Source organism: Lissotriton vulgaris, chromosome 10 (genome assembly GCF_964263255.1).
Source record: "Lissotriton vulgaris chromosome 10, aLisVul1.2, whole genome shotgun sequence".
Taxonomy (NCBI): Eukaryota; Metazoa; Chordata; class Amphibia; order Caudata; family Salamandridae; genus Lissotriton; species Lissotriton vulgaris.
The window spans coordinates 795,946,224-796,090,402 of record NC_141698.1 but is presented as its reverse complement, the minus strand read 5'-3'; positions in this window follow the sequence as shown (position 1 = coordinate 796,090,402).

Genomic DNA, 144,179 nt, shown 5'->3' with positions numbered 1-144,179 from the left:
GGCTTGTGATGCATTAAAGACACCTGAAGTAATCTACCTTGGAGTGAAGGAATCACTCCCCTGCATTTGCAGGCACCACAACTAAGTTGTCCGGTGTGCAGATCCTGAGCTCCTCTGGATTCCGTGGGCTCTGCAACACAGGTGGTGGTTTCCCACATCTCCTGAGGCCTGCCCTCACAGCAAGTTTAAGGCCAGTATCTCTCATGGGGGTTGCAATAACGGAACCCCTGAGCACTGTGTCCAACTTGCAGTTGCAAAAGATTGTTGGCTTCTTTGCAATAAGATCTTCGGGTTCCAAGTAGCCCCAACCTCAAGCACCTCTAGTGACCAGAATCTTCAGCCACACCACATTGTGTGCATCGTGGCCAGCATCTTTTGGGGAGCTGCTTAAGGTCCTCTAAAGACTCCAGTGCCTCTGGCCTGTGGTACCATTTGAGGGTCACACTTGTTACATTTGGGTTCCCCTGATCGCTCGGGGCCTGCCCTGACTCCCCTGTCTTTGTTGAGTCCCCTGGCCTTGCTGGTCCCTACTTTGCTTCTCCTTGGATTCCTGCATGGCTTGCCTTTGCCAAGGCTTGTTGCTGCTCCCGCCGGACACCGACTCTTCAACACTCAACATCCTTCGTGGGACAGCTCTTACCTGGGTCTTCCTCAGCATCGCCTGGTCCTCACAGCTGCAGCGCCAAGTTCACCATCATCATCTTCACTGAAGCATCGACATCGGAGGGCATTTATCTTCCAAGTCTCCTGGTCCCTCCTGAGTGGCATAGACTCTGTCCCCTTTGCTTTCAGGTACTCCCTTTCAAGAATGCACGTTTGGATTCTCTTGGACACTTTCTCCTCTTCCAGTACGGCACTTTCGTGAAGTACTCTATTGGGTTCGAAAGCGGTTTCCGACATCACATCACACCTATGCACATGGCTTCCCAGGTGTAGGTAACATGGCTACTAGGGTATCCATGGGTGGGGTGGCTCTCCAACCTTTGGTCTTCCAAGTAGTTTCTTCAGGGTCCACTGGGAAGGGTACTTAATCTTTAAAAATCCAACCGCAACTTGCACATATAGTTGTACGGAGCGCGCGGTCGTGTTTCCACACTGTACACGCTGACCGTGGAATCCCTATCTACTCACCTTGGGTGGTTCCTTGGAGTCCCAGCACTTCTACGTCCTCTCAACACTGTCTTGACTCGAGTTGTGGTTCTTATGCCACTTCCTTAGCATATGGTTTGGTCTCACCCCTGGGGCCACTGTGTTTTTTGTGCTATTTACTGTGTTTCTTTGCTAAAGTATTGTGTGCATTGTGTTTATCTCAGTGTTGGAGATATTGGAACATACTAGAGATTATTATATAATAAATACATATTTTTATAAATACTTTATAGATTCTTTTTCACTTAATCTATACAAAAAGATTGCATTCTGGCAAACCAAGCTGCTTTACACTCCTTCTGGACTACGCCTGAAGGCTGCTCTCCACAGCTACCACTTAGAGAGCTTTCTAAGGTTGTCTAAAACCTCTTAAATCACCATAAGGGTTGTCTGGACTGGTGCAAGGTGCCCACTTACATTAGTGGACATCATATACCTGGCCAGCTTCTCACTTGGGTTTTTATTCAACAATCTCAGTAGTTCAGTAGTGCTTGCTCAGAGACCCCTACTCCTCTCCAAACCAGAGACTTCGGTGGTGGTAAGGAAAATCTTCCTCAGCTGAGTAGGAGTACCCTATGTATTGGCTGTAGGTTATTCAAGCTAGTAGGATAAAATCTTCCCACGCTGTGCTAACCCCATCTCCATTAGTTTTTTTTAGAGAGTACGATGACGATCAAGAAGTTAGACTTAACATTACAGAAAATTGCAGACATGCAGTTACTATGAAATTATTACATTACAGCCTCCTGGCAACGGGTGGGGGTGCACCCTTCGGGTTTGAGGCACACAAAGCATTCAAAACAGAGGTAATCTACTCCTGGGTTAAGTTGCCAGCTGTGGATGCAGATACACAATTGTTTCATACTTAGTTTGAGCATGAAACACCAGAGGAATACTTCCCATACGTGGACATAGAAATTCCATTAACTTACCAGGAACACATGAATTGGTTTAAAGGTGCCCTCCCCTAAACTGTAGAAAATGTGAGACTCGTTATGCTCCGTGAAGAAGGAGCGACATGGCTGGTCTTAGCTGCTTATACACCACATTATAGTCTTGTTAACTTAAATGTGGCAGAAATAGGAATAGTACACAAAGATCTAGTCAAATTTACTGAAATCTCCTGCTGTGCATTTTGCAAACAATCACAGTTAACCCTGCACAGGCGGCTCAGGTTGCACAACCACAATTAGCTGCTACAGATATCAGCCATCAAACACTGAATGCTGTTATGGGAAAAGTTCCCACCAGTCGGGAGCAAAGTCTGTTCTGGATAGCACAAACAATTAGTCAGCTTAAAGCAGTTTCTCTCCATACAGGCCCACAGGATAAACACAGAATAATAACAATTTGCTTGCAGATTGGGATGGCTCTTGCGGTGGAAGGTTGTGACTCCTGGTGTACAGTCTTCGCTGACATTTATACCAGAACAGATGGTACCCCTTCAATATTAGTTCTACCTGAAGTACTGAAACAAGTACAGAATGAGTATGGGGCAGTATCTGCCCTGGACTGGTAGGGCACATTGACACAGTATTGTCTATATTCTTAGGTAACATAAATGGGGAGGCAGCAGTATTGGCTATACACCACCGCCTAAAGGAACTCACTCCTGCACATCAGGAGCGAGAACTACCTAACATTTGTAAAGAAACCTATGCTACACTTTGTAGAGATAATTTAGGAGCCAGATCCGGGAAACTAAGCGTTAAGCGTAATCCTGAAAAGGATAACTCCAAGTAAGCACCCGGTTCTTCAAAGAAAAAGCGGGATAGTAAACAAAATAAAACACAATCACGGGGTGGGTCTCCTCAACAGGAACCCACTGATAAAAAGAAATAATTTAAGAAACCATGATAATATTTGAAAACCTGACAGGTATCAGGCTACTGATACACGTTCCTCTCGTTCCTTTATGGATTCGGCCAAAACGCTTTCGGAAATTTGTAAAATTGTAAATTGTTGTGTCTTGTAAAGCGCACTGCTACCCGGAGGCCTCGTAGCGCTATAGACCGCTGGGGAACCCGTCCTGGCTTTCCCTGTGAGATAGTCCCTCCTGGGGGTCTCCAAGGTGAAACCAGGCATCCCCGGCGTTTGTGTGGGGCCGTTGTGGAGATGAGGCAAGCTAATGCCCAGAGTTGCCGAGTGTGCTCCCTGGTCGGAGTGGGCACCGATGCGAGAATTATCAGTCCGCTGATCCTGGTCCAAGACCCTGCCGCGTCGGGAATCGAACCCTGGTCCCGGGCCGTTCTCTGCACTCGGGTCTGCCGCCTCTAACCAGTGAGCCACACCTCTCCACTAGAAAGAGGTGGACGTTCAGAGCGCAGATCAGAAGAGCATGTGAAGCCAAAAAGGGAAACACATCGCACTTCAGACTACATCCTTAAAGAGGACAAACCAAAGACTCAAAAGTCTCAATCATAAACAGAAGAATGAAGATGGGCTCAAAATAGGACATGCCCAGACTACTAAGGACTCTGATTCTGAACGGGTAATGGGCAGTGACGATGCTAGACAGCATATCATGGTGAAAACACCTCATACAAGGATGAGTGTCGCTCGTCTGATTCTGAACGGGAAATGGGCAGTGACGATGCTAGACAGCATATCATGGTGAAAACACCTCATACAAGGATGAGTGTCGCTCGTCGTTTGTACAAAATGACACCCCAATTAAATGGGGACATACCCAGGACAGTTAAGGGTCTCTTTTGGTAGAGCCTGAATTATGGTTAAGACATTCTTTTTTCTGAAAAGCATTGGCCACCTTGGTTCATAATGGATCTGCTGGGGCAGTGAAGAAATGTTTTGATAAAAATAAAGAGTAAACAGACCCGGTCCTGCTCTTCTTGCGACCCTGCTGCCGGAAGTTCTTCAGCCAGAACAGCACTGCATGTGGGCAGAAAGCACTGCTGTGGAGAGCTATTTAAAAATAAGCGATGAGCGTGGGAACTGGAGCGCTCTTAAATGCAAAGAAAAAAAATAATTACAGAATTCCACAGCGAGGGAGCAGGCTGCAGAAAACATGATTGAAAGTGGGGCTTGTTGGAACTTAATTGAGAATAGCTGTTGGAGTAGCCAGTGGGGTCTGGGTGAAGCTGCACATGCCCAACCTAACCAGACAGAAACCAGGAAAAGGGGATTTGTGGTAAGCGAGCAGAGAAGCGGTCTCCCGAGGCAGAGAAGGGCTGCAGCAGTTGTTTCTAACTCCTCTTTTCTGTCCCTATGGTGGTTGCCGGAGCATGGGGAGATGGAGTGGCTGCTCTGCCTGGCTGAGTGCTGGAGGGGTAGGTATAGGATGGGGGCTTCAGTACGTCCCCTGTTGTTCACCCGGATGTGCCTGCTGCAACACTAGTGTTTAAAGAGTGAAAGGCTTAATTAATCAATAGACGACAAGTTGCATTAAAATGAAGTCCCAGAACTCTGATGTACGCGGACACCCCCTCGTGGGAATTAATATAGACTCATAAACAGGCTGGTTGCGTATGGGCCGTGCTAGGTGAGGGCCATTTTAAAATTGTTTAATCCAGCTGAGCGATGCTTTCTGAGCCTGGCTGTTAGCGCTGAACTCCGCTGACTCTTCTGATTAAAGACAGCTTTGTGTGAGGGGTCTCCTTTACGACGCTGGATTCCTCACTCAGGACAAAAAGCCCTGCTGACAGGCACTCAACATATTTCCTAAGCTATTTCCAAAGGCCAACGTGAGACAAGCTGCAGTATTAAAGGAGGCTGGCTTAACAAAAGCACTGTTTCACACAGGGAGAGATTTTGAAAACGCCTTTTCTTTGTAGGAGCAGGATAACGTGCGCAGCCAGGACAGGGGCTTTGTCAATGGTGGCACGGCGCAATGCAAAAATAAACACGCGCCACCATTGGCAAAGCCCCTGCCCTGGCTGCGCACATCATCCTGCCTCTGCAAGGACATTAACTTGCAGGGAAAACAAGCTTGAGGGAATGAAAATGAACCATAGCGGAGGGTATACATGCACACAAAATAAAGTCCTGGTTATTACTTGTATATGTATTAAATGCCAAATTATAGTTGCCAACATATAAAAACAAGGCGGTACCCGACTCCGAGACGTTCTGGGCTGCTGTGGTGGAGCTTGTGGTGAGCTGCATCGGTGCAGTGGCGGTATTGATCATAGAGTGTGGCGGCCGCGACGTGGAGCTGCAATGTCTGTGAGTTCTGTAGGCAAGGTGAGGAGGTTGCGGTGGACCTCCGCACACCTGCAGGAGGAGGAAGGCATGAAGCATATCGCTGTTGCCAGGGCCGGCTGTGAGCAGCTGCAGTCGCACAAACACGCACAAAGCACCGAGGCAACCACAGGCAGTGTGCGTGCAGAGTGAGCATGGAGGAGGCAAAACAAAGTTAACTATTCGAGCGCCGCGCTGATGGAAAAAACAAGGAAGTACATGACTGGTGTTATGTAGTCCCTACATGACTACATAACACCGAGCAGCGGAACAAAACTGTAGTTAGTTGGTGCTGCTTCATGAAGCAGGGAAGCAAACCTGAAGTGACGCATCGGAATTCAAGCCAATGATAATCCTGCCTACAAAAAAAATGCCAGAGTTAACAAATGGCAAGCGGCAGCAGAAACTACTGCCAATAGGCTGAGTTTCACCTATCATATCGATTACTTAATGCCTCGTAGAGGCAGCACATGCGCTTCCCTTTACGAGACCTAAAAATGAAGCTAAAAACAAGTTATGGAAATACTAGAAATACTAGAGCACCCGGGTGTAATAGAAAATTGCACCTCACACATAAATATTCTCTTGTTTCCCATAATGAAACCAGGCAATTCCTACCATCTAGTCTTAGATTGCAGACATTTGAACACTTCCACATGCACTTTTGGGGTACACAATGCACATAGTGCCACACTAATGAAAAACATTTGCGGAAGAAATACAAACCAACACTAGATATCTCAAATGGATTCATGTGCCAAAATATAGCACATGGAAGCAGATAATTGACAGCATTCTAGGCGCTGGGGTCTCAGCAACAATTTTGATGTTTACCACAGGGGTATATGAATATCCCGGGCTGTTTCCAGCAAGAGTGACAGTGTTACTTCAACATGTTGATGAGGAAGCAGTCTCCTACGTAGATGATATTTAACTGATGGGCGATGAGTTATTGGAACACTTTGCTAGAGTGAAGCACATAATTGTAGGGGTTGCTCACCTGGGTTACAAATTCATTTTTTTAAAACAAAAATTGCCCCACTCAGTGTCCTATTTCTAGGATATGGGTTGTAAAGTGAAGGCAAAAGCCTAGCAGCACAATTTTTAGAACAAGGTGCACTGCTCCAACCTCTCACAACTCTGAAAAGACTACAATACATTTTAGGATTTTAAAGTTTTTGCAGCACATATATTTTGGAAAACGCAGAACAAGTAAAGCTGTTCTACGACTTAATCAGACCTGATTTGCCAATCAGCCATTGGACAGAGGAACATACAAACATTTTACGTTCTGTATAAGCTGACATGATAGCTTCCAAATATTTGCACACACTTGTAAATTCGACAAACCTGGTAATCCAAGTAGTCGCTCGGATGTACATATATCACCTTCAATGAGGGTGATATGGTACCCATTGCATACAAATCACATTTGTACACAAACTCTGAAATGCGTTTGCACCTATGAGAAAATTCTTACAGCAGTACAGACTGCTGTGGTGAGAGAGAGAGTGAGCACTGAATCAGGGTAAGTGAATAATTATAGTTACCCCATTAGTGGCTTTAGAGGCCGTTACAAAGGCAAGCTTGCCAAACTCTAAGGCCTTGCATCAATGATGGATTCAATGCACTAACTCTCTCACTATATCTGATGTAGACTACAGATTTTATTCTACTCTACAAACACAAGCATGCCAGCAGTATGATCAAAAATATCCTCTGCTGAAAGAAATAATGCCTCTAGATAAATATGATTATATCATTTATACCAATGGATCTGCTCAATTTGCTGTAGGGTCACATCAACAATATTCTGCAGCATGCACACTCGTAAAGGGGCGCATGCATGACGGAAAGTTCTGTCCTGAAAAAACACACATGCAGTCCCTATAGGACTGTACAGGGCAGCTGTCAGAGCTAAAAGCCGCTATAATGGCACTACAAAGTACAGATCCTGAATTCTCCACACTCATAGTGTGCAATTCATACCATTGTGCCCGGTCCTATTAACAAATATCCTCACTATTGGGGCCAGAATAGATTTTGAGATTCAAAAGGTTGTACAATCAAGCACAAGATGCTTTGGGAACAAATGGCAAAGCTGAAAGAATGCATTCCAAGGGCTTGATATCCAAACATTGAATCTTCAGCATTTTGGCGTTCACGTTTAAGGTAATTCCATAGCCGATGAGGCCGCAAAGGCTATAGTCCACACTGCTGCCACTGCTGCAATCGCTCGTTCGAGTACGAGATTAGACAGAGACATCATGGTGGCCATCAATGTTACCCGCAATGACACCCATCTGCCGAAAGGCTTTCCGCTCAAGTACTCCTACAAGGTAGATGCACAAAACATTTTGTATTCTCAGATTCCAGGAGTGAGGGACACTGATTGCATATCGGGATTAATACTGGACAACTAACAGAAGAAATAAAATTACTATGAAATACGACTTGGTATTGTCTTGATGATGTGACTAGCTGAACATGTGGGTCTGGGGTCAGCTCACACAGGGATTACGGCTATAATATCATTACTCAACCATCGCTATTGGTGGCCAGGTCTTACCAAACAGACCAAGGACTTTGTCTTTAAATGCAACATCTGTCAGCAGATGAAAGGTTCCACTGTAGCACGTCCAGCACAGACACCTCTATTGATCTGAGACAAGCCTTTGGGTTGGGTTAACTTGGGCCACTGCAGCCCCTTACACATTGATGGGGCTTACAAGTACATCTTGGTGGCAGTGTATTCATGCTCCAGATTCCTGTGGGTTTGGCCATAGCGCTCGCCTGACGACTGAACTGTTATGAAAGATTTGCTAGTCTTCATCTGGGCATGCGCAGTTGGCACACTACATTACAATCAGGGACTGATGCTTAGCTTTTGGGCTTACAAAGAAGCCATAGAAAGTTTGGGTGTGGCCTTGTGGTTCTCCTCCCCCCCTACACTCCCAAGAGAAATTTGGTAGTTGAGAGGAAAAACCATGACACAAAGCAGTCCTTGACAGCAAGAGTATTAGACTCGGGTGGCAGTTGGGTCAATCACCTATATGGGGTCCAGAGGGCACCTAATAACATGCCAAGAAAATCCCTAGGGGGTCATACTCCATATGAAGTCCTATTTGGAGTGAGAATATGGCTCACAGACCTCAATAGTGTCAGGGCCCCGGAAAACACCATTTGACATCAATGAACGACTGGCTGTTTTACAGGAACTAAATGAATTTAGGGTTTTCCAAAGAAACATCCAAGTAACACGCATCACCACTGGGGAAGTGAAAGTAGTTTGGGAAAGACCTGTCTGAGTCCCAAAGATAGGGAACCTGGTCAGCAAACTAATTGGAGACAAGAAAGAATTTGGGCCTGTACCTGTCCTGTCTGTCAAAGGCACTAGACTCTTACTTCTTTCACCCCTTGCTGGGCGCAGAGACAAGAATATTGGTTCTATTGATCTGATCAAACCACCATATGTGGCTGATTCTCAACAGTAGGCCATGTGGGCTCCTGGGTAGCTGCCACACTCGCTACTGCACAGGAAGTTCAGATGGAGCTTTAGTAATGATAGAAGATTCCACTCGCTAAAGAGAAGCTGTAAACAAAAATGAAATTATACTTGTCACTGTTGAAACAAGTACAACTTTAAATCAACAAGTACAGAAATCTCAATTAGAAATATTGACGACTATGTGAATATGCCACAGATTGAGTGGTCTCCTGGTTCTACAAAACCTGCTGAGCTGCCAAAAATGGACCGGCCGGCGTCTGACTACTTCATGTATTATGGCAACTTCTCATCGGATTCAAGTGAACCTTAACTGCCAACACCACCTCTCCCTTTCAAGCTACGAGTATATGCTTTCTATTGTGGGCTGAAAAAAACATACTTTGTTGTTCCATGCATACTCTCTGTATTACAATTATATTACTTTTTACGGTCTTCTGGATTACTTTGGTAGCTGTCTTTTTCCTTCTTTTGAATGGGCACTATCTCCCAGAAGGCTCTGCACTACCACTGTGAACTTGGTTCTGAAACCACATGCATCACCATTACCGGGAACTAAGAGACCTGTGCCTGATTAACATTACGATTCAGAAAAGGGGGTGGTGATGAACAGAGTGTCTGAATTAAGCAGACCACTCTTACCCAGTCCAAAGATCAGGGCTTGATCCATCACCGTTATTTATCTCACTGCCCCATCCCAGCTCAGAACCTGGCTATATGCAAATTAGTCCTGTCCTGCATACAGCCAGGTTCTGAAACTGGGATGGTGCAGTGAGCTAAAAAACGGTGTTGGATCTAGCCCTGATCTCTTGACTGGGTGAGAGTATTCTGTTTAATTCAGAGACTCTGTCCCTCACCACCCCTTGTTGTAAATATTGATGAACATTACAGCAGTTCCAGTTTCTGAAGGACTAGAGTGGGACAGGGTATCATATTATGTATATGGTCCTACTAAACTTTTAAAGATTCTATATTTGTTTAAAATTTCTTTAAATGATATCATCACCTTTAGTACCTTCTCTGATGATTGGGACATTAAAACTGTACACAATTTGATTGCATATCTGGAGCAATTAGCTGCATTTTCTAATGATAAATTGTATGATGGTACATCTAATTTTGGAGAAATTTTCTGTTATCAACAATATGGTCAAATGTACAAACAGTTCCTAGGCAACTACAAGATCATTCATGTACCAATATAAAGAGGGTGAGCCAGAAATAAGCAGTAAAATGTCTATAAAAAATTATTGATTGTGTTCAGTTGTGTCCACAGTAGGCTCACTAATAATAAAAAACAACAATAAGTTCAAAGCATCCTAAAAGTTAAAAAGACATAAGCAGTGTATTTCTACTTAGTCCAAAATAAAGGGTTATATATACAATTGCAAAAAAAATCACATACAAATAAAACACATATTAAATAATCATATTCCAATTCACACTAAATATATATATGCAAGAAAATGGGCAGTAGCTCAAGCACCTGCATTATATAAGAATCATGTAGGATGGGATGAGGACTCTCCTCCTCACAAAATCCAGTTAAAAAGTCAACCTACTGCACAAAGGCAGTACCCGATTAAGCAAGAAGCTAAAAAACAAGTATGGGAAATTTTAGATCAACTTGAATACCAAGGGGTGATTGAAACATGCACCTCTCAAATGAACAATCCTTTGTTTGCTGTCTCCAAACGAGACGATTCGTATCGTCTAGTCTTGGACTACAGACACCTTAACTCATGTTTCAAAACATTTGCAGTACAAAATTCTCACAGTGCGGCACTAATGAATAACATAGTTCGCAAAAAATACAAAACAACATTAGACATCTCTAATGGATTCTTTTGTCAAAATATTGCACTGGAAAGCAGATACTTGACCGCTTTCTCAATATTGGGGTCACAGAAAATTTCTGTGGACTCCCACAGGGATTCAAGAACAGCCCAGGATTATTCTCAGCCAGAGTAACAGAGTTACTACAAATGTATGATGATGAGGCATTATCTTATGTCGATGACATCTATCTCACAGATGACGACTTGGATACTCACTTGAAAAGAGTGAACACCATAATACTTGGGTTTGCAGCAGAGGGTTACAAATTCAACTTTAAAAAGTCACGAACTGCCCATCTAACTGTCCTATGTTTAGGATACGAATTATCAAGTGAAGGCAAAAGCCTAGCAGACAACTTCTTAGAGAAGTGTGCTGTACTCCAAGCACCGAAAACGCTGAAGAACTTACAATCGACTCTAGGCTTCCTGAATTTCGGGAGAACTTACATTCTGAATTATGCAGAGAGAGTTAAACCCCTCTACAAAGTAATAAAACCTGATTTTAAACCAATCAACTGGACTAAAAAACACACAGAAATTCAGATTTGCGAAGAGCTGTCCAGACTGCAACAGAGACCGCAGTAAAGAGCCAACTGGAGTATTGCCATGGCCAATTCTGTAGTTAGCATAAGGCTATCTATACATAAAATCCAGCGTGCTACTAATTGCTAAGACTAAAAAACACTTAAAAATGTGGCCCCAGCGCTCGGATGACGCCAGAACTGTTAAAAAAGATTTGCGAGTCTTTATCGGCACATACACAATTGCCATGCTTCATTCTGACTAGGGTCCTGCTTTTAGCTCTCGAGCTTATAAGGAGGCCATGACCAGCATGGGCATTGGGTTGCGGTACTCTTGTCCCTTCCATCCTGAGGGAAACGGGGTTGTGGAAAGAAAAAAATGAGACATAAAGCAATCTATAACGGCAAAGGTATTAGGTTCGGGTGATGGGTGGGTCCAGCATTTAACAAGTGTCCAACGTAGTCTTAATAACTTGCCAAGAAATTCTCTAAAAGGTTTCAGCCCGTACGAACTATTGTTCGGAACTAGAATGTATGTTCAGGACTTAGCTAGTCATGCTTCAGTGGTAAAAGATAAGAAAACATGCTTTGACATCAAAGATCGTTTTACTGTTTTACAGGACTTAAATGAAACAAGAAAAGCCCTGAGCAACATAAAGTTAAAACAGCAGCAAACAACCACTGAAGACACACCACCTGTCCCAGCAAGACCTGTCTGGATTCCAAAGATTGGGGATCTGGTCAGAGAGAAAATAGCGGTGAAGAAGGAATTTGGGCCTTCTTACAGAAAAGCAGTACCTGCCTTAGCAATGAACGGAACAAGATCAGTTGTACTACCGCCCCTTGCTGGTAAAAAGGAGAACCGAGTTGTATCCATCGACCTGGTAAAACCACAATCATGAGGCCAATAATAAGTAGTAGGCCCAGTGGACTCTCAAGAAATAGCAGAATACCAAAATTTGCTACAATCCATGAGGTTCAGACTGAGAGACTAATCACATTTGATAAACCTACAGTGAATAAAAAAGGTCTATGCGACAACAATGTCATGGAACTTGTGCCTCTTGAAACCCAAATTGAAACAGTTCGTCAAGAAACACCAGTCTACAATGATGTAGCATCAGAATATGCTAATGAAAGGCAAATTGAAAAAACAATTCCACCAATTGACAGAACTGCATCTGGCTACTTCATCAATTTCGATAACTTTTCTGAAGATCAAAGTGAGCCTCAAGTAACGCCAGCAACAAAGACTTTTAAAGACAAAGCAACAGAACTCTTCCATCAACTCAAAGAAGCATATCTAAATGCCCCGTTGATTGAATATTGGATTGTATCAGGGGTACTCATACTCCTACTCTGCCTAATTTTAGTTTTAATTTTAGGAAAATTTATTACAGTACAATGGACACAGCAAGTCAGAACATCAACTTAGTTCTGAAGCCACACAAGTCATCTCACATCGAGAAAAGAGAACTATCATCAGTGAATGTCACAGCCATTCCAATACCCGGCGGGGTAGTTTGGGACAAAACAGATTACGAAATATATGGACCGTTCGAACTCTTGAAATATCCTCATCAGTTTAAGGCTTCATTAAGTGACTTTGTAAAACCAAGTACATTCTCTGATGATTGGGACTTTGAAAGCATAAATAATATGATGTCAGATTTAGTTATGTCAGCAAAATTTACAGAACATGATTATTTGCAAGGTTCATCGAATTATGAACAGATGTATTGCTATACCCATTATAAAGACCACTATTTGCATAAATCTGCTCAACCTAGAAATGTTTTTAAATATAATCAATGGGAACATTGTGCAACTCCACCTAAAAGCAGTTCAAAAACATTCTATGAGAAATTCCAATACTTCTCAGGGTTCAACACAAGTGATGCAGAAACATTTTATTATAAACTGTTAGATAAAACAGGGACAAAAACCATGCTGACAAATACTAAATTGATATATTCAGAAGCATTTTATCAAAAAAATGATTACATTTGGTTTTGATTTCTGGAGAAACAACATTGAAACAAAAACCATCTGGTGTACAAAAGAATGGCAGGTACAACGCCTAGAAGCATTATTTCGAGCCTGCATGATCCCTGAACAAATAATGTTCTTGAATGACACCATTCAACAAACTAGCTGTTTTGGCCTAGCCAAAATCAAAGACTTAAACAAACCGTCCATTCCAAAGCCAATACCTGATAACACAACCACAGATATTGAGATAGACGTATCCCAAATTCTGCATCAAAACAGAATACATCCTGATTGGAAAAAGTGGTTAATCTGGCCAACAGACACAAATAAATGTCAAGATAGATTCCTGAACAAAATACAGGGATTAAAAATGACCAGACCAGAACCTAGATACTCCCAGAGTCAACATCCGGGGATTGTAACTACATACAGTGTAGGGAAACTATGCCTTGAATGGCTACAAACATCCACACTGGCAGAAATTGAGCAACACTTGTCTTTACTTAAAGATGGTGCTGACTTGCGCGATTTCATAATTGGACCCGCAAACAGTGTCAAAAACGTTTCATAGCGGCCAGTATATACACTGCTTACAATGAGGCATGGAAAGTGACTCAAATTGAGACAGCAGAGAAAATACGAGAAATTGATCGTATTAATTTGGAAAAATCACATTTTGTTGTGGACAACGGGTTAATGACTCTGTCCTCCAGAATATATTCACTGGACAGTATTGTATCATCTGCTATAGATATAATAGATCAGGACTTGCTAATGTTACAACATGGTCAGTCCCAATTACGTTCTATTGTACAGCTAGGCTGGACATTGCAAAACCTGCGTTCAGGCTATGTGCCTTGGCATTTAATCAACACAACGTCATTGTTCTCTATCTTTAACCTTACTGATAAACAAATCATTTTGGCACAGAAAGGAGCAGACTATACGATTCTGAGCATTGAAAAACTTGAGAGATTACCATTGACAATGTCAGAAAGACCTGTCATTGAATGGATAATACACGGGATTATCACAATTCCGATAACAACTTTCCGATTTAAAAAATGCCAAGAGTATATACCCGCAGGCCAGTATGAAAGGTTGGGTAAAGGGTACATTAAGTCAACATGGAAATTACCTTATACACACACATGTTTTAGTGACAAAAACCAGAATGTATTTCTTAGTGGTAATAATCGTGAACAATCACTGAGCGGTATACTTTTGTGCCAAGGTATTAATTTACATGGGGCCTGTGAGGGGACTTCAAATAACCTTTCATGTCACCAGTACGGCACACCTGCAAAACAAATAGAGCCATTCTTTAGACAACTTTCTAACGGGAGTTACGTTCTAATAACGGACCACAGCTGTTGTGGCATGGTGCCAGGGAAAGCATATCTCTTAAGCGTTGGTTCCATGGTCACTTGCTGTATGCAAGCATTGTATCCAAACGGCCCTGGAGACTCAGAGGCGACGATTTGGCCTCAGTTGAATATCTCTTCTATACGAATTGATACTTTAAGCAGAATGAAGTCTGTGCTTTTACAGACAACAGTGCCCATCACGTCATCAAAAGAAACGTATGATCTTCAAGTTGCAAGGACAACAGCAGAGATACATACACTTTTATCAACTAATTGCCCCATGCATTTCGCAGAAATGCTAAGCCAAATCCTAAATATGTCAGATGCCAGTGGTATCTCGAATGTATTTAAGACAATTTTTTCGGGACTGTTAACACCCTTCGAAGCAGTCCTGGGCATCTTTCCCAATTTTGTCCATTCGGTTTTTGGTGGCCTACCACTTCTTTTGGGACTCGTAGCAGGAATCTTATTTTTGACTCTTCTGCTCCGATATGGCAAGCCAAAACGCAGACATGACTCCGGCAACAATGGAAGAAACGATCCTGGCAATACGCTACCGGGACCGCATAACTAAAGTCCTTGGATTAGCCCGGCTAAGAGATCTGAATATGACCTGGTTTCTTTCATTCAGACCTATATGGCAGAACTGCATCTTACCTGTGCTTCGATGTATACTATGCGGTGAAGAATGCGTGTTAGACACCTGTCTTACACTACAATCAGCAGTACCAATGGATATCGATACTTTGCTAAATCCAGTAACGGCTCATGCATCGTGTTGTCCCCAGTGGTTACCAATCCTGATGACTGCATTCGTTGAGACTTCTGCACTACGATTAGTTGGTGGCAGTGAAGCAAGGAATGAGAGCAGCATCACCCAGGTACGACCTTCTGTGAGCATTGCTGATCCTGAAATCGATGATAGCAATCATTCTCACGACTGCCCGGTTACAGCACTATCATCCTTGGTTGAACTTTCACCTGAAGCTGTAGACTGTTTTTTTGCACATCTATCTGAAGTCATGTTCTCCCCTGAACCAAAAGAATAACTTTAAGCCAACCGGCACACAGCGTTCCCCTGAACTTTGAATTTGGCCTTCAGCTTTGAAAAACAAAAGCTACTGAAAACATTTGGAACTATTTTCCGCCTGAAAACGAAATTATTTTTTTCCAAATTCCAAAATATTTACCTTTATTTTTTGGCACTTGTACTCTGCTTGAAGTAGAACTATTCATAAAGAACAGAGCTTCTATTTTTAGCTAATCTAGAGACAATATGTTACCATAGCCTCTAGCACACTCACACGCAATTTCATTTATATGTGATGAAATAGTCTCGACCTTCTTTTCTGTAATTCAGAGACATTTCATGTGTAATTTTCGCAAATCGTTCAACTGAATATATAAGCAATTTTGAATGATTACACTGCTTAAAAACGTACAGTACCTATAACGTTCTGTGTATTTCGCATACACCATTCGAATGCAAAATGTATTTTGGGGTGGGTTGGAATACACATGCATCTTTTTGCTTAAGTTTTTAGTAATTGATGGACATAAAACCGTGGAGTGGGTGATGTGTTTTATCTAGGAACCCGATTCAATATTTTGACTTTATGCCCCTATACGGCTATAATCAATAATATCCCTATAATGGCATAATAATCAGATCCATATTTCAGTAAATCGCCCCTGCAGCCCAAGGCATGGCAGAAGCTACTTCCTCAGATTCCTAGAGAGCACACCAAGTTCTTTCGACACACCAAACCTCCAGCAACCTGGGAAAGCCCTGCTTGCTTTGTTTTGATTTGTAATAGAACTCCTGCGAGCACTGTAAGAACAGCCAGTTCTTAGTGATATCTTTATTGACGTCTTATGTCCAAACCTTACGTCAAACTCGGCACCTTTCAGGTATAAATATACCAACGTTGCCTTAAGCAAATACACTGTAGTGATTCTGGAGCAGAGCAGCTAATCTACTTTCCGAGAGCCCAGCAGAAGCGAGAAGCCCACGGACGCTGCCCCTCCTCTTTGACGCGCTGAGAAAGACGCTGTCTTTTCTCCTGCCGAGAAAATCCAGCTCCGGCGTTTCCAGCCTACCCTTGCGGGTGACTGGGATATCAGGTCCTGAGAGGGAGATACCAGGCCTCCTACATTCTATTCCCAAAGTACAGTGCTGACTAAACCCTTAGAGAGAATTCTTGAACAGATCCTTGGCAATAAACCTACTTAACTTAAACTGCGACTTACTTACTCCTTCCCACATATTAGGCTTAGGTCAGGTACACCGGGGTAGGCGTTTTTTAGAAGCACCAGTTGAGCATGTTAGCCTATGTATGTATATATATATATATATATATATATATATATATATATATATATATATATATATATATATATATATATATATATATATATATATATATATATATATATATATATATATATATATATGTATATATGTATGTATATATATATACATATATATATATATATATGTATATATATATATATATATATATATATATATATATATATATATATATATATATATATATATATATATATATATATATATATGTTTTATCCATTTTAAAGTATCTTATGGCTAAGAAACCATATCAATGCTTTTAAAGTATTATTGCATAATACTCCTTTTACTGTACGTATTTTACTTGCAATTGTGGCAATTCATTTCTCTTGCATGAGAAGGAAGACTGCTCAATAAATAATATCTTTTATTGAAAACGCCTGTCTCTCTATTCTCTGCACCCTGGTGAAATTAAATCTGCACAACTGACTGAGTGAAATAGCTGTCTATTGTTTCACACGACTCTAGAGATTGACTCTTATTCTGAAGGAGCAAAGTTGTCATGTTTATGCGGTTGTCGGAAGCTGAATCCCTTCTTGTCTGAGCCAGGGAAGCTGATCCCTTCCTATTCAGTCAAGAAAGTTTCCAGTGACCTCTGAGCTCGCTGGAGCAAACCTAAATTAAGTCTAACATAGTCAGTAGAGACCTAGAAGACCTCAGTCCTACGTCTAAACTGCTGTTTATGTTATTCCAATGCGCAGGGCCTATAGGGAAATTAGGAACTACACTACAATTATATAGTGTTAGAAAGTTGTGCCTCGATTGGCTAAAAACCTCACCTTCCCTGGTGAAGCAACGCTTGTCCTTTTTTTTTTGATGACATGGATCTCAGGAATTCTTTATAAGGTCCTCAAAACCCAAGTCAAAAGCGCTTCTTGTATGGGATATAAAATAAGCTATGGAACATTTCACACAGGAAGCTGCTGAGAGACTGTGCGAGATCAACAGGGTTAATTTAGAAAAGGTTTTTGCTGTGGTTAACAACGGTATGACCACATTATCATCTAGGATTTATTCACTGGTACCATAGTATCATCTGCAATTGACATAATACAGCAGGATATGCCTATATTACAGCATGAACAGTCACAGCTACAGTCCATTGTAATGCTAAGCTGGACGTTACAAATATCACGTTCTTGCCACATGCCATGGCATTACATCAACAGTACTAGTCTGCTTTCTGAATATTTTCTAAAGGATAAACAGTTAGTAATGGCATGCAGAGATGCCAAGTATACCTTGTTTCACATTGAAAAATGAGACCAATTACTTTTCACTGTGGCTGAGAGACCACCCACAAACTGAATAATCCATGGTTACATCACCCTACCGGTCACTACTTTCCAATTCCAAGGTTGTCTTCAATACCAACAGGTAGGAAGATAGGCAGCGCTAGGGGAAGGTTATGTGCATGAATATTGAGAATTAACGGTCAGGTTAGATGCAGGAAAGGAGACACAGAAGTTTTCCTTTGTGGTTTTGACTGTGAGAATGCTTTAAGTAGGTCCTTAATTTGCAAAGACGTTTCTCTTCACGGGGCATGCAATGCTTCAGCGGCGAATCTGTCTTGTTATCTGAAGGGTTCTCCAACTTCTGTGATTCATCCGTTTTTTAAGCTACTCTCGAATGGGAGCTATTTTATGCTGAATGATCAAGGTTGCTGCGGAATTGAACCAGGCATCGCTTATCTGGTAATTGTTAGTTCCATAGTCACTTGTGCACACAAGTATTGTTTACACTTGGCCACACACTTACAGAGGCAGCACTATGGCCTTCAATTAACGTTTCCAACATATGATTTGATTATCTGAGCAAGCTGAAAGCCATGCTTTTTCAAAAGGATGTGGCCTTAACTTTGATCAGAGAGCCTGTTGCTCTCCAGGTTGCAAGGTCATCGTCTAAGATACAGACACTACTCCACACTAACTTCCCGACGATTATTCAAATTATACCATCTTTCATAAACTCTGTGTTGGGAAGCATTTTTGGAGGGCTCCCTTGTGCTGCTACTTGTGGTAGGAATCCTGATTGAAATTTTTCTGTTCCGCAATGGACATTCCAGTTCAACTCGAAATAGAGGTGGCCCTACTTGTGCTGTGGTGCTGTGAGCGTTATGGTACACTGCTTTGGCACATCTCAGCTTTGAGACCTAAATGAGCACTGGTTCTCGTCCTTCAGGCCTTTTTGGTGTCACTGTGTACAACCTGTATTACAGTGCCTGCTTTGCAGCCATGAATTTGTATTTGATCTATGCCTAGGATCGCTATTGGTTTGCCCCACTGGAAATTGAGGTATGATGGACCCCTTAAAGGCCCATGGGTATTGTTTTCCTAGGCGTATTTCATTGGTACTGAATGCTTTCTTCGAGCCACCCTGGGATGCTTTAACTCCTAGTGAAATGGACACCAGCTCAACGATACGCTTACAGAATGCAGTCCCTCCCTCAGCAGCTGCTGTGGGAACAGGATGGAATCACCTTTGGTCCATAAACTTGTTCCGAGGTGCACCTCTGGGACTGCCGTCTGCGTCTACCACTCGGAACACATAAACAATTGGATTTTTCCATGTGGGACAATTTGGCCTGTTTTTAAACCGAATGACTCAAAACAGATTTTTGATGTTTCTAGGCATCATGGCTTTCTGAGTGCTTGGTATTTCCAATAGTATAATGACTTTAGAGCTTTTATATGAATATTGTAAAGGGAAACCTGCTTTTAGATGATTTTAAGAGTAGTTTTTAACCTTTCAATTTTGTTTCATTATAGCCTGTCGTCTTTTTAGATTGTCCCTTAGTATGAGGAGTGGGTGTTATGTTCCTGCATTAGGCCCATGTAGCAAAGCTCCTCATTTCTTACATTGTCCCCGAGACATTGCAGTTTTAATATGGTTTGGCGGGAGCACTAAAGCTCCAACCAAGCCATAGCAAACTGCAATGTCCCTGAGGTGGGCACCCCAGAACATTACAGGAGCCAGGCCTGGGGGTGGCAGTCCCCTGGGCCATCTTTGGCCAAGAAGGGGGCTGCACAGCCCCCTTCTTTTATTGTCATTTGCCCTGGGGAGATTGCGGCCCCTGGGACTGGGGGGCGTGCCCACTTGCCCCCTCCATTTATTAAAGTTAAAGTGCTGGGGAGGTGGAGGTGGAGGGGGTTTCCCGCCCTCTGCAATATTTTCAGATTAAGCCCTGGGGAAGTGGCGGTTCCCGGAGTTGTGGGGAGACAAGATGACACCCTATGTAAAAAAAATATATATAACCCCGGGGACGGGGGCTGTACGAGTCTCCCCCACATTTATTGTTAAAGAAGCCCGAGGGAGGTGGTAGTACTTTTTATTTGCGTTGTGGGGTCCCAAAGGGACCATTGATTTATTTTCACTGTTTTATTTTTTTAATTCAGTGAAGCTGAGTCCCAAGAAAGCTGCCAGCACTTTCTGGCTAAAGTGATGCCAGGCAATCAGAGCTGTACATTTCCCTGTGCAAGCTCATCTATTTTGGCAAAGGCTTTGTGGGCAGAGATATCGCAATTTTTTTTTCTTTCTCAAAAACTACTGAACGGATTTGCACCAAATAACAAAAAGATCAATATACCTAACAATATCAACCTTTCTGCCAAATTTGCTGCTATACCGTCCAGCGGTTCCAGCTGTAGGTTTGACTATGCGTCCTATGGCGATTAAAATGGGGAAAAAACACATTTTTGGAGCCCCCTTTTTCCTGGACCAACCCGAAACTTCCCATTCACTACAAGACTAAGGGCCCAGTTACGATGTTGTCAGGAAGGCCTTCCGAGAGCCGTCCGGATTCGGACTTTCCAACTGACTCGGACTGGGATCCGGTTCTACCAAACGACGCAGTACGATGCCCAAAATCGTTTACTTAACAAAATGAGGCGGTCACTCCAATCTGTCTCCGTTTTTCCAACGATAACTCTCTGGAAATGCAGAATCAAGTCATCCAGAGGTATTTCCCAGGCCAAATCCAACCTGACAAGTACGATGCTTACTTCTCATTCGTCAATTCGGTTACCACAACCAACACATCAGAACATCCATAGGGGAAGATTTCAGCTCCAATTCCTGCAAAAGACGGTGCAGCCATGTATCCCATCTCTCACGTCATCCCCATACTGTACCTCTATGAAGAATACTACCACTCCAACTGATGCGATTGCCGCAGATGGCAAGTCCAACACCTACCCATACACATTAACGCAACTACCCTGCAAAAGACAATACAAGACAAAGCAGGGGCGTTACTACATGGACATTTTGGAGGGGGGGAAACTACCAGCAATGTAGAGGCAACATTCGGGGGGAGCTAATACTTCCAGTAATTCTGAACCAAAGTGGAGGTTGGGGGGCAAATACCCACATCAATGTAGGGGTAAAACTAGGCTTGGGGGGTAAATACCCACAGCAATGTAGGGGCAAACTTGGGGTTGGGGTAAAAATGCACAGCAAAGTAGAGTCAAACCTGGGGTTGGGGGTAAATACCCACAGCAAGTTAGTGTCAAATCTGGGATTAGGGTTAAATACCCACAGCAAGGTAGGTGCAAACATGGGTTTGGGGGGGCAAATACCCACATAAATGCTGGGGCAAGCCTGAGGTTGGGGGTAAATACCCTCAGCAATGTACTGTCAAACCTTGGAACTGTGGGTAAATAGCCACAGCAAGGTAGGGGCAAACTTGTGGTTGGGGGTAAATACCCACATCAATGTAGGGGCAAACCTAGGGTTGGGGTAAATACCCACAGCAATGTAGGGGCAAACCTGGGGTAGGGGGTAAATACCCACAGCAAGGTAGGGGCAAACCTGGGGTTGGGGGTAAATAGCCACAGCAATGTAGGGGCAACCCTGGGGTTGAGGGTAAATACCCACAGCATTATAGGGGCAAACCTGGAGTTGGTTGGTAAATACCCACAGCAATGGGTACCTGAACAATGTAACTGGTGCTCATGCAAAATGTTGCAATACCAACAGGTGGAGTACATGCTGCAGGAATTCTTCAAAAAACTAACCCAAAGGTAATTTTGCAGGAAATGCATTATCACACTGTTGCAGCAGAAGTAACTGGCAACCTTGAGGAATGGGCAGAGTGGCGATGCTGGTGCTCAATGGACTGTTGAAAAACAAATAAAGCTTCTACAAACAGTAAATGGTCCATAACAAACATGTGAAATACTCAGGTGCTGATACACAAACATGACAGGCCAGCCACACACAGCTGCTCATGGACGGTATGTGTGTTTGTGTATGCTGTTTCAGCCCGGGACGACACACGACGGAGTGGACTGAAGTCCTTAGAGCCCTTATGGGTGTTGACTTTCAATTTAAAGTGTACTGCATAGGCTTGTATTGCCGATGTGTGAAACAGCCATTGGTCGAATAGCTAGTGCACCAGGGTCACCTGTGCCACAGTTGCGTGAACTCTGTAAAATGCACCAGGAGACTGAATTACTTTACCAGTCCCCACCAGGCCACTGCAATGCGGTGAAAATATGCTGTCCACTCACCAGCTGTTTTGTAAATTGAGGCTGGGGGACAGCCTTTGCATACTCATCTTGGTGCACTGCCTTGCGTGCCTTGAAAGAAGCAGTGACATCTCCCCCCACCTGCCCATCACTTTCAGGTCATGGTCGGTGCAGGTAGGTTGCGCTGTATGCCGGGTCCTTTCAGGGAGGCAAGTCTCATTTGGACAGTCTAACCTACACACCAACTTCTTCATCAGCAGCAGTGTGCCTCTGTGAAACATCGCTTGACAGGTAAAAGCACAGAGGCTAAAATGAAAAAAATTATCACAAAATGTGTGCCAATTACTTACAGAGTGCCCAAGCATTATTCTGATCTCAATCGAACCATGGGTCTCAAGCATGTTGTGCATGTCCAATGAGGGAATGTCATCATGAGGTAGGTACACTTACCCCACAAAATACTATTAGAAATCCACCTTTGATGGTGGAACTGGAATTGTCATACCCACACATATGTATGTATCACAAAGTGAATGCATGAGTCCAACACAAGATACACTGAAACATGGCGGGGCACCAGAACTCCATTGTACTCACAAAAGAATGACATTGAGATGACTCTGTGTACATTAAAGACCAAAGGATATTCACCCAGACAACACACTACTCCACAGACACTGCCACTCTGTACTGCTTTCAGTGCCTCACAATACAAAAACCTAGAAGTGGCTGTGTCACATTCAACTTTGAATGATTTGTAGACAAAATTCATTGTGGTTTTGAAAGAAGCATGGCCCAACAACAAAGTGGGATACAGTTACCAGGTGTGGACTGTGGGTGCTACACACAACTCCCAATCTGTATTTGTACAAGGTCCTCTTTGGAGAATGTCACTCACAGCATTTCTGCATCAAGCTCCTCAGGCTGTAGTGTGTGCCCCAAAAAAGGTCCCATGTTGAACGTGCAGATTTTGTCCTGCATAGTAGTAGGAGTACGCATTTGTCTCAGGATGGGGAATCTACCAACAGTATTGGAGGGTCTAGTGCACAGACCATTGTGTGAGACATGCTGTAAGTACTGGTGAGGATGCCGGTGGGTGGCTCAATCTGTGGCTCTCCAACACAATTCCAATAATAAACATGTGCATGTCGTCTACTGTGAAGTGTGTGGATGCGTTTCTGGAGCAGTCTGACACTAGGCATCACAATAACACACATCATTAACTTACCACTTGAGGGGCTATAGCCCTTTAAGCAATCCACTGTCATCCAATGTTCAATCATCATGACATTTCAATAAACCAATCACCACCTCCATCAAAAGGCAGTAAGCAAGGGCCAGAATGAACAATCAGTGACTACAAATACCTACAAAGTGTAACTCCACACAGAAGCCCACACACAACTCAGACAATGCTAGGCTAGGTGGATCAATGTGTCCTGTGAGGACAATAGATTTTGCATATGCCTCTGTAGTCAGAGTGGCCTTTACCACATTCAGTCACCCTTTACAACAATCAGGTCTACATTCATACAACTAAAATACACATATGTACATTTCTACATTACCTCATGGCCTGCACTATCTCTACTTGTGTGGCTATGACCCCTCTCACATCCACCTCACAGTTCATGCTCATTTCTGAAAACTATCATACACACACAAGCATGTCATAAGCACACTCTGGGCCACCTGGACGGAAAATATGTCTGCTCCACATGATCAAGCAGTGTAATCAAACTCTTCTAAACGGATTCTTACAATCTCACATGTGCGCTGCCCTTATTACATCTACACCTACATTCAAATAACTCTTCATCGCTATGTCCACAACACCTCTCACAGGTCGGATCCAGGAACTATGCATGCTATTGGTGATGCTGGTTATTAAATACGATGAAAGCCAACAGAAATGAAAGCGCACAGTTGGATGTACAACAGCAGGAGGCTGCGTGGTGGTTAAGAAAGATGATAGCTTTGAGTTAAAGGTGAATATTTATTATGAAAAAGACACGCTGCATAAAAAGATAACTTTGGAAGATACAATCCATGCCCCAGAAGTGTCTTCATCGTGTGAAGGCTTGAGAATATTGGCTATTCTGTGCACCAGGATTGTATACAGTAAATTTGCAACATGACTGATCTTGTTCTAAGGATTTGGGAGTTAATCTTGTGATTACCGGTTGAGGAGTGGCAGATCCTCAGCCAGCCTAGACAAAAACTATCTGTAGTAATACAGACTATAGTGGAACCAAAGTGGTATTTTATTCCCGGCTGTAGTGACTCTTGTATCTGGCAGGTCCTGAGGAAGGTGGCATCTCATAGTCTTGCAGCCACTGAAACGCGTCAACCATTGCCTTGATAATATCCAGCTATAAGCAGTTGTTGCACTTGGTCACTTTAACTACTATGTCACTCTGTAGTCGAGTCCCCCAGATATGTTATGAATGTAGAGGTTTGTCTGGGTTTGTGTGAGTATGGTTTGAATGGTGGTGTGTGAATCTGGTTTATATTTCTCTACCTGGGTTTATATTGTATGTTATAATTATTGTCTTTATTCCATATGATTATTGATGAATTTATATAATTTATGTTGATTTAATAACAAAAAAGCTAAAAAAAGATATGATGATGAAAATATTTTTGATAAAAGAAATAAAATAAAAGAATATAGTTTTGTAGTTGTTGGAGTATTTGCTTATTGATGCACAAGTTATTTGGATTACCCACACTTCACATTTGGATTAATTTGTGTGTATAGTAATCTGAGGTCTGGAGGGAGATTATTTTTGTGTTCTGTTACCATTTCCCCTATTCTCCCTGACCCTTATTGTCTTTTCAGAGGGGGTACCCTATATATTGCATAACACAACACATCTCACATACATGACATATACACAATGTACTGTACTCATCACCTCCTCAGCAGACGTAACATGTCAAATGGACCACTCCCATCACCAATTGCATCCTCAGTAATGTCTATGACTGTATTGGTATCATAACATGCAGCATCACAGTCCACTCTGACATTCTCACTTAACACATCAACACATCTCACAACAAGACTTTTACATTTCTCAATGAATTTGTCCTCAGCCATTTGCTTATAAACATAAACACACCATACTGTGCTTAAGTTCTACAGATTGTCTTTTCTAAAACAAAAGCATCCACAGAATTAAACAGAACATACATCAACTATACAACACCTCATATGTTACCGTTCAGCACCCTATTTTTCACAACTGGTATATACCCTTGACATACACCTATCCACTTTGTTACAAATGACAGGTTGAACCCAGTCCCACTGTGGCCCGTCACATCCACATATGACTTCCAGTATCTAACACAATCAAATTAGGCACATTAACAACCATATTCAATCATTGTAACTGCCCTGTTACCGTCATCTCTCACCCTTGTGACACAGACAACAGCTCTCATGTCCTGCCAGAATCAAACCTTGTCAACCTGGTCATATTCCTATCACATCTACCTATGCCCACCATACCTTGCACAGAATTTAACCAGTATATCAGGCTCACACACTCTGATTCACACCATTGTATGTTTGACCACTCACATTGGGTGAATGTAGATACCTCATGTCTCCTACACAAGATCCCCCTATGGACTTAACTCATATCTTACTCTCTCTGACAATCACTAAATTAGTACTGCCACTATTGACCCTGTCACCAGGTAAGTCGCCCCCCTCAGCCGCCACACGGTCCTCCTGTGCCGCTGTCCATCTGCCGCTTCCCGCTGTGTCTGGATCTGCTTGGTTGCCTGAGTTCGAGCTGTATTGTATTGCCATTGATTGACTGTTTTCTGTTACTGTTGTTTTTCACCTACTGGTGCCCTTTGTGCCCTCTCCCTCCTTGCCCCCTGTTTTCCTTCTGTATCACCCCCACCCGCTCCCCTCCCTTGTGCTTTCCACCGCTGCCTCGCTTGCGGCTCCACCCCCCTAGTGCCCCATTCGCTGCCCCGCTCCTGCCTTCCAGCTGCTCCTCCCTCCCACAGCCCCTCATATGGAGGCCGCGCAGCGGGCTCGCCGCTGGCGAGCCAAGGGTACGCCAAAGGCAAGCCCGTCTGCCCCCGTCCGTGCCTGGGCCACACCAAGTGCCAGAAACCCTGGCGCCCGCCGAAACCAAGAAACCCGACGGAGATACGACACCACCACCCTCCACTTATGTGTAACTTAAGCTGTTTTTTCTTGCTGCACTTCTTTCTGCCTTTCCCATCTCACGCCAGGATACTCTCAAGTAATAGAGCGCGCTAAAAAATAATTTATACATACATACATACATACATACACGCACTCAACACTTGCAGACCATCTGCCTGCTACCAAGCTACTCCGAAGCGCACCCACGGACCCTTCTCCTGCCAAGTCTGCAAATTCACCTGCCTCCAAATCTGCACCCCACCACCCGGACCAGGCAACAACAACCACCTCAAGTGCATCCTGCTCAACACCCGCTCCATCCACAAGCACACTGTCGAACTCTGGGACCTCCTCGACACAGCAGCACCAGGCGTCGCCTTCCTCACAGAAACTTGGATGAATGCCTCCTCAGCCCCCGACATCGCCATACCCATCCCGGACAGCTACAAGATCACTCGAAAGGACCGCATCAACCAAACCGGAGGAGGAATCGCCATCATCTACAGGACCACCATCGGCGTCACGACCACCGCCGAACACCTACACTTCCAGATCCACACCTACCCCAAGAGCATCCTCAGAGTAACCCTCCTCTACAGACCCCCGGGCCCACGCAGACAGTTCAGTGAAGCCATCGCTGACTTCATCACCCCACATGCCCTCACCTCATCAGACTACATCCTCCTAGGTGACCTGAACTTCCACCTGGAGAACAACAACGACAACAACACCACCACCCTGCTCGACAGCCTCGCCAACCTCGGACTCAAGCAACTAGTGAACACCCCCACCCACTACGCCGGCCACACGCTCGACCCCATTTTCTCTGCCAGCAGCCACGTTGCCTTCAGCCACTCCAACGGACTACACTGGACCGACCACAGCTGCATCCACTTCACCTTTAAGAAGACCACATCCCACCACCGCCCACAACAGATCCCCCACAGATGCTGGAGCAAAGTCACCACAGACCAGCTATCCACATCACTAATCCAGAACTCATCAATCAACACTTCTGACACCACCGACGCAGCCTGCAACCTCACACAGCGGATCATCAACTGCGCCGATACCCTTGCACCACTGAAGAACCCTCCAGGCAAACCCGGCAACAGGAAAACCACATGGTTCACCGACGACCTCAAAGAATCAAAGAAATCCTGCCGAACCCTTGAGAAAACCTGGCGCCGAGAACAGACGACAGAAAACCTGGCAGCCCTCAAGAACGCCACTCGCAAACACCACCAGCTGATCTGCACCACCAAAAGGACATCGTTCAAAGAGCAGCTGGACAACAACACACACAACAGCAAGGAACTCTTCAGCATCGTAAAAGAGCTCTCCAACCCCAGTGCCAGCAGCAACAACATCACACCCTCGCAAGACCTTTGCAACTCCCTCGCCACGTTCTTTCACCGCAAGATCGGCAATATACATGACAGCTTTGGTGCCCAGACTCCGCCCCAGCCACCGAACCAACGCCCACTACAACCACCCTCAGCGCTTGGACTCCCAACAGCACTGAAGACACCACCCTCGCTATGAACACCATCCACTCCGGCTCTCCTTCCGACCCATGCCCTCACCAAATCTTCAACAATGCCTACACCATCATCGCACCCCACCTACGGAACGTCATAAACAACTCCCTTGTGTCCGCCACCTTCCAAGAGAGCTGGAAACACGCAGAGATCAACGCCCTACTGAAGAAACCCACAGCGGACCCTCAAGACATCAAGAACTTCCGTCCCATCTCTCATTCTCCCTTCCCTGCAAAAGTAATCGAGAAGATAAACAGCTGACCGCATTACTCGAGGCCAATGGCTCTCTTGAGCCTTTCCAGTCCGGATTTCGAGCCAACCATAGCACTGAGACCGCCCTTATCGCAGCCACCGAGGACATCAGGACCATGCTTGACAATGGGGAGACAACTGCCCTCATCCTCCTAGACCTCTCAGCCGCCTTTGACACAGTCTGCCATCGCACCCTAATAACTCGACTCCACAACGCCGGGATCCAAGGTAAAGCCCTGGACTGGATCACCTTGTTCCTCTCCAACAGAACCCAGAAAGTCCGCCTCCCCCCCTTCCGCTCTGAGGCCACCAGGATCATATGCGGCGCACCCCAAGGCTCATCGCTCAGCCCAACCCTCTTCAATATCTACATGACCCCCCTCGCCGCCATTGCACGCAAACACAACCTTAACATCATCTCATACTCCGACGACACCCAGCTAATGCTCTCCCTCACCACAGACCCAGCCGCTGCCAAACTCAACCTCCAGGAAGGAATGAAAAATGTCACGGAATGGATAAAACTTAGCCGTCTGAAACTGAACTCAGACAAGACGGAGGTCCTCATCCTCAGACCATCCCCATCCACCAGCACTGGGCACCGCACCTACAACCACTGACCACGCACGCAACCTGGGATTCATCCTGGACGCCTCTCTCACGATGACCAAGCAAGTCCACGCCATCTCATCCACATACTTCAACACCCTGCGCATGCTCCGCAAGATCTTCTGGTGGATCCCTACCGGAACCAGAAAGACGGTCACCCAGGCCCTCGTCACCAGCCGACTAGACTATGAGAAAACCCTATATGCAGGAACCACAGTCAAACTTCAGAAAAGACTCCAGCGCATACAGAACGCATCCGCACGACTCATCCTCGACATCCCTCGCAACAGCCACATATCAGCCCACCTGAGAGACCTACATTGGCTCCCCGTCAGTAAAAGGTTCAGGCTCCTCACCCACGCACACAAAGCGCTTCACGGCATAGGCCCGAATACCTCAACAACCGCCTCACGTTCCACACTCCAACCCGCATACTCTGCTCCGCCAGCATCGCCCTCACCACTGTCCCAAGGATCCGCAGAACCACCACAGGAGGAAGATTATTCTCCTACCTGGTGGCCAAGACATGGAACTCCCTCCCCGCCCACCTACGACTGACCCAGGACCACCTCACCTTCAGGAAACACCTCAAGACCTATCTCTTCAGCAGTTGCAGCACCCCCCCTTCCACAGCGCCTTGAGACCCTTACAGGTGAGTAGCGTGCTCTATAAATGTATTGATTGATTGACCATGACGTATGAAGCTCCATTCCATCTAAAAATTAGAAGGACAAGTCATTTTCACCTTTACCTTGTTTAAGCAAGCTCTGTACATACAACATGAACTTTGTTTAACACATCTAAAGCTAGGCCTCACAACAAAAAAACACATCCTCCCCTGTGTAGCGAACTAAGAGCATGGATGTGACACTGACTATTGTAGTATCTGTACAGTAGATGGACACACCTCACTCATGTGTACTCACTGTCCACTTGGCTTACCACATGTAGCACTGGGAAATCAAACAGACATAACACCACTCCTAGTACAGCTCTGTGTGATATGGAACTGCATCAATCGTTGCTTAAAGGGACCCCATTGTCAGTCAGTCAGTTAAAATAACTTTAATCGATTCATTTGAATCATAAAAGTTGGCATACATACATATAATAATTTACACATACATAATAGCTTATGAAACAGTCTGGCATAACATACATAACATTTTATTACACAAACTTTGGATTCCTGTTACAATTCATAGCGTTTCCTAATTACTAAAGCAGTTTGAATGAAGTTGAGCACACCAATAGCAGCAGTAGATAGAGATCGTAAATAATTAAAACCCTCTTTATTAGAACAGGGTCAAATCTAGCTCAACACAGGCTTAATAAAACACACCCTTTGTTCTTTGTGAAGCTTACAAAACAGCAAAAAGTGCATCGGATGGTTTGAGTGCTCATCTACACAAGTTTGTGTTCCAAAATCTCGATTAGACATACTTAATTCAGCATAATATGCATTTTTTATGATCAATTTCATATTTTATCCAATACAATCGGGATTATCATAATAGTGCCCTAGCCCAATCTTATTAAAATTGTCTATAACATATCGAAGCCAGGGGATAGCAAGAGCCCTTTCAAGGTTCAAGCTATCTCTAAGGATACTCCTTGAAAAAAATAAATACTCCAAGGTTCAAACTTCCCCCCAGAGGATCAGCGGGCTGATGTTTATTCTATCTTCTACAAAATCCAACCCCACTTCCGAGTGGCAGAAAGATGTAGGGGAACTAGTCGGGATCCTTAATAATCTTTTTAAGCATTTGTTTTCCAAGATTTGTATTGGAGTACTTGTATGATGCCCCCATATGCCCACCCCATATGTAGCTATATGCCCACCCCATATGTAGCTGCTGACAGGCATTTGGATTTGTATAGAGTTATCATTTCTGCAAAGAGCTTTGTCCCAATTTACAAGCAAAATTAAACAACCACTCTACTATTCTGCTAGTGTGTTGGACCCTAGTCGCAATCAGTTGCTCCCAACTTAGTGTATTATTAAACACATTACTGTAACAACCGGATTTTCGGACCAGATAGAATCAGCTCACCAAGACACCACTAACCCAGCCGAAACGTAACCACCTCCCTCCTCAGGACCTACTTACCAAGGCACCTGGGTACCTACCTAAGGATGGGGAATTAGCAATGTACAAGCTTAGATCCTCTAAAATACCACACTCATACCTTATAGTCTCGCGGCAACATAGGCCCAGACTAGAAAACCCTGGGGCAGTTCTGATTACTTACCATTACACACTGACCACAATCAGTGCACACACAAGCCACAATCCTGTGGGTATATGCACCGTGTCCCCCCGGTGCTCTCACTCTCTCACACAAGCCACAATCCTGTGGGTATAAACATTGACCACAATCAATGTTCTCACTATCGCCACTTTCTCTGGTGGCAATCTCACTACACACCGTGTCCTTCCGATGCTCTCACAAGCCACAATCCTGTGGGTATACACATTGATCACGATCAATGTTCTCACTAATGCCACTCTCTCTCTAGCGGAAATCTCTGTCCTATGAATACCTTCAGCTCTATCTCTCTCTGTTGGGAAGTTTCTCTATATGTATCTAATATCTACTGGGGATGTTTTATACACAATTGTTATATTATAAGTGGTAGATAGACAGTTCAATCCTCTCACACAAGAATGACCAAATTACAATATGCAAAGGTTATTCTCTGATATAAGTGCTCCCTGCTCCCTTGCTCAGTTACCACTTACCCGGACGGGAAACGCATCCGTCCACATAACAGCATCTGACTAGAAGAAAGGTTAACTCAGCCAAATAAATAACAGTTACACAATGGTTCACTAAGAACTGGGGTCCCTTTATTACACAATAGCAAATTATAACAACAATATAATACTGCAATATAACATATAGCCTGAAAAGCAAAAGAAAGAATTAGAATGTGTGTGCACGCTAATAAGAAAGGGTCAACGTCACCTTATGAGTACGAAGTCTGGACTCAGTTGTCATCTGGGTTCCCTTCTCGTCTGTGCCTTGGCTCATCTTAGGATCACCCCTGCAGTCACGGATACACGTCTGCACCGCTATGCTCTGTCTCCTCTGCTCCCCTCCAAGTCACTGGAACCTCCTTCTTATTCTCTGTTTCGTCTGTTTCACTCTCGCTGTTCTGCACTACTCCTCTCTCCTCTCGATCACGGACTATCTTCACCTTCCGACTTCGATCTTATAACTTAGTTTCTACCTCTCTGGTATTCGTTCGCTCCGCTAGCTTCTTCACTCTGCATGCTCTGAACTCAGTATCAAATCTCACCAGCTGCTCCAACTAAAGTAACTTCAATCTTTCTGAGAGAGTATCAGCCCTCGGTCTTTTTCAGACTTCAAAATGGCGACTATCTGCCTTAAGTTGATTAACTGCAATAATGCTAACGACTAGCTGCAGTCTACTAACTGACTCACTGACTCTCCGTGCCTTTGCTAATATGGAACCTTGTTCATGCATGGAAATTTCCGGCCAGAACCTGCCGTCCACCAAATTCTTGTACCACCCCGTGCCAAGGACACGTTCTCAGCCGGCCGGCCTGATGTTATGTCTTCGACACGAAGAAAAATACAGTCTTTCGATAAGGGTCAGCCTGAGCCGGTTCTCTCCAAGCGAACAACACCTTATAACTAAAACATTACATTTGACCTAAAAGCATCTCAAGCAGCCGAGGCAGAAAGAAAGATGGAGTCTCTCCCGTTCGAGGCCTACAAGGCCTGAAATAAGCATAACTCCATCAGAAATATACTAGCAACCTTACAAAAGAACGGATCAATACTAATACTAAGGAATCTATCACTTAACATAAGCTTATAGGCCCTAGAATAGAGAAAAGAGTAGGGAATTATATCAAACACCTTGTAAATAGGCCAGGTCTGAGGTTCTAATCCTCCTATTGGAATGATAGCAGGCTAAAGTCACCTTCACTCAAAAAGGGGAACAAAAACCCGGTCAGAACAATTACCCAAGTAAGTAAAATTGGCCACCTTATCAATAGTCTTTTCCTTCACCACACATTTCCTTGTTTTGATTCGGTTAGGACCACCACCATGATAAAAGAATTACTAAAATGTACTTTTAGGTCCAATTCCAACATGAAGTTAGTGAAAGCATTTAAGGTGTTTTGGAGGCTGTTGGCCGTCAAAGCCATCAAAATAGTGTCATCAGCATATGATAACAAAGGTACTGATTTGCCTACAATGCTAGGAAAATCTAATTGCTGCTCTAGCAAAAATTACTCCAAACCATTTGTTTATAAAAGGATTAAAAAAGGGGCCAGTATACAATCTTGGTGAACCCCCTCTGTAGAAGCAACTGACCTTTGCTTTTCGCCCCAGGACCATAAAGAATGACAACAGTAGTAGAGGCATGTAACCTTCGCAGCAACGTGATAAGTGGTTACTCAAAGTCCATTTTTTCCATTAATTTCCACAGCTTCCCCTGATTTACTGTATCGAATGCACTGGATAAGTCCATGAAGGTCAGGTGGATTGACCCCCCCTGGCCTTCATGTACTTACTCATAATCAGTGATAAATTGAAGCATTGTTCGTTTGCTCCCATACTACTTCTGAAGCCATATTCTGTATTGGAAATAAGTACAGAGGCATTGGCCCATAATTCCAGGCGTACAAGTATTACCCTCCCAGAACTTTTCACATGGCATCAATTAAGGAGATGGGTCCGTAGCATACATAATCATTCCTGTTACATTTTTATAGATTGGCATTACTACTGCTTCTTTCCATGATGAAATAAGGCAACCCACTATTGCTGCTTTAGAGACATTAACAATCAAGGGGGCCCAAAGTTGGGGATTTACTTTTAAACAAATCCAAGAGCACCCCATTGCGACCTGGTGCTTTCGAGGAGATACCCTTTGCCAGGGTATACTCAACCTCAATTACAGTCAGGGAAAAACTAAGTTGGTATGCAGTATCCAAATTAATTACTGCTTCTTCCCTTTGGTTTTTGGTCTTGTGGTGAGATGTGGTTTGGGTTGAATATTTTGGAGAAGTGGAGTACCCAATCAATCAATCAATCAATCATGACATTTGTATAGCGCGCTACTCACCCGCGAGGGTCTCAAGGTGCTGGGGGAGAGGGGTCCGTTACTGCTCGAAAAGCCAGGTCTTGAGTTGCTTCCTGAAGGAGAGATGGTCCTGGGTTCGCCAAAGGTGGGTGGGGAGGGAGTTCCATGTCTTGGCTGCCAGGTAGGAGAAGGATCTTCCTCCGGCGGTGGTTCTGCGGATGCGTGGAATGGCGGCGAGGCTGGTTGATCGTAGCTGGTGGGTGGGCGTGTAGAAGGTCAGTCGGGTGTTGAGGTACTTGGGGCCCAGGTCGTGGAGAGCCTTGTGTGCGTGGGTGAAGAGTCTGAACGTGATCCTCTTGTTGACGGGGAGCCAGTGCAAGTCTCTCAGGTGGCCGGAGATGTGGCTGTGTCGGGGGATGCCCAGGACGAGTCATGCGGAGGCGTTCTGGATGCGTTGGAGTTTTTTTTGAAGTTTGGCTGTGGATCCAGCTTAGAGGGTGTTTCTGTAGTCCAGTCGGCTGGTGACGAGTGCCTGGGTGACCGTCTTCCTGGTGTCAGTGGGGATCCATCGGAAGATCTTACGGAGCATGCGCAGGGTGTTGAAGCATGATGATGAGGCGGCGCTGACTTGTCTGGTCATCGAGAGGGAGGAGTCAAGGATGAAGCCCAGGTTACGTGCGTGGTCCGTTGGCTTGGGAGTGGTGCCCAGGGCAGGGGGCCACCAGGAGTCGTCCCAGGTAGAGGGCGATGATCCCAGGATGAGGACTTCCGTCTTGTCTGAGTTCAGTTTCAGGCGGCTGTTCTTCATCCATTCGGCGACGTCTTTCATCCCTTTGTGTAGGCTGGATCTGGCGGTGGCAGGGTCGTTGGGGAGGGAGAGGATCAGCTGGGTGTCGTCGGCGTAGGAGATGATGTTGAGGTTGTGTTGGCGTGCGATGGCTGCGAGGGGGCTCATGTAGATGTTGAATAGGGTGGGGCTGAGTGATGATCCTTGTGGTACGCCGCAGATGACTTCGGTGGCCTCTGATCTGAACGGGGTGAGGTGGACTATCTGGGCTCTTCCGGTGAGGAACGACATGATCCATTCCAGTGCCTTCTCTTGGATTCCGATGTTGCTGAGGGCTGCACTAGGGTGCGGTGACAGACAGTGTCCAACGCTGCGGAGAGGTCCAGGAGGATTAGGGCTGCCGTTTCCCCGTTGTCGAGCAGGGATCTGATGTCGTCAGTGGCTGCGATGAGGGCAGTCTTGTTGCTGTGATTGGCTTGGAAACCGGACTGTGAGTGGTCGAGGGATCCATTAGTCTCGAGGAAGGCGGCAAGCTGTCTGTTGACGGTCTTCTCGATGACCTTGGCCGGGAAAGGGAGGAGCGAGATAGGGCGGAAGTTCTTGAGGTCGGTGGGGTCAACTGTTGTTTTTTTCAGGAGGGCGCTGATCTTGGCGTGCTTCCAGCTCTCCGGGAAGGTGGCGGTGTTGAAGGAGGTGTTGATGATGTCCCGGAGATGGGGTGCGATGATGGCTTCGGCCTTGTTGAAGACGTGGTTGGGGCAGGGGTCGGTTGCGGATCCGGAGTGGATGGTGTTCATCGTGCGGGTGGTGTCTTCAGTGCTGACCGGCGTCCAGGCACAGAGGGTGGTGGTGGGGGGCGTTGGTTCGGTGGTGGGGTACGTGATTGGTGCACCGAAGCTGCTGTGTATTTCGGCGATCTTGCGGCGGAAGAACGAGGCGAGTGAGTCGCAGAGGTCTTGTGAGGGAGTGATGTCGTTGTTTCCGGCGCTGAGGTTGGAGAGTTCTTTACCCAAGCTACCCCTGATATTGTCAGTTCCATACCCCTTGTTTCGTTAGTGGAAAGGTGACGGTTAATAACTTCCCAGAAACTCTTAGAATCCCTGAGATTGTTGGCTCTTTCAAGATCTTCCCAGGCCAGTCTTCTTAGTTCAACTTTCCTCTGGCCAATACTAGGTTTATAGGTTTGTCTTGCTCTCCTAATTAAAGTTTGGTCCCGCTGGGTTATATGCAAGGCTTTCTTCAGATCTTTATGTGCCCCGGAGCACTCAGCATTAAACCATCTTGGTTCCTCTGATTCCCTCCTTTTCACTGACTTTTTTACAAATTAATTCAAAGTCCTGTTTGACCACATCTGGGGGGAATCATAAGATAAACATGACATGATTTGGCTTACATTTGTTTTAATAATATTCCACCCAAATTGAGAGGGATTTATCTTGCTCCATTTTAGTCTCACTCCCTGATTGCGGTTATACTTAAGTGGGTACTTATCACACTTACCCACTTGTGCCGTTACATACAAGAAAACAATGAGGGGATTGTGGTCACTGGCAGGGTTTGGTTCAACTGCAAAACTATCTACAAGACAAGCATATTTTCTAGAGATTAGCAAAAAATCAATTGTACTTGTCTTGCCTCCACCCATATAAGTTTGATACTGTATGGGTGGGGTACTAAACAAGGAGTCGACCAAACATGAATCGTTTACGACAATGATGGAATTTAACGCTTCTCCCTGCTGAGTATGTTTAAATTGTGATAAGGGTTCATTCTCAGTATCAACTACCCCACATACTTCATTTTTCCTAAGCTGGCGTAATGTGCAATTGAAATCGCCTGCCCAAATTATACACAAAGGATAACATTTCACCGCAGCCTTGTCGATTTCCTCCTTGAGGGTATTAATGACTCCACAGTAATTCAAGTCAAACATATTGTAATACCAGTGAACCAGTAATATTGTAGTGTCAATCAAATCAGAAATCTGAATAATCTGGTACCAAGGGGAATCAGATATGTTCTCTATTTTCACTGACCCATATTTAACAGAAACCTATGTCACCAATCCTCCCTTTACTCTCCCTGCGAGAGATGGTGTTGCCTGGACATTAAAGGAACAATATCCCTCTATGTCGGTATCGTCCCTACTCCAGGTTTTCTGGGCACAAATATTGACAAATGTTTTAACATATTGTAACCAGGTTTCATCTATTAGTTTTGAGAAAATGCCCACAATATTCCAAGCGATGAGTCTAAAGGGAAGGATATTATGATCATAGGCTGCTGTAACTTCCCCAGTGATATTAGGAATAACTGGAGCTGCAGGCAAAATATCAATATTCAGTCCTACACTTCCTTCTCTCCCAATACCTGAGGGTAAAGAGGGGTATAAACTATTTTCAGACTCATGATCATATGTGTAAAGGGAGGCAGCTATGGTGTCTGTTACATTTTGGACTTTCTCTGGTTCCTTATTAAGGGTGTCCATTTCATCCAAATTTCTCTCAAAGGGAATTAGTCAATCTATATCTGCAAGCCCACTCAGTGCCTCAAAACGATTTAGGTGGAACCAAGGAGGGTGGAGAGGGTGCTCGTTTGCCCGCATGAACCTCTCCCCCTCGACAATATGCCATGAAGGTCTTGGTGGTTAGTAGAAAAAACCCAGTGGTAAGAGTGTTATCCCCCCGGAACTTGCGGGACAATTGACCGTTCTATCTAGCATTGTCTTGATCAAGCCTGGGGATCTAAATGATAAAACTATACAGTCTCCAGGGAAGGTCTTAGTGGATTGCCCCACCCACCCAATCTGACGCACCATCTTAAATTCTGAGAATAACAAATTATTATTATACCCCGTCCTTGCACTCAAGAAGTGCATTGATTTATTCTTCAATGTTGACCAATGCTCCAAATCCCCAGGCAACAATGGAGGAATGTTGGCCAATGCCACAGTGTAAGAAGTTGCTTCCGGTGGTAAATGCAAATTGTTACGAGGGTCACAAGAACCTCTATGGTCAGGGATCTGTCCTTCTATGGGGCATATAGTCTGAGATCTCTCAACCTGAGCGCGACTATTCTTATCAATATGGGCTCTTCTTAGTGGTCGATCCTTCTATCTGATGTGATGTCTCAATACCATTTAACAGAGTACATGCTGCGCTTGAGTCTGGCAAATCTTTTTGAGGTCTCAGAGGTGGTCCCGGGTGATGTGTGCCACCCCCCCACCCCCCTTCACGGCAATACCCTGAGGTGGATCATTAGGGAAAAAAACCTCTACCCTCTTTTGGGAGTGATCATGCAAGGTTGGGATGAATCCACTAATCACTCATTTTTCAAGGCTAGTCAGTTTTTTCTCGATTGGAGTTAACTTTTGCAACATCGGGTCGAAATGGGCTGAGACCGTTTACTCCAGTTTTTTCCAAAAGTCTTCCCCCTCCGGGATTGGTAGTGCTCCCTTAAATACCACATATTTTACAATCGGAGAAGGCCCCCTGATTATGTTCTTTCTCAACTGGTTTGCTCCTCCGTTCTAATGGCTTAGGCAAGAGATAGTTTTATTTACTAGGGCCCTGCCCTTTCCTTTTATTGGCTGGCAGTGCCTGGCTATTCCCAAGCTTGGATTTTGCTTTTTGAAGCCCCATCTAACATCACGGTTGTCGTCCCTCCTTTAACCCCACTTAACATCACTTTAATGGAGGTAGAAGATGCCATCTCAGACAGCGCAGGGAACAAAGCTCCTGGCCCCGACGGTCTATCCATCGACCAAATTAAATCGGAACCAGATTTCTGGGCGCCACTACTTTGTAACATCTTTAATCATTTATCTCATACTCCACTGCCAGTAACTTGGTCAAATAGTACCATTGTGCCCATCTTTAAAAAAGGAAATAGATTGGACCCTGCCTGTTATCGACCGATATCTTTAATCGATAACACCTTGAAGATTCTTTTTAACAGGATTAGAGCTTGGGCGGAAGATAATTCCATCTTACATCCATGCCAGCTTGGCTTTCGAAGCCATGTGGGCACTGTGGAACAATGCCTAAATCTAAATTTACTAATGGCAAAGTACACTATTGCAAAAAGGTCCCCTCTTTACTTAGGCTTCATGGATTTAAGTTTTGCTTTTGATTTTGTTAATCGCTCCCGTTTATGGACAGTTTTGTTGAGTTATGGTTTAGATGAATACTTAGTTTACTTCCTGGCTCATTTACATAGTGATTTGAGAGCCCGCGTCCGTTTGAACACCCTTGGTGAGGTATCCAGTGATATTTTAATTGGCAGGGGGGTCAGACAGGGGTGTGTCCTAGCCCCCTGCTTTTTATTCTGTACATAAATGAACTAAGTAATTGTGTGTGTAAATTAACATCCGATGTCCCGAAAGTTAATGGTAGATCACTTCCCGCTCTCCTGTATGCGGATGACGCGGTACTCATGGCCCGCACACATAATGCACTACGAATTTTAATTTCATGTTTTGTTACCTATATGGCAGATCTGGGGCTCTGTACAAATTTTAACAAATCATTCATAATGTGCTGTGGCCCAAAAAAGCATAAGATCAATTGTATTTTAATAGGGGATAATTTTTCAAAATTCACAAGCACTTTTCCATACCTAGGTCTTCTGTTCGCGGACTCTGGCTCATGGCAACCGCATGTTGCACAGGGAAGAAATAAACTGAGCAAAGCCATAAACTCTGTTACCTCTCTCCGCCAACCACAAAGTGCTGAGGTCATTATATCAATGTTACATATTTACAAGACCCAGGGCCCGATGTAGGTAAACTCCAATTTACCACTTCTTAAATACCGAATCATACCGATTCGGTATTTGAGAAGTGGTAAATTGGAGGGGGGGAGATGTGGGTATTTCAGAATCGTTAAATACCGAATCTGTAAGATTCGGTATTTACCGATTCTGTAAATACCGAATCGGTATCCCCCATTGATTCCTATGGGCCTTGAAGCCCATAGGAATCAAAGGGCATTACCGAATCGGTATTTACCGATTCGGTAATTACCGATTTCTGCAAGGGTGCAGGGGGTGTCACTTTGACACCCCCTAGCACCCCCAATACAGGCTTGGGTGCCATGTGGCAGGCATACATGCCCTAGGGGCAGGTATGCCTGCCACATGGCATAGGTGTGCATGCACACATGTGCATGCACACCGGAATCGGTATTTTACCATGAAGTTGTATTTCATGGTAAAATACCGATTCGGTAACACCTGTGGGACTCAGAAGAGTCCCACCTACATTAGGAATTTACCGAATCGGTAGAATTACCAAATCGGTATTTTACCGATTAGGTAATTTTACTGATTCGGTAAATGTGCAGTTACCTACATATGCCCTCGGAAACGGGCACCTACATACCAAATGGCCATTTACCGGTCGGAAACGGCCGAAATCGGCTGTTTCCGACCGGTATTAAGGCTCCTACATCGGGCCACCAATGCATACCCACAGGAACTTATGGCGCTGAGGTATGGGGCTATACAAACTGTACCAATATACAGACAGTGGAGAATCGGTTTTGCTGGAAGATCTTGGGGGGGGGGGGGGTAATCTCTGCCCCCACTTATTTGTGCCACCAAGAACTGAGCATCAAGTATACAGAGGATTTTATAAGATCTAGACCTGCTTTGTTTTGGCTGAAAATATAGAGGAATGAAGCCGCGTCATTGACTCGTGACATCATTATGGACTGTTTAAAATGTGACCGGGCCAGTCACATACCATGGCTTGTGGCGGTGGAAAAAAGCCTAGTGAGTGTGGAGCAAGGGCATTTATTTACATCTTCCCACATAATAGACAGCTCACACAAGAACTTAGTAAAAAGGGCCTTGTACAGCCACTACAATTGTGAGAGGGAAAAGAAAGACCATACAAAGCCGGCCGTCATAAGGTATCTATCCCTCCTGATACCCAGTGACAGGTCTTCTAACTTACCCGAAAGCTACCCGTGTAGAAAGATGAGTAAATGGAACAGGAGCCTGCTGTTTCGGTTCAGGAACGGGAGCATTAAAAATCTATTATGTTTCCCAATAGGATTTAATAGAAATTTGGAAAACCTAAATTGTCCCTGTACCCAAGGTGGCAAACAAAGCCTTTTTACATTTTACACTTTTTTGCAGCTTTTATGCTAAATACACCAAACATTTTGTAATGCCATATTTTCGCAAAACTGACCAGCTTGATTTTACCTTAGCCTTTGAAGATTTATTAAGGTTGAGCTGTGACGAAGTAATGTTTAGAGTTAGTTGCTTTCTTAAATCTGCAGTCCGCTCAAGAGCGTCATTGAACTTGTCCTGAAAAGTTTTGCACTTTGAATTGCTTAGTTTGCACATTGCCTATTTTGCACAAATAATTGCCCTTTGCACATATTATAGAAATGATCTTTGAAGAGTCGCCAATCGTAGTTTCTTTTTAATTTGCACTTAAAATTCACTGATATTCCTACCCTTGCAGTTAACTGTAAATACACACTATGATGAACCAGATGATTTTATTATGTGATTTTATTAATTCTTTTTAATAAGCCTATTGGACTTTTTGTTTTGTATAATATTGCATGATGCTGTGATTTTTGTACTTTTATGGATGTTTAATCCGAATAAAGATCTTTGACTTGACTTGACTTGGCTTTTTGACCCCGTGTCACTGCGTTTGACATAATGGAACTACCAGATTTACCAATGGTATCAGCAGCATTAGTAAATTCTGAGTCCGAGACCGTAGAGTGTAGCATGCTGATATTTGATGTATTTACTTCCAGGTTAGTTTGTATCCCAGGGATAGTGGGAGTAGATCTGTTGTGGGAGTTTTTTGGGTCTCCAGGGATAATCTATGCTGTGTGAGCTCGATTTCATGAATGAGCGCTGACTCAGCCCTAAACAAAAAATCGTCCGGAGTCCCCACAACCCCCTGCCCATTTCCACCTCTAGGCCTGCTCATTATTTTTACTCCTTGGGCCTCAACAAGTGACAGTAATGTCAATGGCACGGTACCTTAGCGAGTAATACAGGTTAACCGTTGATCCATAGATTTCAATAACGTGGCCCAGCCCGGCCTCCATCAGTCTCCGGACCGGCGCTCTCCCCTTACATTGGCGGCATGTGCGCCACGTGGGCTGCTGAGTAATGTGGTCAAATGTAGTCTGTGGGGGCGGCGGCAACAAAGTATCTTTTAGTAAAGGTTCAAAAAGGCTCATCTGCAAGCTTTTCTCCAAATAGTAGAGGATGTTCCTTGGAGAATTAGAGAATCTTAAATCTAACTGCTCCTTCCACCGCTCAAAATGCCTCTGCTTGCTTTTCCTGCGGTGACATCGACCACTCTGCTTTACCCACTGTGAAGCCCACTATGGCCACACGGCAGAACCCCCCCGCATATTTGTGGCCCACACTCAGAAGCTACCCACTATTGGCAGCTGCACTCGCTAGTGGTTGGAGGCCGTATGCTCCTACGCCATTGCCACTGTTGCAAACATGACCTCCGTCCACAGCCCTCAGAATCCTGGCAGGTGAGCTCCTCGAAATCGTCTGAAATCGGCCGGCATTAGATCGCCCGTTGGGTCGGCCGTGATTGCGGCCGGTAAATGCAGCTCTGTGGGAATCCCAGTGGGGAGCCAGACAGGCCAAGTGGGAGCAAGCGGAACAAGAAAAGTACAAAACAGCATCAATCATTGCTTAAAGGGACCCCAATAGTCAGTCATCCACAAATGACAAAATACCCAAAATTCCCATGCATAACTGTGGCTGGTGTATGGTTGTGAGTATGAAATCTAAGCTTGGACAGATAAAAAATCCATATACGTGATGTCCCAAAACAAAAGCAGGAGGGCATGAATGACATATGAAGTAGAAAGCAATGGACTATTATGACACACCTTGCATAACATGAATCCATGCAGAAAGTGGAGTCTGTGGAGTAAACAGGGTCTGAAGACTAAGAATACTGCTCACTTTACACTCACCATGGGCTCAGGAAATGTATCAGATGAGTACACAGCCATGAAGGGTATTTGCCTACAGTGGCATTCCACCTGTGGAAAGGTTGTCCTTACCATTAGTCTACCACAGCTAAAGAAAACACAGACATGGGTCCACCACTATCAAGTTACATACATGTATTGTATCATTACTTTGTGTGCATGGGTGTATCCAAAGTCACTATGTAGCGAGAATCCATATGTACCCATGCAGCATGCTCCTCCTAAACTGTTGCACTTTGAAACACTTGCACTATGTTGACAAACTTGTGCATGACCCATGCGCAATTGTGAGTTAAAAAAGGAAAGGTTTGTGACTTCATGTCACATTCATGGCCACAACTGATGTGAACAATGACACACAGCAAATGTAGACACAACCATCTTGAATACAAACTGTCAAACTGCTCATACTACATGGATCATATGCAAACCATGCCATACTAACATCATTGTATACTTACACGGCTAATTGAAAATGTTTACAGTTGACCTCAAAAACAATTGGAAAAATACAGAATTCTGCAGACACAATTAGAATCTGCTTTATTCAGCATGGGAACTGGAGATAATAACAAAAGGCTAATGGCCAGTCCAACAGTCTCTGAAACATGGGCAAGAGGAGTCATGCCCATCAAGTCTTGCCTGCACAATTTCTGCTAAGGGTCACCTGCCCTGGGAGGGGCATTTAGGGGGCATGCCAGGCACCAAAGGGACAAACCTATGGAGGACTGGGTTGGGTTTTGGGAGGGATGGGATCAGAAGGGGTGTGTGGGTCCACTTTAATGGTTGAGTCAGATTGAGGGGTAGGGTGGTTCCGCTGCAGTTCTAGGCTCAGACTGAGGGGGGAAGCCATAGTGTGAGGGCTAGATGGACAATGTGGTGGGCTTGATTTTACCCTTTTTGGGATGGTATAACCCCTAATGGAAGGTAAAGCAATAGGGAGGGACTCAGACTGTTTGGGAGGGGCTTTTTGGGTACAGGAGGTACTGGGCTGGTCTTGGAAAGGACAGGTGGATGGAGGGGAGACCTGGAGGATTTGCAGGTGGGGGTTTGGGCCTTGGCATCTTAGGGGGTGGCAGCAGGTTCAGATGTCAGGGCCTGGGGGGTTGGGTTGCCTCTTCTTCTTGGGAGAGGATTTGGATGGGTCTGTAGGGGAGAGGCTAGGTCACATAGGAAGAGTTTCTAGGCAGAGGGGTAAATAGGAGAGGGAAGGGTAGGGGTTGTGGAGGCAGAGGGTTGTGAGGTATGCAGAGTGTCTGTTGATACATATGTGTCATCTGCTGGTGTTTCTGTGGTGGTGAGTGTGCTGTCAGTCTCCTGAGTGTGCATGTATGGGGGTTTGCCTTTGTGTCTGTGTGCTGCATGTGGCTGTTGAGGTGTGTGCATGTGTGTGTTTGCGTGTGCTTGGGTCAGGGAGAGTAGTTGGGATCAGCGGATGGGGAAGAGGTAGAAGGGGGAGGGACTGCTGGAGCTGGGACACTGCTGCCGTCAGTGTGGAGGTCAGAGCCTGATTGCATCTCTGTAAAGCAGACATGTCAGAGTGAATGCCCTCCAGGAATGACACCATGTGTGTCAAAAGAGTGGTATCGCATGGAGGACATTTAGCATTGATGTCTGCCCCACAGAGATCTGCTTCAGGATGTCAATTGCCTCCACACTGAAGGCAGCAGGGGAGAAAGGGGTAGGTGGTGAGGTGCCTGGTGCAAAGGAGACAGGTCCCCTACCACAGGACCATCCACGGACACTGGGACAGGGAACAGCTGGTAGGCTGTCAATGGGAGTGGTGGTAGTGGAGGACTCCGATGTTGAGGAATCATTTCCTGTGTCCTCCTCCACCACATGAGAGCCATCACTGGAGCTTGACCGGGCATCAGATACTGCAAATGTAGTTACAGACCTGCCCTCAGTGTGGCTCGCCTCATCCTCCCTGCCAGTGGATCCCTCCACATCCGAATCGGTACTGGACCCATACTGGCGAACTGCTCCCCCTACATCTGTGGCACTGTCTCCTCCTCTGGCCGGTGCTGATGATGTCAACAAAAATGAAAAAGATTCACATAAATCATCTATATGTACTTGACATATAGGTAACATCACAAATCCTCACAGATGAAACAACAACATCATTTTCACTAGTGCTATCAACTTTTCAAACATTTACATACATGGCACTTGTCATTCTGCAAGTTAACCATTGCTCTCTCACACATGTAGTTATCTGCAACATTGGGTGTATCAACATCAATTGCCAGGACCACAATGTTGACTACTTCACTATGTAGCAGGTAATGTATTGTCTTTTGCATCTGACGGTCCCTGAAATACCTGTCTCATCTCCTGCAAGGGAGTATCAAGTTCACAATGGGCATAGGATTCACACAATTGAATTGAGACATGGTATCCATTCTGCAATCCCTAGTCATCAAATTGGGACCCATTGGCTCTAATGTCCCAGGTCAAATTACATCCTTGTCCAACTTTAAGCTTGCGTACTCATTGCATGAGTTATGTCACACAGATAACAGTGATTGTGCTAATTTGTCCTGTAACCTAGGCTCTCTACTATCAGGTCACAAATCTGGCTCTGAATGAGGATTCACCAGGGTAGTAGGCATAGCTAAGGGGAAAGGCACATGACCCACTGTCTTGTGTCATCTATGCACAGTGTGACAAAGATAATATTAATAATAATAGGGACGCTTATAAAGCGCAACAGCTACCTCAAACAGAGGTGTCCTGATGCTGAAGAGGACAGTCGTGCAGGAGAGGACAGACAAAAAACAGGTCTCCGGACCCTAATCCGCCCCAATGAGCCAGGTTTTAACCATTTTCCTGAAAAGGGTCTCAGTTTCTCCGGTGTGGAAGTTACTGGGCAGAGAATTCCAGTTTTGCTGCACGAAGTGTAAAGGATCTGCCCCCCATGCATGACTTCTTGTAACGGGGAATACCCAGTAAAAATTGTGAATTGAACCACAAGGATCTTGACTGCTTATATTCACGTAATCTGTGTTTTAGATAGTTAGGGCATTTGCCATGCATGGCTCGGAATGCCAGTGTCAATGCCTTAAATTTAATTATTTTGGCCACTGGGAGCCAATGAAGCATTTTTAGATGCGGAGAGACATGTTCACGAAAAGGTATTCGCCTGATCAGCTTGCAGCCCATTTTGCAGGCGCTTAATCAAATACTTTGGTTGGCCCAGATAGAGGCCGTTTGCATAGTCCAACCTAGATGTCACTAAGGCATGTACTATGCTATTCCGGCACTCCTCTGGCAGCAGATGCAGGAATTTCTTCAAATTCCTCAGTTTACAAAAGCAGGTAGCTGTCACCTGACGTATCTGTGCCGAGAATGAGAGGCCAGCCTCCCACTTCACTGCTAGGTTTTTTATACAGTCTGCAGGGGAGGGCCCATTTTTGTAGGCCACCAGAGGTCCAGAGCAGGGGGCGGCTCTTTCCCAAAAAACAGCACCTCTGTCTTTCCCGCATTGCGCTTGAGTTTTTTGCTGTTCATCCACAGCCCAATATTTCTTAAGCATCCCATGAAACTCTCGAAGGCGGCCTCGGTCTGCTCTTTAAATGTGAAGACCAACTGGGTGTCATCCGCATAGAGCTGTTTTGGTTTGGACAGAAATGGTTGGAGTGCATTCTTCTGTGTGAGATTACCCAAATAGGATTTCAGCCAGGCCATAACCGTGCCACCAATGCCCAGTTCCTGCAGTCTCCTGGACAGTAGGGTATGGTCGACAGTGTCAAATGCCACCGACAGATCCAGGAGCACCAACATCAGGGATGCCCCTGAATCAGACGCCTGTCTAACTAACTTACCCACCTCCAAGAGGGCTGTCTCGGTACTAAAACCTGCCCTAAATCTAGATTGGGTGTCATGTAGGAGGCCCTCCCTTTCAATAAAATTGGTCAGCTGCCGCTGCACCAATTTTTCCAGCATCTCTAGCATCTTTGCCGGAGCTGGTAGCAAAGAGATGGCCTATAATTGGTCAGATCCCCTGGATCCCCACTTGGATTTTTCCTCAATGGGAGGAGAGTGGCATGTTTCCAGATAACTTGAAAGATGCCGGATGTCAGGGAGGCGTTCCAGATGCACGTCAGAGTGTGCAATAGGAAATGAGCCATTACCTTCCATAATTTAGGGGGCCCCTGATTTACATTTCAGAACTTCAGCCAAGGCATCCAGTTGAGAAATAGTAGTGAACTCCGTAAGAGACGGTTCGGTATCTTGTGCTTCCCTATTGTCACATTTCTCCATCTTCTCCGAAGCAGAGAATGATTTATATACTTCCCGAATTTTATTGTCTAAGAAGGCGGAGATATTTTCGTACAGAGCAAGTGAAGTCTTCACCGTGCTCTTTATGATACTTGGTTTAATGAAGCAGTTGACCACTTTGAACACCTTCTTAATAGCATTGTCTGCCTTGTAGATGCAGTCGGTCAGGTACTCCCTCCTAGCTACCCTTATCAGGCTGTGGAATTCATTCAGAGCCGTTCTATAGGTGACCTTGGCCGTCTCACCATAGCCTGCTCTCCACTGACGTTGCAGTCTTTTGCAATTGCTCTTAGCAGACCTAAGTACCTCCGTAAACTACGGGGCAGAGGGGGAGGGAATGAAGATGAATCAGAATGTTGTGCACATTGTAAACAGCTCACCATTTTCAGATGTGAACAATGTTCAACACACTTCCAAGTCTGTTGCCTGCACCTTCACAATGCTTCTGGTCGAACACAATGCCAATGGCCTGTCTGGGTGCATTGCCTGTACAGACTATCACTACTGAACCTCCATTCTTTATGAGTCTTGTCAACACTTTGTGCCAATATTGTCTAGACTGCAGAGGTCCCCATTCGTTCGGCCCAAGTATGAATGTCTCTCACTTCCAATATCTGAAAGTGGCCTAGCCCCTGTGAGCAGCTAGGACTCTGACATGCAACAACTTAAAGCGGTATTCCATTATTTACTTTAATCTATGATAAACAATTTCATTTCAACAAATTTGCATTATCATTCCATACAGTTCATAGACACTGTCAAGTCAGAATTAACAAATGATATATACAAAATTCAACAATGCACTTCAAATCATAACCCAATGCATTTCGGAACTATGTGTTCCTTCGTCGGGGGTTCTGTTGAAACACAAATAAAGTAAACATATTACTATTGATGCCTATTCTATATGTGTTATGAGTTTAGCTCAACGATGTGTCAATCAAGAGTCAATGGGAAATAACAAAGTCTTACCAATTTATGTGGTATTGAAAACACTAAATAACGAGAAATGTCACTGCTAATTGCTGGAGCCTACATGTGAAAAAAACATGAAAGGTTGCTTTTGTGAGTTTCATAGATGCATGATTGAATTTCGGTGTTCTCTCTCGAAGTGTATCCAGCTTACCTATGTCGACAGCTAATTTGGTGAGGGCAGTGTCAACCTAAGAATACAAATGAAACCAATTCAGGCTTACATACTGTAGCCTTTAAAAAAATATTCAGTGCTGGAGAAAATTTAAATTATGCTGAATCAGTTTGTGACTGACCTGCGTATAATTGAAGAAGGGCGTAAAGTTTACACACCTGGACCTTTGTCCAGACGGTAGCTGAAAATAAAAAATATGTGCAAAATAATTACAATCTATCGATTAACGCGAAAAAACATCTGAAAAAACAGACTGTGGCGTTCGAACTTACCCGCGAGTGCGGGATGTTTAGTTGGGCCGCACAGTGTTAAATGGTGTAACTCTCGGACAGAGAAACTGCGAAAAAAACGAAAATATAAGGAAAATATTCACTTTGTGAATATAGATTTGTCTCCAGAATACTAGTTTAGATCCGCCAGATCTTTTCCTTAACCGCTCGTTTTTGAAAATCCGCCAAACAGGATTCCTCACGCCATGCCGATACTTTGACGAACAGTCCGCCTAATATGTTAATATATGCTCGAATCACTGGGCTAAAAAGAGGACTGTAGTCAGCTATGTTAGACTGCTGAAATGCGCCATTTTGTAGTGAACTCGATATTCACAATTCGAGAACTTATTCTCTGTCTAGGGAATCCAAACGGTCAGGATTGTATGTCCGCGGAAGAAATCTAAGTGATCTGTTGGAAAAATAAAAAATGAAACTAACTAATTGTGAAAAACTGAGGGGGCAAAGAATTCCGTTTCGGTGTGTATGAGAAAGTGTACCAATTTCATATGTGAAGCTATACAAATTTCATTCTTTTCAACCATTATGAAACAATTGTACTAATGATTCTGCGGTTTTCAACACATAATAACATTACCCTAATCAGTAAGTCTTTATCATCAAAGAAACATGATTGGCTAAATAACATTATATAAACAATCCAACATTGTCTATTCTATAGTAGTTTATACATAATTGGTTAATCACTTTGTGGGTGTTGTGATATGGTATGAGTGACAGTTTGCGATAAATGGTGTATTGTGAGCTTAACTTAGCGAAAGCAGGCCATCTCAAGCATGTCGTTAAGACCAAAAGGGGTCAAAGTTTGCAGTCTTTTTATCCAAAAAACTTCTCTTTGTAATAGAATTCTTGAATTGTCCAGGCTAAATCTCTGTGGGACCACTTCAATGATTTGAAATTTGATATGCGCTATCGTGTGGCGATGTTCCATCCAGTGGAGAGCTAGCGGTGAGGTCACATTTTTGTTCCTAATCCTGCTCTTGTGTTCCGATAACCTGATCTTAAGTTTGCGTTCGGTTTTGCCCACGTATAAAAGTCCACACGGGCATTTGATCATGTATATTAAGTGTTCAGAATCACATGTCGATGTATGTCTTAGTTTGATCTTTTCACCTGTTCTTGGGTGAAGCAAGATGTTTCCAACAACAATTGCATTGTTGCAGTTTTTACAATTCCAACATTTGCCTGTGCCTTTGTGTACCCCTTGATGTGCGTCAGTTTGTGTTCTAGCGTTGTTTGTCAAAAGTTCTTTAAGGTTTTGTGCTCGTTTGTAGGCGAAAATTGTTTTTTCTTTAAACAAAGATCTAAAGTCTTCTTCAATCTCCAGTATTTCACATCGTTTCAGTATGATTCTTTTGATGTCACGTGAAGCTGAAGAGTACTTGGATACAAAAACCATACGTTTATTTGGTATCTTAGTTTTCTTCTGTAAGAGGACTGGTCTGGACATTTCTTTAACTTTTTTAATTTGTGCATCCAGATGTTCAGGATGATATCCACTCTCAATACATCTCTGTCTTTGATCCTCCAATGCCTTATTGCAAGCAATTGAGACTGAAGAAATTCTTTTAATTCTCATGAACTGAGAAATAGGTAGATTGTTTATTCAGGCTGTTGGGTGAAAACTCTTATGCAGTAAAGCTGTGTTTCTGTCCGTTGGTTTTCTGCATACTTCCGTGTGAATAGTGTTGTTTTTTAGCGATACCATTACATCCAGAAAAGCCAACTCCTGTTTATCCATATGAGAAGTGAACTGAATTCTTGGATCCACTTGGTTCAGGGTTTTAATGAGGCCAGAAAGTGATGCTTCAGTTTTATTCCATATTAGGAATACGTCATCAATATATCTTTTGTAGTAAATAAGACCTTCCTGCCAGGTTGGGTCCGTCATGATGTAATCATTCTCGAACTTGGCCATGAAAATGTTGGCGTATACACATGCTCCTGGAAACCCCATAGCTGTTCCGTTCAATTGAAGGTAAAACTCATTCTGCCACGTGAAGTAGCTATTTTCCAGACAGAATTCAAGAAGTTGTAAGATCAAATATTTCAATTTGATTGGTTTCTCATCCTGTAACAAGGCCCACTCGATTGCTTCCAGTCCCAGTGCATGGGGAATGGATGTGTATAATGAAACCACACCTATTGTGCAAAGAATCAAGTTGTCTGTAGGTCCAAGATTGATGGTCATAAGATTTCTCAAAAAATCAGATGTGTCTTCGATATAACTCGACCACTGCTGAATGAAAGGTTGTAAGTGAAAATCAATGAATCTTCCAATGTTTTCGAAAATGGACTGGCATCCTGACACAATTGGCCTAAAGGGTGGGTTATTCAAATCTTTATGAAATTTCGGGAGAAAGTATATTCTTGGTCAGTGTGGAAATTGTTGCTGCAGGTATCGTTTGGTGGAGATGTTAATCCAATCCAATTTCTCTGCTTGATCAAGAATTGAACTCAATGTATTGGCTATTTCGGCTGTGGGGTCTTTATCCAGCTTGATATAAGTCCCTGTGTTAGTCACGTGTTCTGTGCCTTTAGCTAAGTAAAAATCTTGATCCATTACCACCACTCCTCCTCCTTTATCTGCTTTTTGGATGATGATTTCATTACTTTTAGCCAATGATCTTAGCGCACTATGTTCTGCTCGTGAGAGATTTTTCAACTTCCTTTTGCACTGGATGGTGTTGAGATCCGCCTTGACTAAAGTTTCAGAAGTATCCAGACTTTCGTGTGAGATCGGTGCGATGAATGTGCTTTTAAGTTTGAATTGGATCGGGAGATTATCCTCAGATTCGATGGGGTTTACCAGTGTATAGAAGTTTTTGAGGCAAAGGACCCTCATGAATTTGTAGAACGATATTTCTGTTTCTAGTTGCGTTGTATGATATGTGCTGACAAATGTGATTCCTTTGTTCAACACTTGGATTTGAAAGTTGGTTAGTGGCTGTTGTGAAATATTGATTACGAGATTTTCCCTTGGCTCCAATGGCTCCATAGGCATCAATAGTAATATGTTTTCTTTATTTGTGTTTCAACAGAACCCCAGACGAAGGAACACATAGTTCCGAAATGCATTGGGTTATGATTTGAAGTGCATTGTTGAATTTTGTATATATCATTTGTAATTCTGACTTGACAGTGTCTATGAACTGTATGGAATGAAAATGCAAATTTGTTGAAATCAAATAGTTTATCATGGATTAAAGTAAATAATGGAATACCGCTTTAAGTTGTTGCATGTCAGAGTCCTAGCTGCTCACAGGGACTAGGCCACTTTCAGATATTTTTGTGTATGTTAGCAGGCATCAATATGACATTGCACACATACCACACTATTGCTTTAAACACCTACTATAGAGTGTGATTTTCACACACATTCATTGATTTCTCACTTCCAATAGACATATTGCACACTTGCTTAGATTGCTCTTCATTTCCATCTCATTTTTTTAACTTCAAAATGATGCATATTTTACATCTCTCAGGCTGATAGTGATGTGTAATACACATGGTTTACTTGCAAAGCTCCAAGTGTGTTTAGTCAGCAGCATTTACACACATGGCAACTGTTGTGAATGTGTATCTAAAATCAGACCTCACATTTCCAGCCATGTTTCAACCAGTGACCACCTGTGTTTGTCAGTAAATGGCATGTGTTGACACTGTTACAGAGTGAGACACATGGACTCACTCTTTTGAAAGGAGAGAATAGAATCTTCTGCACAATCATGTGACAGGCCAGTGTGACAGATGACCCGAGCTAGCATACCTGTAATTGGCCCATGGGATATATTTTATAACACTGAGCAGCACAGCTGTGACCTAACAGTGGCACAATGAGCAAGCAAAACTCACAAATGCCTCAGTCTTGATGTCACCTGCTGCAGGGAAGTATAGCATAGACTCTTCACACTTGTTTGCTCCAATAACAACATACTTCACCCATTTGTGGAAACCACACTGAGAAGATGCTCACACAGTTGTGAATGTGCTGGCACATGTTGGGCATTTGCATTGCTCCAGAAGGTTACCTCCATGCACGTGTTTCTGTGATTAGTGGTGATCACATGAGCATGGCACTACGGTCACTTCCCTGAACATAACTGACTCGCATCTCCCTGTTGAAAGAGGCATAACCGGGCATCAAATTATCCCTGTGCATATGCATCTTACAAAATTGATCAGTGGGTTTGGCTGACTTACAACCTGTAAAAGGGGCAGCAGGCTAAGGTACTGTGTGCTTGTTTAACAGAGGTGCGCGAAAAGGCACATTCTCACCCCCTCCTTGCTGCTGTCTGGCTTTCAACGCTAGGATGTGGAGCATGTGGGGGAGTCAGTGTTTAGCGCCTGCCCCTCTTGCCTGGACCTCACAGACCCAGCTGGACATCAATGCTCTTCTTGGCCCAGCCACGAAGGTCCTACAACCTCTTGCGGCAATGATGGACACGCAGAAGCTCGATCCCCATGGAGCGCACCTTCCGGGCGATGGTTGTTAGGGTTTGTGGACAGCAAAGAGCATGTCTCCTCTTATTGCGCTAGTGATCTTTGTAATAGCTTTCTTTAAACATACTACTGAAAGCCTTTCTTGTTATCTCAGCCCCTCCCTAAGACTTCTGTGTATGTTGCTCAATGTATTCACAAGTTTTGACATTGCTGTCTTGTTTGCACATTGGACCTTGCTTTTACCAAGGCTTATTTAGAAAACATTGGACCTTGCTTTTACCAAGGCTTATTTAGAACACTCCTCACTAGGCCATGTGCTACTTCAACTCATTAACATAATAACTGAAGCTCTGCACACCTGCTTGTGAGAACCACACCCAGTTCTTCGAACCACACCGAGCTCTTCGAACCACACCCAGTCCTGTCTATAAAAGGCAGCCCCTGAGCCTCACTTAATGCTTGTGCTCGTCTACCTCCCACTTACCTGAGAACAGATCCTTCGGCGCTGGCAGTCCTGCTCTCTCCAGACCTTCATTGACTTTAACGGGCGTGGCTTCTGGCTCTTCCTTCTTCTGGTTTCCGGCTACTTCTTGCCTCAGCGCCTCTTCTATCCACTGCAATCGACCTGCAAAAGAGAAAGAGGTCAAGGTTAGACTGATCAGTATCCCTTTTCAGCAACAAGTAGGTGCAAAACCTTTTATTACCTGAATGAACTTTATCGGTGATTTCTGGATTAATGTAAAGACAATTTGGAACAAGATATCTCCCACAAACTTTGTGCTTCAACCCCTTTGTTACAAGAAAACCTTGTGGAACTTTGTGAAATAAACATTGTTTTACATGGAACTTTATGAAGAATCGAACAGAGGAAACCATTGACAGCAAGGCAAACAGTAAATCAAGGACTTGCACAAATTACCTGCTGTATTTTGATGTAAAAGTACAGTATTTTTTTTATCAAAAGTCTGGAAATGTGTGAAAAGTGGGTTTGCTATTAAGAATTTAGGCTTTAGTTATATTGAGGTGAATGTTAGACGTTGGTAATTCTGAAAATGATATTCATTTGATTTTACAGAAGTTTTACAGTAATAGAAAGCACATCCCAGAACAGTAACACATTCCAAACCTGGAAGCTTGAGACCAGGATCCAAGAGGTACTTTTAGAAGAGAATTTCTAATAAGATTAACGTTTAGTCAGGAACACATTTAGGGATAGGTTGCACTTATCTGTTCTTTGTTTATGTTTCATTAGGCACCAGTTTCTACAGAAGTCAGAGAGGGCCGCAGATTTTAGCAGCTCTTCTACAGTGGAAACGCAAGAACGGTGTTGTCTCTCTTTTTTATTTTATCCACTTCCCCCCCTTCCCTTGAGCTTCTGGTTCTTAGTGCACTGTTTTAAAACTAGTGTGCTGGAACAAGCAGTTTCAGGGTGGGGTCGGACTGTCTTCAACCTCCATCAGAGCTGAACAGAAACTCAGGTGAGCTGGGCTTTGACAATGGTCCTCCACATTGTAGCCTTTTCATGGGCGTTGATCTGTAAAGAGGACATGGTGACAGAACCTTAATTCACATGCAAAATGAGTCAGACACCTGTACACATTTGTCATGGTCAGTTTGGCAAATTGTCTAAGGGCTGTGCATATAACATTCTATGCAGTTGTCCTGGGTTCAATGAGGACTCTGTCCCATGAAAACAGTGAAAAGCTGTTCACCCCAGTACACACACTTCTACAACATGGTACCTGCCCTGAACCGTTATCTACACACATTTAAACTTACAGAAAACATTTTACATGCTTGCCAATGAGATTTCTATTGGTAGTATAGCATGGTGATTGCACTTGTCCAATGAAAATGCAGTGTGATCATCACTCACCTGCTCTTCTGATTTTCTGTGGAGCTGGCTGTACAGTTACAGGAGTATGTCCAACAGGGCCTGGTTCTCCTCCTCGATGAAAGCTGGGGCCCTGTCCACAGTACATGCCATATTAGCTCCCTGAGCATGATGCCAACGCAGCAGAGATATGGGGAGGTGCAGGAATGATGCAGGTAGTGCAGGCAAGCGAAATCTCTAGGGAACAGACATCTTCAAAAGGCAGAGTCAACCTTAATTCCATGTGGACAAAGCTAAAGGTTCACGTCGGTTGCATTATTTGAATCTGTTCAATGCACAACATTGCTTGCAAATGAAACGCCTACCACGACGTTCAAAGACTCATCATGGACCACAAGTCACTTTGATACATTGGTGATGAAAGGTTACGAGTCCGTTTTCAGGCAATGAGGACACAAACCGAAATGCGCTACCACGTCCTTTGAAAACTCACCGCGTCGTTCAGCATTACAACTTGCAGCCAATGGCTGTGACTGAATCGGTTCCAATGCGGCTACAGCCTCCTTTTAACACACACGCGCGTCATTCAGAATTACAACTTGCAGCATATGGCTGTGACAGAATTGGTTTGGATACGGCTACCATGTCCTTTGAATACTCACCTGTGTCGTTCAGCATTGCAGCCTATGGATCAATCAGAATCTGTTAGAATGCGGCTATCAAGTCCTTCCAAATCCTTCCAATAATCGGTCGGCAGGGCAGACACTCCTGTAATTGATGATATTTCTGTACATTACTGTATGGAAAAAGTTTTTTCATGAGAAAATGTACCTTTGAATTAATAGCTCCCACTCCCATGAGGAGCTAACATTGAGGGGCACATGACACACTGTTTGTGAGGCTCATACCAACATTAAGAAAAAACGTCTCCTTTTACCCTCCTAGGCTTGGTCAGTGTGCCAATGAGTTTTGGGGGATACACATGTTTTTCTTTACATATACACTGCTTTTGTGGACTGTGCGACCCAGTGTGCAATCTGTGAGAATTCTGACTGCAAATGTTGGGAGTTGAAATCATAGAGATAACATTTACCTTTAAATGAGTAAACCGTGACATTAAGCAGCCACATCCGCTTGTGTTTGTTATGTGAATTACTGGTGTATCTTTGTGTCCCAGACTTAATTGGATGATGGCATAATATATGCATCACCTACATTGTTCATGTTCTGTGTATGTGATTGGCAGACACGACAACATGACAGTGTCCACCCTGTGACAGTGGTGTGCATGATTCTCATTGTGAGACGCTATGTGCAGCATTGTCCCACATATCTGGCATTACATGATCCTACCTTTCAACCATGTAATTGTTGTCACAAAAGTATCTCTTGGCTTATTTGGCAGGGGGTTGTGGAGTATGTAATGCTTAATCACTTGAACAGTGACAGACAGTAGAGACCTTTTGCAGTACAGCACTGTAACTGCTGTGTGACCATACCTTGGTAACATGTCTGGGAAGGGTACGAATGCTGTGATATGTATTTAGGGTCAGCCTTATTCATAGGGATGTGTATTTTCAATGTTCTGTACCTTTATTGTGTTCAGATTTCATGGTCAGTTTATTTCAATGCATGTTGCTTAGTACATTGTAAACTGACACCAACTGTGTTTACAGTCTACAGATAGGTAGCACAGACGACCTTCAGTCTACAGGCCCTTCCCTGACCTCCAGACCATGGAAGAATGGGATAATATCAGAAGATACCTTTTCACCAGGCCAATTATTTTGGAGTTGTCTAAGCAGCTTGCCCCATATTTGCAGCCTGGGCGCCCATATCAAACTGCACTGACCCCCAAGGTGAAGGTGATGGCAGCCCTACATTTCTTTGCCACTGGGTCATTCAAGCATACAGTGGCAACATCTGGTGGCATGTTCTAACCATGTACAGCCATGTTCTTCGGGATGTGTTGGAGGCATTGCTACATTTCCTGGACATCTACATTAAGTTTCCGACACATGGGCAGTTGACAGGCATCAAGGAGGAATTCTATGACTGTGGACAAATACCACATGTCATTGGCTCAATTGATGACACCCACATAGCTTTGATACCACCACAAGCCAATGAGCAGACATACAAAAACCACAAATATTACCCCTCAATGTCCAGGTGGTATGTCTGGCTGACAAGATAATCTCCCACGTCTCCCTGGATCTGCACATGATGCGTACATCATGAGGAACAGTGCCATCCCCCATTTGATGTCTCAGCTGCAACCTGAGCATACCTGGCTTGTTGGTAGGTGATGCTGTATGTTTATGTTGTGGTGTGTGTTGACTGTATGTCAGATAATGCTCTGTCGTCAGACAATTGAAGACTTGTCTATGTTCAACGTAGGAGACTCTGGATACCTCAACCAGCCTTGGTTGCTGTCACCACTTCATAACCCTGTTACCCCTGCAGTGGTTCGGTTTAGTGAGAATATGGTAGGTCCAGGTGAGTGGTGGAGCGGACTTTTAGCCTACTGAAGACCCAATTCCGCTGACTGGATCGTACAGGAGGAACTCTCCAATATGCCCCATTGAAGGTGTGTAAAATCATCACAGCCTGCTGCATGCTCCACAACCTGGCTATAAGGAATGAGATACCTCTCATACAGGATGACCGAGACCAGCAGCCACCAGCAAGGGAGGATCCAGGACTGGGACATGTTGCCATTGGTGATGATGAGGAGGGCTTGGATTTTTGAAGACAGCTCATCCACAACTTTTTCACACAAGTGTAAGTATGCCATGAGAGGAGTTGACAAAGCCCATATGTTGGTATGTGTGTTGCTACAATGAGTATGTATGTGTGTGAGTGTATGATAATTAACATGTTTTTTAAAACAAAATATGGTTCTTCTAAGTTTGTGGGTTAACAGGTACAGTGCTAACATGAATCCTAGCTAGTGTTCACAAAGAACAGTTTGTGTTTTTGATGAAAATCTCTTGTAAATTTGGCCAACTGATTCATAAGTTACTGACTCTGTTCTATGCTTCTCCTTACGAGGGTACTTTGCCTTGTTGTCTGCAGACTTTTAACCTCCCAGAACTATGATGCAGTGACATATTCCAATATTTAACTGTATAGGAATTCTCTGGTACGCACTTACTTCACACCTGATGGTCATCATTTCGCACTTTTGAGCTTTTTGACACAGTGCGATGTGATCTTGTTTTGTGAGAAGGCGCCAGGTTGTATCTGGAGAATAAACATGTGGTCCACATTGAGTTGTGCGTTGTCTCTTTTCACACATCCAAATATTAGTTAGAAAAAAAAAATTGTTCCATGATGATCTCGTTTGCGGACAATGATTGCTTGCAAATGGTGCTAGATTTTTAAGGCTATAAACTTCCATTGAATATGTACCATTTCCTACGGGTTGTGTGATAACCTGGTTCTGATAATCTATCATGCTGTGACAAGGTACTTTTACTCACAAGCTAGTAATAACATTTATGATGTGATTTGTTACCAATGTTGTTGACACTTTCTTCTTTGTGATTTAGTTCGTCACTTCAATTTGTACATTTGGGATTAAAAGTCACAGGATGAGCTAGTATTTTGTGCAAAGTGATTTATTTTTGTGTCTGATGTGATGAAATCATTCCACACCATGTGGAGTTCTCAACAAAATAACTACAAATCAAAGTGCAGATAGGAGTTGGTAGTGTTTGTAGGTTAAGTATTCCAAAGTAGATCCACAGTTATTTGATCCATAGTCCAAGTTAGACTCTCCAACCAATGTGGGACAGTTCAACGACAGTCAACAAAGTGAACGCTTTGCACACAATGGAGGATATCAGGAGCAGGTTGTCATTTCCTGGGGGTGATGCATAGCCATCTGTCTCTCAAGGGTTGTGTGTCGAACCACCCTTCCCAGGTTTGGGGGGACTCTCAGGTGCAGGCAGAGGTGGTGGTGCAGGGGGCTCTCCGCCCGAGTCCTGTGGCTGCTGCAGATGTTGATGCAAAGGATGTTGTGGGAACACAGGGAGGTGTGAACATGTTGGTGGCATTGTGGCGGAGGCAGGTGAGCATGTCCCTGTGCACCGCAGTCAGGGCATCAATTTTGGTGATGTACATGTCCATTTTCTCATAGTGGGCTGCCTGCTGCTGTTGCATGATCCTGAGGAGCCCAATGACCTAGCCAACGTCTCCTGTGCAGCCTTCATATGCATGGAGGATTCTGGATAGGTATGGGTGCTCTTCATTAGCAGCACCAGCTGCATATATCCAGGTCCGTATGTACCCTCCCACCACACCCATCGACCTGAGCAGGCACAGATAGGGTTGGCCCAGTCAACACTCAGCCTCCTTCATCGTTGACAGGGATGTTGTTGTCCACCAACTCCAGAGTGCCCTGTGTTGCTGTGCTGTCAGTGCTGGCTCTGGCTGCTGTGTCCTTGAGGGTATGGGTCAGCTGAGTGTTGTCAGCTGATGAAGGAGTGGTCGCAGAAGATCCTGAGGTAACCACTGCTGGTGCTGTGGGGTGACCCACACCTGATGGGCCAGGCCATTCCTTGTTGTCCGAAGATGGTTGGGAGACCTCAATGTCAGAGAGCTCCTATCCACTGCCCCTTAAATCATACACAATTAATCAGGCTATTGAACAAAATGATGGGTTAATGTACACAGATTGGACTCTTTCATCCATGATGCAGGGCTATGTTTCGGGGGTACAATGAAATTCAGACAAGATCGGGATTAATGAACATGTCCAGCTATGTGCATCAATGGACATGTTGTGTTTAGTTCACATTCCATGTCCAAAGACATTGACTGGTTTGTGACACCCTGTGAATGGCACACGTGGGTTGTTGTTGTTCACATCTGTACTTTCACTGTGACATACTGTTAGGACCCGTATCCATAGTTGGCTGAGGTAGGTACCTTAGGCCATGTAGGGACCTTCGCTTCCGAGTCAGGGAAAGGAAGGACACCTTCTCATACCCCCTGCTCACCCCCTTGGTAGCTTGGCAAGAGCAGCCAGGCTTATCTTCAAGGCAAATGTGTAAAGTATTTGCAACCACGCTCCCAGTGACCCAATGGTGACACCACTAAAGGACTCCACACAAGTTTCATATAAAAATATGGATACGTTTATATAAAAAGATACACAATGAGGCCAACATATGCATATTTGTAATATACCTCCTGGCCAGTTATTAGGTCAGCCAGCTCTTGTTAGTTCTGGCGGTATTAATGAGCACTTCTAGGTGATCCTTTGCAGTCCTAATGCAAGGCTATGCAGTTAGTAATGCTAGAATCAGGCACTTTACAATGTAAGAATAATGCAGTTCATGATGCAAACGAATGCAATGCATAATACAACCGTCCGGCAGTTCGTTATGCAGAAATAATGCAATGAGTAATACAACAATCAGGTAGTTCGGTCTGCAAACTAATATAATGTGTAATACAACAATCAGGCAGTTCGTTAGGCAGAAATAATGCAATGTGTAATGCAACAATCAGGTAGTTCGTTCTGCAAACTAAATAAATGAAAAGGAGACTTGTAAAGCGCTAAACATTCACCCAAGGTTATCATGGCGCTAGTTTAGCACAAGTTTAGTACGAGACTGATAAAACAATAGAGACGCCTCATAGATTGAACAGATATGTTTTTAAAGCCTTCCTGAATAGTAACAGTTGCTATTCTTTCTTGATCTGCACTGGCAGTGTATTCCAAAGCCGGGTCATGCTGCCCAGAAAGGTCCTTCCACCCCACGCACACTTTTTAAACCTAGGAACTACCAGGTTGTGAGAATGTGCTGAGCGGAGCTGACGGACAGGGGCATTAGGCTGCAAGTTCTTTTAAAAAAAATGCTGGCCCTGCATCGTGAGTTGCCTTAAATGCAATGCAGATCAACTTAAATTCTATCCACCTTTTCACTGGCAACCAGTGCATCTTTTTGAGCGCCGTGGAGACCAATGAATATTTAGGTATGTTTAGCAATATACGCGCTGCAGCATTTTGAACCGTCTACAGCTTGTTGAGGCATTTTTTGCAGAAGTTCATAAAGAGCCCGTTACAATAGTAGGCTCTGGACAGAACAAGGGCAAGCACCACCAATTTCCTCAAGTCAGCTGGAATGAATGGGATTGTCCTTCTTAGTATTTTCAGAGTATTGAAGGAGACGGAAGTGACCTGATTGACATGACCTTCAAAAGAGAGCATAGAGTCAAATGTCACCCCAAGTTTTTTACCTTATATTTAGGGTGAGAAAATGTGCCAAACTCTAGAGGCCACAATGTGGGGTTCTAAAAGTTTGTGTTTTTACCAAAAAGTAGGACTTTAGCCTTGCTAGCATTAAGCTTCAGACAGTTAGCGGACAACCAGTCCACTACCTGGCAAAAACTTGTGGGACTGGGCCTCCGTTTCGTCTGGAGAGCCTGCCACTGAAACCGCAATCTGGGTATCATCTGCATATGAATTAGCAGAGAAACCTAAAGATCTGATTAGCCTTGCCAGTGGGGCAACATATACGTTAAAAAGGGTAGGGCTCAATGACAAGCCCTCTGGCACCCCATATGGCAATGTAAAATTCAGTGATTTGTGCTCTGCAAGAGCACTTTTCCTCCAATACCGACACCTTTCAGCACTGATGGTTTACTGTATCAAATGCTGCAGAGAGTTCAAGCAGCATTGCCTCCTGCATCAACGGTCTGCCTAATTGTCTAAGAGGCAGAGATCATCGCCAATTCGGTATTGTGTTGCTTTCCGAAACCAAACTGCGAATTAACTAGGCACTCGTGCTTTTCCAGATAGTCTGAGATGACTGAATTCAAAGCCTTTTTCACCAACTTTGCGGGCAGTGAGAGTCTGGATAACTGCCGATAATGGTTTGGGTCCGCTCCATCCAGATTGGCTTTCTTGAGGAGGGGGAGAGGAGGAGGAGAACGGACGCCAATTTCCAAATAGCCGGGAAAATACTGGTGACAAACATTTGGTTAAAAATGGTTAATGCAATACGTAATACAACAATCAGGCAGTTCGTTATGCAGAAATAATGCAATGCTTAATGCAATAATTAGGTAGTTTGTTCTGCAAACGAATGCAATACGTAATACAACAATCCGCGCACAGATCACGGTGCTTCAGACGGTCTCTCTGCCCCTTTGACTGACTCGCGGTCAGTTTCCGTTACCATATGCACCCACCAAATATCTGGTGTAAACTACAGTGCAGGTCCCCGCTCCTGCCCCGGTACTGCCACTTCTTGGCACGTACGGGCCGTGACACGAGCTGGGACAGAGGCTCACGTTGCCAGAAGGGAAGTGGCCGAGCGCATCTCTCTCTGAGCCCAAACCCTGCCCCAGGCATCGACACACTTTACCTGGAGGGGTGCAACCTCGCTCTCCTCTCCGCCTCATGTATCTCGGGCCTCCGATGCGGCTTGGTTGATTCCGTACTGATGACGATAACTAAGATCTAAGGCTGCAACAGGGGACATGCACACAGCATCGCTGAAAGTCCCTTGAGCCTTGGGTGTGCACGGTCACAGGGCAATCCTCACGAAGGTCTCAGGCTGCACAAAGCACACACACACAGCGTCGCTGAGACTCCCTTGAGCTTCTGGCACCCCTGATCACAGGGCAATTCTCACGAAGGTCTCAGGCTGCATGAAGCACATGCACACAGTGTCGCTGAGACTCCCTTGAACTTCTGGTGCCCACGATCACAGGGCAATTCATCTGCGGGTCTCAGGCTGCAAAAAGCACATGCACATAGCATCACTGAGACTCACTTGAACTGCTGGTGCCCACGATCACAGGGCAATTCTTCCCCGGGTCTCAGGCTGCAAAAAGCACACACACACACATAGTGTTGCCGAGACTCACTTGAACTTCTGGTGCCCACGATCACAGGACAATTCTGCAGAGGGTCTCAGGCTGCAAAAAGCACCCGCACACAGCGTCGCTGGGACTTACTTGAACTTCTGATGTGCACGGGCACAGGGCAATCCTCATGAAGGTCTCAGGCCGCATGAAGCACACAGCGTCACTGAGACTCACTTGAACTTCTGGTGCCCACGATCACAGGGCAATGCTTCTGCGGGTCTTAGGCTGCAAAAAGCACACACACACAGCGTCACTGGGACTCACTTGAACTTCTGGTGTGCACGTTCACAGGGCAATCCTCACGAAGGTCTCAGGCTGCAAAAAGCACACGCACAGAGCATCGCTGAGACTCTCTTGAACTTCTGGTGCCCACGATCACAGGGAAATTCTTCCAAGGGTCTCAGGCTGCAAAAAGCACACGCACACAGTGTTGTTGAGACTGGATTGGGCTGAAGGTGATCACAGGACACAGCTTACGAAGGTCTAAGGCTGCAAAAAGCACAAGCACACAGCGTCTCTGAGACACTTCTGGAAACTTTTGTGTTCCTGAGTTTTCACAACAGGGAGCCAGCTCACCTCAGGCCCTTGGGGCTAAGTTACTTCAGGACACAGCACAGCAAAGTCTTTTTAAGCAGGGGGACACAGCAAAGTCACTTTAGCCTCTTCCTTGGTTAAAACAACAAACTGGAGGCCAGTCCCAGAACACACAGCAAGGATCAATCCTTTCCTTCAGTCTATTCAAGTGTTTCTTCCTTGGCAGATGTTTCTCTTGACCAAAAAGTAGTTTCAGTTCTGTTCAGTCTTGAACAGCCCATCCAATTCCAATTCCAAAGTCCAGGGGTTTCAGCTCTCACAGTTATAACCTTAATTGTCTTTGAAGTCTTCGTGTTCAGGGGGCACTGACCCCTGTTCAAACCAGTTCTGGGTGCCTCCCTGCCAGTGACACCTTCTTCCTTTATTAGTGGGGGTCTGGATTCTCAATCACTCAGCAGGGGATGGAGACTTTGCTTTATGGCTGCAGCCCAGGCCTCTTTGCCTCTAGGGGCTACTCTTCCCCCCTACACTCCAGATGCAGGTCAGCCTGTTGCTGTCTCACCTCCTCCCCGGGCCAAGACATTCCCCATCCCCAGGTCCTATCACTTTCAAATCCAGACAGTCAATCTACAACCAGGAAAAGACACACAGAAATGTTAGAGCACAAAACCCCAGCCACTTCTAAAAGAGTAATTTCTAAACACACAATGCAAGAACCACCTTCATAAAAAGATGTGTTATTACATTGTGAGTTCAGGCATACCAAACTTCACCTGTCCATCTTAGGCCTTTGGGAAGATAGGCAGTAAACACATTACACAGCCTTCCCCATTCTATCCTATAGACAAGATGGCCTTTCAACAGTGAAAAACGAAATGGAGATTATTTCACTGTCAGGACATGGTACATACACTGCACCCTGCCCAGGGGGTACCCTTGACCTACCATAGGGGTGTCTGAGGTGCATAGAAAGGGAAGGGTAAGGTCTGAAAACTGGGTGCACTTGTCAGAACAACATGGCAGTTTACCAAACTGTGCACAGGCACTGCAGTGGCAGGCCTGAGTTTCCCCCCTTAAGGCTACGTGTGTGGGTGGCATAATTAGTGCTGCAGGCCCACTAGTAGCATTTGCATTACTCGCCCTGGCACATATAGTGCACTTTACTAGGGACTTTACTAGTAAGGCAAACATACCAATCATGAACAATCAATTACCATTATACTTTGACACTGATCAGCAGTGGCAAAGGGCCCAAAGCATCTAAGTTGGCAACACCATGTCAGAAAAAATTGAATAGGGGGAAAGCAAAATGTTTAGGGAACTTTAGCCAGAAAGGGCCAAGTTCAACGCATACATACTCTTTCTTTCCCAATTTATGTATTTTTGTGGCCAGGGTACTGAGCTTAGTGCATGTATTTAGCAGTCACATTGGTGTGGCTGCCTACACACTCACAGTCTGTTAATCTTCCCAGATGCTTTTTGGAAAGATATGAGTGGGGTGCTTCTTGTTCTCATCTCATTCTACACATGTGTATGGCTGTGAGTAGCAACATGCCTACATAGATCATGTATTTTGTACATTGACTCCATAGTCAGATGAGTTCTCAAACTCAGCTTTCTGCCATTTTATGCCAATGAATGTTGATAAACTGCAGTTTATGTGCTTGTGCTCAAATTGTGAAACTTACACTCCTCCACCCACCCAGCCCCAGGAGGACACCATGAAGAGAGTTGTCCAGACAAATTTGGTAAGTGTACTTGCAAATTTGTTTTCACTGGTGGCTGGTGTTTGTAGCCAAGAGGCAAGTGGTAGTTGTGAGAGGTTTAAACATCAGTCCCCGGTGTCAGCCATCTTGCTAGTACACATCCTCTCGCTGTCAGGAAGCCATAAGCCCAGATGAGCTGTTTAGTTTGTGTAGGAGGAGAAGTGTTTTCACTGACTCAGTCTACCACCAGGCCCTGTCCTAGGTACACCTTCCTGCCCAGCATAAACAGCCCAACAGGACTGAGGCTTACCTCACAGTGGGTCAGAATGTACCTGCAGGATGCCCGACACTGAGCACTGGTGTTTCACTTCACAACATCTCCACTCATGGCCTTGTGCTCCACACACCAGTCCCCACTCTCAGGCATTTTGTTGTTACATGTGCACTCACTGTCAGGTAAGCATGCTTCATGGTGGGCTTGTAGGGCTGGGTGGGAGGAGGAGTGTTTCCAATGGCCATATATCCCATCAAGCCCTGGACTACACACACTTTCCACCGTGAACAACAGCACCCCTGGAACTATGCTTTCGTGAGAGTGAGTGAATATATACTTACATAGCTGGCTGACACTGGCGCCTGGTGTTTGTAGCACAAGGAGCTGTTGGTAGTTGAGGAAAAGTCAGAGACCAGTGTCCAGGGCCATGCATCCAGCTAGTACATTTTGAGATACTGTGGGTTAGCTTAGTTCCTTTTGTGCTGTTTGTGTTGGTTGCAAGATGTATGTTGGACAGAACCGGATGTGTATTGTAGCCGTTACAAATACTCCCCCTCCCACCCAGCCCAGATAACTCCTATGAGACTACGGATACTGGCATTGAGGGGAAGTGTACTAGCGAAAAAGCAGACACTGATGCATAGTGTTAAACTTGAATTCAAATCCCAACAAGACCTTGTTCCCCAAACACCATGCAACAGTGTCAGCCATCTTGCTAGTGCACTACCATTCACTGTCAGGTAGCCATAGGGCAAGATGAAGTGGTTGGGATGGGTGGGTGGAGAAGTGTTTGCCATTACTCCAACTCCAATCAGGCTCTGTCCGACACAAACTCTTTCCACCCGAGAAAACTGACCACATGGCAGTATGGTTTCAGGACAGTTTAGGAAATGTATTATCAGGGTGAGTGACACGTGTGCCTGGTTTCTGAGTTTGCCACAAATCACATTAGTGCTTTGTTGTCCACATGCCAGTCCCCAGTGTCAGCCATCTTGCTAGTACGTTTCCACTCACTGTCAGATAAGCATAGTTCCATATGGTCTTGTTGTGTTGTTTGTAATGAGTGGTGTTTGCACTGATTCTATGTCCCATCAGGCCCTGTCCTCCTCATACCTTCCCAGCCAGGCCAAACAGCACACCGGTAACTATGTCTACCTCACAGTGAGTGGCAATATACTATCAAGTTGTCTGACACTGGTGTGTGTTGTGAGAGTTGACCGCAAACCCCATCATGGCTGTGTGCTCCAGAACCAGTCTCCAGTGTTAGCCATCGTGGTAGCACATTGCCACTCACTGCCAGGAAAGAAGAGTCCCAGGTAAGCTATTGGGGATGGGTAGGTAGTTGTGCGTCTGACAGAGTATGATGGTAGTTGTAGTGAAAGCAGACACTGCTTCTCCCAACCAGCACGGACAGCTCACCTGGGCCAATGGCTGCCTGACAGTGAATGGAAGTGAACTAAGAAGATGGTAGACACTGTTTGATGGTGCTTGAAGCACAGGCCCTTGATGGGAGTTGGCTTCAAGATCAACACCAGTCACTAGTGTCAGCCACCTTGCCAGTGCACTGCCCCTCCCTGTGAGGTAAGCATAGGCCCAGAGGAGTTAGCAGGGCAGTTTGGTAGGATGAGTATTTGCAATGTTACAACTCCCATCAGGCCTTGTCTCCCACACACTTTCCCACCCAGCACTAAAAGCCTACCTGTAAGTTTGCTTACTTGACAGTGAGCTGGAATCTACTTGCAAGATGTCTGTCACTGATGACTGGTGCCTATTTGTCCACAACTTCCAGCAGGGCGTAGTTGTCCAGACACTAGTCCACAGTGTCAGCTATTTTGTAAGTATATTGCCACTCTCTATCAGGTAAGCATGCTTCCTGGGTGTCTGGTTTTCAAAAATATATATATATATATATTTATTGGTATTTGCAAAGACATACAATGTCAAACCATAATTAACATTCAGATCTGGGAACAACAGTACACTTCGTCCAGATATAAGTACACAGCACAATCCATAAATATAAGTAATGTTAACACCGTTGATACAACCAGTTACACAATTTCATTCGTATTCAGATAATCTATTAAATAGTTCCAATAATCTTTTGGTCTCGAACCTGCAGGCAGTTCTTCTTCATACGCGTGTAGAGTGTCTTTACAATACACTAGGGGCCAGAAGTAGGCAACCAAATACCAGTCGGTAATGGCCGAAAATACCGAATTTCGGCCGTTACCAACCGGTATTTGGTGTTTGAGATGTATGGGCCACAAAATCGTATGATTCGGTAAATTTACCGAATCGGTAAATTTACCGAATCAGTAAACGTACCGAATCGGAAAATTTACAGAACCGGTAAATTTACCGAATCGGAAAATTTACCGAATCGGAAAATGTACCAAATTGGAAAATGTACCGAATCGGTAAATTTATTGAATCGGTACAATTACCGATTCGGTAAATAAGAAATGGTAAAAATGACTTTTGAGATGTAGGTAACCTCTAAAATACCGAATTTACATGAAATTCGGTATTTAAGAGTCTGTATTTACCATGGATTCAAATCAAGTGGTAACCAGGTGCAGGCTATAAAAAAGGGTCTAAAACACAACTGTTTGACCAGAATGGTGGCATTCTATGTGATTGCGAGGCAGCTACAGCTCCAGGTAGAAGGAGAGAGGGTCTGGAGAAGGGAGGAGCAGGTCTACAGGCAGATAATCACCCTATTCCAACTGACTGAGCCAGAGATCATACAAAGGTACAGGCTACACCCCCAAACCATCCTGGAGCTGATCAGGGACCTCCACCCACTTTTGGAGCACCCAACTCCAAGGGCGCACGCCATCCCACCCCATGTGCAGGTGTAGCCTACACCTGCTTGCCTCTGGGAGTTACCAGGTTGTGGTTGCTGCGGTAGGTGGGGTGTCCCAGAGCTGCCTGTCACGTTTTTTTAGGAAATTCCTAGAGGCCATGATGCAGAGAATGCATTATTACATCAGCTTCCCTGCAACGGACGCAGAACAGCTCAGGACCAAGACAGAGTTTTATCAAATGGCACATTTCCCCAATGTCATTGGCTGAATTGATGGCACCCACATACCAATATGTCCACCTGCGGCCACAGAGTAGATTTATACACAAAGTCTACCCACACCATAAATTTACAGGTAATCTGTGATGCAAAGTACATCATCACGGACATAGTTGCCAAGTTTCCTGGAAGTACCCACGACTCATACATCTTTCAAAACAGTGGAATATACACACTCCTGACAGCGGGGGAATTTGGTGAAGGATACCTGCTAGGTAAATCACTGTGTGGCACTCCCTTGATACATATTGTAGATGTATGTGTATGTGTGGATGAGTAATGTCTTTTTCTGTTACTTATAGGGGATAGTGCATATGGGGTCCGGTCTTTCATCCTTACTCCCTACCTCAACCCTTCAACCCCCAGCCAGAGGAGATACAACAGGGCACACAAATCTACCAGGAACATTGTGCAGTGCACCTTTGGGCTGTGGAAAAGCAGGTTTCGCTGCCTCCACAAAAGTGGAGGGGCACGCCAGTATAAACCAGTGTCCTGCTGCAAGGTGATTGCAACCTGTGCAATGTTGCACAACCTTGCCATGAAGAAGGGCACCGAGGTGGAATTATCTGATTATGAGGACCATGATGACGTACAAGCACTGCCTGAACCCAACATTGCTGGAGTAGCAACATCAACAGATGGGAAGAGATCACACGCAACTACTTTTAAGTAAGTAAAGAGACACAGACAGGTGGAGTATGCACCCAACGTAGTTTAATTTTGTCACTACGCAAGTCTTTAAAGCACAATTGTGCAACACAAATTATGTACATTCAATGATGTCAGTCCTGGGTCACTACCCCATTAACTGAAGTACTCATTTGCGTCCATGCTTAGCACTGCCACATTCTTGTGGCTGGCTGTCTTTGCCTGGTGTTTGAGCTGTTGCCTCACCGTGGGGCCTGCTGCTCCTCCGTGTCTGTACGCCAAGAGGGCTGGCCATGCTGCTCCTACTTGTGCTACCTTCACTCTCTGGCACATCCAGAGCAGCACTTTGTGCTGTTTGTGCATTTATGAGCACCTCAACAGCACTGGTCATCCTAGCTATGCCCCTTGACACCTCATTGCTATTTTGAGTGAGTCCTCCTGCATGTTTATGCATCTCCTGCAAAGCATGGAAGTGGCTGTGGCCAGGCGGCTGATGGCTTTATTTTGTTGTTGTGCACGCTGCTGACTGCAACTGACTAGACTGCAAATGGTCATGAACGACGCAGCGAGACTGATTTTTTAAAAAGCCTAGGAGAACGCATGTTTCACCTCTCTTGCACGAACTACATGGCTGCCAATCAGACAGAGAGTGATGTTTAAGGGGCTCTGTATCACGCACAAAACCCTATATGGCAACGCACCAAGCTATATGAAAGGTAAAGGTGTGTGCGGATTCTGGATGTCCATACACTATCATTAATGAAGAGATATGGAAGAAGAAATGTACACACAAAATAGGGGATAAGTTGAATATCTCTGATGTTAATCCTGTGAGTTACACGGGAGAAAGGATAGGTTTGTTGGGTTTCAGATGGCTCACTTACCTTTTTAAAGGTAGGTTGACAAGAGGGAAGTTATATATAGCCAAAACGGGACCATCTGTCCGAGGTGGCATGACCAGAAGAATCTTCACATCATTTTGGACCCTAACAGCAAGGAAAAGGTGTTGGTCTTAGATGAGTGTAGCAAGGTAGAAGATGTCTTGAAAAGTAAATTCACTAATGTAGTGGGAGAAAAGTTGGGCAAGTTGAGAGGTTTTGAGCAAAGGGTCATGCTCAAAGGGACGCACAACCTAAAGTGCATAAGGTCAGACCTATTCCTTTGTTGATAAGGGATGAGGTAAGGAAAGAAATTCAAGGCCTTTTGGCTAAAGGTGTTATCGAAGAAGTACATTCATCAGAATTGATTAGTCCAGTTGTAGTAGCGAGGAAATCTAATGGCAAAATTCGTTTATGTATAGATTGACGCCATCTTAATAAAAATATTGTAATTGAGAGGTTCCCGTTACCGAAGATTAATGAGATGGTCTCTTCCTTAAGAGGAGCACCTTGGTTCTCCACGATAGACCTTTCTGCCGCCTATCACCAGGTGGTTCTGGAGCCAGAATCGAGGCATTTAACGACTTTCATCACGCCGTTTGGTTGTTACCAATCAGAAGAATGCCTTTTGGGCTTGCATCAGCCGCGGTTGTTTTTCAGCGGTTAATGCTCAGATTATTTGGTGATATGGAAGGTATTTGTTTCTTCCAAGATGATATTTTAATTGCAGGTACCAACAAAGAAGATCATGATGCAAAACTGTGGAAGGTGTTTGACACACTGAATTCAGCAGGATTAACTGTAGAGTTATCTAAGTGTAAATTTGGATAGAGAAGTGTCTCTTATCTAGGACATATCATCAGTGAGGAAGGTGTCAGGCCAAAGGTGTCACTGGTAGAAAGCATTGTTTCATCGCCTGCACCAGAATCTAAAGAAGAGATTAAATCCTTCTTAGGAATGGAAGAGTACTGCGCTAAATTCATAGAGAATTTTGCTTCAAAAGTGTATATTAGATCATTATTGAAGAAAAATGTGAAGTTTGAATGGACGAAGGAGTGTGAAAGGGAGTTTGCAGAAGTTAAATGGGAATTACAAAAAGTAAATGCCTTATCGAGCTTTGACCCCAATTTGGATTGCCTTTTGACAACTGACGCAAGCGATAAAGGTTTGGGCGCTGTACTATCGCAGGTTGGGGATGATGGAAAAGAGAGAATTATTTCGTTTGCATCCAGGGCTTTGTCACCAGCGGAAAGCAGGTCCCCAATAATAGAAAGGGAAGCTTTAGCTTGCGCGTGGGCATTAGAGCACTTTCATGCATTTGTATGGGGAAAAATGGTAAACATCAGGACGGATCATAAACCATTAGTCCACATTTTGTCTACAGATGGAACTGCAACGGCTTCAGCTAGATTGGCAAGAATTTCAATGCGTATGAAGGAATACATATACAGTATTAATTATGTACCAGGAAAAGATAATGTAGTGGCGGATTGTTTGTCTAGACTGCCTGCACGGCTAGAGGAGTGTGCTGATGACCCATGGGGGAACTTCAGCGTAGCTTTAGTACAAGATTCTGGGGTTCCTGCCATCAGCAGAGAAGAATGGTCTAAGGAACATGATAAGGATAACGAGTTGGTAGAAGTTTTAAAATTTATTTGCAAAGGATGGCCTAAAGAAAAGTTTATGACAGGCAACATGAAACCGTTTTGGGAAGTACGTTCTGAATTATCTTTTGAAAAGGAAGTTTTAATGAGGGGGGACAGGATTGTTCCCCCTACAGGATTAAGAATAAAGATTTTACAAATGTGTCATGAGGGACATTTTGGAATAGTAAGAACTAAGTTGGCTGTCAAGGGTTTGTTTTGGTGGCCGAGGGTTGATAAGGAGATAGAAACGTTTGTAAAAAGTGAGGGACTGATTCCAGATCTTCCTTGGGAAACTATTGCGGTGGACATTTTTGGTCCAATAGGAGACGCGAAAGAATATGGTCTGGTTGCTATTGATCTTTTTACTAAGTGGCCCGTGGTTAAGTTTGTGGAAAAAGTGGACACTCAAACAGTTCTGAAATTCTTGGATATCATTTTTATGATGGAAGGGTTGCCTGTGAATATTTTAACGGATAATGGAGTGCAATTTTTATCTAAATCTGCTAAAGAGTACTTTGAGAAGTGTGGTATCAGACATAAAACAACATCTTTGTACAATCCAAGCGGGAATGGAACGGTTGAACGCTTTAATAGGGTGATTAAAGGTATTTTGCAGGCGGCTAATAACAAGAATCTGGATTGGAAAGTAGAGATACAGAAGGCGGTTTGGTCTTATAAAGTAACTTTGAACAATTGTACTGGTGTGTCCCCTTTTGTAATGATGAGAGGTAGATTACCCAGGTGTAAATTTAATGCAGGTTGGTTATTTAAGGAGAGTGTGCAAAGATGGTCACCTGAGGAAGTGAAAAAGAATTTAGAATTAGTTCATTTCAAAAGCAAGGAGTACTATGATAAACGACACGGTGTTAAAGATACTATAGTGAAAATTGGAGATTGGGTCAGGATCAGGAAACCATACAGGGTCCAGAAGGATGAAAATAAATTTGATTTGCCAAAAAAAGTTGTTGATGTTTTTAGGAACTCTGTTAAGCTAAGTGATGGTAACGTTTGGAACCTTAAAGATGTTGCCTTTGATATTTGTCAAGATCATGATGAAGAGCAGTTTGTGAGTAAAAGGTCAAGTGATTTTGATTGGGTGGAAGATTATTTTGAAAACAGTGAGTTACAATCTCAGTTAGCTCTGGGTGAAAAACAAACTGGAGATTTACTAAATGGTGCTGATGAAGGCGGTTTGTTTCCTTAATTAAGGGAAGGAGAAGGGATGGTTAGTGATCCTGTTAGGGACTGTCAGGTCAGTGGGTCCTTGTCAGGTCAAGGTGGTGTAGAAGGCAACGTAGGGAACAAGGATGGAAACAGGGATTCTATTTTCACTGACATAGACAAAAATATAGAGCCTTGTATTGTTAGTGCTGAAGGCTCAAAAAGGAAAAGAGTTTTGCCTAGTTGGCTTAAAGAATATGTTAGGTAGGATTTCTTAGGTTCTGTATTATTGTTTTTTTCTTCTTTTTGATTATTTCTTTTTTCTTTTTCTTTCATTGTTATTCCTAGGTTGTATATTTTGTTTCATTGTAAGGGGGGGATGTGTTATGTTGTATTATGTTATCATTGTCTATTGCTTTAAGGCTCGTGTTTGAGCGAGCCCCTGGAATGCTTGTTGCATCACTTATGTTCTAAGGGAATGAGTCAGTTGGAGCCTGGCTACATATCTGTATGGTTGTGCTTCCTGGCACTACCTGTTCTTCCATTATTTGCCTTATCTAAATAAAGAACTTAAAGGAATTCTGCATTGCATCTCCTACTTTACACACCCACTGTCTATATTAATAACCAAATACAAAAAAATGGTTCACGTAGAAAACTGCAGCGAGATTCGATCCCCCTAATGTGAGATCAGGGCAGTCCTAGCAATCATGTGAACAGACTACATTTCCCAGACCAACTTGCGCAGATAACCACTCGGCGAGCCTCCGTGTGGTTCTCCACCCACATACATGTTGTTGCTGAATCGTTTTAAATAAAGCGTTTTTGTGACCCCAGTCTTTTTTAGACGATCGCTGGAATTTTGCAACCGAACAACATCAAGAAATAACGTGGTAGTTCCCCAGGAACTACACATCCCAGCATGCTGAGTGCTTTAAGCATCCACTTGAAAACCAATGACCGCAATGGAAGCCCTAGCCAAGATTCACGTAACGCCCGGATGCGAGTCGCAAACAAGGTGAGAGAAACTACGAGCTAACGAAGCCCCAGTCCAGACCTGCTATGTGAAACAGAGTATCCCAAACGGAGCAATTAATGTTTCTTCCACTCCTCTTACCCCTTAGAGCATGAGTGAGAAGTTCCATCGCGGAGCTCACGACGGCATCGAGTCCATCAAAGAAACGGGCCAGGTAAGAAACAATGCTGGATTAGTCAAACATTTATTAAATAAACAATTACTTGGTCTCAAATTTTCATCAAGCTGCTCTTTATTTAAAGCAGACGGTGTGCTTCGATTAATTTATTCTGAAGCACCAACGTTTTACTCATACATTTTCTTTCTCATTAATTTTGAAGAATTTCATATTTTTCAACATGTCTGAGTTTGAAACACCATAAAACAATTTTTAATCATAAGTGATCATAAACAACAAAAAACAAACAATGCATCAGTACACCAGAAATCTTTGACACTATAGTACTATCTTCGGTTTCCTCACGTGTTTTAGGACTATTCTCACGTAGGGCCTATGCTAGTATAACTGTTGTATATGTCCACAACTAAGATGAGCACTGCTTATTCAATAGCCCTTAGTGAGTATGTGGGATGAGTCTCATGGAAAACCCGTTCTGTATTTTTGGGTTTTTCCTCAGGGCAAAACTGGGTACCTAACGAGTAAAAAACTGAAAAAAATCAATTTTGATGGCTTCTCCTTTTCCTAAATTCATTCTATATTCATTAGTTGGAAGCAAAAAGTTACCTTAGTGGTTCCAAGGAGACTTTGTTCCTTTAGACTGCGCTCTTTGCGGTATCTCTTTTTAAAATAACCTTTTTGTGCCTGGGTAAAAAAAGAGACTGCTTGTTGTCTCAAATTTTTTGTCGAATCAGCATCTTATATTAAGAAAATATCAGCAATACACTTACTGTGAGAGAAAGTTTGAGATTGGGGGCCCGCAGAACACCGCGTTTTCTTAAACAGATCGTCAGGTCGCGGGTTGCCAAATCATTTTGAGCTGTTTGCAGCATTATCTGTTAAAGGGTAGTGAATGGACGATTTAATGATGTGAATATATTGGTTCGTGCTGTGGGGTCATTGGTTATTTGGCTTAATCTTACTTGCACATTCGGTGAGAATCCTGTATTTCCGGTCTTCTATTCTTGCTGAAGTATTCGCACGTTACGCGACTTGCTTGTATTCATGAATCTCGAGTAACCTTAACTCTGTAATCAATCTGTTTGTCTTACTAATATTGCACATTTTACACTACACTGGCTGACCCAGTGAAGCTTGCTGATGTGTTTACTAACATTAATAGGCTTGCCTCTAAAATGGCAGCTGCTTTGTGGGAATTTAGTCTGCGCATGCGTCGGACATACCCAGGTGATGTGACGCACTCGCAGTTCTGGAGGGAATTTGTTGCTCATGCGTAATGCACCTAAAATGGCCGCTTTGTTTTCTCATATGCTCTGAGCTGCCTTGCCGCTTTTGCAAAGCTGTGTGTTCTGCACTTACCCTAATGCAATAGTTATTATAAAGTAAGGGGTGTAGTATAGCCAATCATGGTATACAGTGTATTCATTTTTTCTGTGTTTCTAAATTGTTTTTGCTTACTTTTCATGTATCGTATTATTTGGGCCTGGGAGGCGCTTGCAACTCTATCTTGAAGCGCCCGTATGGTACTTGTCATGTGGTGAGGGAAATGAGCCCTGCCGCAGTGGAACCCAGCCAGCTGGCAGCCGAAGCCAAGATGGTCCTGGGAACCTGAACTCCAACCTAGCCGAAGAAGCTGACTTGTACCAAATTCTGATACAAATGTATTAACTTTTGTGTACCCTATTGTTCTCTGTAAATCATATGTCATGGGAAGCTGGAATTTAAGGGGTGGGTTCGAAAATGAATATCAAGCCTGAGAAAGTCTAAAATTTAGGTGGTGTGATGACCTAACCTTCTCCTTCATCCAATCAGAACTTGGGGATCCTTTCAATTGCAACATTGGTGAGTGGTACACTGACCCGAAAACAGTATAACTAGTCTAGGTTTAGCTAGAGAAATCGTCCGACTTGTCCGAATAGCTGACCTGTCACTGACCCAACGAACTCTATAGGTGACTGATACAGAGAGCTGCAGAGCACTCTGTCTGAATTTCCACATACCCACTCAGGGATTTGGGAACCTTAATTGCTGGCGAAGCACTTTGGTGGGAGATTCGAGAACCCAGTCGGGGTTATTGGCAGATACCTTGCAGAGAGGGAGTAGCGCAGGCGTTGCAACCGAAGCTGCAGGTGTTGGTCGTAACCTTTGGTGAGCCCGGCCCTGATCCAAATCCTGGGGTTAACCAGTCCTGACCGTCCATGAGCTGTACCTGCTCGCCTACTGGCAGCCTAAGTCCTTGAGGGTCCTTTCCCGCCTTTTCCAACTGACCCGTGGCCAGGGTTGGTCTTCATTCTGTCCTAGGTAAATATAAACTCTACATGGGTGTTTGTCTTTCTAAACTTCTCTCTTTCGTCTCGAATAAAGCATAATTGCCTACGTCCTTTTCCCTGTCTCTCTATAAATAACACTTTCATGTAAACTGGTCTATTAGCATGTTCCACTTTTCTCCCCACCTTTAGTCATTTACTGATTTGTTTGCTTATATAGTATGTTCCATTCTTACCCTCCCTATAAAGAATAAGCACATCTGGATAAAGCAAATAGCCTAAGTTTCGTTTCGCTTGAACCGTTCGTGAAATTCGAAAGTTTACTATTAGTATGTTCCGTTTCTTTACCCGCCTTTAGTGAAATTGTGAAAGTCTGTTAATCTAAAATAGCGTGTTCCTTATTTTCCTTCCCTTTATTTTTTCGATTTCTAAATGATTCTTACTCTCATCGAAAGCTATATGATATTTCTAATTCTAGTTATAGACAGTCTGATCTGTGTTAATTTGTGGCTCATGGCATATGATGATAATGATAATTAGATAAAGGTTTTGAAAACTCCTTGAGTCTGTGGTCATTATAAAGAGTATAAACTTTATTCAATGTGTATATGGCATTTTGCGTTGTCTATTTGTCCCACAGCTAGCTCTCTGATCTGTTGTGATCTTAGGTACCTGTGACAAGGATTGGTAAGTCAGGTACACGGCAATAGAAAAGAATTGAAACTGAATTACTGGTAATAGTGTGTAGGTTACCTGATTAAAGTATAATGAAAAATAGTCTTATGTGCCCAAGTGTGCACAATTTGGAAATAAAGTTAGTTGGTGACCTGCACGCTCTATCAGTAAATTTCTGGTAGCAGAGGAAATGGTTAGAGACTAGTTAAGACAGGTAGATAGGTGATTTGTTGATGACTGTATGAAATAAATTTGCGGCTAAAATTTTATTGCTGCTAAAAGTATTGATCGAACAAATGTAAAAATATTGCTTTGAAATGTTATGAAATGTTTTTGAAATAATTTTGATGAAATGCTGCTATATTGATACATGTACTAAAACAACTCGTTAGTGATTGTTATATGTTTGTCTGGAATCCCCGGGGGCAGAATAGCAGGTGGTGAGCAGAATCCACCTCGCGGTGAGGGTCAGTGGCTCGAGGAAAATTAGTGCATGGTTAGGCAGAACTGGAAGCGCTAATTAGGGTTTTCTGTATGAATAGTTGAATAAATGATAGCATCGAGTTCGCTAATGAAACTTCAATTGTGATATAACCTAGTAAGGGTCACACAGAAGGAGTAGTAGGTTCATCGGAGCTTGAGTGATAGTAAAAGAGTTCGCTAGTGAAACTTTAGACTTAGTATATATCCAGAAAAGAGTGGATGAGTCAAAGAAGTAACAGAGGTTCTCTAATACTTGTGTGAAGGGTAGGCAGAAGGGTCTATCCGCAGTACATGAAAAGTAGACAGAAGAGGTTTACTTGCAGTAAAACAAATCTTTCCTTTTTAGACACTCGAGTACAGTGCCGAATGTTATACATTGTAAATTAAATAGAGCACTTGCACTTTAAGAAAGAAAGAGTGTGTCCGTTACCTTGTGAAGAAGGGAGTCAGTTGCGGAGCTGCTCTGACGTCACTCTGTGCCGCGCTGGTATTGGTCAAAACAGCGGGTGTGTAACAGAGCTGGTATTGTAAAGGACGGAAAGGCCGCGCTTCCATTGGTCGAAACTATTTGCAACCACAGTGTTGATTGGTTGTTGAAAATTGAAAGACGCGCTAGTATTGGAAGAATATAGTAAACAGGAGTGCGAAGTATATGTGGTATCCCAAATTTTTACCTGATCCGAAATATTCAGTGTTTGCGAAAGAACAGATGTTAAAAGGTAGACCTTACAATATGTACGGAAACAAGAGAAAGATGACTTTTGTAGAGAAAGTTAAAAATTACTTCAAAAAGGATAAACCCATCAAAACTAGAGAGGGTAAAATCATTCCACCACCTAATACTCCCGCATCATTATTTGACCGAGGGTATCATACCTGTGTGTGGTCATAAATTTGGGTGGAATATACCAAAGATGACGGAGTTTTAGCATTTCCTTTAGACGGTACCTTTAATGGTAGAATTTTGTTTAATTTGACACAATATGAGGCTTTAGAAGAATGGGAGATTGAGGCCTTTGAGCCAGATAGACCTAGAATTGACAAAGGAATAAGCAAATGGTATCCGAAAATGCATGGAGAAGCAAAAGATAAAAAAATGAAGCAGTGGAGACAGAACATGATGATGGAAGGACTGTTCCCAGTACGTACTGTAGACGAACCCGTAGGAGGCAAAAGGACAGAGAAAACCAGACACCTAATGACTGCTGGTGATTCAGAGGATGAATACCTGGAGGATTTATTAATGAAAAATCCACCACCATATGATGAGGAGTCTAGGTCCTTGAGTACGAAAAAATCCATTCTTTAGGCCTTCCAGTAATAGAAGGGCCAGTGCAACGGATCCGACAGGTCCAGGGTATAGGCCTAGTGGTAATGAGGGGTCGAGCATGCCCGATCCGACTGTTCCATATTATAGGCCATCTTGTGGTGAGGGACCAAGTATGACAATTCCAACAGCCCTGAATCTTTACCCTCCTTTAATTCCACAAGTAATAGATGAAACCTGCATGGACAAAGTTTTACAGGACCGAGAAAGAGAAGCCCTAGCTAAACAGAGAACTGAAGTTATCCAGAAAATATCACAGTTAAATACGAGTCCTGAGGCTTTGACAATTCCAGTAACTATTGGCCCAGTTGTTCCTCTTTACGGGGACAAACAGTCTAGCCCAAAGACTCCCGTTAGTACTCCAGTTGTGGTGCAGCTGAGAAGAGAGCCCCTAATAGTTGATGACCAGACAAGTGAATGCGAGTCTGTAATTTCCCTAATGGTTCTGCCCATAAGGGAACCAGAAGGTAATTCCCAGAGAAAGAACACTCAGACTAGTGCAAGAGAAGTCCTGACAGAGTCATCTACAGGAACTCGATGTGCCACGGTAGTGACTCCGGAAGAAATAGATTGATGGACCTGAGAAGTAGAGAAAATAAATCCACAGCCAAAACCATTAGATATTTACTAGTTAAGAATAGAATTGGAAGAACTGATGGCTGGGAACGTGGGACTAGACAGGCTGAACAGTGAACACCCTTAGTGAGGAAGAGTTACTATTCATTTGCAAAAGCATTACCAGAAACAACAGAGTGTTCCATGAGAAACGAATGGACATAGCAGCTAATATGGGAATAGACGTCAGCAGATCCAAAGTATTGCAAAAGCCCTACAGTGCAGAATTTTCAGACAAAGATTTAGAAAACATGAACGTGTCAGGGAAAAAGGTTCAGATAAGAGAATTATTGAATTTGTTACAGAAATGGGGAGACCTAGAAAAATGGAAAGCCAGATGGGCAAAGAAAAAGGAAGACAGTAGACCCAGCCAAGTGACTTCTGAATATGTCCTAAAAGAAGCTGACAAGGCAGAAACATTGTATCCTATGAGAGAAGTGCCAGGTGGAGGATATGTACATGTTCCATTGTCCAGACAGGATATTGTGTCATTTACAAATGATTTCCCAAAATTACGAGAGAAACCTGTAGAATGGTACAGACAGGTCGAGAGATTTGGTAAAGTGCAAATATGCCTCCTGAAAGATCTAGATGGATTCTTTGACATTGTAGTTCCCGTAGATTTGTGGACAGAATGTAAAATTGCTGTTGATTGGCCAAGTGAAGAATATGCCAGAGACAAAAAGACAGGAGCTCCCTCAGCAGAGGTGATGAGGAAGTATGACCAGGTAATATTGTACCTGAAAGGAAAGGTGCCTGCAAAAGGAACAGATTGGACCCGAATAGATAGAACTACCCAGAATAGAGATGAAACTGTACATTCATACTATGAACGACTGTTAAAGGTGTTCAAAACGTACAGTGGGCTAGATAACATTGAGATGAAGGACATGACCCACTTCATTTATCGATTCGTGTTAGGGTTAAGACCTATAATTTCCCAGTGGATCAAAGATAATAAAATCTGTTGGCAAGCTAAACCTATTGATGAAGTCCTGAAGTATGCCAAATATTGTGAAGATGAGTTGGAAAATAAACTAAAAGAATTAAAAGAAAATGTTATGTGGGCACAAGTAAAACTGGCAGAGCACCAAGAACAGCAGTTAAGCAAAATGACAAATACTCAGAATCAGAACCCTGGGGGTGGAGGAAAGCCCAGAGTGAAAATGAGCAGAGAAGAGGCACGAAAGAAATTCCCCTGTCACGGGAGCGGGAAGATAGGTCACTGGAGGGACGAGTGTAAGGCTGTGCAGAATGATAATGTGCCAAATAATGATTTAAATCCGCAGGCGCAGAATGAGGGACCACGGAAGACACAGCAACAGGTAAAACAGAATCAGTTGCCTCGTGCACCTAGGCCAAACTATAGGAGCAAAGCACAACAGAGTGAGGAAGCAGAGGTTTGGGAAGGAAGGGAGAATAGAAATGCAGCAACTTCGGAATTTCTGTTAAATGATACATTCCTCTGTGATGAGCCTTACTGACGGTGCCTGAGGGGGAGGACGAGGAGTGCGTGCTTGGTGACTCCTTGCCGGTGGACCAGACAGGGCCATACATTGAAGGAAAGGTTGAAGGAAATGACGTCACCTTTCTGTTGAACACTGGTGCTCTCGATTCTACTGTGAGAACAGCAGATGTTCCAAACCTACCCCTCTCGGGAGAAGCAATCCAAGTAGTGGGTGTTTCTAATCAATTAATTAGTACCCCAGTTACAGAGCCCAGGGAGATCACAATAGGGAATTTCAAAGAAATGCACAGATTTGTTGTCTGTGATTCAAGTCCTGTGAACTTACTAGGACGAGATTTGTTGTGCAAAATGAACTGTACCATCTTTTGCACACCAAAAGGCATCGAAATACAAACCCTAGGTGAAGACGGAATATACAAATTAATGTTAATAAGACCTGACTCAGAAATCAAAAGACTGACAATAGAAGATTTACCTGAAGAACTCCAACAGACAGTGAAACCAGAGGTATGGGATTTTACTGGGAAAGATGTAGGACTAATGGCAAATGTTGACCCAATTAAAATCTCCATAAAAGAAGATGCAGTTTACCCAAATACTAAACAGTATAAAATGAGTGCAGAAGTAAAAGCAGGGGTTGCCATTGAAATAAAAAGATTGTTAGAAGCAAATATCATACAGGAAGTAATGAGCAGTCCTTGTAACTCACCCATAATTGGAATTAAGAAACCGAGTGGTAAGTACAGGGTAGTACAGGACCTGCGCAGGGTTATCAAAATTGTCATTCCTTGCTGTCCTATTGTGCCAAACCCTGCAGTGATTTTGTACCAAATTCCATGGAATGCTGGATGGTTTACCGTCATTGACCTATGTCACGCATTCTTTTCAATTCCATTGCGTCCAGACAGCAAATTTATTTTCTCATTTGAATTCGACAGTCATGTTTACGTCTGGAATCGTGTCCCTCAGGGGTACACAGAGAGTCCTTCAATTTTCAATCAGATTCTGAAAAAGTGCCTTGAATCTTTGGTCTTACCTGGAGAATCAGTCCTGGTCCAATACATAGACGACCTTTTAGTGGTGTCTAAAAGTCGAAAGGACTGTGTTGTTGACACCATTGCCTTACTGAACCATTTAGGGGAAGGAGGACATAAAGTATCACCAGACAAACTACAGTTCTGTACGTCTTCAGTGAAATATCTGGGGCACCAGATAGAGAGAGGTATCAGGAAGGTTACTGCATTAAGAATTAGAATAATTTGAAACATGGAACTACCAATGCTCAGAAAGAAATCAGAATGTTTCTTGGAGTTGTAGGATATTGCAGACAGTGGATTGTGGGATTTGCAGTCCTAGGAAAACCATTAATAAAAATGACAAAGAAAGGAGCAAAGGACCCAGTGGAATGAGATGATGAAAGCATGTCAGCTTTTACAAAGTTACGAGAATGTCTGTGCACAGCTCCCACATTGGGAATGCCTGACTACTCGAAAGACTTTGCACTGTTTTGTGACACCGAGACAATTGTGCACTTTCAGTCCTAACTCAAATGCATGGTTTGACTAGACGTCCAGTGGCATATCTTTCTGCTACCTTGGATCCAGTGGCTGCTGGATTACCTGGATGCCTGAAAGCAGTAGCTGCAACTTGCATGAGTCTTGAACAGAGTGAATCCATCATTATGGGACATCCTGTAACTGTGCATGTTCCACATGCAGTTGTAATCTTACTGACCCGAACCAAAACACAGTATCTCACACGTAGTCGGCTGACTAAGTATGAGGGAATTCTAGTAGGTGCAACAAATGTAACCATTACCCGATGTAATATTTTGAATCCAGCCACCTTATTGCCAAATTCACTCGTGGCAGAAGCAAGGGGAGAGGTCGGGCATAATTGCATTGATCTGACTGAGTTTAGTACAAAACCACGCCCAGACATCAAGGAAATGCCCCTGCCTGTAGAAGATTTTGAGCTGTTTGTAGATGGCTCATGTCTGAGACACAAGGATGGAGGCCTAAGCACTGTCTATGCTGTGTGTACGATAGCACGTCCAGTAGAAGCATCCTATCTGTTTGGAGTAAAGTCTGCACAAGTAGCTGAATTGGTTGCATTGGCAAGAGCCTTTACATTTGGGAAAAGCAAGAGAATAACCATATACACTGACAGCCAGTATGGTTATGGGGTTGGGCATGACTTTGGCCAGTTGTGGATGCAAAGAGAATTAATGACTTCTTCGGGTACTTCTATCCGAAACGGGAAAGTTGTGCAGGAACTACTGGAAGCAATCCAGTTACCTAAAGAATTGGCAGTGGTCAAGTGTGCTGCTCACAAATCTGGCGATGACAATGTGACAGCAGGTAATCGATATGCTGACCAACTGGCCCAACATTGTGCAAGACATAGAATGTCAGTCAATATCAAATTGGGGGGAATTGGAAACAGCTGCCAACTTATGGTGTTTGAAGATGTACAAACTTGGGAAGAACTAATAGATTTGCAGAATGCAGCAGGACGAAAAGAAAAGAGAAGGTGGAGAAAGTTTGGTTGTCAGAGAAGGAATGAGGATGGTGTCATTGTTTACACTGATGGTATGCCTGTATTGCCTGACAGCTTGCTTGCTCCTGTGGCCAGGTTAATACATGGAGATGCACATGTAGGAAGAGATGCAATGGTCCGTGTCTTCAGGCAGACATGGCTCAACTCGAAATTCAGGAACATAGCAGAGGCACTCTGCCAGAGGTGCTTGACATGCCAACAATACAATCCTGGAAAGAAAACAGTAGTTTTACCGGGTAAAATTGGGAAAGCAGAAGGTCCTTTTGTCAGATTACAAATTGACTTTATTCAGTTACCCCCCGGTAAAGGAATGAAGTACGTCCTCATCATTGTTTGCCTATTTTCAAAATGGGTAGAAGCTTATCCTGCAAGAAAGAACGATAGCATCACTGTAGCTAAGTTGTTACTGAGGGAACTAATACCTAGGTACGGTTTTCCAGTCACAATTGAATCAGACAGAGGTGGGCATTTTCAGAATGAAATAATAAGTCAAATCTGTGAACCATTTAAAATTACACAAAAATTGCACTGCGCATATCGCCCAGAGGCTTCTGGAGTGGTAGAACAACTGAATGGCACTATCAAGTCCAGGTTGGGAAAGATGTGTGAATCTACTGGAATGCAATGGAGAGATGCGTTGCCCCTTGTCTTGATGGGACTCAGAAGTATTCCGGATCGGAAGACAGGCCTGAGCCCCCACGAGATTCTGATGGGAAGAGTAATGCGGCAAGCATGGGTACCATGACACAAACTGATAAACATTTCTGATGATTTGGTGCTAGAGTATTGCAAGCAACTGGGTGACCAAGTGCGTTCTATCTCTCAACAGATAGGGGAAGACGTTGTCGCCAGGCCAGCAACTCCAGCCCATAATTTGAAACCTGGTGATTGGGTTGTAATTAAGAAACACACTCGGAAGAGTTGCCTTGCACCGAAGTGGGGAAAGAAAAGACAAGTGATTCTTGTTACCACAACAGCGGTGAAGTGTGCAGGTGTGCCACGGTGGATCCATGCCAGCCATATGAAAAAGGTGACAGAAGACAAAGAAAAGGCTGAGGCTGAAGGTTGTGCAGCTGAGGGGTTTCCTGAAGTTGGTCCTGAAGTAGCTGAAGAAGAACAACCAAGCACCAGTCAAGATGATTGGGTCCCAGTAATTGACCTGACATTAGATCCAATAAGAACCAGAAGACAAACCTACTTAGATAGAGAGTGGGATAGTGAGGACGAGACAGGAATAGAAGGAGATAATCAGATCATCGAAATCCATGTCAAATCTGATGGGGAGGAAGGTCAGATAGGGACAGAACAGGTTATCGACACACCTCCAAAGACTCCTGAGACTGAAAAGGGACAGATTGAAAATAGGGCGGAAGTTCAAGCGGAAGAAAATCTAAGGTTCGAAGTGCTTGAACAGGATAAGATAGAAATAGATAAATGTGTTCAGGAAGAAGAAATTGAAACAAAACAAAGCCAAATCCAGTGTATACCTGAACCAGGCCAGCTTAGTGACCAGGCAGAAGAAACTGACCTAAGACCTGGAACTAGTCAGACAGACAGAGAAGAAGAAAACATTGAAGCAGATGTGCCACAACTAAATGAAAATAAGAGCATTTGAGGAAAGCCAAATTACAGTGCCAGTTAAAAGATTCAAGAAAAAGAATAAAGAACCAAGATTTTTCAAAAGACTGAGAATAAAAACTGTAGAGGAAAAACTTGATCAAGAGAATCAAGACTCCAGCGAAACTGACCTGTCAGGAGCTAAACCTAAGAGAAGAAGTGCCCGAATAAAGAGACTGAACAATAAATATCAGAATCCCGAATGGACTTATCTGGTGTTGGAGGAATTTGAAAATCTTGATATAAGTGATGAAGAACTGATTGCAGATCAGGCTTCCGAAGAAGAGGAACCAACCTGAACGTTGCCCTGTGTAAGCAACCTGTGTAAAGTTACAAAGAGGGGTTGAAAAACTTCTTTTAAGCAAAAATGTCTGATTCCACTGTGAATGGAAGACCTAGACGCAATTGTTGTAAACCATGCTGCTAAGTATGTGTATGTAGTATAGCCTTAGTACTGATATTATGGATAGGACCAACAATTACTATTCCTTACATGATGAGTAAAGATACTAATTTGTACCCTACTAAAATAGTGACAAAGGACACAGAAGAACTGCAAACGAAAGAGACACCACAAAGTCTAGAAAGACCTGCGAAAACACTTCGCCTTAGACAAACTAGAATGGACTCAGATGCATCAGATGAGGAAGGACTACACTATCACAGAATTAAGAATAGAACTCATTTAAACGTATTTGCAAACCTGTTAGTACACTACGTAGAAGCAATGGAAATAGAGGACTGTTATGTCTGCATGAAGCTACCTACTTCAGTAGCTGAAGGTGTGACTTATCATCATTTACCACTAACCTATGGAATTTCCTGTAGTAATTTAGCTAGTTTGTTCTATAAAAGAGGACCATTAAAGTACTATTACTCTAACTCAGACGTAATCTTTTCTGAACGTCCTATACATGGAAATCTGAATCCTGTACATACTAAAAGTGAAGTAACACGTTATATGGGAGAATACTTTCTAACAATAGGTACAATAGATTTAGGTGAAGCACATAGAGATAACTTAACCTGTTCATTACATGAACAAGAGAAAATGTTTCTAAATATGGCAGAGAAACGAAGAGAAAGTTTCCAAAGAAAAGCGAATGATAAAGACAGAAAACTCCTAAGTGGGCAGAAAACATGGGGAGCACCTCAAATGGTGGAGCTAATCCTGCTTTGTTGCTGGATTTCGAAAAGAAAGGGAAACTTTGTCTTCACAGAGAAAAGACTAGTTGTTATAATAACATATTCATTGGTTCCAGTGAATGCGAACACAATTACAAGGTAATTGGAGGTTGGGGTTTCAAAAATGGGTCAGAACCTGTGTTTCCCGGAATTTATTATGTATGTGGAAACAAGGCTTATTTCAAATTGCCAGATCACTGGTATGGAAGCTGTTATTTTGGAATTGTCTTCCCAAAAATATACCATGTGAATGGAGTCACTGGAAGCAATGAAAATACTAATGGATTAGTGCGTAGTAAAAGAGAAAGTGTAGCGGAAATAATGGGTGATATATTTAGTGCATTGATACCTGCAGTGGGAGTGACTCTGAATACACACAGAATTTGCAAATTGTCTACAGTGGTAGATCGGTTATCAACTGACACTGCTGCAGGTTTCCTGCTGGTCAATACCGAAATGGTTACGATCAGATCTATGGTTTTACAAAATCGACTTGCTCTTGACACCAGAGGGCGTAGTCTGCAGAATGTTGAAGGCACAACATTGTTGCACTTACATTCCTGACAAAGTGTTGAAATTAAGAAATATATGAGAAACATAATACATTTGGAAAAAGAGCTCAAACCACTGGAGGTTGACAGTGCCTGGAAGAGACTAACTGATGGTCTCTCCTCTATAGGTAGTTGGTTTTCTAACCTAGGTAAAAGTCTTGTGAGTAAAATACTGATGCCAATAGCAGGAATAAGTTTATTCGTGCTTATCATAATAATTTGCTGTAAATGTCGAAACCACAAGAAGAAGTATGCTGTGAATAAGAGAGGAATAAAAACGGAATGTTGATGAACTCGAATTAGAAGAACTGAATAATCAAATTCACAAAAGAGCAAAGAATTTCCATCCTAATAAGGATGCAGAAAAGAGGCTGAACAAATAGTTTGAAGAAATTGAATTAGGTGAAATGTGAAAAGTTGGCATCTGGTTCCATTAATAGTGATGATAGTAAATATCATCAAAGAGAGGATTGATGGAGCAAGTATTCGCACGTTACGCGACTTGCTTGTATTCATGAACCTCGAGTAACCTTAACTCTGTAATCAATCTGTTTGTCTTACTAATATTGCACATTTTACACTACACGGGGTGTCCCAGTGAAGCTTGCTTATGTGTTTACTAACATTAATACGCTTGCCTCTAAAATGGCCGCTGCTTTGCGGGAATTTAGTCTGCGCATGCGTCGGTCATACCCATGTGATGTGACGCACTCGCAGTTCTGGAGGGAATTTGTTGCTCATGCGCAATGCACCTAAAATGGCCGCTTTGTTTTCTCATATGCTCTGAGCTTGCATTGCCGCTTTTGCAAAGCTGTGTGTTCTGCACTTACCCTAATGCAATAGTTATTATAAAGTAAGGGGTGTAGTATAGCAAATCATGGTATACAGTGTATTCATTTTTTCTGTGTTTCTAAATTGTTTTTGCTTACTTTTCATGTATCGTATTCTTTGGGCCTGGGAGGCGCTTGCAACTCCATCTTGAAGAGCCCGTATGGTACTTGTCATGTGATGAGGGAAATGAGCCCTGCCGCAGTGGAACCCAGCCAGCTGGCAGCCGAAGCCAAGATGCTCCTGGGAACCTGAACTCCAACCTAGCCGAAGAAGCTTACTTGTACCTAATTCTGATACAATTGTATTAAGTTTTGTGTACCCTATTGTTCTCTGTAAATCATATGTCATGGGAAGCTAGAATTTAAGGGGTGGGTTCGAAAATGAATATTAAGCCTGAGAAAGTCTAAAATTTAGGTGGTGTGATGACATAACCTCCTTCTTCATCCAATCAGAACTTGGGGATCCTTTCAATTGCAACATTGGTGGGTGGTACACTGACCCGAAAACAGTATAACTCGTCTAGGTTTAGCTAGAGAAATCATACGACTTGTCCGAATAGCTGACCTGTCACTGACCCAACAAACACTATAGGTGACTGATACAGAGAGCTGCAGAGCACTCTGTCCAAATTTCCACAGACCCACTCGGGGTTTTGGGAACCTTAAGTGCTGGCAAAGCACTTTGTTGGGAGATTCGAGAACCCAATCGGGGTTATTGGCAGATACCTTGCTGAGAGGGAGTAGCGCAGGCGTTGCAACCAAAGCTGCAGGTGTTGGTCGTACCCTTTGGTTAGCCCGGTCCTGATCCAAATCCTGCGGTTATCCTGTCCTGACCGTCCATGAGCTGAACCTGCTCGCCTACTGGCAGCCTAAGTCTTTGAGGGTCCTTTCCCGCCTTTTCCAACTGACCCGTGGCCAGGGTTGGTCTTCATTCTGTCCCAGGTAAATATAAACTCTACGTGGGTGTTTGTCTTTCTAAACTTCTCTCTTTCGTCTCGAATAAAGCATAATTTCATACGTCCTTTTCCCTGACTCTATATAAATAAGACTTTCATGTAAACTGGTCTATTAGCATGTTCCACTTTTCTCCCCACCTTTAGTCATTTACTGATTTGTTTGCTTATATAGTATGTTCCATTCTTACCCTTCCTATAAAGAATAAGCACATCTGGATAAAGCAAATAGCCTAAGTTTCGTTTCGCTTGAACCGTTCGTGAAATTAAAAAGTTTACTATTAGTATGTTCCCTTTCTTTACCCGCCTTTAGTGAAATTGTGAAAGTCTGTTAATCTAAAATAGCGTGTTCCTTATTTTCCTTCCCTTTATTTTTTCGATTTCTAAATGATTCTTACTCTCATCCATAGCTATACGATATTTCTAATTCTAGTTATAGACAGTCTGATCTGTGTTCATTTGTGGCTCATGGCATATGATGATAATGATAATTAGATAAAGGTTTTGAAAACTCCTTGAGTCTGTGGTCATTATAAAGAGTATGAACTTTATTCAATGTGTATATGGTATTTTGCGTTGTCTATTTGTCCCACAGCTAGCTCTCTGATCCGTTGTGATCTTAGGTACCTTTGACAAGGATTGGTAAGTCAGGTACACGGAAATAGAAAAGAAGTGAAACTGAATTACTGGTAATAGTGTGTAGGTTACATGATTAAAGTATAATGAAAAATAGTCTTATGGGCCTAAGTGTGCACGATTTGGAAATAAAGTTAGTCGGGTGACCTGCGCGCTCTATCAGCGCCTCCGCAGTTTTTTCACGAGCGCGTTCAGTCTGTAAATGATAAACGGTTTGCGGTTGGTAGTGCGCTTGTTTTGCTGAGCATTTGATAAACGCCTAGCATTTAGTTTCAAGTCTCACCTTTGTTCTTTGAGAGTCGGCGATTGAATCACTCGTCTTCGTTCACTGGGCTAGCGTTCGGAAGACCGATTCACTTCTGTTTACGTGCGCTTAACCCGGAAGTGAGCTCTTGGGACACATGATTTGCGTGATCTCTTGGATTGTGGGAGTGGTAGTGATGTTGAGCTTATTGTAAAAAGGTGTATACGGATATGGTTTGGAAGTTTGTTTTGGTATTGATGGATCTATATATGATTCACACATCATTTAAACTGGCTGAACATAATTGCTTGCTTGATATTTGCTGGTCATTTGGAGGACCGGTCATCCAGGCAGAGGGCTCAATGGATTGTTCGTTGTAGTTCTGACATTTCATTCATTCCATCCATCACACAGTTGAACTTCAAAATCAAGTACGCTTTTTTTCTCAGCAACATGGTATCTAAATTTCCTCCACGTGGGGAAATGTTGATGCCTGACAGTACTGTCCGCTTGAAGTCTCCCTCAGTGTGGTTACTTTCTAAAAAGTGTTGGACCATTGGGGCGGTCAGCACTTTTTGCTTACTTCTGGACCGATATTGTGCCAGCCTTCGGCTTATTTGCTGGTTGGTTTTCCCAATGTATAAATTTGGACAAGGGCAAGGTATTGCGTATACCAAATTGCGGCTTTTACAGTTAGTAAACTCTTTGTGTGTCCATTTGATTGAGTTATACTCGAACACAACCCCTTCTATTGTGTTGGCACATGATTCATGGGTGCCACATTTGTGGTGGCCTTCAACTGGTTTGAGGTTCCAGAGGGTGCGTAAATCTGTTTTGGCGTGAGAAATCCCTATGTCTGCTCTAGATTGGAGATTAAATGCCAATTTTTCAAAATGATCGCCTTAAATTCGTTGGTATGTGGGCCATATGTTGTTACACAGACTAGCCTAGTAGGATTAGTCAAACATGGCGCCATTTAAGACATGCTGCAAATTATTAACAGCAGCTTTTTGGTTCTACTTTTCCCAGAATCTCCCCAACACTACGCGAGTGATTTGGAGACATACACACTACCGCAACTTGGTCAGAAATTTGCAGTTTGGCAAGACATAACCAACTTGTAATTGCCACACAGTAGTACATTGCTGACCAACTCACCGATTTTAATGGAATTACAGGACAGTCATGGGTTGTTTCTTTTTCTATCTTCTATCTCTGGCCATAACAGTTATTCAGATTCACCGCTGATAATACGATTCACGGTCGGCACCCGGGTAGAACTCACTCAGAGGTAAGTGAAGTCAGAGTGCAAGCCTGGTGGGGCTTTGGTAAAGGCTGGATAAGATCAAGTTCTTGATTAGTGTCTTTTCTCTTCTTCTTTTTTCTAGTGAGGTTGGTCCTGATGAGAACCCCGAACTTAAGGGCCGATTAGGATTGCGGTGAATCTGCATCCTCTGGGCCGGCGGAAGCCACCGCCGGGCCGGAGGATGCGGATTCACCGCTGCGGTGATTCTAAAGACCCCCCGCCAGATTAGGATGGCTGGGAGGTCATCGGCGGACGGGAAGACCGTCTGCCGCTTTTTTGCCGCAGTCGCCTTCCGATCGCGGTGGAAAAGCTCTAATATGGTGGCGGTGTCTATCAGACACCGCCAGCCATATGAGGATTTGCATTGGGACATGCCTTACCGCGGTGGCAATGCCACCATGAAAAGGCATACAGTCTTTTCTTTAGGGGCCCATTGCGGGCCCCCAGAGTGTAGGGGGGGTGGGTGGTGCACGTGGGGGGTACCTATGGTACCCCCCTGCATTTACATGCACAAAGCGGCAGGCACCGCGCGGTGCCTGCTGCTTTGTGCATGTAAATGTAAAACATGCTTTTTTAACCTTGCGGGTGCTTCAAGCAGCACCCGCCGGAAGGTTAAAGATCCAGGATGTGACCGCCAGGGTGGCGGTCACATCCTAATTGCATCGGAGGGACCGCCGCTTCCCCTGCGGACGGTCCCTCCACCTCGAGGGTGCGCCATCCTAATGAGGCCCTTAATGGGGTTTGAAACGCGTAGACCATTGGAGTAACCAAACATTTTGCTTTGAGCTAGTTGTATGCTTATAAAATAGGATTTTTTCCAAATTAATTTAGGCCATTAAATGTAAATAGTTCCTGTAAACATTGTACAGTCAAGTATCTCTAGTAAATGTAGATTGTAAAAAGCATTTTTGTTTGGTTCACATTGTAGGAGTGTATTACGGATATATGCTTTGAGTATGTAATGTATGAGTGGTGAGAATGGTGTGAATTGTTAAAGATGAGTACATTTCTTTAGTTTTTTGTAAATTGTGTACAGTATTGTGAGGGTATAGTGTCTAATGTATTTTTTTGTATTTTAAGAGAAATTCTTGTGAAAAAGGCAATAGAATAAAAAAAGTGAAATAAAAGCTACACATGAGCTTAAAGATGAAGTGAAGGTTGTCTCGCACATCTTTTCAAAATTTGATGTAAAACAAGTAGCAGCATTGGCAATTTTCTATGGTTGTTGGCGTCCTGTACGTAGCATAAGCCTTTCCACAAGGCAAACATCGGGTACCAATTCATAAAATTACATACTATACAAAATTACAGTTGGCAAAGGGATCATCTACATTCTCTCCGGATAGGGGCTAACAAGGATTCTAACAGTATAAATGTTTTGGTACCCATGGTGTGATATAAGTCATATCCAGCACCGAAAATCCTTGCCTACTATGGTAATCTGTGAGATTCATTGTAACTATATGTAAGTTTTAATACAAAGTAATAACAATCTACTCTTAAATGTCTGTTAACTTTAAACCCTTTACTGCAGAGGCTTTCAAGCACTGTGCTGAGCCTTTTATGGGTGTTAAGGGTACTTCTGACGTATGCCTCCATACCTTTTTTCCCACATAAGATATCCATGACAAATTTGCATCCATTTTCCTTAGATTTTGTTTGTGAAAAACGAAGATGTGCTGTGCACGAAAGTGTTTGTAAGGTTTTATAAAAATTGCATCAAGAAATGTTTAGATGTGTTAGAATTACCATTTTCCCAGCTTTCAGGAACAAGCAGAGCTAGATTAAAAACACTTTTTTCCACTGGTTTGGCATTAAAGAGGTAGCTCATTTTCCCTAATGTTTGTGCTTTCAAAGAAAGCGGTAGAAACAGGTGTGGAACCCATGGGTGATGCCAAATGCTATACATTTCTGAAAAGTAGACACCATTCTGAATTCAGCAATGGGTGATATGTTTATATTCTTCTCGATTTTCCCAAAGAAATTTGAAATAAAATAAATTGTGAAAATTAAAAGATAAAACAGCCATTGTAACAATGCTTTCATCTGTAACTTCTTGTCACAATCGCAAATTTACAAACATAATCTATCATTATGCCCAATAGACCCTTGGGTTCACAGGGATATATAGGATTTGTAGGTTCTCCAAAAACATATTATAACCAGTGCCATCTGAGCTGCATTTTACAATGGTTTTTGATTGTGTACTGATTATAGAGCAATTCATATGGTAACATGTAAAGGGTGAAAAATTGGTATGGAGGAAACCTATGTATTTCTGAAATGTACATCAATTACTGAGTTTAGGAGCAGTAGTTATTTGTGCTAACATAGGATTCTGAGGGCATTTTGCAAAATGTCTTCTTTCATGTGCCCTGGTTTTCATTTAGAAGGCACTAATGCAGAGAGATCAAATTGGTAAAAACAAATGTTTTACCTTTCTGTGTTTCTAGATATCTCCCAATAAAAATGGGACCTCACATGTGTTGCTGGGACTAGCGCATGCAACACAATACACCCAAAAACCCGACCTGGAGACATATTTTACCAAGCGTGCTCCATGCTTTGATTACAACGTGGGATGCTTCGGATATTGGGCCCACTCAGGAAAAAGTACCATACTCAAACTTTTCCGAAAACTAAACACCTGGAGCTGTCCAAGGTGATGTAACAAGTGTGGTTCTAAAAAGGTTTTTTTAACCAACAGCCCATTCAAACCTCAAACTTTGTCTAAAAATGCAAATTTTCCACACATTTCTGTGTCAGAAAAGTCTGGGATTTGTAGGGAGCCACAATTGTCTTCCCACTCCGTGTTTCCCCAAGTCTCTCGATAAAAATGGTACCTCACTTGGGTGGATGAGCCTAGTGCTCGTGACAGGGAAGGTCCCAAAATGCAAAATGGACTGATCCAATTTTTTGGACCAAAAAATGAACTTTTTCATAAATGTTGGTGGCTGCAAAATGTGGGCCCTAGTTCAGCTGGGACCCAGAGAAACCTACTAAACCTGCACTTGATAAAAAAAAAAAAAAGACACGTGGGGAAACCTACACATCCTGCACATTTCTAAAAACTAGACTGTCAGAGGAATCCAGGGTGGTGTGACTTGTACAGTTCTCTCTAAGTCTTCTTACCCAGAAGCCCTGGCAAACCTCAAATATTGGCTAACAACACACATTTTCCTCACATTTGTGTGAGGGAAACCTCTGGAATCAAACCAGGGTCAACAGTGTTCTCAGGACTCCTATTGAAACTGGTTTGATATGTCCTTGTTGTGGGCACTAGGCTTATTCACAGAAGTGTGGTCATGTTTTTATTGGCGCAAGTGGAAGAATGGTGGGTGACAGGAATTTTGCAGAACCCTGGCGATTTCAGACAAATATGTCACAAAAATGCAAGGAACATGCACACGTTTGTTATCTTAATAAATGTATAAAGCGCTCGCATACCAGGGGCTGTCTTGGCGCTGGCTCAGCATAGCATATGAGGAAGTGCAGAAATGTATTAATTGTTAAAAAGCCAAGTTTTCAACAACTTTTGGAATACTAGTAAAGAAGAAGCGACTTTGATAGGGAGCGGTAAGGTATTCCAGAGTTTGGAGGCTCCTGAGGCAAAACAGCTGCCACCCCATATCTGCCTTCTAAATCTAGGGATGGTGACTAGAAAAGATCCTTTTGATCGTAAGATCCTTCTGGGTTTTGTTAGATTTGGCTTCTTTGGCGTGGGTTCCCCTGACTTTTTGCTTCTATCTCTTATATTTTTGATGCTGTGCTGGATTTTGTTTATGCTGGCTTAGATGCTTTGGGCACTTTACCACTTCTGATCAGTGTCAAAATGCAAGTGCTTCCTGTGTAAATTGTTATTATGATTGGTTCTCCCTGATTGGCATATTTAATTTACTGGTCAGCCCCTAGTAAAGTTACTGAGTGTGCCGGGGCTGATAAATCAAATACTACTAGTGGGCTAGCAGCACTGATTGTGCCACCCACATGAGTAATTCTGAAACGGTAACTCAGACCTGCCACTGAAGGGTCTGTGTGCAGTTGTTAATTGCCATGGCAACTTGGCAAGTGCACCCACTTGCCAGGCCCGAACCTTCCCTTTTCTTACATGTCAGACACCCTTAAGGTAGGCCCAAGGTACCCCTCTGGGCAGAGTGCAGTGCATTTGAAAGGTAGGAAATGTACTGATGTGGGTCACATGTCCTGATAGTGAATTACTGTCAATTTCTTGTTTCACCATTGCAAGGCTACCTGTTCCCATAGGACAGAATGGGGAGTTTGTTTATAACATCTTATAAACATAACTGCCCCTGGGAACAAGGTAGGACAATAAATTTTAGTATGCCTGAACTCAAAATGTTAAAATCCATCTTTTAGTGAGTGATTTTTACAATCTGTGTTTGAAAATACCACTTTTAGAAAGTAGGTATTTTCTTGTTTAGTCATCCAGTGTGCCTCTGCTAGGATGTGGATCGATTTTTGTCTGGGTTTGGAGTGTCAGGGGCTGGGGAGGAGCAGCGGCTCCAGAGAGCCTGATCAGTCAGGGATGGGCTGAATATACCTGGGCTGCATTTAGAGTAGGGTGGATGAGATTTCCTTTCACCTGAATGGGCCTGATCTACTTTTCACATTGCTGCCTCCACCTCCTGCTAGGAAGTTGCACCAGAGAAGCCAGAACTGGTTTTGACTGGGCAAGGGGCTTCTCTGCACAAAGAGAGCAAAGACATGTTGGGGTAGAAGTATTAGACCTAAAACCTCTGAACTTTAAACTACTTCTGGAATCAAGAGGAACCTTCACCAAGGAGAAGAGCTGGAGAAACTAAGGAGAAGTACTGCCCTTGCTGTGTGTCTAGGGTTGGCCTGCAGTTGCTGTTTCTGCCAAGGAAAGGAGAAGGACTTTGCTTTGTTTTGTGTCCCCTGCTTGAGGAAAGTCTCCAAGGGCTTGAGTAGAGCTAGCCTCCTGTTTTGAAGTCTCAGGAACACAAAGACGTCACCCCAGCTCCCCTTGACATCCTTGCTGGGAGTTATGGCCTGCCTAGAAGTGCCTGTGTGGTGTGGGGCCTCTGGAGGTTGTTTCTGCTGCTGGGAGCTGGAACGCAACACAACAACAAGAAAATGGACACATCGCTCTTCTGCGATAGTTTTTCTGATGCAACACGGTGGTGCTAAAAGAATCTCCCTGCACTGCACCGCTGCTGATACCGATGCAGCGCCTGTCACCTATGTAAGAATCGACACATCGAGGGATCGCGGCTGAAGAAACTGATGCAGCGCCACTTGACAATGCTGCATCATTCGCCGACGCAGCCCGGATTTCCACACATCATCGCTGTGTGTCAAGTTTTCCCCGACACATCACCTGCAGATTAGAGTCAGAATCGCTTCCTCCTACAGATCGCACCGCTCCCCTGTGTTCCTATGTCCAGCGGAACTGTCGCATCACATTCACGAAGATCTCTGGAATCGATGCAGCTCTTTGTTTTTTGGTGCTTCTCATCGCTGTGGCTGTTTGGCAAGAAATCATGCATCCATAGTTTTCTATGGACTCAGTTGCTAAAATCTTTTGAAAGTCATTTTTCTTAATACTTGTATGTTGGATTCTTGTCGTTTTGGTCTTGTTAAGTTTAGATAAAGATACTTTATTTTTCTAAACTGGTGTGGTGTCTTTCTTGTGGTCATATCACTGTGTTACTGTGAGTGTTGGTACAAATAGTTTACACATGGTCTTTGGGATAAACCTGTCTGCTCGTGCCAAGCTACCTATAGGGCGAGCAGAGGTTATCTAGAGTATGTATCGCCCTTACCCTGACTAGAAGCAAGGGTCCCTATTTGGACAAAGTTACCTACCTCTTCCACTAGAGACCCCCATTTCGAACATTGTTGGTCAGCGGTGAGGATTTGAACTTGTATTTGTACTTGACCCACAGTGATTGGTGTGCATCACTAGTTTAGTACAGACCACACACTGTTTTATTTTTTGATGTGTTTTTGATCTGACCCTGGAGTTATACTCGCATTGTGTCTCTGATTGGTAAAGCAGCAAGTGAGGTTGCAGATTTGGAGTTTGTCTTTGAATTGTTAAACAGTTGCAATGTAGAGTAACTCAGGCAATTCTGAAAAAAACGTTGGTTGTCCCATGAAGAGCCCCTTTAGAAAAGAGGAGCTACAGAAGGCCTTAGGGTCCTGGTGGGAGGACAAACATGCTGGGGAGATAGATGATGCAGACGTGTAAGGGGTGCACTGGAGAATTGTTTCAGATCACAGGATTTGCCTGGAGAAAGAGCAGCCTCTAGAGCTGGCAGTAGTCTTCTAGTAATTGGGTGCCAGAGGAAATAGAGGAAAAGCGCAGGGTTAGAGGTCATGAGGCTAAAGGCAGAGGAGAGTAAGAACGCTCTTGTTTTGGAAGAGAAAAAAGTTGATCTTGGCCCATGAGTTGAGCATGAGAGAGCTGGACATTAAAGCCAAACAAGTGGAGTCCAGTACGAATGGTGGCAGCGTGCAGCCAGTGCAAGGGGGCAAGATTTACATACCCAAGGATGTAGTACAGAATTTCCAGAAGGGGAAGGATGTGTATACATGGTGTGCAGCTTACAAAGCTGCATTGCTGATGAATGAGGTCCATGAGAAGCATTGGTTGTCGGGCCTGTGGAAGCAGTTTGAGGCCACTGGGAGGGATACCATGACACTCCTGGGGGAGGCGGGTACAGTGACCTATCCCAACATGAAGGAGGCTTTGTGCCTCCTGTATGGGCTCACACCTGAGCAGTACAGGGAAAGGTTTAGGACCTTCAAGGAATTTTAATCTCATACTTTGGTTCAGTGTGTGAACATGTACTGCAGATCACTGGATAGTTGGATAAAGGGCAGCAAGGTTACTGATTACCAGGGGTTGTAAAATCTGATTGGTTGGAAGCACTTGAGTAGGCTGTGTGTTCCAGAGCGGCACCAGCATCTGACAGATAGTAAGTAGTGTTAGAATAGAAACATTGCGCATTGTTCTATGTATTTTAGCATTTGCGGCCCCATTTTCTATGTCGGCGCCATCTTGAGTAATAATCGAAACGTATTCTTCGCGATTTCTGAGAGAAGGCCCCTGTTGAGTTGTGTTGCTTGAAGGCTAAGTTTTGCTTCACTAATGAATACACTGTTCTTATTAGCAGATACCTTTCCCTCTAGATAGAGGCCTTCTCCCACTTGTCTAGTGGCGGGCACAGGCAGACCAACCTTGAGTAGTAGATAGTGTTTGCCCAGCCTCAGAATCGAAACTTATTTTCTGTACTTCACTGTTTTGCTGCATATACTTGGAACATTACACAGTGGGAGTGCCTTCATTGGTTCTGAAATTTACATAATGTATCTTTATGCTTGCCGAAGTTAGTCCCTCTGCAGCACTCCTAAGCGACTGGGCATATTGGGCTCCACTCTGGGTGTACCTGAATAAACAGATATTGGTTTCTATTCTCTATTGTCTGACCGACTCTTCATTTGGTATGGAAGGCTGAGAGGTGGTCGTAAGTAACCCGGGTGACCCTAATCAGGTCACTTCCTGCAGTTGGCGCCTGAACAGGGACTCCTCCTTGTGAGTGATCCATCCGCTTCCGCGGAGGTCAAGGCCATCGTCGGTGTCGAACTGACGGTTCAGGGATCCCTGTATGAGGAGCATTGATTGCTTGCAGCTGCCCCTTCTGGATGGTGCCTCACTTAGTGGTCATCCCCCTGGAGTCCTAAACGGCAAAACCCTTGGATCTGACCGTTTGGATTGAAGAGTCAGCAGTGGAGAATTAGTTTGCTTGACCTGCATTTATCAGATGAGTTTGATTTAGTTCTTTGTGGATATGGTACCATTTTGGTTTGAATTTATTACAGTCTGATGACCGTCTTTGGGATAAAAGCATTTGCAATGGATTTGCAAGGCATAATCAGTGAACTTGTTTTCTTATGCGAATGCCTGGTATCAGTAAACTGTTTTCTTTGTGCTGTCGCTGTTGTTCTACAAATGCTCGATTGGAAGAAGCTCAGCCGGCGCCTCTAGAAGGCACTCCTAATTTTGATATGTATGTGAAGCATGGTCTTTCCCTATTATATTTAGTACATTATGGCACAAATATAAGAGAGACAGTGCTGAGGTGCAGTGGCAGTTAACAGGCACTTTAGATGAACAAACAATTGAGTATTTACAGGAACAGTTGCTCAAGAGAAGAAGTAAACAGTCTATGTTTGATTCCCTTAGAACGTGACAGAAAGCAGCTAGGCAGATGACGATTGAAGGCAGAGAAAGAGGCACTGAAAGGAAAGATGCAGACCCTGACTCAGAAAGCTGTAGCATAAGGTAGTAACTAATAAGGCTTGACAGTGGGGTCATAATCCCATTTAGAGTGTGGAGGATGTATGGGGTATTATGAAAGATTGTGAGCCTTTTATACAGCAGCGTGCTCTTAAACATATGTCCTCTACGTTGATTGGCCTTTGGCAGCAACATTTTGAGGACGACGAGCCACAAATTTTATTCCATATTAGAGATTGCGTGTATGCCAGTGGTTTGGACCCAGGCCAAGTTTTTGGGAACATTACCACATTGGTTGCCTATAGGGGCAGGTTGCATGAGAAGAGTCCTACCACGGTATCTCAGTTTCCGATGTGAGTTCATCCCATATATCACCCAGAGATACCAGAGTTAAGGGATCAGCGAGGTAATGTTACTCAAGCAGGTGTAGTGGCCAGTTTCCAGGAGCAATGCGTTTATACTCCATAGAAAAGAAGTGAGGTTTTATCCCTTAAGACTCATTTGCCCGATCCTATGAAAAATCCTGCTGCTTATTATGAAGAACTGACTGAAGCTGCCTCTTCGACTGTAATAACTCTTGCTGATATTGAAATGTTTTTTGGTCTTCTTGTTCCGTTTGATATCTGAAGGCAGGTTCATACTCAGGTTCATACTCGCCGAAAATGCGAACACTAGTAGAAAAGAAAAACATCTGACCTGTCTACTACTCAACTGTCGATCAGCAACCAAACATGCATCGGACATAGCGGACCTCATCCTCAACAAGGACATTGACCTGGCAATCCTTACAGAAACATGGCTTACGGAATCTTCATCCCCAACCATGGATCTGTTAGTACCACCGCAATTCAACATTTTGAGACTTGATAGACCCATAAAGCTAGGGGGAGGGATAGCCTGTATTCATCGATCTGACATAGAGGTTAAACAAATTCAGGCCGACCCGCTAGAATCCTGTGAGTATCTTGGTCTTAACATAAGATCAACCAACATTCAACAATGCAACTTGCATACATTTTACCACCCACCAGGAGATAACGAAAAGTGTATAGTAGAGTTAATGGAGATCATAACAGCCAACTCTAACAACGCTGCCAATAACATATTTCTAGGCGACTTCAACCTTCACTGGGAGAACTGCAATGACAAAATGGTCAACATGCTGAAAGGCTTCCTCACTGAACTAAACCTCACTCAAGCGTGCACACTACCCACACACTCTAAAGGAGCGACGTTAGACTGGATTATCTCAAGAAACAAGGCTGCAACAATCCACTCCATAACACCATGTGACTGGTCTGATCATCATGCCATAACTTTCATGATACCCACATTGAGAAAAGGTAGGACCAGGCAACCTTTCAAAGCCAAAAAATGGACCCAGGACACAAAAGAAGCAAATATGGAACTACTGGTCGAAAGCTGCGAAAGAGACTTAAAGCCACCCAACAACCTGGAAAAAGTTAACGAGCTGACGGATCACTACATTGCAGCTGTTGAAAATATCGTTAATAACACCATGCCATTAAAATTGAAAAGAATCTCAGAGAAGACAAAAAACCCATGGTTTAACGAAGCACTAAACGAAGATAGACGCAAATTGAGAATGGCCGAAAGAAAATGGAGGCAACACCCATCATCTCCTGAACTGGAAGCCCACTTGTGGGACACCCCCGCGCCGCACGGCCACCAGCTGCTGCCTGTGCCCCTTGCCTGCCTTCTGCCTCGCTGCTGACTCGTTTGCCGGCTGCCGGCTGCCTCCGCTGCGGTTGTTTTGCCCTTTGTTTTGTCGTGAATTTGTGCCTGTACTGTTTTTTCTCGTTTAGCCCTGGTTTTGCCGATAATTTGTGCCTGTTTTTGTATTTTTTCACTTTCCCCGTGTTAAGCTTTTCCTTCCTTGTTGTCCGCCTACCGCGCCGCCCTCCGCCCTCCCTTCCCGCCACCGCCGCTTTTCCCCGCCCCTTTTTCTTTTTTGTACCCTCCCCGCTCCCGCCTCCCAGCTGCTCCGCCCACCCGCGCACTTGGCCTTAAATGGCGACCGTGCGACGCAGGTGAGTGTGACCCACTTGTGGGACACCCCCGCGCCGCACGGCCACCAGCTGCTGCGTGTGCCCCTTGCCTGCCTTCTGCCTCGCTGCTGACTCGTTTGCCGGCTGCCGGCTGCCTCCGCTGCGGTTGTTTTGCCCTTTGTTTTGTCGTGAATTTGTGCCTGTACTGTTTTTTCTCGTTTAGCCCTGGTTTTGCCGATAATTTGTGCCTGTTTTTGTATTTTTTCACTTTCCCCGTGTTAAGCTTTTCCTTCCTTGTTGTCCGCCTACCGCGCCGCCCTCCGCCCTCCCTTCCCGCCACCGCCGCTTTTCCCCGCCCCTTTTTCTTTTTTGTACCCTCCCCGCTCCCGCCTCCCAGCTGCTCCGCCCACCCGCGCACTTGGCCTTAAATGGCGACCGTGCGACGCAGGTGAGTGTGACCCACTTGTGGGACACCCCCGCGCCGCACGGCCACCAGCTGCTGCGTGTGCCCCTTGCCTGCCTTCTGCCTCGCTGCTGACTCGTTTGCCGGCTGCCGGCTGCCTCCGCTGCGGTTGTTTTGCCCTTTGTTTTGTCGTGAATTTGTGCCTGTACTGTTTTTTCTCATTTAGCCCTGGTTTTGCCGATAATTTGTGCCTGTTTTTGTATTTTTTCACTTTCCCCGTGTTAAGCTTTTCCTTCCTTGTTGTCCGCCTACCGCGCCGCCCTCCGCCCTCCCTTCCCGCCACCGCCGCTTTTCCCCGCCCCTTTTTCTTTTTTGTACCCTCCCCGCTCCCGCCTCCCAGCTGCTCCGCCCACCCGCGCACTTCGCCTTAAATGGCGAACGTGCGAACGTGCAGCGGTCACGCGCAGCGGGCGCGCCGATTGTGCGCCGAAGGCGCGCCAAAGGTAAGCCCGTCTGCGCCCGTCCGCGACCGGATCGCGACCAGCGCCAGGACCCCTGGCCCCCGAAGACCCCGACCGACCCGCCTGACGTACTCCGCCGCCACCCTCACCGCTCTCAACACCGGCCGACTCCCAGATTGCAATCAAGCCACTCCAAGACGTACCCACGGACCTTTCAGCTGCCAAGCCTGCAAGTTCACCTGCATCCGGACCAGCCCCGCACCGACACTCGCCAAGTCGAACTCCAGCAGCAACCACCTCAAGTGCATCCTGCTCAACACCCGCTCCGTCCACAGACACGCCATCGAACTCTGGAACCTCCTAGACGCCACAGCCCCTGACGTTGCCTTCCTCACGGAGACCTGGATGAACGCCTCTTCAGCTCCCGACATCGCCATCGCTATCCCAGAGGGCTACAAGATCGTCCGGAGGGACCAAAACGCCAACCAGATGGGAGGAGGCATCGCCATCGTCCACAGGAGCACCATCCGTCTCACGACCAGCATCGACAACACCCTGACCAGCGCCGAACACCTGCATTTCCAGATCCACACCAACCCGAAGACCACCCTCAGAGGCACCCTGATCTACCGACCCCCTGGACCACGCACGCAATTCAGCGAGGACATCGCCGACTTCGTCAGCCCGCATGCCCTCCCCTCCGCTGACTACATCCTCCTGGGGGACCTCAACTTCCACCTGGAGAACAACAACGACCGCAACACCAGCACCCTGCTCGACAACCTCGCCAACCTGGGACTCAAGCAACTGGTGTCCACCTCCACCCACCTCGCCGGACACACACTCGACGCAGTCTTCTCTTCCAGCACAGACATCGACTTCAGCCACGCCACAGAGCTTCAATGGACGGACCACAGCTGCGTCCACTTCACCTTCAAGAGAACGACGACCCACCGCCACCAGCAACAGGCCGCCCGCAGAAGCTGGAACAAGATCACAGCAGACCAGCTCGCCACCTCCCTGAGCCAGCACCCTCCTGCCAGCTCAGCGAACCCCAGCCAGGCCGCCGACAACTTCACGAAGTGGATCAGCAACTGCGCGGACGAACTCGCCCCACTGAGAACCCCGCCTAGCAGACCCGGCAGCAAGAAGGCCCCATGGTTCACCGACGAACTCAAGAGCTCCAAGAAGAACTGCCGAGCCCTCGAGAAAGTCTGGAGAAGGGAACCTACACCGAACAACAGGACCACCTTCAAGCTGGCCACTCGGAAGCACCACCAGCTGATCCGCGCCGCCAAGAAAACAGCATTCAAGGACCGGTTGGACAACAACGCACACAACTGCAAGGAACTCTTCAACATCGTGAAAGAGCTTTCCAACCCCACCGCAGGAAACAACGACATCACCCCATCGCAAGACCTCTGCAACTCCCTCGCTTCATACTTCCACAACAAGATCGCGGACATACACAGCAGCTTCGACAACCAACCAACGCACACCATGACCGAACAACCACCCCCCACCACCACCCTCCACGCCTGGACCCCGATCAGCACCAAAGACACCATCCGCACGATGAACTCCATCCACTCCGGATCACCGACCGACCCCTGCCCTCACCATGTCTTCAACAAGGCCGACGCTGTCATCGCACCCCACCTGCGAGACATCATCAACACATCCTTCGACACCACCATCTTCCCTGAGAGCTGGAAACACGCCGAACTCAGCGCTCTACTCAAGAAACCAACAGCGGACCCCACCGACCTCAAGAATTACCGCCCCATCTCGCTCCTCCCGTTTCCAGCCAAAGTCATCGAGAAGACCGTCAACAAGCAGATGGCCGCCTTCCTCGAGACGAACGGATCCCTCGACCCCTCACAGTCTGGATTCCGAGCCAACCACAGCACCGAGACCGCCCTCATCGCCGCCACCGATGACATCCGAGCCCTGATGGACAATGGAGAAACAGCGGCCCTCATCCTCCTAGACCTGCCACCGCACCCTAGTACGGCGCCTCAGCAACATCGGAATCCAGGACAAGGCGCTGGAATGGATCATCTCCTTCCTCGACGGAAGAACACAGAGAGTCCGCCTACCACCGTACAAGTCAGAGGCCTCCGAAGTCATCTGCGGCGTCCCCCAAGGATCATCTCTGAGCCCCACCCTCTTCAACGTCTACATGAGCCCCCTCGCGGCCATCGTACGCAAACACAACCTCAGCATAATCTCCTACGCCGACGACACCCAGCTGATCCTCTCCCTGACCAACGACCCCGCCGCCGCCAAAGCCAACCTGCACGAAGGGATGAAAGAGGTAGGCGAGTGGATGACGACCAGCCGCCTGAAACTGAACTCGGACAAGACGGAGGTCCTCATCCTGGGCTCCTCTCCCTCCGCCTGGGACGACTCCTGGTGGCCCCCCGCCCTGGGCACCGCTCCCAAACCGACAGACCATGCACGCAACCTGGGCTTCATCCTGGACTCCTCCCTCTCCATGACCAGGCAAGTCAACAACGTCTCCTCGGCGTGCTTCAACATCCTACGCATGCTACGGAAGATCTTCTGGTGGATCCCCACCGAGACCAGGAAGACCGTCACCCAGGCCCTCGTCACCAGCCGACTGGACTACGGCAACGCCCTCTACGCCGGTACCACCGCCAAGCTCCAGAAGAGACTCCAGCGGATCCAGAACGCCTCAGCCAGACTCATCCTTGACATCCCACGAACAAGCCACATCTCCGGACATCTGAGAGACCTTCACTGGCTCCCCGTCAACAAAAGAATCACCTTCCGCCTCCTCACCCACGCACACAAAGCCCTACACGACCAAGGCCCGAGCTACCTCAACAGCCGAGTCAACTTCTACGCTCCCAAACGCCACCTCCGATCAGCCAACCACGCCCTCGCCGCCGTCCCCCGCATCCGAAGAGCGACTACAGGAGGAAGGTCCTTCTCCTACTTGGCCGCCAAGACCTGGAACTCCCTCCCGACCGACCTGCGCCTGACCCAAGACCACCTCTCCTTCAGGAAGAAGTTGAAGACCTGGCTGTTCGAGCAGTAGCGGCACCCCCCCCCCCCCCCCCCAGCGCCTTGAGACCCTACGGGTATGTAGCGCGCTTTATAAGTGTCACTGATTGATTGATTGATTGAAGCCCTCAGAAAAATAAGGTACCAATATAATAAAAAGATCATCAACTCAAAAAAGGAATTTATAAGAGCCGAACTGGATAATGCCAAAAACAGACCACGAAAACTATTTGAAATCCTAAAGAAGCAATCAAACAAACTAGCCAAATCAGTGCTAGAAAATTCAAAAACACCTCTAAACTGTGATGAATTTTCCACATTTTTCACGGAAAAGGCCAAAACACTCGAAGTAGAGCTTAGAAACCCGGCGTCGAACCTTCCCAACAAACCTCCGTTTAATAACGATGCTGACTCTACAACGGATTGCACAACGGATTGCACCATCGCAAAAAACAAGGCGAGTTGGGAAACATTCGAACTATATGACCAACACACGATTGCTAAGACGCTCTCAGGAATCAAACCTAACAACCACTACAAAGACCCTCTGCCTGCAAAATGCGTAAAAGAAATCAATCACATCCTGATTCCAATATGGACCGAAATAATAAATGCGTCACTTTCACAAGGGATCCTTCCCGACTGCCTAAAAACAGGTCAAGTCGTTCCCATAATCAAAAAACCCACAGCGGATGCATCAGATCCAAATAACTTTCGCCCAGTGACCAACATCCCTTTACTGGCCAAGCTGACTGAGAAATGTGTGCAGAACCAACTGAGCCAACACATCACCAAATTCTCCTTGCTAGACGAATGTCAATCGGGATTCAGAGCAGGGCACAGCACGGAAACAGCGATTCTCCATATTATTGATGACGCGCTACAGGCCCTTGACCAAAATCAAGCATGCTTACTGATTCTCCTAGACCTGTCATCGGCATTTGATAGGTAAATCATGAGGCATTACTGGCCAGGCTACGGGACAGGATGGGACTATCGGGAATTGTGCTGAAATGGTTCGAGTCCTTTTTACAGAACAGAACACAGCGCTTCCTGGTTAACCAATCAACTTCACTTCCGTGCCCTATCTCAATTGGAGTCCCTCAAGGATCGACATTATCCCCTGATCTGTTTAACCTATACGTCGAACCACTCACAGAAATTCTCCAAAAATCTCAAATATCTTATCACATGTATGCTGACGACACGCAAATATACTTAAAGATCGCATCCCTAAAAGATTTGGAATTAATGAATGAGACACAAAAAATGGCACTTCAATGGTTAACCACAAACCACCTGAAGCTGAATGCACATAAAATAGAGTTCTTACTAATTTCTCCACCAAGGAGCCATACAGAAATAAAGGATTGGACGAAAGTCGTGACTGCGCTAAACTGCACCCCAACCCTTGTCAACTCAGCTAAATCTCTAGGAATCACCCTAGACGAGAATCTAGACATGAAAGCCCACATTAATTCAATGGCGAAAAGTGCCCGCTTTCACTTGAACTACTTAAGATAATTGAAACCATACATCACAGAGTCTGACCTCAAAGTGGCAATCCAATCCTTAGTTATCTCGAGGATTGAATATGGTTGCACCACCTTGGCTGGATTACCAAAAACGTCCACAGCACCACTGAAAGCCTGCCTTAACGCTGCGGCAAGACTTATCACCGGAACCAGGAAATATGATCATATATCCCCGCACCTGAAAGTATTAAACTGGCTACCGTATGAAGCAAGAATCCAAATGAAGATAGCATGCATCACACACAAAGCATTACACGACAACACCCCAAGATATCTAGCCAAGAAAATTCAGTTGCCACCCGGTGGCAACAGACCAGCAAGGAGTGCTAAGGAGTTGCTTCTACGGCCAGCCTTCTTCCGAAAGAAAAAAACCTATGACAGAGCGTTCTCAGGAGCTGCCCCCAGAATTTGGAACTCACTCCCTCCAAACATCAGGAAGATCCAGAATCTGGTAACATTCAAGCGGGAAGTGAAGAGCCTGCTGATGAATAGATACATTACTTAGAACACTGTTCATGGTTCTGATTTACTACTGCCTAGTACTGATCATGTACGCTATTAGAAAGGGAGACATAGGCAATTCTATAATGGAATACGTATCCTATGATATGAGAACAACCTAAAGGCCACTAGTATTGATTATTTTGAGTGAACAGGAGAACAGCTTCTTTCATGAACATATACCGAGCTACCTCATATCTGTTATATATACATGATTTTGTTATTAATTTTGTCATAGCATATTTATGTACGCTAACGTTCACAGGTGTTACGAATATATATATCATCTACCTCACAGCGGTTGCTCGCTAACTGTTTATATATATGTTAACCCTTTTCCTCTCTCATGTTAAGCGCTCTGATACCCACGGGTCTTGTTCGCGCTATACAAAACTTTATAATAAAATAAAATAAATAAAATAAAAAGATCATGTTGTGGAGTTGGGTGGTACATGGGATCAAATTAAAGCATGGGTTCAGGAAAGAAAGCCAGGTGATCAGCCCCGAGCAGAGATGCTTGCTTTGCCAGGCCGCATTATTATATATATGCAATCTCTTATTCTGCCGAAAGAAAGTAAGTTAGGACAAGTTGATGGCGTGCTGACAAAAGAAAGATGAGAATGTGTCTGATTTCTTCACCCGGTTTGAGGATACATTTTTGGATTACAGTTGGCAGTATATGTTTATTGAAGGAGGTGTTTGGTTGTTTGTCTACAGTTTTGTTTCTAATTTACTTCCTGAAATTGCAACTCATTTACAGGCTTCTGAAAGTACCTGGTCCACCTCTTTCCCTTCTGTTATTTTGAATATGGCTCAATATTATGAACATCGGGACCAAGAGGAGAAGGAGAGGACGGAGAAAAAGCATAAGGATTTGAAGACAAATGTATTTTTGCAACAGGCATTTAGAGGGAATGGTGGTACTGCACAACAGCTTCCACGCACTAGTAGGCAGCAGAATATGACGCTTTTGGGGCCAAATCAGTGTGCGTATTGTAAGGAGGAGAGCCACTGGCATAGTGTGTGGCTCGTGCTTTTGCAGAAGGTGGCAGACCATAGAGGACGAGGTGATCGTAGACGGGGTCGTGGAGCTGGTGGGGCTGAATGGCTCAGAATGCTGCAGCCTCACAGGGTTGTTCTTATAATAATTACTTTAACAACCTCTGCGGTGGAAACTACTACCATGCTGACTATGATATGGATGAAGCAACAGGAATGTATTGCAGCTAGAACAGCCAGGGACAGAGTGGGGGACCAGTTACGATACCAGTAGTTCAAGTGTGGTCCTTATGTAACAGAGGAACTGCAAGGTTCGACCAAGGAATTTTTGGTGGACACAGGTGTGACAAAAAGTTCTATTTCTCAAAAAATGGTCCCTGGAGCCGCTCTGTCTGGCCATAATAATGTTTCGGAAGGTTTTTCAGGTGTACGAGTTGGGAGTCCCATTTCAAGACCCCTTGCATTCACTATTGGTCCTTTCACTATGAATACACCATTTTTGCTGACCTCTTATTGTGGTGAGAAATTGATAGGTATGGATTTGTTGAAGCAATTGCATGCAACTATTTATTGTTCCCTGGCAGGTATCTACATGACAATGGTCCCAGGTGTAGTAGGTGCTAAACAGTGTTTGTCCAAGGATGGGCCTCTCCCTGTTGAATTTACTGATGTGTCACCCACTTTGTAGGTGACAGGTGATACAGACGTAGAGCTGTTGCATATACCACCGGTTTCGATAGAGGTTAAAGACAATGCTATTTTGCCTCGTATTCCTCAGTATGAAATACCACAGGCAGGAGAGCAAGCCTTATTGCAAACTATTCAGGATTTGATCAAAAAAGAAATGGTTTAAGAGACATCTGACAATATTTGTAATAGTCCCATTCTTCTGATTCTCAAATGGGCACCCTTGGGTTCTCCTGATGATCAAGAAGATGTTTACTGGTTTGTGATTGACTTGCGCAAAGTTAATAAAATAGTGATTCCCCAGTTTCCAGTGATTCCAGATATTACCACACTTTTGATGATGATTCCTTCCACTGCCAAATTATTTTCTGTAATTGAGTAGAAAAACGCATTTTTTAGAATTTCTATTCATTCAGAGAGCCACTACTTGTTTGAGTTTACACTATCTGGCAGTAGCTTTAGATTATGTCGAGCTCCTCAGGGCTATACTGAAAGTACAGGTAGTTACAGTCATGCTTTAAAGAGTCAGTTGGATTCCCTTTCGCTTCCTGCAGGTAATGTATTGGTGCAATAGGTTGATGACCTCCTTATTGCTTCTGGTACGGAGCAGGCTTGTAAAGATAGTACAGTTAAATTATTGTTGCATTTGGCTCAACATGGCCATAAAGTTTCTCTTTCTAAATTTCAGTATTGTCGACAGGAGATCACCTACTTAGGTCACCAACTGTCGAAGGAGGGTAGGAGATTGACCCCTGACTGCATCAATACCATTGGTGAAATTCCTATTTCACAGACTCGGAAAGATTTGCGCGCTTTTACAAGTATCACTTCCTACTGTCTGCAGTGGATACATAACTACACCCTACTTATCAAACCCTTGCTTGCCTTAACAACGTAAGAAGTGCATGAGCCTTTGCCTTTGCCACCTGAATGTCAGCAGTCTTTTGAGAAATTGAAAACTACACTTTGTTCGGCTCCAGTACTTGGCACCCCTAATTACGGCAAACCATTTGTGTTGTAAGTGCATGAGATGGCTGGTTGTGCACTTTCTGGTCTAACACAAATATTTGGAGATGAGCAACAGTTGTGTGCTTATTTCTCTGCTGTTCTTGATCCAGTCGTGAGAGACCTCCCAAGTTGTCTAAGAGCAGTCGCGGCCGTGGCTAGTTCAATCAGAAAATCGGCTGGACTTGTACTGGATACTGACCTCACAGTCATGGTACCCCATGCCGTGGATACACTTTTGAATAAGACAGAGCACCTCACCAGTGCACGTCTTACTGGCTATGAATTGACATTGTTTGCTAAACATATCATGATCAAGAGATGTGCTACCCCGAATCCAACCATGTTACTACCCCACAATTCCAAGTGTGATGAAGTCGACGAACATGACTGTTTCTTCCGGACGGAAGAAGAGACGAAAGGACGGGTAGACTTGACTGACGTTCCCTTATCTGACCCACAAGGGGAACTATATGTTGATGGCTCTTGTTTCAAATTACCAGATGGCACTACAACTGTGGCATATGCTGCTATTACCACACTGCGTACAGAGGTAGAGACATCATGAGCAATGTTCCCTCCAATTTGTTTCCTCTGTATGCGGCAGTGGAGAATCGCTGGGCGCTGCTACCATGGCTATGTGTGCCAGGAACCAGACCACATGCATGTGCAGCGCCAAATGTCACTCTAAACGTTTACTTAAAAAAGTGAAAAGGCCGATCCTAAGGCCGGTTTGCAAATTGGATAAACACGCCATGACATGAATTGATTACACAGGCAAGTACACTTCAGGTTTAGAAAAGCACAAGACTCCAACGGTGGTACAATCATAAGATTTTTACTAAATATTCTTAACTGGAGCACTGTTCATTGGGTGGGGAAATGTTGAGAGCCTATACAATATCACATATGCACAATAAGTTTCACAATTACATAACATATTTACAATTTGATTTGAAAGCTACTGAGTAATGTTGGGCTATCCCACCAGAGAAAGTTTGCGAAACTCTGACATCCAGGCAAACATGAACTGTAGGAGAGGGCCGTTCAGACACGTCAAGTGGCATAACTAGATGGGTGACAGGGTTGCTTCTCACGGCGATCCTTTCTATTTTTCCAGTGCTGATAAACTCTATCAAGGTCAACTTTCCCAATCAGGAGGTAGGCCTGTGTCGTCATCAGCATATCCAAATGCTTCTGCTCTAGTCTATTCCTCAATTTACTTTTGATAGTATTTATAAGGCTGAATCCTTGTTCACAATCTGCACTAGATGCTTGAAATGTTGCACAGACCTCAACAAGCTGAGACACCACACTATACTGAGCAGTATTGCGTACAGTGAAATTCACCATGTCTTGAAAGGTGGTAAATAACCCACCCTTTACATGTTCTGCCACCACATATTTATAGTCTTCTGGTGTTTCACAATCACCCAGGACCAAGAAATTTTTATACTTTTCAACAAGTCTTTGTATATTCTGAGTCCCAAAATAATTATGGGTGAAATTTGCGAATTCACGTTCCGCGAATTTGCGCGAAATCGAATTCGCAATCCGCAAAATTCGCGAATTCGTGCGAATTTGTGGATCTTTGTTTTTTTGCATGTTTGCTGGGTTTTTTGCGTGTTCGCGGGGCTTTTTGCGTGTTCGCGGGCCGCTTGCATTGCGAAGTTACCCATGCGGTCGTGTATGGGCACATCACCCTCTGGTTCACCACTGCCACCCTCTGGTTCATCACTGCACCCTCTGGTTCACCACTGCCACCCTCTGGTTCACCCCTGCCACCCTCTCGTTCACCCCTGCTACCCTCTGGTTCACCACTGCCACCCTCTGGTTCACCACTGCAACTCTCTGGTTCACCCCTGCAACTCTCTGGTTCACCCCTGCCACCTTCTGGTTCAGCACTGTCACCCTCTGGTTCACCTCTGCCACCCTCTGGTTCACCACTGCCACCCTCTCGTTCATTACAGCACCTCTGGTTCACCACTGCCACCCTCTGGTTCACCACTGCCACCCTCTGGTTCACCCCTGCCAACCTCTGGTTCACCCCTGCCACCCTCTGGTTCACCACTGCCACCCTCTGGTTCATCACAGCACCCTCTTGTTCACCCCTGCCACCTTCTGGTACAGCACTGTCACCCTCTGGTTCACGACTGCCACCCTCTGGTTCACGACTGCCACCCTCTGGTTCATCACAGCACCTCTGGTTCACCCCTGCCACCCTCTGGTACAGCACTGTCACCCTCTGGTTCACCACTGCCACCCTCTGGTTCACGACTGCCACCCTCTGGTTCATCGCAGCACCTCTGGTTCACCACTGCCACCCTCTGGTTAACCACTGTCACCCTCTGGTTCAGCACTTCCACCCTCTGGTTCACCACTGCCACCCTCTGGTTCACCCCTGCCACCCTCTGGTTCACCACTGCCACCCTCTGGTTCTTCACAGCACCCTCTGGTTCACCCCTGCCACCCTCTGGTACAGCACTGTCACCCTCTGGTTCACCACTGCCACCCTCTGGTTCATGACTGCCACCCTCTGGTTCATCACAGCACCTCTGGTTCACCACTGCCACCCTCTGGTTAACCACTGTCACCCTCTGGTTCAGCACTGCCACCCTCTGGTTCACCACTGTGACTCTCTGGTTCACCACTGCCACCCTCTGGTTCACCACTGCCACCCTCTGGTTCTCCCCTGCCACCCTCTGGTTCTCCCCTGCCACCCTCTGGTTCAGCACTGCCACCCTCTGGTTCAGCACTGTCACCCTCTGGTTCACCCCTGCCACCCTCTGGTTCATCACTGTCACCCTCTGGTTCATCACTGCCACCCTCTGGTTCACCACTCCCTCCCTCTACCGAGACCTTTTGTGATGCAGTGGCAGCACAAAAGATGCGTCATGGTGCTGGGTAATAACAAAGTGACGCATCTGAGAAATGCGTCACGTTGTAAAGCCCTGCGCCATCAGGAGGCGTTCCGGCACAGGGGAGGGCGTTCCTGTGCAGGAACGCCTCCTAAAAGTGGCTGAGTGAAATCTACAAGAATTCACTCAGTCACTTTTAGGCCAATGCTGCGTCAAAACCCTGCGCCTGCTTCAAGCTTGATGCAGCATTGGGGAGATAGGGCCCCCCAGAGCATTGCTGGGGCTGCGTCGCAAGCTCGACGCAGCTCCAGCAATGCGCTGCTTTTACGGCACATATGCGTGACGCATCTGTGCCGTTTTTGCCACATGGTGCGCCGCATTGTAAATGCGGTGCACCATGGGTGGCGGAGCTGCGGCGCACAATAACTGGCGCATCACTGGGGATGTGCCAGTTATTGTAAATCTGCCCCTATACATTTATCCAACGAGGGAACACTTACTGTTTAGACAGTAGAAAGTACTCCAGTTGAGTAGAGGTATTGCACAAAAAGGTGGCATCTTCGTGGACAAACAGGCAGGGGGGGATTCATTCTGACCCCTGTTAGACTCGTTTTTGTGCCCTTCTGCCCTCTGTTAGACTCGTTTTTCCCTTGTTTTTCTGCCCTCTGTGAGACTCGTTTTTCCCTTGTTTTTCTGCCCTTCTGCCCCCTGTTAGACTTGTTTTTTGTGCCCTTCTGCCCTCTGTTAGACTCATTTTTCCCTTGTTTTTCTGCCCTTCTGCCCTCTGTTAGACCTTTTTTTTTGTGCCCTTCTGCCCTCTGTTATTCCCTTGTGTTTGTGCCCTTCTGCCCTCTGTTAGACTCATTTTTGTGCCTTTCTGCCCCTTTAGACTAGTTTGTTGTGCCCTTCTGCTCTCTGTTAGACTTGTTTTTCCCTTGCTTTTCTGCCCTTCTTTCCTCTGTTAGACTGGTTTTTTGTGCCCTTCTGCCCTCTGTTAGACTTGTTTTTCCCTTGTTTTTCTGCCCTTCTGCCCTTTGTTAGACTGCTTTTTGTGCCTTTCTGCCCTCTGCATCACCACATCATCATTCAGCGCTAACCCAGCATCACTCAGCACCACCACATTATCACTCAGCACCACCACAGCACCACTCAGCGCCACCACAGCATCCCTCAGCGCCACCACAGCATCATTCAGCGCCACCACAGCATCACTCAGTGCCACATTATCACTCAGCACCACCACAGCACCACAACAGCATCACTCAGCACCACCACAGCACCAATCAGCGCCACCACAGCATCACTCAGCACCACCACAGCATCACTCAGCACCACCACATTATCACTCAGCACCACCACAGCACCACTCAGCACCACCACAGCACCACTCAGCACCACCACAGCATCACTTAGCACCACCATAGCATCACTCAGCACCACCACAGAACCACTCAGCACCACCCCAGCATCACTCAGCACTATCCCAGTATCACTCAGCACCACTCAGCACCACCACAGCACCACTCAGCACCACCACAGCACCACTCAGCGCCACCCCAGCATCAATCTGCGCAACCATTCAACAACAATTGGTTCAAATATGTTCTCTCAATGTTTCAAACTTTATTACAAATGTCACAAAAAGATGTGAATATTTCACTTCTGTTCTTGGTTTTTCGTCACAATAAAATACACTGAACAGAATCTTCACAAAAGTTATTTACAAAAGTTTAAGCTATTGCAATTATAAATTAAAATCAATTTTATTTAAGTATTAATTATTTAAAAAAATTAAAAGCCATTGTAATTTGTAATATCAATACAGCTAAGTCACGTAAATACAAAACATGTTGCATTACAAATGCTATAGGTGTCACATTTGCGAAAGTTATAACTATTGGCATTGTAAATGACAAAGCTGTTAATTTAGCTATTTTCAAAACCAACACATAAATAAAAAAAATTGTCATTTACAAGACTAATAGCTCACACTTTCCTAATGCGAGACTTATTGCATTGCAAATGCTTGTTTTTATATCTGTCAGTGCTTCCTGTTGAGGTTTAATTTTCGTGACAGGCGCCTCATTGCCTACTTGTAACTATTCTCTGACCCTGCTTCAAGGGTCAGAGCAGGGTCAGAGAATAGTTGCAAGTAGGCAACGAGGCACCAGGAAGCACTTACAGGCTTACAGCAGCAGGTGCCCAAGTTGAAGTTAATTTCTTTGTAACCCTTTTGTAAAAGGTTACAAAAATTTAGCTTCAACTTTTTCACCTGCTGCTGTAACCCTGTAAGTGCTTGGCTGAAAATTCATCCCCGCTGATTCGCGGATTTTACCTCGATTTCGCGAGATTCGAGGATTGCGAAATATCCGCAAATTCCGCGAGCGGAACAAATTTTCAGCCCATGCTCATCCCAAAATCAAAATGTGATTGCGTTGCTATTGCCTGGATTTCAAAACTTGCCCATTCTTTTAACTTGTCTTCAGGGAACCTTTTTTGCATGTGCTCACAAAGAAGGGAAACAAAAGACAAAATAGGCCCACTGTCAAATTCTTGCCTTTCCTTGTACAACATCATATGTCTTACACTGCTGCTCCAAAATACAGTGTCCCCTAAATACTGTTCCTTAATTTGGCCAACCTTTGCTCTTGCATACTGTACACCTACAACAGTAGTCAAATAACTTTTTTGGAACAGTTTGCACAAATATGCAAATTCACTCAGAATGTCATTAAGTACTGCAAGGGAAATATGGTAGTTAGAGTCAGATAGCTTTTTGTAACAATATTTAGCAACTGGATCATTCTCTTCAACTTTCTCATGCTTAAAGTACTTAAGAACAGCCTCTTAATTCTGAATTAGTGCAACAACTGCAAAATGCCTTGAAAGCCACCGGACTTCATTCAATGGTCGAAAGGGGCCACTTTACAATCAGTGACCAACGCCATTTCATCCAGCTTGGACTTCCTTGCAGGAGATCTGGAGAACACAGTGTAGACTGTCCTCAATAATGTCTCCATCTCTTTAATCATTGGAACCCTCTTCCAGGCATCATCAACTCCCAAATCTGCTCTATGATGAGCGACACAATGCTGCTCAACTAGATGGGGAATGGATTGTTTAAGGAGAGTAGCAACACCATTATTCTTACCCAGCATCACAGACGCACCATCGGATGTGAACATGACCATTTTCATAAGGTCCAGTTCATTGACAGTGTAGAATTCTTCCACAGCAGCAGTGATAGCCTCAGCATTACAACTAGTCAGCTTCACTATGTCCCCAAACAGTGTTTTGTGCTCTGTTGAGGTTACAGGTCAGAACTTAAAGTACAGGGTGAGCATTTTTGTAACAGAAATATCAGTGCTCTCATCAATTATCTTTATTTGATACAAAGCGTTACCAAGTTCTGCCATACTGTCACATTGTAGCACGCTATTGATAGCCTCAAGGATCTCAAAGGCATAGTTCTTGCTCCTCCAGCTGTCTAGTATCTTAACATACAAGGCTAGGTGGTAATGGATGTCTTGTACAGATAACATTGAAGTATTCATCTTGACTACCAGCAACACATTGTTGATGAGAATCTTTATCTATTCAGGCAGGGATCTTTGTCGTTCTACTACTTCCTTTCTATTTGCTTTGTCAGTGGCAGTTTCTGTCAGCATTGCCCGCACTCCAAAACCAAACCTGGCAGCAGCACTTCTGTTTCACAATATCACCATGGCAGACTCGTGAACTTTGCTAATTAGATGACGTTTCAGGTAATCCAGTTTCCAGCCATCACTCCATTTCTTCCCTGTAGAAAAGTACCCAACAATCTTGGCTTCGGCACATGCTTTGCAAATCAAGCCCACATCTGGACTGTATTGAAATAGTTCCCCAAGTTGCACGCGAACCTTGCTTCGTGATTTCTGTGTCTCAACCTCCACAATTTCTTTCATCCACTCTTCCTTAAATACAAGGCAACATTTCTTCCTTTGTGGTGAAGCATCACACTCTGCAGAAGTTACAGCTTTGCGCTTGAACATATTTGTGATAACTGGGTTTAGCCTGCTATGCCACAAAGCCTGCAAAATAAAGGAACATGGCTGAAGTTGATGCCTATGCTCATGAGTGCAACCTGTCTCATATTACGGAGGCATCCCCGAAAAAACGTAGAGTGTAATTACCTGGATTTTTCTGTCCACTGCCCAGCCCTTTCAAACTTAAATGTAGCACTGTCCGTAGAGCCTGGATTAGAAGTAAAGATTGTTTCAGCACATTGTGAGTTTGTGATACAGCAATATACCATGTGCACCATAAGGGAATTCTATCAAACAATTACCTGCTCTGCTTGTACTCACGGATGCCCGTTCAAATGTGTGGAGTACTGTCTGCGAAACCTACAACACAAGAAAACATGGGTAAGGGATGACGTTACAACGCATGCTTTTACCACGCATGCCTTTACAACGCGGTTTTTACAACGCATGCCTTTACAACGCATAGTGCTTTGGGGCGTTGGATAGTGAATAGTTTAATTTACTATTCCAACTCCAGTCCCCGTGGATAGTAGGGAAGGTGTTGGATAGTACATTAAACCTATTCCCTATCCTAGAGCGCCCCCCAGCGCAATGCGTTGTAATGGTTTGCGTTGTAAAAGTTGCCTCGTAATGGTAGTGCGTTGTAAACGTTTTGTTGTAAAGGTTGTTTACCATGGGTAAGGTATGTTGTTGTACTGCAATGCACAAGATGCACCACAGTTTAACTCTATCAAACAATTACCTGCTCTGCTTGTACTCACGGATGCCTGTTCAAATGTGTGGGGTACTGTCTGTGAAACTTTTAACACAAGAAAACATGGGTAAGGTATTTTGTTATACTACAATACACAAGATGCACCACAGTTTAACTCTACCAAACAATTTCCTGCTCTGCTTGTACGAATGTATGCCCGTTCAAATGTTAAGGGTACTGTCTGCGAAACCTACAACACAAGAAAACATGGGTAAGGTATGTTGTTATACTACAATGCACAAGATGCACCACAGTTTAACTATATCAAATAATTACCTGCTCTGCTTGTACTCACAGAAGCCTGTTCAAATGTGTGCGGTACTGTCTGCGAAACCTACAACACAAGAAAACATGGGTAAGGTATGTTGTTATACTACAATGCACAAGATGCACCACAGTTTAACTATATCAAATAATTACCTGCTCTGCTTGTACTCACGGATGCCTGTTCAAATGTGTGCGGTACTGTCTGCGAAACCTATAACACAAGAAAACATGTGTAAGGTATGTTGTTATACTACAATATACAAGATGAGCCACAGTTTAACTCTACCAAACAATTACCTGTTTGTTCTGCCTGTACTCACGTCTGCCTCTGGCAGGACATCTGGGTGTAACAAGACCTATCAGAGGCTTGTCATCCACTTCTAATGGCCCCAAATGCAGAGGAACATAGGTCTTGTCAGACTTGCCAGGGAAGTGCAAGGCTCCCCTCCAACTCTTTCCTGTGGTGAGCAACATTTTTGAGCAGGTGGGAATCAACATTGTGGGGCCACTGGAATCCAAGACAGCCTTAGGCAACAGGTTTATCTTGGTCTTGGTGGACCATGTCACCCGGAACCTGGAAGCTGTCCCTCTCAGGACAATCACGGCCCCTGTGGTGAACCGTGCATTGATGGGGACCTTCACCCGTGTCATGTTCCCCACAGAGGTGGTCTCTGACCATTGTACAAACTTCATTTCCAGGTATATGAAGTCACCGTGGGAGTAGTGCGGTGTAATGTACAAATTCAACACTCCTTACCACCCCCAAGGGAATGGGTTGGTTGAGAGATTCAATGAACCCTGAAAGGCATGATAAACCGTCTTACGGAACCCATGAGAAATACGTGGGATGTCTTCCTACCTGCCTGTTGTTTGCTTACAGGGAGGTACCGCAGAAATCATTAGGGTTCAGTCCCTTTTAATTGCTGTATGGGCACCCTGTGAGAGGACATCTAAGTCTGCTGTAGAACTTGACTCGAAAGACCAATGCGTCCAGAATCTATGCTGCAAAAAATGCGCCTCCTGCCCTAATCCTATTTTAAAATGATCCCGCCGACGGACGCTCCTCGTGTAGGGCTCCTAGCGGTTTTTTAAACGAATTGTATACCTGTTTATTTTCTGCACTATAATTATGTCCACATTATAATTAGATTACCAAATTGATTGTGTGCGACTGTAGGGCTACCAGAGGCGTGATCCCCGTTCCACCACCGATTATTCGGCTTGTTGTGGAGGGATAGACCGCCATACTGGGAAGGGCTACATCGGACTTCCGGGTGAGAGGTTAGCAGTCTCGCTGCTCGCCTACTCGCCAATTTAAACTCGATGGCCCTCTCCCCCACATTAGATTTACTTGACTCGAAAGACAAATGCGCCCGGAATCTATGCTGCAAGAAATGCGCCTCCTGCCCTAATCCTATTTTAAAACGATCCCGCCGACGGACGCTCCTCGTGTAGGGCTCCTAGCGGTTTTTTAAACAAATTGTATACCTGTTTATTTTCTGCACTATAATTATTTCCACATTATAATTTGATTACTAAATTGATTGTGTGCGACTATTGGGCTACCAGAGGCGTGATCCCCGTTCCACCACCGATTATTCGGCTTGTTGTGGAGGGATAGACCGCCATACTGGGAAGGGCTACATCAGACTTCCGGGTGAGAGGTTAGCAGTCTAGCTGCTCGCCTACTCGCCTATTTAAACTCGTGGCTCTCTCCCCCACATTAGATTTACTTGACTCGAAAGACAATTGCGTCCAGAATCTATGCTGCAAGAAATGCGCCTCCTGCCCTAATCCTATTTTAAAAGAATCCCGCCGACGGACTCTCCTCGTGTAGGGCTCCTAGCGGTTTTTTAAACGAATTGTATACCTGTTTATTTTCTGCACTATAATTATGTCCACATTATAATTTGATTACTAAATTGATTGTGTGCGACTGTAGGGCTACCAGAGGCGTGATCCCAGTTCCACCACCGATTATTCGGCTTGTTGTGGAGGAATAGACCGCCATACTGGGAAGGGCTACATCGGACTTCCGGGTGAGAGGTTAGCAGTCTAGCTGCTCGCCTACTCGCCTATTTAGACTTCCTGCCCCCACGGAAGCGCAGCGGGCGCACCGAGAGTGCGCCGAAGGCGCGCTTAAGGCAAGCCCGTCTGCGCCCGTCCGCGCCGGTACCGGGCCCAGTGCCACCCCCCCTGCGCAAAATACATCCTCAAGCCTTACCCCACTCATCCGGTACACATCTGACCAGTTAAAAGACATAAATGTAAGTGTATTTCCATACCACTGCACTTCTATGCATTGTATGTCACTATCTATGCCTTCCAGCACTCCATGCCCAACACGTCGAAGGAAAGTGATCTGGACCGATGCCTGTCAGACCGCTTTTGACACCCTGAAATCTGCCATGTGGACGGCGCCCAACTTCTCCCAAGAATTTGTTGTGCAGACAGATGCTACAGAGCATGGTGTGGTAGCAGTACTCTCACAATTGAATGATGATGGCTTAAAACAGTCCGTAGCTTTCATTAGTAGGATGCTACTTTCCAGGGAACTCCTGGAGGAGTGTAATTGAAAGAGAAGCTTTTCCTGTGGTCTGGGCACTGAAGAATATACAACCCCACTTGTTTGGGGCTCACTTCCAGGCTCAGACAAACCACAGGCCCCTCAGATGGCTGATGCAAATGAGGGATGAGAACCAAAAACTGTTGAGGTGGTCCATCTCCCAACAAGAAATACAATTTACGGTGGAACACCACCCTGGTAGAGAACACGCAAATGCTGATGGTCTGTCCAGATACTTGCATCTTAGTGATGAGAACTCACAAGAGGGTGGGTAGTTGTCTCCATCTTTCAGCTGGAGGGGACACATGTTAGACTTGACCTCTTTGTCATGGTTTCCCTGGACTTTTTGCCTCGATCTCCTGTATTTTTGATGCTGAGCTGGATTTTGTTTTTTCTGGTTTAGATTCTTTGGGCACTTTGCCAGTGCTGATCAGTGTCTTTTAGTGAGGGTGATATCTACATTCTGTGTTTGAAAATACCACTTTTAGAAAGTAGGTATTTTCTTGTTTATGTTTATTGAGGGTGCAACAGATGGTAATACATAATGGCATTTCCAAAATGGCAAAACCGTTTGAGCGCAGACCCACCACACAGTGTCGAGGAGTACCCAAAAACCAACCACCTAATGAGACTGTAAACTAATACACAGCAAGCCGCCTACAACCCCAACAGGGCCGGCCGCGTCATAAACCTAAGGTGGTTGGTGCGTTTTGCTGATGCATATTATCCCCCCTTCCACTGAGAGGCCAGAGAGCTAGATGACCTGCGTCACCTTCGTTGGAAGTCTGGTGCCGCGTCTGCAATCTCTGGTAGCCGTCATTATTGCTTACTCGCCACCCGAGGCCCCTCGCCCTAAAGAGTTCAAAAAACGAACTCAAAACCAAACAGGCAAGAAAAGGTAGAACGGGCCTGACGTAATCAGTCTCAATGTCTCTTAGACCCTTAACCCTCGTCCCCCGTCCCCAGTACCCCCCTCCCCCCAAAGAACAAAAACACGCTCCCCACCCCCACCCCCCCATGGTTCATGGTTCATTTGCGTTTCTGTGATGGCAGATCACTGAGGACTTGTCTCCGTGTCGGTATCTGACAATCTCAAAAGTCTGAGGTATTTGGGACAGGTGAACTAAGATGCCAATAGGGACAAGAATGGTTTTCACAGTTCCGCATAGCGCGCTCCCTCCCCTGCTCTTGAAAGAGACAATTTCTCCATCCCCAGAACCATCCAAAAACGATGTAGCCATCCCAGGTGTGTGGGGACATGCTTGGATCGCCAATGCGCCACAATATTCTGCACTGCCGAACCCAGTGCGATCACAATCAGCCGGCCTCTTTGTGATTTCAGTGGATACGTCACTGCGTTAGGTATCCCCAGCAGCACGTATGCGGGGAAGCGTGCGATGTCAGTTTCAAAGTGTGTGTCTACCTCCATCAAAATCTGGTTCCAGTAATCCTGTAGAAGTAGGCAGTCCCAGAGTATGTGTGTCAATGTGCCAATCTGGCCACAACCGTGCCAGCACAAGGGGTCTTGCTTGCTGTCCATATCGTACAGTCTTTCGGGGGTGTAATACCAGTAGGATGCAATTTTTGTGAGTGTGTCCGTGAGACCCATGTTGTAGGCTGAATGTCGCGCCCTGTAATAGACTCCCTCCCACTCTTTGTGTGTCAGAGTTCTCCCCAGTTCCTTCTCTCAGCACACTCTGCCCGCGTTATACGTGTGTTGGTGTTTCTGCATCAGCATCTTATAGAGGTCTGAGATTAATTGTTTGTCAGTGGTGCAGGAGATCAGCCATCATTTAAATTTGGTCAGGTGTCTATCCGCCATCGGCCGCACCGTAGTGCCTAGTGCCCAATGCCTCACCAGTAGGTAGCGGAGTCTCTCCGTCTCCGGCAGACCAAATTCTTGACGAAATTGCTGAAAGGGAATCAACCCTTCCGAGTCATAGACTTGATGGAGAGCTCGGCAGCCGGCAGGCTTCCAGCGCGCGAACGCCTTCTCATCCAACCCTGGGTGGAACTCCGGATTCCCTACGATGGGTGTAAGGGGGAAGGGGTGGGTGGTAAAACTAATGAATAATCCCCACTCGATCCCAAATTTCTAGGGGAACCCGTGTTATGAAGGATGCATAGAGATTGGGCGGCCTACATTCTCGCCTCATGAAGGGGATTTCCTGCAAAGTCTGACCTGCAACCGCCTGATCCTGAAACAGCCAATGTTTCCCTGACTCCCACCTGACCCATTCTACTAGAAAGCAGAGTTGGGATGCTTGAAAATATGTCGCAAGGTCTGGTATCCCGATTCCGCCGTGTTCTGGCGCCAGCATGGCGATCTGGCGTTTCAGGCGGGGTTTCCGCCCGTTCCAGATGAATTGGGACAGATCGGACTGTGTTTGTTTTATCCAACCTCGAGGTGGTGCAAGGGGGATCGTTCGGAAAAGGTACAGGATTTGGGGGAGGATAGTTATCTTCACTGTGGCCACCCTACCCAGCCAAGACAGCAGGTAATGTTTGCATCGGCCTAACTCTTTTCTGATCTTCTGTCGCAGCTTGGAGTAGTTGACCTCTACTGATTCCTGAATGGAGGGTGCAAGTTGAATCCCCAAGTAAGGGACCGTGTCCAATGTCCACGGCATGGGGAACAGTGTCTGCAGGTGTGTGCGAGTAAGGGGGTCCAGAGAGAGATCAGGGGCCACCGATTTTGTCAGGTTGACCTTAAAGCCAGAGACACTGCCGAACCTTTCTAGGACCGCTATGCACGCCGGCAGAGAGCTCTGAGGTTTAGCGAGGGAAATCAGCACATCATCGGCATATAGGCTGACGGTGTGGCCGTTGCCTCCGAACTTAATACCCTGTATCTCCGAATCAGAGCGCAGGAGGTGTGCAAAAGCCTCCATATACAGAGCAAACAAAAGAGGTGATAAAGGACATCCCTGCCTGGTGCCAGGCTCGATGGCGAATCAGGGGGGACGTGCACCCGTTGACACGGACCGCCGCTGCCGGGAATTTGTAGCAATTAAACACCCTATTACGGAATTTAGGCCCTATCCCTGCTTTGAGTAGTATCTTTTCTAAGTAGGGCCAGTGTACTCTATCAAAAGCCTTTTCGGCGTCAATGGTCAGCATCATGTACTCCCCTTCCGTTCGCGCGGCTTTTTCTAGAAGGTGGAAGGCTCGTTTTGTATTGTCCGTGGTCTGGCGTTCCCGAATAAATCCGGACTGGTCCGGATCAATCACCCCCCCATATATGGTCCCAGTCTGGAGGCGAGGATCCCTGTATATAGCTTGAGGTCCACGTTTAAGAGGGAGATAGGCCTATATGCTCCGCACTCAACCGGATCCTTACCTGGCTTAGGTATCACTGCTATAGATGCCTCCAACAGATCCCTATGGATCGCTCCTGCCTCAGCGAAGGAGGTGAAGAGTCGAGCGAGTAGGGGGGCTATCTGGCAACAGAATGTTTTGTAAAAACTCACCGGGAAACCGTCTGGGCCTGGGGCTTTCCCTAATTTGAGCCGGGAGATGGCCGAGATCACCTCCTCTGGCCGAATGTCCTTTTCCAGGCAGTCTATTTGTTCCTGCGTCAGCTTCGGCAGGGGAACACTCTCCAGGAACTCATACTCCGCTTCCGGGCAGGAGGGGTCAGCTTTGTACAAGTCCGCGTAGAACGAGATGAAGGCCTCAGCTATGTCCTGATTCTGGTCTACCGTGATGCCATCCCCCCTCCGTATCTCCCTGACTTCTCTTCGCTGCGTGACTTCGCAAAGTTTGTGCGCCAGTAAGCGCCTACACCTGTCCCCGCCTGTATAATAAGCGTGGCGTAACCGTAACGCCGCGTATTCCGTTCTGTCGAGGTCGAGCGCTGCGAGCTGTTGTCTGACCGCTTTCAACTGCCGCCAGATTCTCGGAGCCCCCGTTCTCCGGTGCATCTGTTCTAACTTTAGTTTGCCGTGTAAGTTCCTCCCTTTTAGCTTGACGTTCTGTGTTTTCGGCCGTGGAAAGTGAAATGAATTCTCCTCTAAGAACTGCCTTCAGTGCGGACCATTGTGTGGAGAGGGTGGTGTCGGTATTGCTGTTATGTGTTAGATAATCAGTGATCGCTCTGCAAATTTTGGTGACCACCGCTTTCCATTGTAGGAGTGTGTCTCGGAGGCGCCAAACTCTATGTGGACGTTGGGTGTCAGGCATGAAAGGACAGTACGGACAGAGGCATGATCAGAGAGGGAAGTGGTGGTAATATCTGCACTAATAGCCAGTGACTTGGTGGCATTGGACACTAGTAAGTAGTCGAGTCGTGCATATGTTTGGTGTGCCGCCGAGAAGTATGTGTAGTCCCTCTCACCAGGGTGCAGCTCACGCCAAAGGTCCGTAAGCCCCAAGTCTCATAGTCTGTCCTTGCCTGCTGCAGTAAGTGCCCCCACCTGTGTAGTGCGTTGGCAGGATCTGTCTAACGTGTTGTCAAAAACTTAAGTTTAGGTCGTCGCCCAGCACTATGTGATGATCAGTGGTGTCAGTGATGTCTGTGAGCGCCCTGTGGAGAAAGTGTTCCTGGCCCTCATTGGGCTCGTACACCGAACCTATCGTGAGTGTCCTGTCTCCTGCCGCAAATCTGTAGACTAGCAGACGTCCCCTGGTCTCGGCAAGCTTCCCCAACACTTTGCCTCTGAACTTTTGTGCCACCAAAATTGCAACTCCTGCTTTCTTGTCTGGGCCGGAGGAGAAAAATTGGTGAGGGAACTTACATGATCTCAACCTGTGACAATCCTTGGCTAAAATATGTGTTTGTTGTAGAAGGCATATATCCGCTCCGGACTGTTCTAGGTGGAGCAGGACTGCTTTGCGTTTAGTGGGATTATTAAGGCCGCGGATATTCAGTGTGAGGATAATCAGCTCATCACCCTTCATGTGAAGGACCTACTCCACTCCCTGCCTCTGGTGTAGCCCTGATGTGACCAGGCCCGTGAGCATCCGGTCCCCCTTAGCCTCATGATTCCAACCGCTTGCCGCAGCGCCGTCCCTGCCAATAACCGAACCATGGACCATTTTCCCTCCCCAACCCCAACTCTTTCCCCCCCCACACCCTCGCCCCCAAAAACAACTGTAAGTAGTCAATGTCTCTCATCCAAGGATGAAAAGTAGAGAAAAAGGTAAGTGTAAGGTAGTCTTACTAGTCTGTTTGGCAATGCCTTCCCGCCAACGGCCATGCGGCCAGAGTGGACAACCATGCCGGTAGGCGACTGTGTGTCTCTCACCCCGTGGCTCCGGCGCCTCTATCTGTGGCCACTGCTTCTACTGCTGCTCGTTGACCTGCCTCGATTTCTGTCGCTGGGGGTTTCTTGACCCGTTTCCGCCGTCTCTAATGGCTCCACTGCGATGTCTTTCCAATCTGTGCTTGGTGCTGAGCCCTGGGTCTCGTCCTCATCCTCGGGCTTCTCGATTCCTAACAGCGTGCAGGCCTCCGAGAGCGAGCGAAGCTGATATTGTTTGTTCTCCAGCCGGAAAACAAGGCGAAATGGATGGCCCCAACTATATGGAATGTTTTTCTGCTGTAGGTAGCTCGTGACAGTATTGAAGAGTCGACCCTTGTGGAGCGTGAGCGCTGCCAAGTCCTAAAATAGCAGCGGGGGACGTGCCTTGGAACGCAATCGGGTGTTTCTGGCGCGCATTCTGTAGGATCTCTTCTTTGGTACGGTATTCCTGTACACACACCAGGATGTCAGGGGGGGGGGGGGTGCTGTCCCCGCGCGGGGCGGACCAGCTCTGTGAGCTCTGTCCAGTTGCAGACAAGAGTCCAGCAGTCGCCCCAGCACGTGGTTGAAAAGTTCCGTAGCGTAGCGAAACACATCCTGGGTGGCATCGGAAGTGGCTGCATTGCGAATGCGAATGTTATGGAGCCTAGAGCGGTTTTCTAAATCCTCTAAGTGAAGCTGTAGGTCTACCTGCTGGTCGTGTAGCCGGATAATCTCCTGTTGCTGGGCCGCCAGTTCGTGTCCCTGTCGTCGCTCTTGGTTTCCAGGTCCACCACTCTCTCCCCTATACCGTCCATTTCGCGCCGGCCCTCTCGGATTTCACTGGCGAACTCTGTCTTAAAAGTCTGGATGTCGTCCCGCAGGGACGCAAAGAGGGACTCCAAAAAGGCCTTTGTGATGGGTTCCGTCCCGCTATCAGAGGCCTGGTCCATTTTCTTCGGTGCAGGGGCCCCGCGTCCTTCTGAGGAGGGGTCAAGGATTTTGCGAACAGTTCCTTCACCGTTTTGCCCCTGGGAGACCTGGCCGTCGACATCCCGCTGCTCGGGCGTCCTTGCTACCCGGTGCTACGGTCTCGGCATGTGTCACAGGTGAGTGCGGATCTTCACCGTGGTCCCGAGTTGGCGCCGGCTTCCCACGTGCAAGTGCAACTCTCCTGGCCTCCTCCTGCAGGAGCTCTCCCGCCGCGTCTTGGCCTGTATGATCGGTTGGTCTCGATGTGGACCAGTTCCCCCTGAATGGCGCGGGCGGACTTCACTCCCCCTCTGATACTCGGCTGCCGCCTCTGGTGTCTGGGGGAGACACGGTTGTGCTGCGTTGCACCCCCTTCCAATGACGGGGATATCTTCTGTCGCTGTATAGGGGTGGTCGCCTCTCGACGTGTCGAATGGCAGGTCGCCCTGGCTAGGCCCGGCACCGCTGCTTTGCACGCTGCCGCTGGGCCGGCCCCGCCAACGTCGGCCTCTTCTAAGGGAGGACACAGTCTGCTAGGCCCCTGTCGAGGGCGATTCAGATTGAGGAGTCGAAATTCCCCCGGGGCCGATATGCCCGCCGATGGGGTCCGCCGCCTCTAATGCCGCCCCCACTCGAGCCTTGCACCACGCCACCTGCGGTGCCCGGTGTCGACTCTCACCTCTGGCCTCTTCTCCTGCGGCACTCTTCTGTTGTCTTCTGGGCCCCGCGGCGCCTCCGCTCTGCTCTGCCGTCTGTCGGGCTGGCCGCCCCCCTCCGCCGTCAATCTGGAGACCTCTACAGGTGCCGCGGGCCCTGGTGCTGTTCCAAAATGTACACGGGAGGTACCTGCTTCAGGCCGCGCTTGTTTGCCGTGGCAGGGGCTCCTCCGCTCGGCCGCCCCCTCCGCACCAAGTCGGCCTCGCTTTCAGGCCGGAGGGGGGAAGGGCGCCTCGCGCATCCGGGCTACGGTTATCCGGCACTGTCGCTTGCTGTGCCTTCTGCAGTGCCCACCGGGTCCGCTCTGCTATGTGGTCGGTTCCGACAGCCCTGAGCCCAGACTGCAGGTGCAGAAGGCGTTGGAACCGGTGCTGAAACAGGGCCATTGGCAGGAGCTGTGGCGATGCACATCCGCTCACTCCGCCATCTTGGCCACGCCCCTCCTGGGCTGCATTTAGACTAGGGGGAGGAGATTTCCTTTCAAACGAATGGGCCTGGTCTGCTTTCCACAATGCTGTTTCCACCTCCTGCCAGGAAGCTGCACCAGAGAGAACCAAACTGGTTTTGACTGGGCACAGGGCTTCTTTGCACAAAGAAAGCAAATACATTTGGGGTATAAGTATTAGACCAAAAACCCCTGAACTTTAGACTACTTCTGGAATCAAGAGGAACGTTTGTCAAGAAGCAGAGCTGAGAAACTAAGGAAAAATACTACCCTTGCTGTGTGTCTGGGTTTGGCCTGCAGTTGCTGTTTCTGCTAAGGAAAGGAGAAGGTCTTTGCTGTGTGGTGTGTTCCCTGCTTGAGAACATTCTCCAAGGGCTTCACTAGAGCTTGTCCGCTGTTTTGAAGTCTCAGGAACAAAGACATCACCCCCAGCTCCCCTGCACTTCCTTGCTGGGAGTTCTGACCTGCCAAGAAGTGCCTGTGATGGTGTCGGGCCTCTGGAGGTTGTTTCTGCTGCTGGGAGCTGAAAAGCAATGCAACAACAAGAAACTCGACGCATTGCTCTTCTTGCAATAGTTTTTCTGATGCAACGCCGTGGTGCAAGAATAATCTCCCCACACCGCCGCACCACCGCACCACTGCTGAAACCGCCGCAGCGCCTGCCGCCGCTGCAAGAATCGACATATTGAGGGATCACGGCTGCAAAAAGTGACGCAGCGGCACTTGACGACGCCGCATCGTTCACCAATGCATCCCGGAATTCCATGCATGTGCGTCAAGTTTTCCAAATGCATCACCTGCGGATTGGTGTCGTCTCAAACTCGATGCATCGCTTCCTCCTACAGACAGGACCCAATGCACCGCATCGCATCCGCGAAGATCTCGGGAATCGACGCATCCCTTTGTTTTTTTGCCGCTTCTCATCGCTGCAGCTGTTTGGCTTAGTGAATTTATTCACAACTAAAGATACATTGCAAGAAATCACGCATCCATAGTTTTCTATGGGCTCAGTTGCTAAAACCTTTTAAAAGTAATTTTTCTAAAAATGTGTATGTTTTGGTCTTGTGAAGTTTAGATAAAGATACTCTATTTTTCTAAAACAGGTTTGGTGTCCATTTGTGGTGTTATCACTGTGTTACTATGAGTGTTGGTACAAATACTTTACACATTGCCTTTTGGATAAGCCAGTCTGCTCGTGCCAAACTAACAAGGGGTGAGCAGGGGTTATCTAGAGGGTGTTTCCCATTTACCTCGACTAGAAGTAAGGGTCCCTATTTGGACAAAGGTACCTACCTCTGCCAACTAGAGACCCCCATTTCTAAAAGGTGCATACCAGGTTAAAGCGTGTTTGAGGTGATTAGGGCCCGAGTTGTGAAGAGCTTTAAAGGTAAGACAGAGAGCTTTGAATTTGATGCACTTTCCTACTTTTAGCCAGTGAAGCCCTTTCAACAATTGAGAAACCGGCTAAAAGTTTCAGATGTCCAGTAGGAGTCTGGTGCCGCATTCTGTGCACATTGCAGTCTGTTAAGATATTTGATTTGGAGATTAAGGGAAAGTCTGTTGCAGTAATCAAGTTTGGTTAGTATTAATAGGATAACCACTGTGTTCCTTGAATGGGCGGTGGGTATAATGGCAGGACTTTTAAAATAATTCTGAGTGTGTTAAAACATAAGGAAACTTGACTGCATTGATGTGTTTGCTAAAGTTTAATTTATTGTCAATCAGAACTCCCAAGTTCTTTGTTTTTTGGACTGGGGGTGCGAGTGCCCCCAATTCTGTGGGCCAACAGGTAGGATTCCAGACTAGTGGGTTATTGCCAAAAAGGATTACCTCAGTTTTCTCCGAGTTCAGTTTGAGGCAGTGTTTGCCCATCCAGCTGCCAATGGCTCTCATACAGTTATGGAATTGGAGATTGGGGTGGTCGTCATTGTTAGAAGCCAACAGCACAATCAGTGTGTCATTTGCGTAGGACATTGGTGAGAAACCAAAGAATCTAATAAGGGAGGCTAGTGCTAATACATATATATTCAAAAGTAAAGGACTACGTGAGAATCCTTGCAAGACGCCACAGGAAAGATAAAAAGGTTTAGACACAAAGTTGTCCAGCATCACTGAGTGTTATCTGCTGGTCAAGAAAGATCCTAGTAAGGCGAGTGCTTTGTTATTAATACAGAACTGTTTGAGGCGGAGAAACCAGAGTGGAGTGGTCCACTGTGTTGATAAGTCAAGAAGGATGTGGGCAGCTGTTCCCTCATTGTCTAAGGTTTATCTTACCTTATCGGTGTCTTTGATCAAAGCGCTCTCTGTGCTGTGTTCAACCCTGAAGCTGAACGGAGTATTGTCCAGCAGATTGTATTTTGGATAAATTGCGTCAGTTGAGTGGTAATGACTTTTTTCGACTAGCTTTGCAAGATAAGGCAATCTTGAGATAGGGTGGTAGTTGGATGGTTTGTCTGGAACCAGGTTAGGCTTTTTTTGAAGTGGAAGGATAGATGCTTTCTTCCACAGAGAGGGGGAAATTCCTGAGGCAAACATCTGGTTGAAGATACTGGTCAGATATGGGGCTATAGTTTCAGAGATATGCTAGAAAATAGAAGGGGGACAAGGTTCATGAAGAGATCCAGATTTTGTGATTTCGATATGTTTGAGGACTTCTACAGATGGGGAACATCCTTTACGACGCAACTATTTCCCCGCACTACCATTACAACACAAGGATTACAATGAAAGTCGTTACAACGACTTTCGCTGGAGGGCGCTGTTGGATAGGGAATAGTTTAATTTTCTATCCAACACCTTCCCTACTATCCACGGGGACTGGAGTTGGAATAGAAAATTAAACTATTACCCTATCCAGCGCACCCCAACGCAAGTCGTTTTAACAACTTGCGTTGTAATCCCCGCATTGTAATGGCATGCGGGTAAAAGCATGCGTTGTACTGACATACAACCCTACAGACAGAGTGGGACTGAGTTCATTGAGATTAGGTAGCATCTTATTGCTCAGGAAGTCATTGTGAGTTGTGTTAATAGTCTGAAGATCAATATTAAAGTGATTAGGATTTGATGTGGTGATCAGGTTGTAGATTTTACCTTCTTTGCTGCAGAAATACTGTACTTTCTCATCACAAAAGGTTTGACTCTGTTTTCAGGTAGTTTAGTGAGTTTGCTTATTACTTGAAATAGCTCCCTTGCAAAGTTTTTGAGGATTCCATTTGGCGAGTCAAGAACATGGCTTTTTCTTTGTTAAGTAGGTCCTTATATTTCGCGAGGGAGAGTTTATATGTTTATTTATTGTGGGTGTCATAGTTGGCTCTCCTGTCTTCTGCAATTCTGTTTCTCTATAAGGAGGGCCTCGGTAAACCAAGGTGCAGAGTGCTTTTTTTCTGCCTGAGTTAGGCTTTTTGATGGGGATCACTCCATAAATAGCAGAGCAAAGCTGGTCTGATCTGGGTCAAGGGAAAGAGAGGACTCTGTCTGAGAAAGTTGTTGTAGTATTATGTTGAGGTCTACTTTATTCCAGGCCTGATAGCATAAGAATTGGTCTCAACTTTTCCGTTTTGGGGAAACCGGGAGATGTTAAGTTCAAAGGTAACTGCAATATGGTCAGACTAAGTGAGAGGGAGAGAGTCCTTAATGGAAATATTTTGATTGTTTGAAAAATTTACATCTAGACTATGACCCGCTAAGTGGATTGGCTGGCACAGAAGTTGGGAGAGGCCTATGGCATTTATGATCTCTAGGATCAGCATTGTATCTCTGTCTTCCGATCACTCAAAATTTAAGTCACCTAGAATGGTAAAGTTGCTATTATAAGCTACGACCTCAAGAAGGGTGTTTAAAGATTGGAGGAATTTGCTTTTCTGTCCTGGAGAGGTTAGAGGTTTGAAGGGCATTTTAGGTAAGAAATCTTCATGGGATCCATGCAAGGCATACCACCATGGACTCCCCTGGTTGTCGAGTTTTTAGAAATGTGTGTGTTGGATAGGTTTCCTGGAGTTGGCGCCCAGCTCGGGTCCTAATACTGCAGCTACCCTTATTGTGGATTCTTTCAGGTTATATTTTGGGGCCTTTTGTATAGTGGGCGCAAGTCCCATCCACTCAAGTGGGGTAGCTTTTTCATTAGGCTACAAGGGGTAACACAGGGTAGTAGAAATCTTTAGCATTCTTTATGTTTACATCACAGAAAGGAAGCAAAATGTGTGATTTTCGGCAAAATATGAGGTTTGCAGGACATTGTGGTTAAGAAAACATTGAGGGAGCCATGCAAAGCACATCTCCCTTGACTAAACCTCAGTGTCTAGTTTTCAGAAATGTTTGGATTTTGTACGTTTCTGCGGTTGGAGACTGACCCAAGCCTGAAAATTAAAGCCATTCATCGTGGAAAGTAGGACAATACAGGAATTTAGCCCCTTTCTGCTGGCTCACATGTAAAAATGATGCTTAACAGAATCCACTTTTCCTCTCTTTTGCTATACAAACTGAGCTGCATTAGTGCTCAGAAGCACTAAAGACTGAGTCTTGTAGGGATGAGGGTGGGGCTTGATTAGCCAGACCCCACCACATTATTTTATAAAAAATATTCATGGCATTATGTAAACTTTCTGCCCCGCTCCCTGTAGGTTGAAATTGGGGCAAACCCCATCTCAGCTCCATTGGGGCAGAAAACAATGGTTATATTTTGGGGTGGGGGCTTTTTATAATGAAACCAATCTCCCTGGCATCTAGTGGGCTGGACACCTTCCCAGGGGATGGCAGACTGGAGGTAAATACCTCCTATCTGCGGAGGGGGCAGAAATCCTCCTATCTCCAGGGGGATGGGGGTGGGGGACTAGCCCATTGCCAGGGTGGGCTGCTCTTCGCTCCAAAAAGGTAGTTCTTGGCATCTAGTGAGCTTTGTGCCCTCCCCCCAGCTCCTGGGCAAATTGGAGGTAAATATCACCTATCCACCTCCAGGGTTGGGGGACAGAAATACTTTTTGGAATGGAGGTAGAGGAGAGCACTACAACACGGCCACAGTGGCCGACGACCTTTCACAAAACAAAATTCCTGCTGTATAGTGGCATTTTTGTCCCCTCCATGGCAGATTGAAGGTAAATGCCTCCTATCTGCTCGACGGAGGACAGAAATAATTTTTGTTTGTTGAGGGGAGGTGGAGTATAAGCCCATTACCATGGGGGCCGCACCAGCCCCCCACTAAAGAATCCCTGGTGTCTAGTGGGCATTTAGATTGGAGGAAAATACATCCTATCTACTTCCGGGGGAGAAACACTTTTGGCTTGAGCACTATCCCATTGCCGGGGGGGGTTGCACCCTCCAAAACCTATCAAGCAGGGATTCACTAGTGAGATATACCATTGGATAGTGGAGGTTCTCCCCTTTCCAACAGTACTCCCCCTAGACAATTGGTGCTCATGAGGTCCGACATATGCCCGCAGCACCGATGCAGTGAAAGTGAAATGAACTGATGAACTCGTTTCACTTTCAGTGTGGCATGCACACGGATCGTCAATTCAACACCAAAACAAAATTCTGGCTGCTGGAGAAATTCTTCCCAAGTAGCCCGACATTAAAAAAAGCCAACTGTCTAGTACAAGCACCAGAGAGTCCTTTTTAGGGAGTGCAGTTGTCGGCCAGTGGCCAGCATCTTAACTAAAGAGGTTAACATATGCTTTTCGCAATTGTTAGACATGGGGGTCTCTAGTTGATAGAGGTAGGTACCTTTGGCCAAGTAGGGACCCTTATTTGTGGTCAAGGTAAGGGAGATATACTTCTAAAATAACCCTTGCTCACCCCCTTTGTAGCTTGGCACGAGCAGACAGGCTTATCTCAGAGGCAGTGTTTAAGGCATTTGTGAACACATACAGTAATACAATGAAAAACAATGCAAATGGACACCACACCAATTTAGATAAATAAGTAAACTTTACCTAAACCAACAAGACAAAGAACAAACAAGATCCAACATACCATACTCTAAAAAATAGTTACTGTACTCAATAACCTTTAAATTACAGGAAAAACATAGAAATACAGTTCCTCCGACTTGGTAGCTCCGTCCGGGGCTACCACGATACTGAATACAACAGAGTCTAATGGCTGACATGATGGTACGAGCCGGTCCGGGGCAACCATTGTGGTTGCGTTATGAGATGGAAGCATTGCAGCGTGTGGTGTCCTCATGGCTCTTTGATGGAGTTGGTGAGAGCAAGTCTTGCTTTGCAGGGTGAGGGGGTGCTCGATGAGGTGCTGGCAGGTCATGATATAGCGATGGAACACGTAGATGTTCGAGTCGGGCAGAGTTGATGACGTTTGGGGAGCGTTCCCGAGACGTTGTGGAGTGAGATGCCCCCAGGACGCAGTGCAAGCAGTGGTTTGTTGACAGAGTTGGTGAGACCAGGGTTGCATTGCGAAATAAGGTGGTGCTCTCTACGGTGCTTTCAGTACACAAAATCCTGCGACTGACACGATGACAGAGTCGGTTACCCTTTTCTTCTCCATGCAACTGAAACCAGAGGTTCCAAAGACGGTGCCGAGAAGTTTGGTGAGGTCTTTGATGTTCCGGAGACCTTGTGGACAGGGGGCAAACTCAATTCAAAGCCTTGGAGATCTTCCTCGAGCAGGGGACACTGCAAAGTCCTTACCTCTTTCCTTGGCAGCAAGCAGCCACTGCAGGCCAACCCCAGACAGCGGTCAGCACAGGGGTAGCATTCCTCCTCAGCTTCTCCAGCTCTTCTCCTTGGCAAAGGTTCCTCTTGATTCTCAGAAGTGATCTAAAAGTCTGGGGCTTGGGCCCCACTTTATATCCCAAAATCATTTGTTCTCTTAGACAAAACCGGTTCTGTCTTCTCTGGTGCAGCTTCCTGATAGGAGGTGGAGACAGCATTGTGGAAAGCAGACCAGGCCAATTCAGGTGAAAGGAAATCTCCCCCCCTACTCTACATGCAGCCCAGGTCTATTCAGCCCAGCCCTGACTCATCAGGCTCACTGGAGCCACTGCTCCTCCCCAGCCCCTGTCATCTAAAAGCCAGACATGCAATACACAAACCAGGCAGAGGCATACTGGATGGCAAAGCAAGAAAATACATACTTTCTAAAAGTGGTATTTTCAAACCCAGTATGTAAAAATCACCCTCACTAAAAGATGCATTTTAACATGCTCAGTTCAGGCATACTAAACTTTATTTTCCTACCTTGTTCCCAGGAGTAGTTATGTTTAAGAGATGTTACAAACAAACTCCCCATTCTATCCTATTGGAACAAGTAGCCTTGCAATAGTGAAAAACTAAATTGGCAGTAATTCACTATCAGGACATGCCACACATACCATGGCATGTCTTTCTTTCACATACACTGCACCCTGCCCACAGGGGTAACTTAGACCTTAGGGGTGGCTAATATGTAAGAAAAGGGAAGCTTAGGGCCTGGCAAGTGGGCACACATGCCAAATAGACTTGGCAGTACCAGGTTGCACACAGGTTCTGCAATGGCAGGCCAGCGCTACATTTACTGGCTCCTTCTGTGGGTGGCACAATCAGCGTTGCAAGTCCACTAGCAGCATTTGATTTACAGGCCCTGGGCACACACAGTGCACTGTACTAGGGGCTTACTAGTAAATCAAAATGCCAATCATGGAAACACCAATCCATAACAGTAATTTACAAAGGGAGCACTTGCACTTTGGCATTGAACAGCAGTGGCAAAGTGCCCAAAGCATCTAAACCAACAAAATCTAGTCCAACACCCAGCAAAAACACAGGAAGCAATAGCAAAAAATGCATGGGAGACCCACGCCAATGGTGCCAGGTCTAACAACAATCAATATGTCATGCCAACTGCTTGTCTCATAACTTTCCATTATAAGCAAGTAGGCCTAGAACCATTATCATTGGCCTGTCACCATAATCAACTCAAACCTGCTGTTTTGTTTCATGAGTCTTCCCACACACGAGATCTGGAATAACATAATAAAATTACAAATATCTACAAAGCGGAATTGTCGAGGCAATATAAAATACTTCTTCATTGACCTGAATAAGGATTACCAAAGGGCAACTTTTCTATCAGTATGGTTTGTTCAGGTTGATTACCATATATGTGAGTGTCTAAATATCACCCCTTAGCATAACAAGAAAAATGTCCATTGACATTATAGTATATGATGTCAAGAAGGATCCAAGAACATAAGAAATCTTCAAAGTCTTTATTGAATTCTTAAAAGGACTTTCCAGCACAACTTGCCAACATGTGTTTCGTCTCAAATGAGACTTTCTCAAGGCAGAGGTAATCTTGGAGTGTTCTTTTTTAGTCCAATGAGTATTGAGAAATCTGTAAACGTATAAGGATCACACATGGACGGTTCACCGGAACAAAAAAGCCAAATATAGTTCCTTCTGTACGGATCAACAAAAGCCAAATAAGTAGGAAGGTGCAGAGAAAAAGGTGACCCTTTATTTGTCGACAGGATCTATCTGTCAATAATCACTCTATGGTCAATACTCCATATAATAGCCAGTGATGACCTTGACTGATTAGGTGGAAATCTTATAGGTGCTTACTTTATACTGAGGGAAAAACATTGTATACCTTTCTTTTGTGACTCCTGTGATATTATTAACAAAACAAGTTATCGAAACTAACGGACCCCATCGCCCACCCATACTACAGACATACTCTTTTGGGTGACTCAGTCTAACTTGGCGTGGGCGCTAGGTTTACAGATTTCTCAATACTCATTGGACTAAAAAAGAACACTTCAAGATTAGCTCTGCCTTGAGAAAGTCTCACTTGAGAAGAAACAGGTGTCGGCAAGTTGTGCTGGAAAGTCCTTTTCAAGAATTCAATAAAGACTTCGAAGATTTCTTCGTTTCTTGGATCCTTCTTGACATCATATACTATAACGTCAATGGACATTTTTCTTGTTATTCTAAGGGGTGATATTTAGACACTCACATATATGTACATGCTAAAGACTTAACATTTACTATAGGAGTGCTGTCCGAGCCCTTTTTCGCTTTGTTTCTTGGTTTGGAGCACACTTTTGTGTGCTAACTAACACCGTTGGGTAGTAGGTGTGACAAGGGTGATCCGAGCACTCATCTTCATATTTTTGTTAACACCAATAGGGTGTTTCCACGTGCACAGTATACTAGAAGATTGACTTGGTTAGGGAATGTGCTGACGCTTCTCCTTTGAGGCAACGCTACTACCCAGAATTTGAAAATAAATAGTCAAGTCAAGTCAAGTCAAATCCACTTTATTCGATTAGTTAAAATCATAAAAGTATACTATACAGTAATACAAACAGTAAAAAACATGTTAACATTTTTTTTAAATTATGCTATTATATTCAAAATTCATATCCATTAAAAAGCCACAATTGATGTACCTATTACAGATATTTTTCAACGTCATTTTTTCCCTGCTACAAGAGCTCATCTAAAGGAAATTAGCTTACAGTATTAATCATCCAGTCTAGACCTCTTTAATCTGCCAGATGCTGCCAGAAAGCTGGCCACACAGTACATAGTTTCAGGCGTTTCCATCATTTGGAGAAATAATAAGGCAGGTTTATACTGTTTAAAATTCATCTTTTTCAATAATGGTGAAATAAACCGTTTCCGAGGCATAGAAAACAATCTGCAGAACAACAAAAAATGTACAGTATCTTGGGGAGAAAGATCATCACATTTACAAGGGGGAATATCCTCTGGCCTACCCCAACCTTTCACATCCCATAATACCATAAACATTTGATTGAATCGAAATTTCGTCAATAACCATCTGTGAAAAAAATTTGTCACGATCGACAAATAGGGTGCCAATGTTTACGACGTGGTAACCAAAACATGGGCCCTTACTGAAGGTTTACCTAACTCAACCATTTCTCGCTCTGCTTCACAAAGCCTGGTAAAGTTGGTCTTGATCCATGCTAGGTCGGCTTTACACAGAGATTCTGGCCTGGAAAAAATCTCTGGACGCCCAAGCTTCTCAGCCATACTCCTGATATAGGACAGCCATTGAATTTCTCTCACATGATCTAAGTTAAGACAATCTATTATAATTTTACGGTTTAGGGAAAGTTTTGGGTTCAGCCAAATCTTGATCCAAAGCAGGATATGTGCTAATTTAATGATATCAATGATATATCCCAGACCCAGCTCAAGATGGATAGAATAAGTGGCTGTTGACGATGGGAGCCCAAGAAGAGACCGCAGAAACTTGTTTTCCTCAATTTGAATGCGATCAGAATTAGTGGTCCCCCAAATAGCTGCCCCATACCTTGCAATTGAGACTGTCTTGGCTTTATAGATTGCCAAGATCGCCTTGGTTGGTTTTCCTCCTAGTCTTTTAGCAAACCCCAATACTGCAGCGGAAGAGCTTCTCACAGCATTCGATTTTGTAGTAAGCTGTGGGGTCCAACTACTCCTGTCATCAAATAACACACCCAAATAGGTAAATACTTTTACTCTGCTGATGACCTCGGTGCCACAATAAAAAGTTTTAACATTCTTTTTTGAGCTTCCCATAGACATAATGTGGGATTTTCCACTATTAATCACCTGATCAAGACTATTCATGAAGTTACCGAAGGAATCAAGCAGCCTTTGCAGTGCGATTGGGGTCCTTGCCAAGAAACGCATCGTCGGCATAGAGGAGCTCCGGGATTGGCGTTCCCCCCCATGCGCGGAGTATCCTGCATAGCTGCTATCAGATCAGACTCCAACGAGTTCACGTACTACAAGCATTGGGGCTAAGATGCAGCCTTGGCGCACCCCCCTGCTGGACTTAAAGCTTGCTGTACATTTCCCCTCGTTTGTCATCCTGATTGAGGTGTTTAGATCCTTATGCAGCTCTGCAAAAAGTATACCAGCGAACAGTCAAGGCCCATCTTAAGCAGCATAGTCCACAGCCTTGATCTGTTCACTAGATCAAAAGCTGTGGACAGGTCCATAAAACCCAAGAAGATAGAGCCCCTTTTTACCGTCGTATATTTGGCTATAATGAGGTTAAGATTGAGGCATTGATCCTCTGTGCTTCTCCCAGCTCTAAAACCATATTGTACGTCTGTCAAGATGTTATTCTCTGAGGCCCAAGATGTTATTCTGGCCAAGACAACCTTACCTAAGATTTTTATAGAGGAGTCTAGCAGTGAGATGGGCCTATAACATCTCGGGTCTCCCCTCTGACCTTTCTTGAACACAGGGATTATGATCGATCTGGACCAAGATTTTGGAAACCCTATTGTTGCTGAGGCATTAAATACTTTGGTCAGGATATCGGCCCAGTACTCTACATTAGCCTTATACATGTGGGAGGGTACCCCATCCGGACCTGGAGCCTTATGCCCCGCCGTACTCTCAATAGCTTTAACCACTTCGGCTTTCTCAAACCTTACTGGAGCCGCTGTGGGATCAGGAACAGGGACCACCAGGGTTTCCAGCTCCAGATGGCTACCATATATTTTTTCAAAATGACTGAGCCAGTCTTCTTCCGAGATATTTAATTCTAGGACTGAGTTTTGATCTCTAGAAAACAGGGGAGTGTTAATAATGGACCAAAACTTGGCACTGTCTTTTAATGTGGCTTTGTCCATGAGCTCGGCCCAGGCTTCTTGTTTTAACTCCCTTTTTCGCTCCTGGGTTGCCTTCGCGTACTCCCTTCTAAGCTGTTCTACCAAAGCTTTGTTCCTCGGGCGAACGTTGAGGGCTTTTTTAAAAATATTATGGGCTTTACTACATTTTTGGTCAAACCAGCCCATTGCTGGTCTGTTTTTTGGTACTTGACAGTTAAGTGTAAGTTCCTGTGATACTTTAGAACAAATGGCCTCATACGATGTTATTACATCCTCCCCCCTAGAGAGAGGATTAACACAGGTATTTAATTCCTGTGCAGCTTTGGATGTTATAGTGAGGAAAAAATCACCGGGCACAATCTTGTCCCATTTGACCCTTCTCCCCTGGTCTTTAGCTTTAAATCGACAAAACAGCCTGTGGCAGGACAGAACTGTTTAATAGGGAAAAACCGTTAAATAGCTCAATCACCACGGGATTATGGTCACTTAGAGGCATCGGTATAGCATTATAAAAAATTACATACTTTAAGAGACCTAAAGATAAAAAAATGTAATCAATGATCGTTTGGCAGTCCCTACCAGTATAAGTAGCAACCCATGTGTTGTTATCAAAAAACTCTGCTCCAAACAGGTCGTTACTGGACAATAGATTTTCGAGAGCCTCCCCTTTCTGGCTATGTTCAAAATGCGGGTTGGATATACTATCCTGACCGTCTGGATCCGTTAAATCACAATTTAAACATAGATGTACATTAAAATCACCCATCAAAATTAGGTGGCACAAAGTGGTTTGCTTGTCTTTATAAGAGGTTAAAAAATCGTTTAGCCATACTAAATGCTCATATGCAGAGATCCCTTGGTGCGAATTATAACAGTTCACTAAGATAAGTTTAGTGTTATCAACCAAGGTTACCTCCACAATGAGAAAATTATGTGAGACACAGTCAACCTTTACAATTTTGCCCCTAACATTCACTGAGACTAACAGTAAAAGACCTCCTCTACTTCTTCCGGCCGTTGAACTCAAAGCAGGGACAAAAAAAGAAGTAAAGCCATCCACCCAGAAATCACAGTCTTTATCCCAGGTTTACTGTAGGGCGACAATGTCGTGCTGTTTGATAAAATTAAGCCAGTTGGGATCACCTGACTTAGAACGCAAACCGGCGATGTTCCAGCTCAACAGCCTGACTTTGTCCCCCAATTCACGGGTCCCTTTTACGCTACCACTCATAGGAGAAGATACAGGAGCCATAGGGGTCAAATCAGCAGTTACATCACCCCCCAAGTCCTCACAACCCTTCCGTCAATCACACAAATCTAGCCCAGAGAGAGCATCGAATCTATTATGCGTCACAATGTTCGGTCCAAGATTTATGCCCCACCTATTGTTCATATTAATGTCCCAACCTAGAACTGGTGTTTTAGGATAAGTAACATTTTGTTGCTCACCATAAAAGAATTTTAGGGTGAGTGGGACAACAGTACCACTTCTTCGTTGAGGCGGGAGTATATTTGCAAGGACATTAGGCAAAACTGCCGGGTCTGAAAAGGTCACCGCCACACAGTCGCCTTTAAACTTTTTAGGTCGGTTCCCTATCCACAGGACCCTTTTCGCAGTCATAATCTCTCTCGCCAGTTGCTGTTTCCCTCCTGGGGCTAACAGCATGTTCCCAGTTAACCAGTGTAGAGCCTTACTCGTCAAGGATGCGGGTGGCTCTACCATGCCACGATCTAGGGGTGGGACATTAGCCAGCACCAGTACCACCGGCGATGCTTCAACAATAAATTGAAGGGGGTCTGTTTCCGGATTTTGGACAGGGGGAATGTTAACTGTTAATAAGGTGTCATCTTTAACGGTTGACTGATTAACATTATCTGCAGGAACTTGAGCAGGGGGGTTAGTTGGTATCGATACACCCCCTACCCCACCCCCTCCCAGTATATTCTCCCCTGGGGAGGCTGCTATATTTGCAACAAGCATGGTTATATTTTCCACCTCCCCCACAACCTTAGTTTGTAAACCTCCCAGCTTTTTAATCTCGACATTCAATTTGTCGATTTTAGCCACCAAAGGTTTAATAATGTCTTCAATTTTACTTTCAAATAACTCCCCAATCTTATGAAGCAGTTCCTCGTCCATAGAGTACTTTATTTTGTCCTCGACATGGTCCGTAGTTTCACCCTTTGATGTGCCAGGGGTGGTGGCCCTTTTTCTCCTTACCCCGGACCGCAACCCTCCACGCTTTAGCTGTTTTTTAGCACAAGTTCGTACCGGCCGAGACCCCTGATCTGCAGAAAAAAGTTCCTCTTCAGTAGGTCGCATCTGGGCCCCATGATCCGAGTCATTTTCAATGTCACTCTCGGGATCAGTTACAAGAAGTATATCGGGGGCAGCCACAGTATTTATATTGGATTCAGAGGTGCATCCGTGCCTATAGCCTGTGGTGGAGTGTCTTCCAGAGGGGGTGGTAAAGATGGGCTTAAGCGTTGGAGATCGGGCGATTGACTCAATCCCAGTGATGCTCTCCTTTGAACATTAATCTTCTTTACCGTTTGTACAAGATAGTTGTCAATTGTATTAGACGTGGCAACAACCTCTTTCTTTCTGAGATTTTACCCGGTAACCCTCTTTAACTGTATAAATGATTCTCACAGGTTTAAGATACAAATCAACAAGTAAATGTCTTACTAGTGGGAGAGGTCCTGACGTCCCAGCGGCAGAGTGACTGGTCCTGTCCGGTCATGTCCAGTCGCAGACTGTCGCAGACTGTCCCGCCCTTGTCCCGGGCTTAACCCGGGCGCTCCCGTGCGCGACTCGCGGTGCGAGAGGCTCTCCTCCCTCTTAAGGGGCGCTCCGCTGATGACCCGTTGGTCGCGCCACACCCGCCGGGGCAGCTGGGAAATGTAGTCCCCTGCGGCGGGGGTGGCTTGCTGCGACTTCAATGGCCGTTCCCCTCACGGCGGCGTTGGTACTGCTGCAGCGGCAGCACTCGCTGGGTAGGTCGCAGTGTCAAGGGCCGTTCCCCTCACAGCAGCGTTTTATGAAAATAAGTAGATATCCTGTGAATCTCCCAGAAGAAGTGGTTTATACAGATCCAGCTTCGGAAGGTGCTGATGGGTGGGCACCTCAATTTTTCGTATTTCCTGAGTTTAAATTATACAGCGAAGAGGACTCCTTCCCTCCTATAGATTCTGACGAGGGGCCTAATACTATCTCCCAGGAAGTAACTATAGAAAAAGAGTGCATCAAAAGGGCTCGGATAGCCACACCAGGAGTAAATCCTTTGAACCTGTGGGCTGCTATACTGAACTCTATGCAAGCAACAGTATTGGCCCTAACTTACCATTCAAACAAAATGGACATTCAGGTGGATTTGTTGAACACAATGGCAGTATTTGTGTCTGGAATTGATGATAAACTTGAAAAACTAAACATACTAGTCACAACAGGGCCCAATCAAATCATTTAAATGATTTTCAAGTCTGTTCCTGTAAGGAGATAGTCGAGAAACGCATGCAACTTCCGGTTATTATGCAAGCCATACTAGGTGAAGTCAAAAACCATATCTGCTCCAAGTATCGGCCCGGCACAATACTGAATGAAGTAATACACAGTCCTAAGAATGTAACTGCATGGAGCCGAATGGTTTCCAGTGAAAGGCCTACAGAGGAAGATCTTGTGGACATAGTGGAGGCCAACCTCGAAACTTCATCCAGGGTCCTCCATGAAAGAATGTATGTCATTACATTGCATACCAATACCACACAGGTATTACAACGCGATGTCAATGACAACGACATGCCATTACATCGCAAAATGTAACCACAACTATGCTTTTACCACGCATGCCATTACAACACAAAGGTATGCGTGGTAAAGCTATACTTGTGGCCAAAGTTTGCAAGGTAGGTGACTCTACCCTACCCCTGCACAACCCTCCCCCAGTCCTCTCCCTACAATAACATTACACTACCCTGCACGACCCCCCAACACTACCCTAAAACACTACACTACAACACACCCTAAACGCTAAAACACTACACTACAACACTACCCTAAACCCTAAAACACTACACAAACACTACAACACTACCCTAAAACACTACACAAACACTACAACACTACCTTAAAACCCTAAAACAGTACACTACACAAACACTACACCACCACCCTAAACCCTAAAACACTACACAAACACTAGAAACACTACCCTAAACACTACATTACAACACTACCCTAAAACACTTCACAAACACTACAACACTACCGTAAACCCTAAAACACTACACAAACACTACAACACTACCCTAAACCCTAAAAGACTACACAAACACTACAACACTACCCTAAACCCTGAAACAGTACACTACACAAACACTACACTAAACCACTACCCGCATTTCTCCCACCCCTACACTACCCTAAACCCTAAAACACTACGACACTACAACACTACCTAACCACTACCCATGCTACTCCCACCCCTATACTTCCCTAAACCTTATAACACTACAGCACTACAACACTACCCTAAACCACTACCCACACTACTCCCACCTCAAGCACAATCAACCTTACCTCTCTTTCCTCATGGTTCCTCTCCAGCATCACTGTCTCTGCTCCCAATTCCTGCTTCACATCAAGGGGCGGTGAACATAGTTGTGAGGAACCAGAAGAGCCTCCTCTGTTTCCTCACAATGTGGTGGATCGGCATTACATCGCATGCGATGTAAAAACACGTGTAGTAATGGCTATGCATTGTTACATCACATTTGTTGTTACGCGTGCGATGTAATGGCATTGTGTGGAAACAGCCACGTTGTAATGGCTGTTTCCCCCATGAAACATCTGGGGATGGTAGCACAAAAATGAGTGCTTCGGACCTACCACGACGAACCAAAAGGGAAAGGAAACGTGCGAGAAAAAGAAGGAATAAAATGTGCTTTGGCAATTTAGAGAACATTTCCCCCCCCCCAAACTCCTCAACAGGATGATCAGGATTGTCTAGGGATGACCTAAATGGGCCCGAAGTCTCATGGTTTCATCGTGGCCACATCTAAAGATGTTGTTCATAACAAGGTAATATCTCTTAAAAATCTAAGGGCATCTCGTTCCACACATAGTGGACCCTCACCATTACGTAGCTCCCAACCAGAGGTAACATCTGGAGTCTACCACACCAGTGGAGTGGACAAAATATCACCCTCGAGGAGTCCGCAAGAAAGGGATGCTTGGTAGAATAATCCCCCATACCACCCCCAAGTGAACAGCCTCACCCGGAATCCCAGTTGCAGGCAGAAACTGATGACAATCAACTAATTTCAAAAGGCAATGTCA